This window comes from Peromyscus leucopus, chromosome 2 (genome assembly GCF_004664715.2).
Source record: "Peromyscus leucopus breed LL Stock chromosome 2, UCI_PerLeu_2.1, whole genome shotgun sequence".
Classification (NCBI taxonomy): domain Eukaryota; kingdom Metazoa; phylum Chordata; class Mammalia; order Rodentia; family Cricetidae; genus Peromyscus; species Peromyscus leucopus.
In genome coordinates, this window is record NC_051064.1 from 130,836,266 (window position 1) to 130,969,250 (window position 132,985).

At 52.5% G+C, this 132,985-nt stretch overlaps 3 protein-coding genes and 1 long non-coding RNA gene across 6 annotated transcripts; 3 read left to right on the forward strand and 1 right to left on the reverse strand.

Annotated features, from left to right (window-relative positions):
• Positions 1-18,957: 18,957 nt before the first annotated feature.
• Positions 18,958-70,711, forward strand: Col16a1 (collagen type XVI alpha 1 chain). The gene is given in 73 exon segments (XM_028887633.2): positions 18,958-19,118; positions 20,595-20,701; positions 22,604-22,678; positions 22,761-22,878; positions 23,843-23,966; positions 24,240-24,506; positions 25,084-25,164; positions 25,287-25,412; positions 26,139-26,192; positions 26,468-26,494; positions 26,977-27,012; positions 27,961-27,987; positions 28,707-28,769; positions 28,992-29,033; positions 29,113-29,157; positions 29,240-29,275; positions 29,655-29,717; positions 29,991-30,035; positions 30,112-30,207; positions 30,397-30,435; positions 30,853-30,897; positions 31,055-31,090; positions 31,570-31,680; positions 32,044-32,079; positions 32,317-32,352; positions 32,427-32,537; positions 32,812-32,856; positions 35,541-35,552; positions 35,554-35,577; positions 35,721-35,765; positions 36,042-36,173; positions 36,872-36,907; positions 37,244-37,351; positions 37,631-37,753; positions 37,858-37,911; positions 38,048-38,089; positions 38,637-38,672; positions 38,757-38,810; positions 38,972-39,040; positions 42,439-42,492; positions 42,586-42,612; positions 43,276-43,335; positions 43,532-43,579; positions 43,699-43,752; positions 48,007-48,060; positions 48,226-48,258; positions 50,274-50,390; positions 50,582-50,623; positions 50,714-50,800; positions 51,631-51,675; positions 52,524-52,568; positions 54,289-54,342; positions 54,883-54,936; positions 55,478-55,531; positions 56,930-56,974; positions 57,090-57,143; positions 57,341-57,376; positions 57,639-57,701; positions 59,833-59,904; positions 60,071-60,124; positions 60,724-60,768; positions 60,943-60,987; positions 61,272-61,325; positions 61,693-61,746; positions 64,202-64,252; positions 64,574-64,663; positions 66,047-66,082; positions 67,089-67,133; positions 67,909-68,097; positions 68,445-68,511; positions 69,176-69,352; positions 69,521-69,598; positions 70,315-70,711. Coding segments are annotated over 72 exon segments (4,878 nt in total). The 5' UTR covers positions 18,958-19,118; positions 20,595-20,628; the 3' UTR covers positions 70,518-70,711.
• Positions 70,712-79,889: 9,178 nt separating this feature from the next.
• On the forward strand, positions 79,890-98,635 carry Pef1 (penta-EF-hand domain containing 1). Its single transcript, XM_028887631.2, has 5 exons — positions 79,890-79,987; positions 91,653-91,926; positions 95,623-95,778; positions 96,223-96,366; positions 97,789-98,635. The coding sequence occupies exons 1-5, from the start codon at positions 79,964-79,966 to the stop codon at positions 98,016-98,018; spliced, it is 828 nt and encodes a 275-aa protein (XP_028743464.1). The 5' UTR covers positions 79,890-79,963; the 3' UTR covers positions 98,019-98,635.
• A 2,340-nt stretch (positions 98,636-100,975) lies between these two features.
• Positions 100,976-109,214, reverse strand: Hcrtr1 (hypocretin receptor 1). The gene is made up of 8 exons (XM_028887656.2): positions 109,117-109,214; positions 108,579-108,816; positions 108,223-108,401; positions 106,940-107,183; positions 106,541-106,656; positions 104,745-104,971; positions 103,584-103,705; positions 100,976-101,772 (listed from the first exon to the last, which is right to left on the reverse strand). The coding sequence occupies exons 2-8, from the start codon at positions 108,775-108,777 to the stop codon at positions 101,615-101,617; spliced, it is 1,245 nt and encodes a 414-aa protein (XP_028743489.1). The 5' UTR covers positions 108,778-108,816; positions 109,117-109,214; the 3' UTR covers positions 100,976-101,614.
• Positions 109,215-119,538: 10,324 nt separating this feature from the next.
• LOC119087457 lies at positions 119,539-122,093 on the forward strand. Of its 3 annotated transcripts, XR_005090919.1 has the most exons (4): positions 119,539-119,892; positions 121,330-121,453; positions 121,536-121,729; positions 121,928-122,093. It is a non-coding gene; the product is annotated as an uncharacterized LOC119087457 (long non-coding RNA). The 3 variants fall into 3 exon arrangements; XR_005090918.1 differs by having other exon boundaries at positions 121,330-121,729; XR_005090920.1 differs by lacking the exon at positions 121,330-121,453.
• The last annotated feature ends 10,892 nt before the right edge of the window (positions 122,094-132,985 follow it).

Below are 132,985 nucleotides of genomic sequence, written 5' to 3' on the forward strand. Positions count from 1 at the left end.
GGGGGGGGGTTGGGGTGTGTCAACTTTTCTCCTAGCTGGGGACTTGAGTCTAATTCCCTTAGGGTCCATGCGCAGAGTAGATGATGCTGTGGAATCCATATGAAGACCCTGAAATGAGGGTCTCTCTCTAGAGGGGAGACTGGTGGTGGTGGGGGAAGTATTGAGCTTAGAGGCTCAGAATGCAGTCCAGGAGGAAACAAAATACAAGGAAGGAAAAGAAAGAGGAGGAGGGTGAAGCAAGGGCAGGCTCCCTTCAAGGCTGGGCTGGTCTCCCTCCCTTCCCACCAACACAGGCTCTTATGTAGCCCAGACAGGCTTTGATCTTACTACATAGACCCCTCCTGCTTTGGAACTGATTGCTCATACCCATGTCTGTTCCCTGGTAGCAGAAAATGACCTTGAATGTCTGATCTTCCTGCCTTTGCCTCCGGAGTAGTAAGATTATAGGTATGAGCTACCATGTGGAGCTGGAGATTGAACCCAGGGCTTCCGGCGCGTTATTCCAGTGCGTTAGATAATCGCTCTACCAGCTGAACTACATCTCCAGTCCCTCCACTTTGTTTTTGTCAGGTCTGTGGATCAGATGGTGTGCTGTGCCTCTCAGAGAAACACCATATCACTGGGGGCACTGTCTGGCAAGGCCTGACACCTAGCCCAGGGTGACTCGGTGGGCAGCCTATGTCCAGCTTGGAACACATCAGCCAGGCAGCCACAATGTATAAAATTATGCTGTGATAAACATATCCAGAATTTTGCTACTTAAAATTCCAAAGATGTTATTTTTATTTCAGATAGGTGAATGTGCTTTGCTTCATGGGCTGGTGTGGCTTCCATTATGGCCCTGAATGGAAAGGCCAGACTCTTCTGAATGGATAGGATATTTACATGTATTCACCTGGTCCAGATGACCCCTGTCCTGAGCTGTCCAGTGACTCCTCAATAACTCAGATGATCTACTCTGGGCCTTTGAGTCAAGCTTTGTGCTGGGAGAATGTGACTTGGCCATTCAGTAAACATTGTCTGTGCTGGGCCACACGTGGGGCATTGATAACACAGAGAGGAGGAATATACAGTCTCTAAGAAGAATACCAAGATGAGAAAGCTGGGGAAAGCCATAGGTAGTCTTCCCAGGGGCCTCTGATTGCTCTTTGAATGAATGTAAGTCTTTTGTCACAGCCCAAGAGACCCAGCCCGACTTGGTACCCACCACTGCTCACCAGCATGTCTACTGCTCTTCTCAGACTCAACTGTGGCTACTTTGGCTGCCCCTGGAACTTGTTTCATGGTTTGTCTCTTGCTTGGGCCTTTGAATTTGCTGTATCCTCTGCTCCAAAGACTTCCTGCATCTCCCTTTTCTCTGTTTGTTGTTTTGGACACAGGTCAAACTGTGTAACCCTGGTTGGTCTTGAACTCAATTGTGATCCTCCTGCCTCAGTCTCCCAACTTCTGTAATTACAGATGTGTATCACCATGTTCAGATCACTCTTTGGTTTTTTAAATATTTACAGCAAATGACCGTTTCTGCTGTCCAGGATGCAGGGACAGGGAAACATTTATTTATTGCTGGTGGGAGTGCAAACTGGTACAGCCACTGTGGAAAAGAGTGCATTGGTTCTTTAGGAAACTGGGAATTGATACAGCTCAAGATCCAGCTATAGCACTCTTGGGTATATACCCAAAGGACTCCACATTCTACTACAGAGACATTTGTCCAATCACATTCATTGCTGCTGTGTTCATAACAACCAGAAATTGGAAACAGCCTAGATGTCTATCCACTGATGAATGGTAATGGAAATGTGATATACTCACACAATGGAATATTATTCAATTGTTAAGAAAAATGGAATTATGAAAATTTTAGGCAAATGGATGGAGCTAGCAAATAGCCTGAGTGAGGTGACCCAGACACCCAAAGACAAATATTATATATTTTCTCTTATATGTGGATGCTAGCTTTCAAGCCTTCCATTTGTGGACTATAATCTGAATAACCACAGAGGTGAGCTACCTAGTAAGGGGCTAGAGGAGAGGGTCTCTCAAATAAGTGGAATTAGGATACATTGTCCTGGAGAGACAACGGGAAACTAGAATGGGAGGATTAAATGTGGAAGGGAATGGTTGAGAAGGGTAAATGGTGGAATACGGCGAGGGACAACGATACTAAAGGGCATTTGGAAAGCTGTGTGGAAATCTACTACTGCAGAAGTGTCCTAAAATATATACATATGTGAAATGGACCTAAATGGAGTCACCAAATAGCAGAAGAGACATCTAGACTCCACAACTAGACATCTTATGCCACCAAGTAAAACTTCCAGAGCCAGGAATGGGTTGCATCTTGTTGAGTCACTGGCCAGAGAGGCTCCAGGGAAACTCCAAACATCACAGGCTATTGCCAAGGCTATTACCTGCCACAACCTGGTGGTAAAGTGCTGTTGCTAAAGACAAGACTTACATATGTCATTGAACACAGAGACGTCGAGCGGTGCCTAACGAGAAGCTTCTCCCCTAATGACCAGTGTTCATGACACTGGAAGGAACTCTGCACACTCCCCGAGGAGGACGGTGATCATCAATATCTCCCACCTACTAGTCCTCTAGTCTGTAACAGTGACCTGCCTGTAAAGACACACTGGCGCAATAGTGGTACCAATGTTGCAGGAGTCACCAACCACATTCTGATTGGCTTTAAGGCTCACTCCACGAGATGGGACACATACTTGACACTGCTAAAGTGGCCAAGAACTGAGACTAGATAGGTCATAGACCTAAGGTAAAATCTAATACTATTCTTCTGCTAAAGGAACATAAAAATAAAAAGAATCCTAATGACATTCTGCTTTACCCATACATCAGTGCCCATTCAGCTCTCATCAGAAAAGCTTCTTCTCGAAGTAAATGGAACTCACACAGAGACTCATAACTGGATGATGTGCAGAGAGTGAGAAACTTTGGCGCACTCAGCCCTAGATGGGAGGTCTTCCCTCAAGGCTTTGGAATCTATGTGGAAGAGGTGGAAGAATTACAAGAGCCAGAGGTGATGCATGGCTTCATGGAAACAGTGGCTTCCACTGATGCAGTGGATGAACTCACAGACACCATGGCAGCATGCACAAGACCTACACAAGTTCAAACTGGACAGGGTCCCAGGACTGAGAGGTGCAAGTAGACACAGGGTCCCGCCCCTAACCAAGAAAGTATCTGCAATTGATACCTTCTGGCAAAGGAAAGATCAGTTTTCTCCAGTGGAATTTTACTGGGTATATTAACCACACTTCATGGCAGGCCCATTCCCCAGGGGTAGATGACCAGCACAGAACAAAATCAACGATATTTTTTTGTCTCATTTTGCTCTGTTTGGGCATTTTTTGTCTTATTGGTCTTTCCTTGTTTATTTTTTATTTTCATTTTTGTAGAATTTTTGCGTGTTTCTTGTTTTGTTATTTTTATTTTGATTTTTTTAGACAGGGTTTCTTTGTGTAACAGTCCTGGCTACCCTGGAACTTGCTCTGTAAACCAGGTTGGCCTCAAACTCACAGAGATCCGCCTGTTTCTGCCTCCCAAGTGCTGGGATTAAAGGTGTGCGCCACCACCACCTAGCCTATTCTGTTTATTTTTTAAGAAAGAAAAAGAAGCCAGGCGGTGGTGGCTCACACCTTTAATCCCAGCACTCGGGAGGCAGAGCCAGGCGGATCTCTGTGAGTTTGAGGCCAGCCTGGACTACCAAGTGAGTCCCAGGAAAGTGCAAAAACTACAGAGAAACCCTGTCTCGAAAAACCAAAAAAAAAAAAAAAAAAAAAAAAGAAAGAAAGAAAAAAAAAAAAGAAAAAGAACATAAAGTTGGGTGGGTGGGGAAGTGGGGAGGATCTGAGGGGAACTGGAAGAGGGGAAAATATGATCAAAATATATCATATGGAAAAAATTTAGTAAAGAAGATAAATACATAAGATTTATTTATTTATGTGTATGAATGTTTTTCCTGCGTGTATGTATGTGTACTACATGCCTTCTGGTACCTTGGAGGTCAGAAGAGGGCACTAGATCCCCTGGAACTGGAGTTACAGATGATTGTGAAGCACCATGCAGGTGCTAGGAACCAACCCAGAGTTCTCTGTAAGAATAAACATTCTTAATCACTAAGCCATTTCGCCAGCCTCCTAACATACTCTTGATGACAGCTACAGTGTTTCCCAGAAGTGCATGGTTGTCTCTTGCCCTCTTTGAATCATTAAGAACAATAATAACAATTATATATGTGTTGTGTGTATTATATATATATATATGTATATATATATATATATAAATTTTATTGTGTGTGTGAGCATGCACATATCATTATGTGCATGTGGAGATCATAGAACAACTTGTGGGACTCAGTTCTCTCTTCCCACAATGTGGGTTCCAGCAATGAACCAGGAAGTCAGGCTGGGTAGCAAATGCCCTTACCCACTGAGCCATTTCACTGGTCCTGAATCAACTTTTTAAAAATCACATCATTTAGCCAGGTGGTGGTGGTGCACGCCTTTAATCTTAGCACTCAGGAGGCAGAGGCAGGTGGATCTCAGTGAGTTCGAGGCCAGCCTGGACTACAAAATGAGTTCCAGGACAGCCAGAACTGGTACACAGAGGAAAAAAAAAAGTCACATCATTTTACTCTTTCCTTAGTACTATTTCTTTTGGCGTGAAATTATATCTAGTATGTTCTTCCTGTCTCCCCCACTGGCCTGTGAGCTCCTGAGTAAAGAGCAGGGTCAGAGGAGCACATCATAGGAACTTCAGAGACAATCCTGAATGAAGGAATGAGGAGACATCGGGAAGGAAGTGCCCAGAAAGCAAAACGGAGCTAAGGGTCTGGGTCTTGGTGGCTGGCCTGCTGCAGGCAGGCTGTGTCTGGGTCTACAGCTGGGGTGGGTGGGGTAGGAGGCCAAAGCCTCTGCAGGCCTCAGAAAGGGGGAGCCCCACAGGACACCAGCGTCAGGGCATGCCTATTGCAGAAGGCTCGTTCCTTGAATATTAACTCGCTGCTGAACTGGCAGCCCTGACTGCTTCTAAATTTTTCACTGTCAAGGCCAGTTGGCTGACTGGCGATGGGGGGTTGGGAGGACCAAGCACCTGCATCCAGAAGACCACATACTTTTATGTGTGGGTCACATGCGACTGCTTAGTAGGGGCTTGCTCCCAGGTGGCTGTGTGCTTGGCTATGTGCATCTACATGTCTGAGCACGCATGGCCTTCAGTTGGCCTACAGGGACACAGGTGAACTGAAGTTTTACATGCTATCACCACCAAGCTCACATGAGGGAAGAAGGTAACTCAGGGACCATTGAGTTCCATTGTGCAGACGTGGGAAACTGAGGCCAGAGGGATGCTTAGGTCACACCAATAGTCCAAGGGGAACAGAAAGCCATGTCACTATGCTGGGCACAGAGACATGCTATACCAGAGAAGCCCAGGATACAGCCTGCAGAGGAGACAGACATGGATATGAACAGGAGGGGGTCTGTTCTGCCTTGCAGGGACGGGGAGAATGTTAGAGAAGATGGGGAAGGGAAGACTCGTGCTGAACTTATACTAATTGAAAGCTCAGCAGGCAGAAAGAGGGGAAAGGGCACCAGAGGCGGAGATGCCGCATAAGCAAAGGCATGGAGGCATGAAACAACCTGGCAAGTTTGGAGAATTACAAACAGTGCCATTTGGCTGCAGAGAAGCCTGCATGGAGGGCGGGTTGCAGAGACAGGCTGTGAGGGAGGTGGACTTCGACCCCAGGAGGCTTGGTGGGCCTGGAGAGGGGACTGTGTATTAGCTTCTTTGCAGGGCTATAGGGATATCCTCATACCCCACTGCAGAGCTATAGGGGTACCCTCATGCATCCCACCACAGGGCTATAGGGTATCCTCATGTACCCCACTGCAGAGCTATAGGGGTACCCTCATACCCCACGCAGAGCTATAGGGGTACCCTCATGCATCCCACCGCAGGGCTATAGGGGTATCCTCATGCATCCCACTGCAGGGCTATAGGGATATCCTCATGCATCCCACTGCAGGGCTATAGGAGTATCCTCATACCCCACTGCAGAGCTATAGGAGTATCCTCATACCCCACTGCAGGCTATAGGATATCCTCATGCATCCCACCGCAGGCTATAGGGGTACCCTCATACATCCCACTGCAGGGCTATAGGGGTACCCTCATGCATCCCACCGCAGGGCTATAGGGGTACCCTCATACATCCCACCGCAGGGCTATAGGGGTACCCTCATGCATCCCACAGCAGGACTATAGGGGTACCCTCATGCATCCCACCGCAGGGCTTATAGGGGTACCCTCGTGTACCCCACTAAAACAGACTTGAGTTTTTGACTTTACTGAGAAAAAGTGAATTCAACAACAAACCATTTTGAGCACTTAACTATAAGCCAGACCCCACGCTGGGCCCTGAGGTGACAAATCTGAATAAAACACATGTGTCTCAGCTCTGTGTCCGAGGTACACACAGGCAGGTGTAGCAGGTAGGAATCTTGGCCCAAGAAATACCCTGTGTCCATATTCTCTTAAAACCTTCAATCTGATTCATTCAAAGCCTTTTCCTGGGAGTTTGCAGAAAATTCCATCTCAACCATCCCTGGACTCCTCTCCTTCTTTCTCCACAGGCTCATGCAAGGATCGGATGCTCCTGCCTGCACGGAGGAAGAGCTGCCTCCTGCCCTGGCTCATGTTAGCCCCATGGAGAGGCCTGCTGTGCTGGTCCCTGTGGGGTTCTTGAGAATCACTGACCCAGCTCTTCCCCTGCCACCTAGGGAAAGTGAGGCCAGTATCTCAGTATCTCAATACCCAGACCCCAGTTTCCCCTGGTGCATTACCCCCCCTCCACCTTGTCATCTATCAAGGACATCTATCTCTACTCACAGTACCTCCCCCCTCCCCGTCCCCTGCTGCTCCTGTGCAACCAGTTGCCAATCTCTTCTCTCTTTGTCCTCTCCTGCTCCTCCCTTGAAAACACCTGGCACAGCTGCTTCCAGAAGGTCAGCTTTTTCAAAAGTAGGCGGGAGAGCCATCAGACTTCAAGCAGCCACTGTGTGCTACCCAGCACAGTTCCCCCAGGCTAGGAAAATCAAAGACCTTGCCTACCAGCTTGGAAGTGGGAGGGGGAAGACAGGAAAAGCAAAGCAATTACTATCTCCACAAGCTGTCCTGCAGAATGACGGGCAGCTGGAGTCCTAGGTGGAGACTGCTCTGTGAGTGGTGGAGGTGTGCTGGGGGGCTCAGATGGTAAGGATGAGGCTCACCCCTCAAATGGCAAGGATTAGGCCAACTCAGGGAGTGCTCAGATGGGATGGAAAGGCAGAAGGAGCCACCAGAGGGATGAAGTCCACAGAAGATGGGGTTAATGGGGAAGAGGCCACTAAAGTCCCAAGTGTGGAGTTGATCTGGACTCCCCGAGAAACCATAGGGATATTTTAATCACGAGAGTTACACTGCTAGATTTCCGTTGTAGAAACACTGTGTGTCTATCAGGAATAGCTGGGGCAAGAGTAAGAGAAGAGGCGGCAGCTGGCAGGGGCTTCGGGGACCAGCGGCTGGGATAGACAGAAAGGAGGTTGGAAGTAATCCTGAACAAGGAACAGACAGAGCTTGGAGCTGGAATACACCCATGAGATGGCTCCTGTTTCCAGTGAGGGAAACCCTGTTGATGAGGATATCCCCCTGAAGGGTGGTATGCAGGTCCTCAAGGAAGATCGAGGGAGAGGGAGGAGACTTAGCGCCTCTCCCCCAACCCCCTTCTGTCTTCTGCGATTCCTCAACTTCCCACTAGAGGGTGCGGGAGAACGGGCTCCGCCTCCCATCGTCCGCCCCTCACCCCCGAAGGATGGCCCTCGACTTGGACCTCCCAAAAGCCGGGTCCCACGAGTGTTCAGCTCCCTCAGCTTAGTGGTGAGGCATCGGCCTAAGCGCCATCCTGTGGCACCCCGAGGCTGTCTATACAAGGTTGTTCCTGAGCTCAGGGCGGTCTCAGCCCCTCCAGTCTCTAAGTCTGTCTGGCTCAAGCAGACGCGTCCTATACCTTAGGTGTCCCGTTAATGACCTCGCCCCTGCTGACTTCCTATCCCCACCCCGACGCCTTTCCTCTCTGAACCAATGCCAGGGTGGAGGGGCTGGGGCGGGGGTTGAAGGTGGGGGCTCATTCCTCTCAAATCTGCCCCATGTCCCCGACATCCAAGCCCTCTAAACCTTGGGACTGAGTGGAAAGCGGACCGGGGGTGCGCAGGGCCAAGTTGGAGGCGGGGCCTAGCGTGAGGCCCTGGAGAGGAAGACTCGCCTACCCTAAGGGAAGCCAAAAGCGGTTCTGGGCGTGGTCAGTAAGGGCGTGGCTAAAGTGAGGCTGGGGGCGTGACCAACAGCTGGGTGGGAATCTGGGTTCCTGAACCTGGCAGCTCTCTCTGCTCTCACTCTAGCCGGCGCAGTCACCAGGGTACCTTCAGTCCAATAGACAAGACACCTCAGCGGCTCCTGGCCCCACTAAACAGAGGCCGCACCCCGCCCTTTGGAACTGCCAGGCCTGGCGGGAGGGCAGAAGGGGACTCATCTCTGGGCCTGTGCCGCACCCCCTCCATAGGTGATGACGCTTGCGCCCTCGTGGTTCTATCTTTTCTTGGTGGACAGCTGGAGGGCCTCAAGGCTTGAGCCCCAAAGGAGGAGCTGCTCCGGCGTCTCAAGCTTCCTCCACCCCCTTTCCTGCTATTCTGTGCTCAGACCTGGAGCCAGTTCTAAAAATAGACATAGGCGCTGGAAAGTGCCCACCCAGGAGGGGGTCAGGGAGGTCTGAGTCACCAGTCCGGAGGGCCTTTTCTCGCACCCCCCGCGGGAGCAGAGGCAGTCTTGATGGCCCGGCTTCACTCCGAGTCTCTTGGCTAGACCTCGCTCTTGGCCATGCGGTGCCCTGCTTCCAGGCCCTGTGAGCAGTAGCAGGCACAGCCGGGAAAGATTAGGAGTTCCTTGGCCTGATTTATTTGGTTGTTTTTGTGTGTCTGGCTGCTGAGCCCACCCCTGGCTGGACAATCACGCCGGCACCTGCCCCTACCACCCAAGTTCATTAGACTGTTCTGGGCTTCTGGGTGTGGACCTGGACTAGAAATGGCCCATCTGGGAACCTTAGAGGTTCTAGAACAAACACTCCCATTCTACAGATGAGAAAACCGAGTTACAAATGCAGTGAAGGGGCCACTACCCAGCAGACAGTGTGTGAGAGCCTGATACCGGAACCTTTGTCCTGCCTCTTAGCTGGCCACTCTTAGCTGACCATGTCTTAGGGCCTGTCCAGTGAAGCCGAGGAGGACACCAGAATGATGGCTTGCTCACCTGTAAAGTGAGAACAATGAAACTTACTTAGTACTACGCTGCTGCTGAGAATACTTTTAAAAGGTAGCAGCTGGGGCTGGCAGGAGGGTTCAGCCAGTAAAGTACTTGCTGCACAGTCCTGACGACCTGAGTTCGAACCCCAGTCCCAAGTGGAAGTGAGAGGACTGACTCCACACCGATGTCCTGGGACCTCCGGATGAGTGCGTGGTATGTGCATCGGCTCCTCCATCACACGCGGTAATAAATAAAAACTGTTAAGTAGCAGTGGCGGATTGGGAGCAGCGCTTGGTTCAGTCCCGGCTCAGCCAGCTGGCTTCCATGCTTGACGTCTCTCCTCTGTGTGGTGTAGGGGTTCAGCTCCCTGAAGGAGTTCAGCTAAAGTGGTGCGGGGCCCTTGGATGGATACGGAACAACTGATACACTGAGGCATGTCCTGGGCCTGAGTGCTAGGAGATGGGGTGGCACACTGAGCCTCACACAGGTCTGGCTTCTCAACCCATTTGTCACCCTGAGGAGCAGGCATATTTGGGTCCTCAAGGTTCCAGACTTGGGGGATGGATAGGCTCAGAGTCCTCAAGTTCAGCCTTCCCTTTGGCCAAGGGACACCGAGCACCTAAAACCAAATGTACCCAAGCAGACCCTGGCCTTGAACCCAAATACCCACGTCCACTCCAATCCCTTTCCTCTTTTGCCCCCAAATACTGATGTCAGGCCTTTCCTGAAGGTCAAGGCTGACATATCCCAATGTCAGTTTTTAATTTTTTAGGTGTTACTTCAGCCATTTGACAGAAAAAAAGCCATCATATCTGTCAGAAATACCATTGGCTTCTTCAAGCTACGGAGAGGCAGCTAGGTAAATAATAAAACAGGGCAGAAGCCAGGGCTCAGAGGAAATGTCAGATGAACATAGCTGTGAGGTACAGGACAAGAGTCCTCCGTACATTACCAGACCCCTCAAAGATGACGATGACCACTGTGATAATTAGCATCCTTGAGTCTTGCCTATGGACTTGGCTTCATTTCATATATTGTCTCATTCCATCCTCTCAACAGACCTCCCCATTCAACAGCTATGGAGACTGTGGCTCAGAGAACCCAGTGAATTAGCCCTACGAGAACAAAGCCAGGACATTGCAGAACCGGGGTCGGACTCTCCGATTGTTTCTTTTCTATCTTGATGGAAAAGCTGGATGCATGCCTGCCTCACTGCTGCAGCTTGTCTTGCTAGCCAAGGGCACCTAGCCTAGCCGAGGGCACCACTGGAAGGAGGGAAGGTCCACATCAGTCAGAGCTTTTCTCTACCCAGAAATTCCAGGGTTCTACGAATTTGTGGATCTATGAGTCTAACTGTCTGAGGCTATTGCATGCAAAGAAAGAATGTGGGAGGAGTCTCTGGCTACGCCCATCCTCTCATGCCTCACCAGGCACTGGCTCTGGTCCTCAGAAAGGGGTGGTGGTGGTGGTGCCTCCTTTATACTTTGTATTGAAAAAAAAAAAAAAAACAAAACAAAAAAAAACCCACTTAGGCTCTGCCATTAGCTTTAGGGAAATGGTACACAAACCAGGTCCTTCTAAGCCTGGTGCGCAGAAGGGCACTAGATACTCTAACCAATCAATAGTCGCTGCTTACTGGTTCACAAGCATCTCTCTCAGATCTCCTCTTTATCCTCTCTCCTCTGAGCATCTGCCCAGATGTGCTCATCTGGGAGACAGGTCCCAGTTGCTCCCTCCCACCCCATTCCCAAGTGGGAAGGAGGAGAAAACAACCTAAAGCTCACCCCGAGGGGAGAGCAGAAGGAAAGAGGAAGGCCGCCAAGAGCTTGTGTGTTCTGTGGTGCTGAGGTTGCAGACACTCACTGTGTGTCTGGAATAGCTGCTGTTTATTGGGTTCCAGGAACTGTGCTCAGTACTTTACGGGTACTCCCTTAGCAACCCTCCTTCTGAAGTATGGACAATGCTATTTTTCCAACAAGAAGAGGGAGAGTAGCTTGTCAAAACTCCATACTAAACAGATGGTATGGGTGGGATTCAACCCCATTTAGCCCAGGGACAATTCTTACTTGATTTTTTTATAGGTGAATAAACTTTTTTTTTTTTTTTTAACAGAGTTTCACTGTGTAGCCCAAGTAGCTTTGAACCTGTGATCCACTTCACCTCCTGAGTGTCTGGGGGTCCAGGCCCTTGTCATCAAGCCCAGCCTTACCATCTCCTTTAATTCTTTCGGTGACCGTGAGTGATAGAGGAGGCGATGCTTTGAGAGGAAGAGGTAAGTCATCACCCCAAGACACAGTCAGCAAGGTGTGAAGCCCAGGCCCAAACTCTGATATCATGCCTGCCCAGGCTTCTCAGTGTGGTTCTCTGGGTCAGTGTCATCTGGGAACTTGGTGGACTTTATGGATTTCGAAGCCCGACACTCTGTACCAAGCCCTTCCCAGGTGACAGCGGCTACTTCAAGGGGCTGCCGTAGCCCGACTGACAGAAGCCGTGAGCAGAGCTGAGCTCCCAGGGCTCACATCAGCTCTCATTCTGAGAGGTAAATCTTTGAATGCCCACTGTCCCGGTGGGGCAGCTGTGGGAGTGCCATGCGGTGGGAGTGCCGTACTGCCCAGCACGGTTGGAGGGCTCAGTGATGTAGCGTGTCCCTTTTAACAAAGGAGCGAAAGGAAGGAAGGACTTGCTGGGACTCTTGTCATGTGGGCTCTTTCTTGGATAGCGCTCTGTCCTTTGGACTTGTCCCCAAATGACCAGTTCAAATCCATGTTCCATCTGTGTCCTCTGAGAGACCTTGTGCTGATTATCCTCCTCCTCTCCGCCTGCTTCCTCACCCTTAGAACGGAGCTGGTAATAGTGCCGGGGCCTCCCCTGGTGTTGTGAGACTAAATTGAGTTTTCCGTAGACAGTACCAGCCAGTGCTTGATATGGGTTCAATAAATGTTAGCAGAGGTTATTAAAGGCAAGAGCAGGGTCAAACTCTGGAGTCTTGGGTCTTCTAATGATTCCCATCCCTGGTCAGAGTTTAAAGGAGGTCATGGATTCTGCAGAGCTGTACTGGCCCTGGGAGGCAGGGAGGGTTTCTCGGCTTCCTACTCTTGACTTTGGGACCAGCTGCTTCTCTATTGGGAGGAATGTCCTGAACACTGGAGGCTGTTTAGCAACATCTCTGGCCCGACTCTGGATGCCAGTGGCACTTTTTTCTTCTATTAAGACAGTGTCTTCATACATTGTCCATGTGTGTCTGGAGGGGTGGTGCAAAACTGCCCCTCTGCTGAGACCCATGAGCAGTTAGGCAATGTTCTTTTTTTTTTTTTTTTTTAAGATTTATTTATTTTATGTATATGGTGTTCTATCTGCATGTACACCTGCATGCCAGAAGAGGGCATCAGATCCTACTATAGATGGCTGTGAGCCACCACGTGGTTGCTGGGAATTGAACTCAGGACCTCTGGAAAAGATGCCAGTGCTCTTAACCGCTGAGCCATCTGCCCAGCCCCCAGGTAAGGTTCTTTTAGCTGCTTTCACACCAGGCATGGTGGGTCAAGCTGGGACTGACCGTTTAACCTTCTGTTACAATGGGGACTGAGGACTAGGGCTGCAGAGTAAGGAGAGGTGATGTTTGCACCTGCCTTTTCTCCATGGTTCATTCAAAAGAAGTAGGAAGAGCCCAAAGGGCCAGCAGAGCTAGGACCCAGGAAACCTCAAGGTCTCCCTCTCCCAGCATCCATCTGCACTGGCCATCACCATGTCTACAGCTCAGCCTCCTGGGATCCGAGCTCACCTTTCTAGGACAATCAAGGTAGCCATATTGAGCAAAAGCCTGGTAATATGAGCAACCTGAAGGAAAATGCCCTGACCAGGCCTGGGTGGCAGGTGACCGTTGCCAGGCCTTAGTCTGCTGTGGCTCTGCAGGACAGGTGGGCATTAGCAGAGTGGAGCACTGGCCCTCCCCACAGGACCAGAAAACTGACAGTCAGTGGTAAAAGATGGCTCTCCCTGCCCCAGGGACACGGGCAGCCATGGGGATGTGGTGCTGTTGCTGATTTAGGGCAGGGAGGAGCATGGAGAATGAAAGACAGAAACAGTCAAAGATAGAAAGCCAGACTTAGAAACAGAGCAATGGCTGCACGTGGTGGTGCAGGAGGCGGCAGACAGAGGTGGGAGGGTCATGAGTTCAAGGATAGCCTTGGCTACAGAGTAAGACCTTGGTGAGGGTGAGGGTGGGGGGAACACTACAGGAGGATATATTGGAGCCAGAGAGAGATGCTTAGTGACAGAGACAGGAGGAAGAAAGAGAGAGACCAAGAGGCAGAGAGACACTAGCATGAAAGTCAGCGACAGGGACAGGAGCTGGGGACCAAAACTCAGAGGGACCGTGAGAAAAAGACAGAGAGACCCAGAGACATAAGAGAGAACTGCGGATTTAGACACAGATCTCAAGGCAGAGAGACACGGGAGGGTTTGAAATAGAGGTGACGGTGAGAGAGAGACAAGGACAAGGTCACAGTGACAGAGGAAAGAGATGACAGACACCATGAGACAGGACAGACACCAGAGCCGCGGAAGGATGAAGAAGAGAGTCCTGTCTGATTCAGGAGCTGTGTCTGCATGTGTCTGCATGGGCACCTCCCCCCCCACTGTGTGTGTGTGTGTGTGTGTGTGTGTGTGTGTGTGTGTGTGTGTGTGTGTGTGTGTGTGTGGTGTGCCTCCTGAACGTGCAGCTGCAGTCTATTTGGGTGCAGGGTGGACAGGATACAAGTATAACCCACTCAATCACTAGTGAATATCTGCAAGATGCCAGCTCAGCCATGGTGCCCTAGGAATGGCCGGCAGGATGGGTTAAAAAGCTAACATGCAGACACACACCAAAGCCCTGCAGAGCTCTCCACTTCCATGTGACAAAGACCCACTGGACCTCTTCCACCCTGGGAAGTCAGGAAGGCACTCAGTAGAGACCTGGGTATCAAAGAGCCAGCTTGCAAAGACTAGGGGCAGAGCCCTCTGGGAAGAGAGGAACAGGTAGAAAATCCCTGTGCCAACCTGTGCCAAGCCAATGTGGTGGGTCATGGTTTGGAAAGAACGTGGGAGGAAGCTTGTGGAGTAAGGTGAGGGCCGGCAGCAGAGGTTAGATCGTGAAGGACTTGGTAAGGCTGGAGGGACAAAGCTTGCGGTCTCAATGTTTAAAAACTATTTATTATTATTCCACGCGTAAGACTGTTTCGCCTGCATGTGTGTCTGTGTGCCTGGTTCCCATGGAGGCACGAAAAGGACATTTGATCCCCAGGAACTATAGTTACTGATGGTTGTGAGCCACCATGTGGGTGCCAGGAATTAAACCCAGGTCCTCGGGAAGAGCAGCCAGTGCTCTTAACTGCTGAGCCATCACTCCAGCCCTCAAGACTGGGTTTTTACTCTAGGTAGAATGAGAGCGGAAGGGCAGCTGACAGGCTAGGGGAAGCAGCTTCCTGTCTGCAGGGCTTGGGCCCAGGGTGGGGGTAGTGAGCGGCAGGCGGAGCACTCCAAAGCTTTTGCTGGGGTTCTGGTAAAAGGTGCTTGTGTCTTGGCAAAGGTGGGAACAGAAGACGTGGATGGATGTGGTCTGTACTGTGGGGGTAGAGGGGACAGGCACTGGGGTGGGGGAGGGGAGGCAGGAGCCAAGTGTAGTCTTCAGCCCGAGCATCAGAATGAATTATGGTGGCATTTACTGGGAGGAAGCAGCAGAAGCAGATCTCTGACGAGCAATCCATCAGGTGTGATACGTCTCAGGGTGTGTATGCATCTGTGCTCATCTATGCCAAAACCTGGGTGTGCATGTGTGGATCCCTGAGCAAACCTGAGACATCTGGGTCACTTCTGCTTGGATATGTGGGGGCTCCCAGGTCTGTCCTGGGACCAGGCTCTACGTTGGCCCTGAACCCTCCCCCAGCCCCAAGGGTTGCCCCTGCCATGTGGGGAGTCCCGGTGGCAAGCTGGGGTAACGGAAAGGCTCTGAGCTTTGCCAACATCTGTGCACATTACCCCAGGCCCAGGAGGCTTTGGGAGCCCCACCCGGCAGCGTCAAGCAGGCTCCAGGGCAGCTGGTGGCGATTAGCAGCGTTGATTACCTCGTGGCGATGCCATCTGGGGCGAGGGCACTGAGCCCAGTCCCATGGGATACCCTACTTGCTGATGTGTGGGGCTCTCTGGGGCTGAATGCATATAAACATGTCGGCATAGCTGCATATGCGTCTGAGTGTAAGTGTGGTAGTGTGTGCATTACCTGTGTGTGCCAAGATTCTGCAGGGATCTCGGCTTGCATAGTGGACATATCTGTGTTTTTATGTGTATGTCTGTGTGCACACATGTACACGTCTACGTACATACACGTGCCTGTGTGTGCACACTCAAATCTATACAGTTTTGTTTCTGTTATTTTATTATTTTATTTTTTTTTTAGTACTGGGGAGTGAGTCTAGTCTTGTGTATGAAACTGCTCTACCACTGATCCAACATTCCCATTCCCAGTGTATATTCTGAGAAGATGGACCTGTCTGTGTTTGGATATATCCAGGAATCTAGTTCTGTGGGGAGTCACATCCATCCTACAAAGAGGTGTGCTGTGTGTGTGCTCCCGTCTGCATGAACACGTGGAGTGAGCACACACAGGGGCTGTGTGCACACGCGTCAGTGTGAAGCAGGGTCATGAGGATATCTCTTGACTGTTCCCTAGGTTTGGTTGCTCATATGTACACCCCCCCTAGGGTGCTATCGGATGGTCTCTGGGCATCACTTTCTCAGGCTCCTGCATCTTCAACTCTGAGAGCTCTGGCATGGGGCACGAGGGAGTGAAGAGTGGGTATGGCCAGAACGGTACAGGGTGTGATGGCTTCTGCTTGCTGGCCATGGTCTCCACTCTGCCGCCAGGGTTTGCGTGATGCTAGGCAACTTGTGTTGCTGTTGTACTCCGGGTTTCCCTTCAGCAAGATGAGGTTAGAACACTGCCCGCTCCGTTGCTGAAAAGACTGCCCGGGTTAGCTTAGGTGGAGTTCTTGTGACAGGCCTGACCTGCCTGTGTTCCTTCCTTTTCCTGCCTGCTCCAGAGCTGGGCAGGACTCCATTAGCAATCCACTGTGCTTGCCCACCCCTCCTGACGAGGCTTCTGAAAGCCCCACCTCCTGCACTTCCTGCCTGCTGAGCTCAGCGCTTCCCAGGCCCCACCACTGCCACCGCACATCTGGGCCCAGGCTCAGTGCGGGGACCACAGTGGGGCGCCTCCATGGCGTAGCAGCAGCGTGGTTAGGGATTCCACTGACTCAGCACCTCCAGGGGATGGAAGTGGGGAATCCCAGGGCCGTCATGGCTCTGTCTGGGTTAGATGGGGTCAGGGACTACAGCTATGCCACCTACCCCAGAGGGGAGCCCATCCTCACAGCCTGAGGATCTTTAGCAGCCTCCTTCCTAACCCCAGCATCCACCATACTCCTCTACAACCCATTTTTCCATGGTCCCCCAACTTAGTGCTAAGAAATCTTTTGCTACCTCCATGAAGAGCCTGACCAGCCTCTTCCTCCTCTGAGGAGTCTATTGCTCACCCAACCTCAATTGTTTTTGCTTCTTTAGACTCTGGATAGAAAGCAAACCTCCCCATCACTTAACGCCCACCCCAGCCCCTGCTCACCCTGTCCTCGGCTAAGGATCCCAATAATGAAAACAGCAGCGAGTGTCTCTCCTGTGCCAGGCCGTGGATCACGGCTAAGCGTTCGCACAGATGTTGATGAGTTTCCTTTAACGAAGCTGCGCTGAGATGCTGTCATCTCATCCCCCAGATGTGCACGTGGGATTAGAGATAAAAAGTAGACTTGAACCAGCCCTGCTGCGCCCAGCTATTCAGGAGCCCGAGGCAGGAGGGTTGAAAGATCTGGGCTTGGTTGGGTGTCCCAGCACTCTGAAAGCGGAGGCAATGGGGCTCTCTGTGAGTTCAAGGCCAGCCTGGTCTATAAACGGAGTTTTAGGACAGTGGGGACCTATCTAAAGGAAGGAAGGAAGGAAGGAAGGAAGGAAGAGAAGAAAGAAAGAAAATAAGTTAGTTCTAGGTCTGCTCCTGCTGCAGAGCCGTTCAAGGCCAGCCTGAGCAACTTCGGGAGCCCTTCGAGGCTGTTGGGAAAGGGAGGTTGCAGGGGTGACTCAGTGAGTAACATGCTTGCTCTACAGGCATGAAGACCTGAGTTCGAATCCCCAGCTGGCACAGCAGGGGTCACCTGCAAATCCATCTCTGGGGAGGTGGAGACAGGTGGATCCCTACAGCTCCCTGGCCAAATAATGTAGCTGAATCAGTGAGTTCCAGGTTCCTGTCCCAAGAAATAAGGGAGCACACGCCTGAGAAAGACACCTCTGGCCTCCACACGCATGTGCATAGGCGTGTGCACACCTGGACAAATTTATACAGAACATATACACACCACAAAGGCTGGAGGTGTAGCTCAGTGGTAGAGCATTAGCCTAGGGTAGGCAAACTAGGTTCAATCTCCAGTTTTTTTAAAAAAAAAAAATGGGCCGGGCGGTGGTGGTGCACACCTTTAGTCCCAGCACTCAGGAGGCAGAGCCAGGCGGATCTCTGTGAGTTCGAGGCCAGCCTGGACTACCAAGTGAGCCCCAGGAAAGGCGCAAAGCTACACAGAGAAACCCTGTCTCGAAAAACCAAAAAAAAAAAAAAAAAAAAAAATAAAAAATGGAGACGGCTCAGCCGGTAAAGGTGCCACCAAAACAGTCTTAGTTTGAGCCCCAGAGCCCACACAGTGGAAGCAGAGAACTGACTCTACACGTTATCCTCTGACTTCCACACATGCAGCATGGCATTTACGACTTTGCCTGTGCACATGTTTGGTACATACACACACAAAATAAAAAGTTTTTACAAAGCTGGAGCAGGCAGCAGGGATCTGAGCCTTTCCAATCTCGTGGAGTCCAAGAGGAAAACGATTATACTTCTGTAGAAATGAGGGCAGAGCAGAAGGAGTTAATTTAGCACAGGGGATGTTGCTTCGTCTCTCCTCCCGATGCAGACAGAGGCACTCCAGCCTAGGAATGCTAGGCCCAGGCACTGGAAAAAGCTGACCACTGAGGCTTGGTCAGCAGCCACGTCGCGAGTTCCATGGCTATGGAGGAGGGTCCCTAGCCCTCTCCAGCTTTCTGGGGTCCCAGCCAAGGAAAAGGAAAGGGGGGCACAAAGGAGGTCCCTTAAACCCAAGGCCTGGCCCTGGGAGCGCCTGGCTTGGCCTCCTTCCCGCCAGCCCGCCGCAGGCGCCCCTTCCAGGGCAGCTCTGGGCACGCAGGGTCCCGCCTTGCCCCGCTCGCCCGCGGGCTCACCTGGCTGGGGAAGCGGGACGGGTGCGCCCTGGGCGCAGGGCCAGGCCAGGAGCGCGGTAGTGCAGCCCAGCAGCCAGCGCCTCCGCAGCCGCCGCCGCCGCCGAGCCCTCGCGGCCTCCCTCCTCCTCCAGCTCGGCGGGCCGGCCCAGCTGTGTTCCATTAGCCTCTTGGCAGGGCCCCAGCCCCCCTGGAACCGCCCTCTTCCCCCTCCAGGAGCGGCCGGCAGTCCCGGCAGGCGTGCGCTGCGCGGCACTCAGCCGAAAGAACTCGGGACGCGGAGAAGCTGGGGACAGCGCAGACTGCCAGGGAGAGATCAAGGATCCCCCTGCGGGCCGGTGGACCCCGGGGCCCTGCTTCCCATAGCTGGCGGCCTTGGGGCCGCCAGGATTTCTCAGTGGGGGGTTTCCGGGCCATTGGTAAGTGGGCCAGGACTGGGCTGCTTCACGCTGTAGGCTGAAAGGGCATTTTCTGCCACTGACTCGCTATGTGACCTGGGGCAAGTGGCATCGCTTCTCTGAGGACCTTAGTGCTCTTCTCGGTGGCAGGGTGGTCTGGAAACTCCATGCTGGTCCTGCTGTCTCTGCCTCAATCTGTGTCTGTGTTGAAGGGGGCAGGGTCTCCTTGGAAGCATCCCTCTAGCTATCTCTACAGCCCTCCACTCAGGCTGGGGCCTGGGAATGGAAGCCAGAACACGATGAGCACATCTATGTTCACGCCTCCACATTGCATCCACATGCTGCTCACAGCCGGCTCTCCTTCCATTGGCTGTCAGGAAGGGAAAGCCGGGGTAGGGTGTGCAGAGTGGGAGATGAACACCCTCAGGATGGGAGATGACTAGGGTGGGGGGCACAGTTCCATCCCAGGGAGAAGGGAGGAAGAGTCTAGCCTACATAGACCCTAAACATTGGGGTATGGGGTCCTTTCTGTTGTTATTCTGTATCCAGCAACAAGGTGGGTAAGTTAGGACCTCCTGGGACGAAATCCGCCTTGCCTAAGAAAGTACCGACAGGAAGGGAGGGGGGTGCTCATGAGCTGGCTCTGGACAGGAGTGGGTATGTAAACTCTGAGCTTATTAGTTCTCGTGTCTGTTGGCATGCCTGCGTGCAGCTAGGTTTGACTGTGTAGTCCTGGTACCTATGTGCCTGTCCGCCTATGTGGATTGTATGGACACACATGGCTTTGTGCGCTCATGATCTGCCTGTCCTGGAAGAGGCCGGATGATATATGGCTCTGCTGGCCACTTGCTGAGCCTGCATTGATTTATCTGGGCCCATCCATCAGGGTTTAATAAAACCAAAAGACGAGCATCCATCAGCCTGGGAGGTTGGCAACAAGGTCCTGGGCCCTGGTGACCTGCCCTCCCGCCCCTTGTACCCCCAAGGGGAAGCTTTCTTGGCCCATACACAGCCCTATGATCTCTGCCAAAAGACTCAGTCCAGTCTTTGGCCCCTGACCTTGTAGGCACCTGGCAGGGCTACCTCTGCTCAGCTGAGCACGGCTCTCCAGGTACTGGGCTACTGTATGCCAGCACAGGACACAGCTGTGCAAGCTCTGGGATTCATGCAAGCATTTCAATAAATCTCAAGGACCTCTAGATCCCTTCTCAATCCTGACACAGCCAGAGGGTGCCTGGGCCCTGTTCCTGGGCTTCAGCCAAGCCTTCTGCTCTGGCTGGTGGGTGTCTGGGCCATACAGGTAGCTAAATATTTGTATTATCACCTCTGCCCAGATTCTCACTCCAGGCATGTGTGGGGCCCCTGAGAGGGATGGACACCAAACCCTGGCCACGGCAGTCCCTGGTGTGTGGGTCCCCCAGACTGCTGCCGCTTACCCACACATGCAGTTGTCCCTTGGGCACGTTGAAGCCCACCTTCCCCGTTTCTGGTTGTCAGGTGCCAAGGCTGCAGCTGATCTCTCTGGACCAGCATGTTGGCATCCTGGGCTCCTGGCTTGTGGCTGCTCGGGCTCTGGGCCACCTTCAGCCATGGAACAAACACAGGTGAGCGGACACAGACCTGCATCTGGCTCCCTGCACATAGGTGGCCATGTATATCTCAGTCATGTGGGCATTTATGGGCAAGTGTAGGGGCTGAGCTCAGGTTAGCTTCCGAGGTGTTTGCATACTTGAGCCTGTGTGAATGAGGTGGAGTGTGTGTGTGTGTGTGTGTGTGTGTGTGTGTGTGTGTGTGTGTCTTGTCTCTGAGTATCTCTGGGTTTACGACTTGAGAAGTGCAGTACATTTGTATGTACTCTTGGGTCTCTGCAGGGGAAGAGCAGCCCCTCTCCACAGCACACCCTTGCACTTCTTGCTGGCTAGCCAGATGGGAAGGAGCGGGCATCACACTCTCTCTACGAAAGGCAACTCTTCCAGAAAGCTGCCCAGCCCCTCTGTCCTTCTTATGACAGTGACTCCATCCTCTAGCCATAGGCTCCTTCTTTGCACCAGCCTGGATCTCTGATGACTGCCCACCCCACGGTCCAGGCTCTGGACAGGGAGACGGTACAGTTTGCCAGGGCCCAAAGCCAAGGGAAGTTGACCAGGCGATTTGCCTGGCCTTGCTGGGTGCCCTCTGGGCCCGGTAGTTGCACCACCTAGCCAGGAAGGAGCCCAACTCCTAGGCCCAAGTCCAGGCATCCAGGGTGGGTGGGACTGCCTCTCTCTCTCTCTCTCTCTCTCTCTCTCTCTCTCTCTCTCTCTCTCTCTCTCTGTGTGTGTGTGTGTGTGTATGTACAGGCACATGTGTGTTTTCAGCGTGTGTATCAGAGAGTTTTGCTCTCCTCTCCCTCACCGGGTCCCCTAGAGGGGCTGGGGCAGAGGATTTCAACATCTGTAAGGAATCTGGGCCCATTGCCAAGGGTGAGTCACCCAGCACCGAGGCGATGCTAAAGACAGTGATGGTCTTTCCGGCCAGACTTGGGGGTGGAGATTCCAGTGGGTCACTGTGCCCAGGGACACAGGGCTCTGTCTTTCAACTCGGCTGGACAGGGAGTTGGCTATCTTCTGGGGGGTGACTCGACTTGGCTTCCCAGCTTTGCTGGGAAGGCTCGTTGATCTTAGCCCCTGTCTCTTTGATTTAGGACCTCCATCAACACCAGCCCCAGGGAGAAGGAGGCTGTAGCCACCAGCCTGCCCCTTTGGGGTTTCAGAGACTTGTGTCCTTGTTCGAAGCTCATACCTCTTTCGTTTGCCTTGTCTGGCCTAAGGTCTCGATGGTACCTGGAGCTTGTGGCCCCCTCAGCCTCCTGGTTTCTTTCTGTTGATTCACTAGCTGGGTATGCAGGTGAAAAGTCATTCTGGTAGCCCAGACTTGTGTCTGCATTTTCTACTGTGAATATGGGAAGTAGAACGTCACCAGGCCTAGGACATGTGTGCCAGTGCACGTGACAGCCCTGGGGACATGGGTATGCATAGCTCATGCATGCATAGTCATGTACACACAGTTGCATGTAACACCCAGTGTGCATGGAGATAACATTTCCTCATCCCTGCACTGTTCCTCTGCCCCCATCTAGGCGGAACACATGGAGGAACATGGACATATATCTATGACTCCCCACTGTCTGGGCTCTGAACCACCCAGGGTTCCTTTCACTCCTTATTGGCCTAGCTCCAGCTGGGGTATTGGAAGGCTGTGGTCCTGGGGTTCTGGTCCTGTTCTGCTGTTGACTCGTTCAATGGCTTTGGAATGGGCCTCAGTTTTCCCGGCTATATGCTGGGCTCTTCCTGAGCAGCCAGGGTCAGAAGGCAAGTGTGAGCACAGCCTCAAGGCAGACTAGGTTAAAGGTCCAGAAGGAAGACTATGGACTTGTCCCCTCCTGGGATCCCCAGGAACCCCCCTCCGCCACCCCCCCGACAGCTGCCCTTCTGAGTTCCTAACTCTCCAGGCCAACTCTCTTCCAGGTGAGCGGTGCCCAGCTTCACAGCAAGAAGGACTCAAGCTGGAACACAGTAGTGACCCATCAACCAACGTGACTGGTAAGTGTGGCCTCAGCTGTCCCCTACCCCCTTCCTGGGGCAGCCCCCACTTCTCACTTGCCCTTCCTCTGGTATCCCTAAGGCTTCAACCTAATCCGCCGACTGAACCTCATGAAGACATCTGCCATCAAGAAGATCCGCAACCCCAAGGGGCCACTCATCTTACGGCTGGGGGCTGTCCCGCTGACCCAACCCACACGGTAAAGGACTCTGGTGACCACTGGGAATCCATACCGACCTCAGCCACATCCCTGCATCTCTGGATGTGAGGCCCAAGTCCAGGGCCTCTCTGGAGGCCGTTTTGAGCATTCCCCTGCCCAAAGTCTACCCACTGTCCACTCCTGGGCTTGCAGGGGTGGGTTTTGTGTGTGTGTATGTGGTGCCTGGCAAATCCCAGCCTGGCTCTCACCGGCAATGGCAGGACCAGGTGAACCATGAGAACCCTAGGGTGGTTTCAAGAGCCTGTGTCTATGTGAGTGTAGCCTTGTGTGAGGTCCAACTCCCAGCAGTCCCTGGGCAGTCCGGCTCCTGCTGACTTCCTTCCCTTGCTGTTTATGCAGAACCTCTTGGTCTTTTCCTTAGGATCTCTCCCCAGGTCCATACACCATGCTGGCTTCTTTGGGAGCTCCCTTGCCAAAGTTGGGATGCAGTGCTGAAATAGAAAAAAAAAATTGAATTATGTATTTATTATGTGTATAGTGTTATGCCTGCATGTATGTGCACCCCATGTGTGCAGTGCCTATAGAGGCCAGAAGGGGGCATTAGGTCCCCATAGACCCCAGTTACAGATGGTTGTGAGATACTATATGGATGCTGGGAATCAAACCCTGGTCTTCCAGAAGAGTAGCCAGTGCTCTTAACTGCTGATCCATCTCTCTGGTCCCCTGAGATGGTTTCAAGGATTCTCTGTTAATGTTCCTCTGCCCCATAGGGCCCCATGAGACTCCACAGGGACAAGCTCTTGCATATTTTCACCACTGGCTTTCCTAGCAGCCAGCGAACCCTTAGCACCCCCAAGGCGCTCAGTGAATGTGTCAAGATGAATGTGTACATGGTTTGTAAGTGTGTGCCGTGCTTGTCTCAGGTGGGCTCACACCTGAGTGCCAGTGTGCTCAGTGGCTGGTTGTCCCTGAGCCTCAGAGCGCCCTCTCTTCTCCATTGCAGAAGAGTGTTCCCTCGGGGCCTCCCAGAGGAGTTTGCCCTGGTCCTGACAGTCCTGCTGAAGAAACACACCTTCCGGAACACATGGTACCTGTTCCAAGTGACCGATGCAAATGGGTACCCACAGGTGAGCCCACCCTTTTGCTCCCCCACTCCTTGGGCAACTGGTTGCATTAATCCAGCTCAGCTTCTACCCACACTTGTGGTTTCTGGGGCTTCATCCCAGCGCCCACTCTCGAGACTGCCCCCAGTGCCCATCACATTCTTTCAGGATTTTCCTCTCTCCGACCCCAATTGGCTTTCTCCCCTCCTGTGAAATAAGCTTGAGGCCCTCGACTTTTCCATGCTATGCCTCTAGAACTCTGAATCCCTGTCTTTTTTCTCCCCCAATTTGTCACAGATCTCCTTGGAAGTCAACAGCCAGGAGCGGAGTCTAGAGCTCCGGGCACAGGGCCAAGATGGTGACTTTGTGTCCTGCATCTTCCCAGTGCCCCAGCTCTTCGATTTGCGTTGGCACAAGCTGATGCTGAGCGTGGCAGGTCGTGTGGCCTCTGTGCATGTGGACTGCATCTCAGCCTCCTCCCAGCCCCTGGGGCCCTGGCAACCCATTCGGCCTGGGGGACATGTATTTCTGGGCTTGGATGCTGAGCAGGGCAAGCCTGTTTCGGTGAGTGCCGGGTCCTGGTCTCTGCTCCCACCTCTGGGGGGGCCTTGAGCTCCTGAGAATGTGTGTCTGTGTTCAGAGCTCCCTTTGGGGCCATTGCCTTCCATATGCAGTCTAACCACGTCACCCTGACACTCCAAGCCCTCCACCATCTGGGCTCTAACTGTCTCCCGCATTTTCCTTACATCTCTCTATTGACGACTGGGGTCGATTCCCTCCTAGTCTGACAGATCACCTACGGAATTTGCATATTTGTGCCTTCGCATATACTTTTCCCTTTCCCTGCCATGCTTTGCCTTGCATATTCATGTACAGGATGGGCCCAGTTTGGAGGGAGCCCCCTCTTTCTGCCCCCCTCCATCTTCTTTCTTCCTCCCTATTTCTTCCTCCCTCCCTCCCTCCCTCTCTCCCTCCTCTATCTCTGCTTTTAGCGACAGCTCTATTCTTGATGGCCTCCCTGACCAGCCTAGAAAGACCCTAAAGTCAAATCCTGGGGCGAAGACGTCTTTGAGCTTCTTTGGGGACCAGGGCAGAGCTATTTGATCGTCTGAAATAAGATGAACCCGTGTTTCCCCCGCAGTTTGACCTTCAGCAGGCGCACATCTACTGTGACCCAGAGCTGGTGCTGGAGGAGGGCTGCTGTGAGATCTTACCAGGAGGGGTGAGTAGCTGCCCCCCCAGCACATGCTGTGTTGGAGAGAGAGCAGCCTGCATGGGGATGGCAGAGGTCTGAGGATGCATCTGCCTTTCTCCTGACCCTGGCCTTTCCCCCACATTGAACAGTGTCCCCCAGAGACCTCCAAGGCCCGCCGGGATACCCAGAGTAATGAGCTCATTGAGATCAATCCTCAGACAGAGGGCAAGGTCTACACCCGCTGCTTCTGCTTGGAGGAGCCCCAGAGCAGCAAGGTGGGTGAGCAGCGGAGGTGCAAGGGAGACAGTTCCACTCCCGACCTGGCTGAGGCCTGCCCCCAGACTCAGCAGCCCGTGTGCCTAAGCGGAGGAAGATCTCTGAATGTGGGCTCAACTTATGTCTTACCTTATGGAACTCAGGGAGGCAGAGAGAGAACCCACGGGGGAACCCCATGTCTGCTGCTTGTTGGCATTGCACATTATGCCACTCTAGCTCTGACTCTGGCCAGTCTCCCACTAATGCCATCTAGACCCTCCTGTGGAGAGCAGGATCCAGTTTGCAGTTTCTCCTGGGCAGAGATGTCTGGGCCCAGAGGTCAGGCTGCACTGTTTTCCCGGAGGCTTTCTGCCTCTCCCAGCACCATGGCCAGCTGCCCTGTCCACTCCCAGGTTCTCTGGAGGTGGCAGGGAAGCCCCATCCTTCCCTCAGCCCCACCCTCTGGCTGGGCAGTGTCCCTGCCTACCCAGGCACCATGCCCAGCCTTTGGCTGCAGAAACACAAGATCCCATTGATTCTCTGCCTCTTTTCTACGACATCACATGGGGGGGTGTAGGGGGGAGAGAAGGGGCGCCTGTGGGGGGGCAGCCTCGGGGGTCTGAACAAGCCCTCGATGTCCTGGGAGGTGCCAGATGCCAAACTGAGGGGGTGCCTGGCATCCATGTGCTCTGTCTGGATGCCCCTTTTCCAGCGTGGACCCCAGAATTGTCCCTCTGTCTGTCCAGGTGGATGCACAGCTGATGGGAAGAAGCAGCCAGAAGGCAGAAAGGGGGACAAAGGTAGAGCTGGTGGGTGGAGGGAGAGCCCATGGTGCCCTCTGTCTGCCCTGCATGCCCTCTGTGAAGCCCTCGGAGAAGATGCCACGCTCCCACTCTCTTCCTGCCCAGACAGAGCTTGGCTGTGTGGTGCCAGTTCTGAGAAGGGAAGACAGACTGGGCGGGGACGCGGTACTGGGCGTTCTCTAGAGAGCTGGCTCCTGCCTGCTCTTGTACAGGGGCTTGCAGCAATGCTTGGTCTCGGGTTTCCCCCCACTCCCATGCCTCCCTCTTCCCAGGCCCAGCGGGAGACGGAAGCCGATGAGGTGAGCCTTTTGTCGGGGCTGGGAGGTGTTGGCACTAACTCTTTGGATAAAGGTTTTGAGGCATAGAGCCTAGGTGTGGGGGCGATGAATAACTGTGAAACACCCAGCCTTCCTGAGGACCCAGCACTAGGCCCTGTCCGCTCTGGATTGTAGGGTAGAAGCCCTGAAAGCCTAGGTCTTAGCCGTGAAGCCCTTCTCCAGTGACATGCTGTGTGGCCTTGGGCTTGTTACTATTCCTCTCTGGGCTTTTCGTTTGAGAAGATGGCTGTAGGTCTGTGTTGGTGGGAGATAAGGGGCAAGGCTGGCTTTCTATGCTTTCTGTCTCTATGTCCATCTCAGGTCATGCTAAGGACATGTGAGGGGCTGTTTGGACAGAGAGAGAGAGAGAGAGAGAGAGAGAGAGAGAGAGAGAGAAGCTCATGTTGGATAGGGCTAATCTCAGAGGCTCAGAATTGACCTGCAGGCCTGTTCTTCTCTTTCAGTGCCCGCCCTGTGTCCACGGTGCCCGGGAGAGCAATGTGAGCGGATGGAGGGCTGTGGGCGGTGTGGCCACCGTCTGGGGGTGGTTGTAGCCTAGAGTAGCCTGGAGCTTCCTGGTTGAGGACAAGGGGGCTTTGTTGGCCTTCCCATCCCTCCCTTGCCTGATTCCCAGAGCTACGCTTAGCCCCACCCCTAAATCCACCAAGCCCTGACATCTCAGCGGGGTGTCCTGATCCAGGATGGTGGCCTCCTTGGTGGGTGGGAGGGGACTCGAGACCTTGGCTGCTGATTCCAGCTGTGTGCTTGCCTCCAGATCTCAGATCCACTTTGATTGGAAGGCACCACATGTCACCTTGGAGGCCTAGAGCGGGAAAGGGCGGGGCGGGAAGCGGGGGCGCAGCCCAGGGACACACAGCTCAGAGCCTGAGCATTCTCCTCTCCCAGCCTAGCCCAGCCTTCCCACTGGGAGTCTGGAAGGACAGAACTCAGGGCTCGGGCGGCAGCCATTTGGTCTCTACTGTGCCCCTTCTGCAGGCAGTAAGGGCTACTGTGTTTTGAGCTGATGGGCTATATTGATTCATAAAGGGCAGGAATCCCCTAACTTTGGGGCAACTTAGATGTACGCCCCCCGCCACCCCCACCCCTTCTCCTCTTCTTTCCAGTCTCCCATCAAATCTGGTAAGGCCATGGTTCCCAGATGTGCTGGGGTTACCATGGTAACTGGGTGACCGGGTTAGCCTAACAGCTTGAGGTGGGGCTAGCCAAAGGCAGGCAGGTTGGGGAAAGTAGATTGGACCCCTCTGCTGGCTGTACAGCCTAGGGAAATAGAGTCAGCATGCTGATTGGCCTGGGAGGCAGAATGGGGGCTGGGATTCTTGCGGTTGGGTCTCAGTGCGAGCCTAGCTGACTTGCTGGTCCCCTCTGGGCCCCTGGTTCCCTCTTAATCCCTAAAGTTCAATGTTCTCTTCCCTCTTCTGTTCCCTCAGGTCACACTTGGTCCCTCTGGTCCCAAGGTAAGACCTAGCAGAGAAGAGAATTCTCCTCTCCTCTTTGGTGGCCTTGGTCCTTCCCATGTCATGTGGCTCTGTAGTCATGTGTTTATACCACAACTACCCTGGTGTGTTTAAGTGTGTATTGGAGTGAGTGGGTTGTGTGTGCAGAGTCCAGAACTAACCTTTGCTGAGGCCAAGTACCTTAGTACGTAGTACCAAGCCCTGGGTCCTGGGTGCACAATCCTCATTCCAGGAGGTGAGTGTTCTCCTTTGGCTTGAGGGGAGTCTGGGGGCTCACTATGCCAGGCATAGGTCCTGGGATGCGCCAGGGTGATTGTGTGCAGGTGTCCCTGTGGATTCCGGAACACACAGCTGCACCTATGTGGTCCACAGGCTGAGAGTTGAACCCCCTATGCACCTGGGGGGTCTAATGAGCCTCGGCTTGTGAGTGATGGGGTGAACGTGGCATGTTCGCACACCTGCTGTGTGTTCGCTCGTGTGCGTGCCTGTGGGCGTGGGGCAAGGGATGCTCTGTGTGAGACTGTAGGTTTGCCAAACAGTCCTTTGGTGTATACGGAACCCATATACTGTGGGTAGTGCATGGTATGTGTGTGTGGGGGGCTTGGGACTCTGCGTGCGCGCGCGCATTTGCATAGTAGATGGATGGAGGCAACCAGGGGTGGGGAGTACTTCCTGGAGGCTCCCTTCAGGCACCACCATCACTCCGGTTTCACCCACAGGGAGGGAAAGGTGAGCGAGGCCTGACTGGACCATCAGGCCCCAAGGGAGAGAAGGGAGCACGGGTAAGTGCCCTAACGAAATCCACACCAGGACCCCTCCCCCTGGAAATGAACTTCCCACCATGTCAGTGGAAAGCCTGGCCAAGTGGGCGTCTGGACAGGGTTCTACAGTGGTTATTAGCATGCCGGAGCCTATTTTCTAGGGGCTCCTGGCCCTTTCCTAGCTACAAGTTTTGGTGACTCCCCTGGAAGGCCTTAGCCTTGACCCCTGCTCCTTACTCACAGGGCAACGACTGTGTCCGAGTCTCCCCAGATGCCCCACTTCAGGTAAGACTGGGAGGTGAGGCCTGCTTCAGGGCTGAGGCAGGGCTGTTCTGGCCACTTCACCCCTTTTCTTCCTTGACAGTGTGCCGAAGGCCCGAAAGGAGAAAAGGGAGAATCGGGAGACTTGGTAAGCCCGGGACCTACCACAGGGCAGAGACGTGGTCCTGGCCCAGCCTCACCCATCCGTCTGTGCTCCTTCCTCATCCTAGGGACCCTCAGGACTCCCAGGCTCAGCAGGCCAGAAGGTAATAGGCTTATGTTTGGAGGGGTGGGTGCCTGGATGGGCCACGGGCCTATGTTCGTGAGGAGGGAAATGTCTAAGGTCTTCCTAGAGAATTGTGACAGTTGGCAGAGTTGACTGACCCCCCCCCCCCACGTCCCTTCTAGTCCTCTGCCTCAGCCAAACACCCACCACATCTAGAGGGCCACGCCACGTGCTTGTGGAATGAGTGGTCTGGCTGGTTTGGAAGTCCTTTCTGTTGTCTGCCCTTCTGTGGAAGGCATTTCCTTTTCCGAAGAGGCCGAGTTGGGGAGGGGGGCTCTGGGAGGCACTTGGCCCTTCACTGATTGGAACTGCCTCGCTTCTGCTCCTCAGTTCTTGCCTCTTGTGTCTTCCCTCCCCAGGGCCAGAAAGGCGAGAAGGGTGACGGAGGCCTCAAGGGACTGCCAGGAAAGCCAGGCCGAGATGTATGTTGCTGGGGGACCCCCTCGCTAGGCCTCAAAGTGCTAGATCTAACCCAGAGGTTCAGCCCCTCCTCCTGGCCAAGGAGGTGAGGTGCTGTGTCCCAGGAGGCCTCTTGACTCTAGGTCTGGTGATATTTGATGGCCATAGGGCAACCGGTTGGGGTCTGGCATGGGAGAAGGACAGTAAGGGTGAAGGAGGTGTGTATTTACTTTCCTGTCTCAGTGGGGCGGAGGCCAGGCCCCTGGCTGTCCCTACCTCGGCCCTCTTCCCCACAGGGTCGGCCAGGAGAGATCTGTGTCATCGGGCCCAAAGGGCAGAAAGTGAGTTGCAGGCCTGGGTGTGGGAGGGGCGGGGAGGGCTAAGGTGGTAACTCTCTCATGACTACTTGTGTGCTAGGGTGACCCTGGCTTTGTTGGGCCTGAGGGACTGGCAGGAGAACCTGGGCCCCCCGGCCTCCCCGGGCTGCCTGGGATAGGACTGCCTGGGACTCCTGTAAGTATCCCTGTACCTCTTCTGCTGTTCTCTCCTGAGGACTTTGTCCCCCGCCACCTTCTCCCCCGGGGTGGGGCTCAGTTAGGGATAAGACCCCGTCCCAGGGGTGCAGGTTGGAGGAAGGCTTAAGACAAAACCCCTCCTCATGCTGTGGAGAAGAGACTTGTACCACTCTGTTTCTGTCATCAGGGAGATCCGGGTGGCCCACCAGGCCCTAAGGGAGACAAGGTAAGCGCAGAGGCCGTGTGGACACAGGCCGGGGAGGGAAGTGTGGTCGTGCAGTGCGCATGTCCCAGGAGGCGGCCAGGCTTTGGCCTGAAGAGGCTCAGTTCAGTCGGCTTGCTAAAGAGGGTGTCTCTATTCCGATACTAGCTGGGGTGGGATCCTTGGCTTTGGTGAGCAGCAAGCCCTGGAAATGTCTGTCACCTCCTCCTTGTTGTAGGGAAGGGCACTCAGAGCCCTAGTCATCTTGTCCTTTTCCAGAGCTAGACACCCAGGAGGACAGGCAATAGGAAGAGAGAGTTTAGTCAGCCAGTGAACCAAATGGAGAGATGGGAGGTTCGGCCGAGAGGGCCGGATGAAGGGACAAAGGGATAGAGGTCACATCAGTGGGAACTTCCCCTTTAACCTTTCTTCTGGTCACAGGGCAGCTCTGGGACACCAGGAAAGGAAGGCCCTGGAGGGAAGCCTGTGAGTGACCACAAGCAGGGGAGGGGGCCCTTGCCCACCATGCCTGGGTCTGCTCTTCCAGGGCCTCCAGGGGAGGGGCTTGGGTCCTCAGCTCTTTCCTGGCATGGTGATCCCTCTGCCCTGGCATTAATGCCCCTGCTTCTCCCCCTACAAACAGGGGAAGCCAGGAGTGCCAGGGTCTAAGGGAGAGAAGGTGAGCTCCAGGCCTGGCTGCCCTGGGTTGGGGTGGGAACAGGATCCGCTCTGAGCAGCAGGGGCACTCTGCCCACGTGCAGGGCCTGCCTCGGGTGACCCTCTCTTTATTACTGTGGAAGCTATATGATTAGATCAGGAGCCTGCCTGGCGGCGGGGGGGGGGGGCGGTCAGCCAGACACAGACCCTGTCTCTGGCACCCACATGGTTTATGAACGTGGGGGGCGGGGTGGTCTCTAAGCTTCTCTCTCAGCCCATTTCATATCTGTCAGTGGGACACATGTGTCTCCCCCGGTTGGCTCTGAGGACGTAGTTGAAGGAAGTCTGGGACTCCTTTCCTGAATGAATGAGTCGCTTGGGCATGAAGGCCCTCGGTGTTCTTGCCCACTTTGATGATGGGGATGCCCAGAGCGGGTGTGACGGACCTTCGTCTTCCCCAAGGTCTCAGCCTCACCCTATCCTCCTGTGGTTGTTCGCTAGGGTGACCCCTGTGAAGTGTGTCCAACGCTGCCTGAAGGGTTCCAGAATTTTGTGGGACTCCCTGGAAAACCAGGTCCTAAAGGGGAGCCAGGCGATCCTGCTCCAGCTGGGGTGAGTATCCAAGGGACCACTGAGGGACACACACAGAACAGACCCTGAGGGACTGGGGTGGATCTCAAAGCCACAGAGAGATTACAGCAGAGTGCAGCCCAGAGGGGGTTGAACCATAGAGCCCAGGGCTGGCTAGAGTGTCATCCCAGGTTTCCATGGCAACCTTCCAGCACTCCCCCCAACCCCAAGAGACTCTAGGATATCTTTTGGGCAAGACAGGGTGGAGCCATCTCTTACTTTGAATGGAGCCTGGCTCTGGGCTTGGGTGTTGGCTGGAGACGATGGAAGAAAGTGGTCATGGCCAGGGTTAAGGTCCTGGCCCGGCCTCCTCATCTCACGCTTCCATATACCCCTCTCTTCCAGGAGGGCCTAGGAGTTGTTGGACTGAAAGGTGACCGGGTATGTAAGAAACCTTCAGGGGACATTTAGCCTAAGTTTATTTCCCTTGTTTGTTGTGTAAGTTGATGGACGCTGCCTCGGAGGTGCTGGCTTTGAACCCCACAGGATGGGGGGGGGGGCAGTTCAAAGGGCATCTATGTGGTGTGTCACACTGCTGTCCTTAAATATGGCTAGAGCGTTTGGGGTGTCCCCACATGCCTGGCCTCGGCCCACAAACCCTTTTTGTGTTTCCTGCAGGGAGATCCAGGCATCCAAGGCATGAAAGGGGAGAAGGTAGGAAGCTGCTGTGCCCTGCTCTTTGCCTGCTGCCCACTTGGGAGGTTTTGATTCTTCTCTTCCTTCCCTAGGGGGAACCCTGTTCATCCTGCAGCACAGGGGTCGGGGCCCAGCATCTCGGGCCCTCTACAGAGGTCAATGAAGACCTAGGCTCCCCTGGCCATGGTTTACCTGGCCTTCCGGTGAGTGACCTGTCCTTGGCATACTAGTGGCTGCCCTGACTCTTCAGGATCGCACACTTTGGGGGCAGGGACCAGGAGGTAGCCATGAAGCAGCCTGCATCCTGCATCCAGCACTTTCCCTTGTCTGCGCTAGGCTGCTGCTTGTACAGTAGTAACTGTCTAGCAATTCCTCTCATCCCTTTCTCTTGCTCGTTGGACACAGACACTGGGAACTTGGAGGGGTGTCAGGCAAAGGCGCTGTAATTCCATATTGTTTTATTTGTTTTGTTTTAAGGGGAAATCTGGAGTTCCTGGGCCAAAAGGGCTGAAAGGAGAGAAGGTGAGCCCTGGGCCGGGCATCAGAGATAGGCAAGGCCAGGGAGACAGCCCCAAGAGGCAAGTGAGGCAGAGATCAAGCTGTAACTTCACAGCAGACTGCATTCATCGGGATTTTTGTTTTGTTTTGGTTTTGGTTTTTGAGACAGGATTTCTGTATGTAGCCCTGGCTGTCCTGGATCTTGCTCTGTAGACCAGGCTGGCCTCAAACTCACAGAGATTCACTTGCCTCTGCCTCCCAAGTGCTGGGTTTAAAGGTGTGCGCCGCCACTACTCACCCCCATCAGGGTTTTTTTTTTTTTTTTTTTTTTCTGAGCAGAGTCAAGTAACTTATTTCCAAGAACTTCATATTCTTCAAGAGAATTCCTCAGTGTTGTATTTTTAATTTAACAATAATCTAAAACTATTAAGCACATCCAAGACTACCTTATAGCAAAATAATATTTAACTCTTCTTTTCTACTCATTACGTGCCAGGCACGGTTCCAAGCCGTGTGCATGTTATATTCTTGTTTTATTTCCCCCAGATCTGATGGAGTACATTTGTTCTCCACTATTCCCATTTTATGGATAAGGAAAATGAGACATAAAAAGGCCAAGGGAATCTCCCAGTGCCCCGTGGATGTTTGGATACAGAATTGTGATTTGAGCCCAGCAAGTCTGGCTCCACAGTCTATAATCGCCACCACTCAGCTGGGTCTCTAGATTTCAATGCCCATGTGTTAACATTTGTGTGTATGATTGTGTGAGAGATAAATGGCAGCATTGAACTTCTAATAGAGGGTTGCTCAAATGAGGGGTTCTGTGGGTGTGGACGTACTCAAGCAGGGCACACATTAGGATGATGTGTGTTCAGACCACCTCTAACAGGCAAATCACACTTGGCATTTCTCAAATGGAGTGTTAGTGCCCCTTCCCAACACCTTCCATTAGTGTGTGTGTGTGTGTGTGTGTATGTGTGTGTGTGTGTGTGTGGTGTCACTGAGAATGAACCAGAGTCTAGCACATGCTTTGCAAGTACTCTACCACTGAGCTACATCCCCTGCCCCATAGAGGCCTGAAGAACCCTTATTTTACCCTTTATTTTGAAATAGGGTCTCACTAATTGCCCAGGCTGGCTTTGAACTCACAATGTACCACAGACAGACCTTGACCTTGTGCTTCTCCTTCCTACCCCTCCTTAGCACTGGATTAGAGGCCAACAAGTGTGACCAGCCTTTCCCATCACAGCAAATAGCATATACCGAAATCCCCAAAGCCCGAAGCTGGCGTCACCCTTGACTCCTCCTTCCCCCACACAGTCCCCCTTCCATCCATCCCAGATGCAAGTCCTGATGGTTCAGCCCGCTGCTCCCTCAGCTCTCTCTCCCTGCTTCTCTCCCTCTGTTCCACTGGGTCTCCATGGTCTCGCTCCTGATGGTGGCGACACCTCTTCTGGTCCTCGTGTGTCCCTTGTGGCCCTTCAGCAGCTCATTCATCACTGAGCAGTTAAGGCGCCTTTGTAGAAAGATTCCAATGACAGAACTTCCTGCTTACAGGCCTTTGGGGACTTGACCTGGTGCCACAGTCCTGCTGGAGCCCATGCTGGATGATCTTCCTTCTAGCTTCTCCTCCTCCTCTCTCTGCCTTCCTTTGCTTCAGTCATCTGATCCTCCTTCCATTCTGGAATGTGTGGAGACTGTTCCCACCTCCAGACTTCATCGAGGTGATTCCCGTAGGAACACAGAGGCTCCCACTGGCGGGCCTCAATCCCATCTTTCTGATAACTGTAGTGCGCTTCTCTGACCACCCTGTATAAATGGGATTGCCTCTTGGTCTGGGTCATTACCTTGTTCCCTGCATGGCACTCCTTATCACTTACAAGGTTACTATTTTAAATGCTTGCCACACAAGCTTGAGGACCTGAATTCGAATTCCCAGCATCCCACGTAACAAGCCAGAAGCCCTGTAACCCCAGCACTGTGGGTGAGAAAACAGGTGGAACCTTGGGGCTCTCTGACCAGTCAGCCAAGCTGAATTGATGAGCTCTGGGGTCGGGGAGAGAGACCCAGCCCCAAAAAATTACGTGGAGAATGTTTGAGGAAGATGCCTGATGTCAACTTCTGGCCTACCCATATGTGTACATACATACACTACACACACACACACACACACACACACACACACACACACACACACACACACACACACAAAATAAGTTGGGGGAAAAGATGAGACTATAGATCAACTGGTAGACTGTTTTCCTAGCATGCACAAAGCCCTGAGTTTGGTCCCCAACACCATATAAACTGGGCAAGGTGATGTGCACCCGAGGCAGGAGGATCAGAAGTTCAAGGTGATCCTTGACTACATAGCATAGGGTTACTTTTTTAAAAAAGCTTTTCAGTGTGCAAGGTCCACGGGGCATTTTTGTCTGTGCTGTTCACATATGCAGTACCTAGCCCGGTCCTCAGGGCCAAAAGGCGCTCGATGAACAGCTGTTGAAAAAATGACTTCATGATCTCTGCTGGAGGAGTAGCCAGGGCTGGGCTTAGCTTCAAGACTGTGGCTGGTCAGGGATTCCCTGAGGAGTTTGGGGGAATCCTAGCCGCACTTTCCCTTGCCAGTAGACATCCCAAGAGCCTGCTCCTGCACCTGGCACCTCTACCCTGTTTCCCCTTTAACTATATACTTTCTGCTTGGCCCTCAGGGTAATTTTGGTGTACACAGGGCCGGCTGGAGTTCCAGTAAGTATTTTTCAGACAGCAGTGGCTTAGGGAAGGGCAAGGTGGGAGGCAGTGCCCTCCACAGGAGAACTGACAGTCTGGGGCCAGGCCTCTGCCTAGCCTTGGCTGCTGCTGGGCACCCTCTCACATGGTTTCTCACACAGGGGCCACCAGGACCAGTGGGACCAGCAGGCACCAAAGGGGCAAAGGTGAGTCTGGGGCTCCTGGCATGCCACCAGGACATGCCCCTGAAGAAGATGCCCTTGTTCTACTCCAGATCCTGGGCTCCCTGCAGGCTGTGGGGTGAATTCTGGCTCTTAGCAACATAGTCTTGCCTCCATCTCCGCTTCTTCCCGTGCTCCCAGTCTCTCTGAAAACATCCCCCACTCACCAGAGGTGCTGTGTTGGAGCTGGCTACATTACACAGCCCGGATCCCAAGCCCCAGGACCCAGGACACCCTTAACCCAGTACCTCTGCTCTGCAGGGGGAGCCCTGTGAGCCTTGTGCAGCCATGTCCAAGCTTCCCGATGGGGACAACCATGTGGCTCACGTGCCTGGCCCAGCTGGAGAGAAAGGAGAGCCTGGTCCCCCAGGTTTTGGACTGCCTGGAAAGCAGGTGAGTTCTGGGATCTCTGGAGATGGATGTGGGCAGGATGCAAGAGAGAGCATGGTTCCCCAGCAGCTCTTGACTTTGGGGGCAGAAGGACAAAGTGGGGTGGGATCAGCATCTCTGTGTCCAGTGCAAGCTGCTTGCATCCCTCACACAGGCCTCTGTACTTCACCCTGGGACACAGAGTGGCAGAGCAAGGTCGAGGTACAATCTCAGTGGAGCTAGGTCCCAATCCTGGCCCCGATTTTTGTAAGCTCTTTGACTGAGCAAATCACTTTTGTTATCTGTCCCTCGGGGTCCTGCCCTTAGAGTTGTGGAGAAGCTTGAGTTATGACGAGCGTGAAGCACTGTAGAGCACACAAGTGACGTTGGAGAGACGGCAGTCCCTGCTGTGGGCTAAGGTCTCGGCTTTAATGGTGACGGCAAACACTGGCCACAGCAGAATAATCTCACAAGAACCCTTTGGTGCAGAAGCCTACACTACGTTATCATCCCCATTTGACAGATGAGGAAGTTGAGGTCAGATGAGGAGCTAGATGAGGTACCTTGCCTAGGTCATACAGGCAGAAATGTCTCCAATGTTAGAATGAGAACAGAGGTCATCGCCTCTCACTTTCTGCCACATCCCCTGGGTCTCACACAGTGCTGGGGACCCAGGGGCGTCAACTCTGAGTGAATGGGTGCTGGGACCATTTTCTCCTCAGGGCAGAGCTGGAGAGCCTGGACTCAAGGGCCAGAAGGTGAGAGGATGTGGGTGGGCATGGAGGTGGTGGGTACCTGGTTATCTTGGAGGCTCTGTCCCCTTTTCTTCCTTTTTTAATTGAAAATACATTTTTAAATGGAATGTGTTCTGATTGCGGTTTTTCCCCCAACTCCTCCCCACCCATCCAATTCCATCCCACCCCCCTCTCAGAAGCAGATCTGACCCCCTTTTCTTGATTGCTGGTACTAGTCTCCACTCTCTTCTTAGCCCCAGCCCCCAGCCCAGGGAAGGGACTGTGATTGCCCACAGGTCTTAAAGGGCAACCTGCTCCCAGCTGGGCAACAGCGTCCTCCTTAAACCCTACTCCTTTCAGGGTGATGCTGGGAATCCGGGAGACCCTGGAACTCCGGGCACCACTGGGCAGCCTGGAATGTCTGGAGAGCCTGGAGTTCGGGGTCCTGCTGGGCCAAAAGGAGAAAAGGTAAGTCAGCCAGGCTTGGAGGAGTCTGTTGCATGGGCAAATAGAAATCAAGGGGCCAGTTAATGAGGGGTGGGGACTGCAGGAAGCCTCAAGGAAGCCTGGCAGCACCAGATGCCTCCGACTTGGACTATCAGGGATCTGTTTTGTTTCCTCGACTGAGGAGAGGCAGAAGAGGGGTGGGGCTCTCAGAGGATGTAGGAGGCCCCTTCGCCATGCCCCCTGGCCTGGCTACCAGTCCTGGCTCACAGGCTCCCTTTGTCTGTACCTGTCTCCGACCAGGGTGATGGCTGCACTGCCTGCTCCAGCCTGCAGGGGGCGTCGACCGATGTGTCGGGACTGCCTGGGAAGCCAGGCCCCAAGGGAGAGCCAGGTCCTGAAGGTGTGGGTCGGCCCGGGAAACCCGTAAGTGCCAGTGGCTCACCCTCCCGTCTTTCTCTGCCTGTGTGATGCCTTCTCAATCCTCCCCACACACCAAGGCTATCCATGAGTTCCCTTGTGCCTTTTAGGGCAAGCCTGGTCTACCGGGAGTTCAGGGGCCCCCAGGACTGAAGGGCACACAGGTATGTGCGGGAATGGTAGCCCTGGGAGGAAGGAGGATGGGAACGTGGGACTGAAGGCTTGGAACGGGGACTGAGTCATGGAGCGGTGGAGGGTGGGCGTAGAGGAGGCTTCAAAGAGTCGTTTTTCCCTCTTCAGGGAGAGTCTGGACCTCCAGGCACCGGTGCTGAGGGACCCCAGGTGAGTATGTCACCTCACCTTTGCCTTCTTGCTCTCTTCCAGCACTTCCACAGCTTTGCCTGTCACTAGATGCTGAGGGCACAGTTTTGTGCCTAGGGGTCACAAGTAGCGTTGGCCTGATGTTGCTCTGTACAGGATTTGTCTTTTTTTTTTCTTTCTTTTTTTTTTTTTTTTTTTTTTTTTTTTTTTTTTTTTTTTTTTTTTTTTTTTTTTTTTTTTTTTTTTTTTTTTTTTTTTTTTTTTTTTTTTTTTTTTTGAGACAGGGTCTCTCTACATAGCCCTGGCTGTCCTAGAACTCACCATATAGACCAGGCTAGCCTTGAACTTACAGAGATCTGCTTGCCTCTGCCTCTGCCTCTGCCTCCTGAGTGCTGGGATTAAAGGCCTGTGCCACTCACTGTGCCCTGCCAGAATTTGGCCTTGACCCCCACAACTCTAACCCTTGAGCTGAGGCTTGCAGACACCCTCCCAGATCTGCCAGTGACACAGGTCCTAGAGGCAGGTGGCTTTGGCCGCTGTGCCACAGACTGCCCATTCTGACTTGCAGGGTGAGCCGGGAGCCCAGGGATTGCCTGGCACTCAGGTAGGTCTCCTTACGGCCTGGAGGCGACTGACAGGGAGGGCCCATCTTATGGTAAGAGAGAACCAACTGTGCTTCCGTCTGCAGGGACTTCCGGGACCTCGGGGACCACCTGGCTCGGCTGGAGAGAAAGGTGCCCAGGTGAGGCCCTTCCTCTGTGGTTGTTGGGGCTGCAGACATGGGGACCCGTGACTCGGTAATGCCGTCAGAGGGTTGCCTGAGATCCGATCACGTACATCTCACCACCGGATCGTGCCGGCTTCAAATCATGCCACGGCAACCTATTTGCCCTTTCCTCACAGGGACCTCCAGGGCCCAAAGGAGCCACAGGACCCGTGGGACCTCCTGGTGCCAGCGTCTCCGGGCCTCCGGTAAGAGCCTTTCCTGCACATGACTAGAGCTGTTGTTGGGCCCTTGACACTGCTCCTGTGGGGAGGGCCCCGAGTTGACCCTGCCTGTCTCAGCAGCCTGGGGTGGGAGGAGACAAGCATCCTGGGTCATCCTCAGGGAAGGAAGACACACGGGAACTACCTTTAAATAATATGTCACCGCCATGTTTCTCTCTCTTTTTTGGTGCGCGTGTATGTATGTGTGTGCACGTGCGCCACATGAGTACCCGTGCCTTTGGGTTCTGGGAACTGAGCTCTGGTCCTCTGGAAGAGCAAGCAGCATGTACTCTTAACTGCTGAGTCTTCTCTCCAGTTGGACTCTGATCTTTTCTTTTATTAAGATTTATTTCTTTTTATTTTATGCGCATTGATGTTTTGCCTGCATGTATGTCTGTGTGAAGGTGCCAGATCCCCTGGAACTGGAGCTACAGACAGCTGTGAGATGCCATGTAGGTGGTAGGAATTGAACCCAGGTCCTCTGGAAGAGCTGTCAGTGTTCTTAACTGCTGAACCATCTCTCCAGCCCCCTCTGTTCCTTTTAGAAATATGTTTTCAAGGACTAGGGAGTTGTTTCCGTGGGTAAAGTGCTTGCTGCACATGTGTGAGTGCCTGAGTTTGATCCTCTGATCCCCCACATCCATGTAGAAAATCAGAGGTGGCCAGGTATGGGGGTGCACGCCTTTAATCCCAACATTCAGAAGGCAGAGGCAGCTGGAGCTCTTCAAGTTCAAGACTAGCTTGGTCTACAGAGCAAATTACTGGACAGCCAAGGCTACACTGAGAAACCCTGTCTCAAAAAAGTACCACCACCACCACCAATAACAACACCACAGGACAGTCAGATGTGATTGCATGTACTGGTAACCCAATAGTGTGACCCTAGGGCTCACTGGCCAGTCAGTTTAGACTAACCTCAAAGTCCCAGGTACCCACGAGAGCCCATGTCTTAAACAATCAAACAAATACAAACCAAGGCGGATGGCTCCTGAGAAGTGACAGCCGAAGTTGACTTCTGACCACTCCACATGCAAGCATACATACCTATGTACCCACACACATACCTGCAGAGACACACACACACACACACACACACACACACACACACACACACACCAAGTATTTCCCTTTCAAATTTCTAAACCTTTTTATTTATATGAATGTTTTGCCTGCATGCGGATGCCTGGTACCTGCGGAGGTCAGAAGAGGGCACCAGATCCTTTGGGTCTGTAGTTGCAGATGGTTGTGAGCCACCATGTAGGTGCTGGGACTCTAACCTGGGTCCTTTGCAAGAGCAATAAGTGCTTTTAACTGCTGAGCCATCTTTCTAGCCCGATATTTTGCTTTTTCAAGTCAGCTTGTAGTAACTATCCATGTTTATGGAGCGCATCCACACAGGGTATTCTGAACAAATTGGTGATTAGCATGTCATCTTCTGATCATTTCTTTGTGTCCAGAACCCTCAGCCACTTTGCTGTTTGTAAACTAAGGTCACCTTCCTGTTCTGTAGAGGACTGGAAATTGTTTATCCAAACTAATAGAGATTTGGTCGCCGTTATCCAGCCGCCTCAGTTTCTCCCTCCCCTCAGCTGCTAGGAATCACCCGCTCACTCCCCTCTGATTGGAGATGTATGTTTTTTAGCTTCTGAAGAGAGAGAACACAGTCATCCTCATTTTTAGATTAGTGGCCTGCTGAGTCAGAAATGTGCTTCCTCAAGACAGCCCTTTAGAGGCGGGTGTGGTGGGACACGCCTTCAATCCCAGCACTCCGAGGCAGAGGCAGGAGGATCTCTGTGAGTTCAAGGCCAGCCAGATCTACAGAGCGAGTTCTAGGACAGCCAGGGCTATAGAAGGACCCTGTCTTGAAACACCAAACAAACAAACAGATAAAAAGGACAGCCCTGTAGAGGAACTGCTGTTATTACTATTGGTGTTTTTAGAGACAAGGTCTAACACTCTAAGCCAGACTTAGCTGGAACTCAACCGTGTAGCCCAGACGTGTACTGAAATCTTGGCACTGCTCCTCTCTCAGTTTCCTCAGTGCTGGGATTGCAAGTACGAGCCACCAAATGGGCTAGGAGCTGCTGTCACTTTCCACTTCCGTACACAGGGAGAGCAAAGACCAGAGAGTAGGGGGTGGAGCCGGGAGCTTGAGGCTCCCCCCTTATCCCAACCTGGAGCCCGTAGGGAGCATCCACTGAGTGTCTCTGGGGATGAAAAGGTTCTATTCTGTGCTGCCCAAGACAATGACTCCCACACTTAAAAGACCTGTCTATTGAGCAAATTGCATAGATTAAGTAATAATAAGTGCATTTTCTCGTTTTAGTCATCAAAGACCTGTCTAATAGTCAGCTTCCACTCCGCATGAACCCACTAGAATTTTACAAGATGATAATTTTAGCTTGAGTCAAAGAAATGCCACCTTTCAGCCAGCCTATACCATGCTGGGCTGTGGGCAAATGTATAATTTTTCTTGCGCTTTTGGTAATGTTGAAAATAGCCTAGTGAGCCTTATCCATTCCCTATCCTTTGTCGATCCCTAGAGAAATCATTGTTTGAGTTGGTAGAGCATTGATAGATTCTTTCCGGTGGTGTGCCAAAGCCTAGAGGGACAGCGATTTGCCCAGAGCCCATATGGCTTTGCCCAGCAGACCTAGACAGTCAGAATCCCTGCCCGTCTCAAGGCTGAGGAAAGGTGGAATTGGAGATTTGTCCCAGGATAGCTTTGAACCCTGGATGCAAAGGTGGAGCAGCCCCCAGGAAGGCAGTCATGGGGATGTCTGCTCTGCTTTGGCACATCTGTGTACTTGCTCACGCCGTGCTCCTTGTCAGAAGCAGACAGACCCCTCCTGTCCCAATCCCACGGGTGGGGGAAGCTTCCCGGTCTCCCCCACAACACCCACTAGCTCTGTGTGTGTGTGTATGTGGTGTGTGTGTGTGTGTGTGTGACTTTAGGTAAGTGATAGTGTCTCGGAGTTGATCCACAAGGTCTGAAATGCCATTCTCCCAGCTCAGTCCACAGAGTGACTGAAATAGCAAAAGTGTGTGCAGAGGAAAAAAGACGGAAGGGACCTTTGGGCGCACCGATCCTCAGGACAGGCTTGGTCCTGGGACTCTGTGATTTCTTCAACCTCAGTGTCCTCGTTAGCAAAGCAGAACACTCTCTGCAGGAGGCGGGAGTGGGGGCCCCATTCACTGTTCTCTGATGGGTGCCCAGTGCAGTGCCCGTGCTGGGAGCCACGCCCTCTCTCCTCCGCCTGCCTTCCCCTTCTCTCCTGGCCACAATCTGCCCTCTGGAATGTGGGCTCTGGGGAGCCTGGGGCTGCCTCTGTGCTGTTCCTCTCCACCACCACCCCCATTGACTCTGGGCCCTTTCCCTTTAGGGCCAAGATGGGCAGAAAGGACAGACTGGACCTCCAGGAGCCAAAGGGACACCAGTGAGTATGCTGGCCCAGGCAGCAGGATTCCGTGGCTTGGACCTGCCTCCCACTCACACCTACTCACACTTCCCGGTGTTTTTTCCTCTGCAGGGTGAAAAGGGATCTCGAGGAGAGAAGGTGAGTCTCAAGGGCCTGGGGCCACCACTCTTTGGGAATGGGCTCCTAGAGTCCCGTAGCCTCATAATAGCTGCTCAGGCTGGAGGATGGGTGGGGTCGCCTTGCTGTTCACAAGCTTCCCGGTTCCAAGAACTATGGGCACCACACTCACTTCGTGTAGGGGATGATGGCTCAGGATCCAGCCACGATCTCAGGAGTCCAGAGAACTCCAGGGTCTCCACTTTAGTGGACAGCTGCACTTTCACAGGGAAGCCGGGTCAGAAGATGAGTCAAGAAGAAAGGAGGCATGAGGGACCGGGATAGAAGGGCACAGAACCAGGCAGAGCCTTGGGGAGTAGGGCCGCTCAGGATGAAGCCATGACTGCTACAGTGAGATTATGTGGGTGCATGGTGAGGGGGGCTGACGAGGACCCTGAGAAGAATTGGATTGGGTTATTCTCCTGGTTCTCAGTTGACGGTGACTTTAGCTAAATGACCACCACACACTGCATACAACCCATCCCCTGGTAGATGAGGAGTCTGAGGCCCGTGGGTTGCCTGAAGACATGACGCAGGAGGCTGAGCCGAACCTTTCCATCCCCAGAGCCCATGCCACCTCCCAGATGAGGTTTCCAGAGGACCCTCCGTCTTTGCCACTTCAAACCAAGGCTCTTGTCTTTCCAGGGTGAACCAGGAGAGTGCTCCTGTGCTTCTCGGGGAGAGCCCGTCTTCTCTGGCATGCCGGTGAGTGGGGCTGAGCTGCTTTTCCACCTTCCCCACCGGGGGAGAGGTCTGGATCCTGGCCTCACCTGGTGCCAGGGGGCAAGAGCCCTTGCCAGGCTTTGTGTCCCAGCCAGCCCCCTTCCCGTGCAGCTCTGTGCTTGGTGTCGACGTTGCCTATAACCTCTCCCCTTCTTTTGCGGCCCCCACTCCCACCCAGGGTGCTCCGGGACTGTGGATGGGCAGCTCCTCGCAGCCGGGCCCGCAGGTGTGTGTGGCTTGTCTCCTTTGTCTTGCCTCCTGTCGCGACTTTCCCGCCTGACACCACTGCCGTCCACGTGGCAGGGAGCTCTCTTCCTCCTCTGATTTTTGTCTTCTCTCCCACAGGGTCCCCCAGGTGTCCCTGGACCACCAGGTCCTCCCGGAATGCCTGGACTGCAGGTAAAAGGTTGAGAAGAGAGTCTGGCATTTGGGGGGGGGGGCGGGGCCCAAGCCGTCGGGGGACCTCCTCCATGCGGGACCTGAGTGCACTGTTTCCCTACTCACACATCTGTCATGATTTCTCTTCACTATTGCTTCCCAGCATGGCATGGAGGGCTCACGGGTCCCGGGCCAGGCTTGTGGACTCCTAGCCTTATTTTGAGGAATGTCCTGTTGTGTTTTAGCCCAAGCGCCCCACTATTAGGACTGAAGCCCAGGCCTAGCAGGAGCCCAGGCTCCGAGGCAGAGCTTTATACTGGTACAGAGCGTGCTGTTGGGGCAGCAGGTCAGCATTTGTTGGTGTGACGCATGTTTCTGCCTGTGTGATCTTTTCCAGGCACTGTTTTAGATGCAGTGGACCAAACGTTAGAATCCCTGCAAGAGAGACAGGCAATAAGCAAGAAATATAAACTCTAACATATTAGAGAGTGGTCTGTGCTGAGGAGGGATATAAAGCTGGATGTGGGGATGGATAGCAGGAGAAGAACAGGGAAGACATTTGTGAAAAATACTCAAGAAAAAGGTGCATTTGAAGCTGGGAAGAGGGCCTAGTTGGCAAAGTGCTTGCTGTACAAGCCTAAGGACCTGAAGTCAGATCCCAGATGCATGTAAAGAGCCAGCCATGGCGACCTATGCCCGTAACTCCAGTTCTGGGGAGGCAGAGACAGGAGGCTCCTTGGTCAGCCAGTCTAATGAGTGAGCTCCAGTTTCAGCAAGAGACCCTGTCTCAAAAGTTAAGGTGAAGGGATAGTGAGACTGTTCTACCAATAAAGGTGCTCACATGCAGGCCTGCTGGCCCGACCTCCATCCTCAGATCCCACAAGGTAGAAGGAGAGAATTAAATCCTTAGCTGTCCTCTGAACTCCCTATCCTTGCTGTGGCAATTGTGTGCCTGTGTGTGTGTGCACCTGCACTCTCACACACATACACACACACACACACACACACACACACACACACACACATGCACGCACGCGCGCGCATTGACTCACACACATATACACATGTGCACATACACACACATAAATTAAGTTAAATATAAGATGGAGAGGGGCTGGAGAGATGGTTCAGTGGTTAGGAGCACTGGCTGCTCTTCCAGAGGACCTGGGTTCAATTCCCAGCATCCTCATGACAGCTCATAGCTGTCTGTAACTCCAGTTCCAGGGGATCTGGCACCTTCATACAGACATACATGCAGGCAAAATAACAATGCGCATAAAATGAATAAATAAATCTTAAAAAAAAAAATAAGACGGAGAACACCTGAGGAAAACATCCAGTGTTAACATCTGACCTCAGCATGCACATGGACACACAGGCACATGATTCTACACACACATGCCAACATACACATGAACATGTACACACATACAAATAAAATAAAATGTGACATTTAAATAAAAATGTAAAGGAAATACAAGTGAATCTGTTGGGGAGGGAACACTCCTATGGAGGAGCATCCCTGAGGAGGACCCCTGGGGAGGAGCATCCCTGGGAAGAGCACCCCTGGGGAGGAGCACCCCTGAGGAGCAGCATCCTTGGGGAGGGGCACCCCTGGGGAGATACATTCCTAGCAGAGAAGGCAGCAGGTACAAAGGCCTAGAGGTGAGAATGTCCATGATGTCCTTGGCAATGGCACAGAGGCCAGAGATAGTAAGGAGAGAATATTAGGAGGAGCCGAGATCCATGCCACACTCTAATTCCCACAGCCAGGGCAGCCTCACTTTGAAACTCATCCCCGCCATGCGCTCCGTGATACTGGGCAAGTTATTTAATCTCGCAGTATCTCCATGCCTTTGTGTATTATATGTAGATAATTATAGCACCTGCCTCAGTGGGCTTCTTGTGGGTATTAAATAAGCTTGTGTGTGCAACATGTGTGAAATCTTTCCTGGCACACAGCGATGCCCTGGGGGCCTTAGCTATTGCCACAGTGCTTACTTACTATTATTTTACAACCGTTCTCTCATTCATTTGAGCCTTATGTCAACCCCAACCCCAGAAGGAAGATGGTGTACCCCAAAGTCACACCATCTTAAGCCCTGAGAGGTAAGATATCTTGTCCGAGGTCACCCAGCCAGCCAGGTATTAAAGAGCCAACTCAGAGCTTTCCCAAGTGGAGTCCTTTTTCCTCCTGCTTCCCTCTGCTTTTCAGGACAATTCCCAGGGGTCCGCTCACCAGGAACCAGAGTCCTCACCACACATTTGGCAGTCTCTGCCTTTGAGGAAAGTGTCCGAGCTTCCTGCGCTGTGCCAGCACTCAGTGATCTGTCAGCAGGGGGCATGTAGTTTGCTTGCCGAGGCTGAGTCATTCCAAAGTGACCCATTAACCAGGGAGAGCTAGCGTAGTGTGAGCTGTGCCAAGCCACACTAGGGGAACACGGGCAGGAAAAAGTGCTGAGTGTAATCCCAGGACCCGGAGTCATATCTGATTGCCAGTACCCATGACCAACCTGAGATTGCCACACACAGGCACCTGCCCTGCGCCAGGCTTCTCTTGGCAGAGATGAGCTTAGAGGTGGATGACGTTTATTCGCCCAAGGCTGCATCATCCCAATGCCTGCAGGTGTCATTTTATCCTGATTCGTTTTCCAGATGAGGAGCCCAAGGCACAGAGGCCAAGAAATGGGCTCAAGGTTTTTATAACTGGAAGGTAGCGGTCAAGCTCAGGCTGCACCTCCCACTTCTAGAGGAGAACATGGATATGTAATTCTATCAGGGTAAGAAAGAATGGCGCTCTCAGACTTGAAGTAACACAGCGGCACTGGAGAGTGGACCAGTGAGTGAATTATAGGAACAGGGCTGAGGGCGTGGCTCAGTTGGTAGGCTGCTTGCCTAGCACGCAAGAAGCCCTGTGGATCCCCCAACACCCCATAAATTGGGTGAGGTGGCACATGCTTGTAATCCCAGCCCTGAGGTGGTAGAGGCAGTGGGACCAGAGTTCAAGACCTACATTGTGAGTCTGAGACCAGCCTGGGCTGCATGAGACCATTGTAAACAAAAACATTCAAGGCATTACCCACGTGTCAGGCACTGTTCTGGGCCCTGTGGTCACACTGGGGGGTGACGCAGGAGTGGAAGAGCCTGCTCCATATAGGAAGGAACTACTCAGGGGCAGCTGGCCTGTTCCAGTGCTTCGAGTTGGGTCATGAAGGGAGGCCAGATCTCAGAGCAGGCCCAGGAAATCCTGTACCGGGAGGAGCAGGCTGTGCAGGGATGCATTCATCCGACACATATTTAATGTGCACCTCCTCTTTGTGGGGTGTTGGAGATGCAAAATGGAACATCCTCCCTTCCTCAGCAGGGTATTTAATATGCAAATGTGCATTGTGAATATGCAAGAAAGCCAGAGGCTGGGAGGCGCTTTTAACAGGAGTATCCTGCGACATCCCACATCCGGGCTCTGTGCTGTGTGCCTCACAGCATCACCTCCTCGAAGCCACACATGATGGCTGTTTTACAGAGAAGGAAACTGAGGCACAGAGTTGGGCTTCCACTCTTCCAGAAGTTGCTCGTGCACTTAGATGGTCTGATTACACTATGGGAACATTTTCAAGGGCCGAGGTACCATCAGTGCATTAAGGAGGGTGGGGGCCAGTGGTCCTCACTCTGAGTCTCATTTCCGTCTTGTTCAACCTGTGACCTTTGGCAAATGAGCTTCTCTGAGTTCCTTTGTTTTAAGACGACAATAAAATGCTTGTTGCCTCCAGGAAACTATGATGATGATTGGTGAGAAAATATGGGAAAATGACTTAGGATAGACCACAGCAGTTACCCTATAGAAGACCTATAGAAGGCATGTGGTTCATGCTGTCAATACCAGTATTTCGGAGGCAGAGGCAGGCGGATCTCTGTGAGTTTGAGGCCAGCCTGGGCTACAAAGGGAGTTCCAGGACAGCCAGGGCTACTCAGAGAAACCCTGTCAATAAAAAAACCAAAATACATAAATAGGAAAGAAAGAAAAATCAGACCTTCCGTCCAACTTCTGACCTGTGGTACAAGGAAATCTTCCCAGTAGAACTGCTTTTGAGGACCACCCCTTTGTGCCTCCTTGGCTCCCCCACCCCCCCAACTGTGTGCTGTGTGAGACTTTGAGAGCTCTCACCCATGCAGGCGGCGGCGAGGTGGGGGGTGACAGGTGGCAGGGCTGTGAGCAGGGGGCAAGGAGAGCGCTAGACCAGGAGAGGGGTCTGATCTGCTTCTTTTCTGCTTCAGGGAGTGCCAGGACACAACGGTTTGCCAGGACAGCCTGGGCTCACTGCCGAGCTGGTGGGTATCAGCCAGGACACACTGGCCATCGTCCTTCCTGTCCTTCTCAAGACTGAGCTGGCCACACAACCCCGTTAGCGCTGGTGGGGGTCCTCCTTCGCTCCCGATCTTGAGGCTGAATGCTCATCAGGCTGTATAAACCTCCCCTGCGTTTGTCTCTTACAGGGATCCTTACCCATCGAGCAGCACCTCCTCAAGGTAAGAGGGCACAGAGAGGTGCTGGCAGGTGTCGCCAAAGGGGATTCTCACAGCGGGTGCTCAGTTGCCTGCCACCTAACAGATAGCAGCAGATTGAGCCTGCTGGTTCCCTGCTCATGGGGGAAGGGCGTTCTAAGCATCTGCCTCAGAGGGTCTGGCTGGGCTCTAGCTTGTAACAACCCCTAGGCAACATTTGCTGAATGAGTGCTTAAAGGAATCCTGGGAAGGTCCCCACCTGGTGCGCGCCTGGTGACAGAATCCAGCCTCAAGTCAGCTTGCATCAGCTGGCAAAGAAACACTATAGATTCTCTGGATCATGGCAAGACAGGGCCCCAAAGCTTCCAAAGCGGAGTGCAGGGGTGGCAGCGCAGTGGTAAGGGGCTGGGGTGGGTCAGGTCAGTTTGAAAAGACGTCAGCAGGAGGAGGGACTTGAAAAGCAATTGTGAAGGAGAGTCAGCCTGCAGGTCTACCAAAGGGCTGCGGCCTGGTCCGGCTGACCAAGTTCTTGGGGACCTCTGGAAACCAAGGTTTCTATACCCCCGCCCCCCCAACCCCCATCGCCTTGCTCCTGAAGTGACAATCCAGCTGGGTCATTCCTGCAGGCTGATTTCAACACCCTGAACCTCTCTCCAGGAGCTAGCGCATCCTCAGAGTGCCTTCCCCGGTCCCTCCTCCTCTAGCTCCTCTCTCTTGAGCACTAGCTAGTCAGTGCCATGGATATTGCGCCACCCCAGTGAGCTTTGGTCAGAGCACAGTCTGAGAGCTGCCTGCCCTGCCCCTCTTTGAGCCACAGATGTTTCCAGAAGCAGCTGGTGGAGGCAGCTGAGTTAACCTGGCAGATGAGTCGGATCACAGTGAGGTTTGGGCAAGGAGACCCCCAGCTCTCCTAGTCTTGGTGGAGCCCGGGTCCCCTCAGTCTGCCCTCCAGACAGTGACGATGTGACTGTAACCCCGGATGGGACACACTTCCAACATTTCACAAGTTGGCTTTGTAATCCTGTGTCCCACAAAAGGTTCCACCCAGGAACTGAATCAGCCTGTCATAGGGGTCAAATGGCAGCCCGGAGAGCCTGCTGGGCGTCCCGGCAGTCACCATGTCCACAGCTCAGAGGAAGTGCTGACTCCACACAGACGGGCAGGGACCAATCCAGGCTTACCTGGACAAATCCCACCACCTCTTTTGAATACCAGCTTTCTCCACAATACTCATAACATAATCGACCTCGTTGTACCCTGGGGATTAAATGTGCTTTGTACCAAGGCCCATTACAACCTATGGCCTCATGGGTGCTGAGAAATGATGGCCATTATCCTTGGGTGTTGCCGTGAATGGTGAAGGTGAGCGTGGGGCTCCTGTCTGGGGTCCCAGCTACCATGCCTGGTAACTTGGGAGACTCCCTGGAATGAGAGGCTAGTTTCACTAGCTTTGATGGAGAGGACCGACAGCTTCCATCGGTCCCTCAGACAGTCTGTGACCAAGAAGGGCAAAGCCTGAGTCACAGGAAACCTTTCCTGTAAGGACAGTTCAGACCCAGGGACCTGTGGAGCCTGTGATCCTCAGTGAGCTTGAGGCCCGCCCCGGGGAGTGTCCACAGAGGGCCCGCTCCTCTGGCTTGCCCCTGGCACCCCCAGGCAGAGGTGCTGGCACTGGGGTCCAGTCATTTCATCCTGGATCCTTGGGGGTTGTCCTCACTGCGGGGGCAGGTTGCAGGAACAGCCTGGACAGATGGTCCCTCTGCGGGTCCCTCCGCCTCCTCCCACACGCCTGTCTGGAAAGCGCTCTGGCTTGGCCTTACCTGAGCCTCTTCCTGGAGGAAACTCAGAGCCAATTGCTGGGATCGGGTCCCCTGAGGACAGAGCAGAGCTGCGTGGGGGTGTGGCTGGGGAGGGAGAGTGTGAGAGTGGAGCACTACTGGGCAGGTGCCCAGCCCTGGGTTCTGAGAGGGCATCCCCCACAGGCTCTTCCTGCCCTTCTGTGACCCAGGTCCCCCTGTCCTTCCCATTGCCCCCATCAGAGCATCTGTGGAAACTGTGCCCAGGGCCAGACAGCCCATCCAGCCTTCCTCCTGGAGAAGGGAGAAAAGGGAGACCAGGGCATCCCCGGGGTGCCAGGCTTTGACAACTGTGCCAGGGTAGGAACTGGGCAGAGGCGGGCTGGCAGGGAGGCTTCCCTGGTGAAGGAGGGCTCCCTGGTGCTGGTCCTGACATCTCCAGCTGGTGGAGACCGGGCTGGGGGTAGCTGGCAATCCTGGCGTGGTATCATGTGCATACCAGAGGCCTCCCGACCAGCCTTACCCAACAGAGCCCCTCTTGTCCACCGCAGTGCTTCACAGGAAGGGAGCGCCCACGAGCGGAGGAGGCCAGGGTGAGCAAGGCCTTCCCTGCATCCGTCCCTCTTGCCCTCTCCTCCTCCCACCCGCGTACTCACTCCTGATGTCGCTATCCCCCACCCCAGGGAGACAACAGTGAGGGAGAACCTGGTTGTCCTGGGAACCCCGGCCTGCCTGGTCCTCCAGGGCTGCCAGGCCAAAGAGGAGAAGAGGTAAGACCAAGGACCAGGCCCTCAGCCAGGTAGGCCTCAAAGATCCGTGTGTGTGTGTGTGTGTGTGTGTGTGTGTGTGTGTGTGTGTCTGTGTCTGTGTGTCTGTCTGTCTGTCTGTCTGTCTGTCCACATCTGCCAGAGCACTCCCTGCTCCTCTGGGTTTCCCATGGCCTGGAGGCCCTCACCACTCGACCTCCTCAGCTTCCTGGCACCCAAGCACACTGGTTCCTCCTCTCCTGGCATCTCAGCAATCAGGTCACATATTTCCTTCTCAGTGAGGCCTTCCTGAATCACCCTTTCCAAAATGGAAGCTTCCCCACAACCCCTTCCCAAGCTCTCACTAATCCTCCCCCCCCACCCCCCCAAGCTCCCCCACACCATCCCCAAGCTCCCCCGACCCATTCTTCCCAAGCTCTTTTGCCTTCATTATGCTCACACCACCCAACCTTCTGTGTGTCTGCTTCCTTCTAGAACGTTCCACAGGTGTAGACTGAGCACCAACCATGTGCCAGCTGTGTTCTATTTGTTACTGTTCACCTCGCCTCTAGGACATAAGTGCCACGAAGCAGAGATTTTAATGTTTTGTTTATGGCTATGTTCCCAGCCCCTGGGCCTGTGCCCGGCACATAATAGCTGCTCAATAAATGTTTGTTGGATGACTGAATGAACTGAATGAAAGGCCATTTTAACATCAGCTAAATGGTTCTGCCTTGACATCAACCGTCTTCTCCCATCTGCAGCCTCAGGGAGCTGGATGGAGGCAGGTACTCTAACACAGGTTACTGTGGGGCCTCGAACTCTCCATCTTGTTCCTTTGGTTTCTTCTGCAGGGTCCACCGGGCATGCGCGGCTCTCCAGGTCCTCCAGGCCCTATTGTAAGTACCTCTGATGTTCTGGTCTGTTTGAACAGCTCTCAGGAAGTCCTAACCCACACACCGTCCTGCTGCCTTGTCCCTAAGAAGCCAGGCAGGGCACCCACTACACTTACCCTCCTGTCATGAGAGCATCTTTTGGGGTAGTGGTCCCCCGCCTGGAATGCCCCGCTCTGCCCCACTGCCTGTGGACCCACTTAGGGAAGGCCTTCGGGCACACATCTGGGCCCGCCTCTTCCTTGCTCTGTTTAATACCGCACTAGGGACCCAGGTAGCCCCACAGCCAGCAAGGTGTATGGTTGCCCAGGCAGATCTCTCTACTTACCTTAAGGGCCTGGGATGATGTTCTCCATCGTTCTGTGGGGCCATCTCTAGGGAAGTCTACGAAGCCCGGGCGGGGGTGGGGGGGTGGGGTCTCCACCCAGAACCCTCAGGGATGTTGGTGAAGCAAGAAGGATGTGACTAGACAAACAGGAAGTGCTGGCAGTGCGTTCTTTGGAGAAAAAAAAAATAATGGCTGGTGGAAGCCTTGAACTACTCACCTAAGGGATGCTGGTGGTCAGGTGGTGGGGGAGGAGGGCAGGATCAAAAGGAACAGGCTTTTTACTCCACTGAAAGCAGACTTGGGGAGCCCTGGGAAGGGTTTTCAGGCTGGGGAGGCTGCTGTTATTTGCCGGTGGAGGATCCCTTCTAGGGGAGCAGTGGCCATCTTCTGATAAGATTCCTTTCCAGTGACCTTGAAAAACTCCCAGGACCATCCCCCCCCAAAGCTCCCAACTTCAGACTGTGCCTCCAGGCCACCCCAGGGTGACTGTTCTTGTGAGATGTGACGTACCTGTTTCTCCCACCAGGGCCCCCCAGGTTTTCCTGGTACTGTTGGCTCCCCCGGATTGCCTGTAAGAACCTAGCACCACTCTGCCTCCCCCCTCCTGCCAGCCAGGTCTCTGTGGCTTCGTTTGTCCCTCCTCTGTGGTGCCCTGTCCTCCCTGCCCCGCGTTCTGGTGTTCTGTTCGTCGTCCCCTGCAGGCATGGTAGCTAACGACACAGGTTCCCTTAAGTCCCAGTGGCTTGGAGACCATCCCAGGCTCTCTCTCTCTGACTTCTTTCCATGCTCCCTCATCCTCTCCTCCAGCGTTCTCTCTCCCACCTTCTCACTCTCACCTCCCTGTTTCCCTCTCCCTCCAAGCCCATACGTCACTCCCCTTCTGCCCCCCAGGTCTCTTTCACCTTCTTCCTGGAAGCTGGGGCCTCTGTGCAGGAGCCCCTGGATCTCTCCCGGCTCACTCTGGCCTCCCGCTTCCCACCACTGCCGTGTGGACTGGAGATTTGCTGAAAGTAGTTCTTGGGGCCCTGCCAGGCGCCTGGCTCTGTGCCCGGCAGAGATGCCAAAGCTTTAGGGCTTCACACTGCAGGCTGGCACAGGTTGGCTGCCCTGCTGCCTGGTAGGACTGTCCAGAGGCATCCTGGGGATTTACAGGCAGCCCTGCATGCACCCTTCCCCGCAGCTAGAGGAAACCCACGGCCTCCTCTTCTTCCCTCTTCCTTGGCTCCCGGCCCAGGCTGCTCCAAGGCTGGGCATGCATTCCCAGCCAGTTGGGATTCTGGTGTGAGGGCCCTGCCCCTCTGTGCCCAGGGCCTTGGGCTCTCCCTTCTGCCAGGTGTCGTTAATTGCTCTGCCTTGTCATCGTCGTCGGTTGTCACGGGTGTGTTTAAATAGCACCCCCCCCCCCATCCTCAGTGTTGGTCTCTCCTGGGTCATGGAAGCTAAACCTCTTGTCTGTTGGATCCGTGTTCCCGGGGCTGTCTCCTGCCCTCCCAGGCCTGGTGGTGGAGGCTCATGGACCAGGCAGGGCCTCTCCTTGTCGTATTTCCATCTGTCTCCATGTCTTCATCCCTGGCCGGGCCATGTCTGTTTCTGCTTGCTTGGGTGAAGGGGCCATCTGTCTGTCTAGCCATCTGTCTTGTGTCATGGAAAGGTCTGGGTGCCATTTCTAGAGGGCATGAGGGGGAAGGGGGCAGAAAAGATGTCTGTGATGGTGAGTTGGAGCTGTGGAGACGAGGGTGCGGAATGAGGGGCTTGGACTGTGTAAGGGACGTCCCTCTCCATGTTGCGGAGTGACGTGGGATTGCTCTGGAGAGAGCCCTCTTGTCCCTTGCATCCCTGAAGATGGTGATTTGGGGCTCGGGTGGGAACTGGGGCAGGTAAGTACTGTGAGAACATGGTTTGTGGGAGCCCCTGCCCTGACCGCCTCCCCCAAGAAGGAGGACACCTCTCCTAAAGGTGCATCCCAGACAGCCTCTGCAGTAGGCTACGACAGTGGCAGCCACCTGGAAGGTGACTGTCAGTCACTCACCTGGAGGGGTGTGTCGCTGCTGCTGCTGCTGCTGCTGCTGCTGCCTGTCTGGAGGCTGCCTCTTGAAAGGCACCCATACATTTGGATTTACACATCCACTCACTCTTCCAGAACACACTCACGACAGTCACTTTGCCAGGGACACTGGGTTGCCACTTGTGACCTTTGTCCAGAGTGCAAAGAGGCAGGCATGGAGCAGGGAAGAGTCGGGGCTAGGTAGGATTACCCTCCTCTGCGGTTTCTCATGATTTCTCTCTCTAAGGGCCTTCAAGGAGAGCGAGGGCTCACGGGCCTGACAGGAGACAAGGGAGAGCCAGTAAGAAAGGGCCCCAGGAGCCCCCTGGAGCCAGCTAAGGGGTGGCCCCTGGGTGGGAGACAGGGGGATGCTTTCGTTTGAACTCCTCAGCCACTCTGCCCTGATCCAGAAGGGCTGGGGGCTTTAAAAGAAAGGACTTCACATCCCTCGGAGCTGGGTGTCCATGGGGCACGTACAGCTCCGGCTCCTATCTGCCATTTCGGGGGGTGGGGGTGGGTCTCTCCTTCCCTCATCCTCTAGCACTGTGCATCCTCCTGCATGCCTGGCTCTCTCCTCTTCATGCTGGGCCTCCTTTCCCACTCTGCTCCCAGGGTTCTGGTGAGCCTGGGGCTTGTCACCTAGCCAAGAGAACCTGGGCTTGGGAAATGGCCCAGAATAGTAACTGTACCTGGAGGTGGTGGTGGGGGGGGTTGATTGGGGGGGGATGGGCACCTGCTGGATAGCAGAGCCAGGTGTTCAGGCTGGGGTCACTCTCGCCCAGGCAAGGGGTAACAGAAATGTTGAGGGCCAGTCCATCCTCATGCCTGCCTTTCTTTGCAGGGTCCTCCAGGACAACCTGGCTACCCGGGTGCCATGGGACCCCCAGGACTGCCTGTGAGTAAGAGGACTGTGTCTCTGGGGGTACTGGAGGTACAGTCTGGTGGCGAGAACAGGGCCAGGCAGGGTGTCCCCCAACCACGTCCCCCCTTTCCCAACGTTCAGTCTCTGCCATGCCATCCATGTAGACCTCCCCCCCCCCGCCCCGACCTCCACCAACACACACACACACACACACACACACACACACACACACACACACACTCCACTTTGGCCCCCACCATTGCAACAGAGGGGAGGGAGGGGCCTCTCTCAGAACCCTCCTGGGTCCCAGACTCAGCAAGAACTGAGATTTGCTGCCCAAAGGGTTTTGAGGAGTGAGGGAGACCTCTGAGACTTGCCACTCCTCACAAAGGGCACCCTCAGGCCTTTGCAGTGTGGGCCACCGAGGCGGGTGGGTGGCCGCACGGGCTATCATCTCCCCCTCTAGTCCCCTCCTCGGGTGCCCTCAGCCTCCAGGTGCCCTTCTGGGCACCAGCGGCAGCCCCGCCTCTTGCATTAGCCCCGCCAGAGAGCTGATTCTGCTGTCGTTTGTCAGGGCATCAAGGGAGAGCGAGGGTACACCGGCCCTGCAGGAGAGAAGGGCGAGTCGGTAAGTGGCGGGCCGGCGTGGGTACGGATGTGAGGGTCGGGGAAAGCGGCCTTCGCCCCCCAGCCACCTTCACCAACAGGGCGGGAGACTTTCCCGTGGGGAGGAGCCTGTGACCCCTGCTGCCCCTGCCCCAGCCACTCCAGCTGCGGCTCTGCACCAGCTGGTGGCTGCGGAGGCGGAGGCTGTGAGGAGATCCCAGCAGGCTTCTTGCAGGGAAGGCAACCGAGGAGGGACGGGCCCAGTCAGCTGGCAGAATCCCCCAGTCCTGCCAGATCAGGGCCAGGAGCCTTTTTTTTTCTATTGAGGCCACCTTCATGGGGGTCCTACACTGAAGGAAGGACTGCTAACACATGAGGTCACAGGCTCCCGGGTGACATGACTCACCCAGTGCCCTGCAGCCCGCTAGGGAGTTGGTGGAGGAGCCTGGGCTGGAGCCCAAGTCCATCTGGTGAGGCACCTCAAGCCTCGTCCCTGGGACCCGCCATGCTAGAGCTGGAGCCTTACCTCTCCCCCTCACAAATGTCAGCGAGGCCTCATGGGACTCTGCCGACACTGTCACACTTTTTAATCTGCGACGAGATTGTCTCCTAGGCAGGCTGCGTGCTGCGAGTCCTTGTAAGGGTTCAGCACTGAGCAAAGCGGGCCCCGTGTGCCTTGCCCTGCAGCGGGAAACTGCTAGAACATGAATAAATAGAAACAGATATGAGGAGAGCGGAGACCCCTGAGCGGGCAGGGTGGGGGTGGGAGAGGGGCGGGAGTGGTATGAGGACCCTGTGTAGAAGGGAGAGGGGGGTCTCAGGACGACTCTTAGAGCTGAGTTCTGAACGGGGGTGGAAGGAACTCTGTGGGTCACGGGCGGGTCCTGGCACGAACAACGTGGAGCTACGCATCGGTTCCCGCAGGGCTCGGGAAACACTGAAGGGATGAGCAGTGGTCAGCATTCCAGAAAGAGGGAACAGCGATGCACAGGCCTGGGGGGGGGGTGACCCCACAGAGCGTGCTCAGGGAAGAGCTGTCTGGACTGAGGAAGACACAGCCGAGGGAAGAGGAGAGAGAAGAGAAGCGGGGAAGGATGGTTGCTGACAGGTTACGGGATGCCCGTAAATCCAGCAGGAGAGGAAAGCACACGCCTCATTTATTAGACAGAGGGGCGCCATGGCGGGCTTTTGAGCCAGAGTCGGAGCTGTGCCTAAGAAAGAGGGATCAGCTGCTTTTTGTTGGCCGGGCCGGACTGGGCCAGGAGGTAGCAGGATTAATTAGCAGCCTGGTTCCAGAAAACTGAGAGGCCCAGGCGGAGAGTCTTAGCAGCTCAGAACACACCCACCGCGGACCCTGCCCATCCCCAGGCCCCATTCCTCCTGTTTCTGAGTGACTGATTCTGTTCCTTTGAGTCCTCAGGGCCCACCCGGATCTGAAGGCCTTCCAGGTCCCCAAGGCCCAGCGGTGAGTGAGCGAGCAGGCCATGGAGATGGGGAGGGGGAGGCAGCCTCCTGGCCCCTCCCTGTGCCCTGAGGACTGGAAGATTGGGTTTCAGTTACGTTCTTCTCTATGGTGACAGGGTCCCCGAGGAGAGCGAGGCCCCCAAGGGAACTCTGGTGAGAAGGGTGACCAGGTGAGTGTCGTCTGGGGCCAGGGCCGAAGGGGGGTGGTCCCTGGGTCTAGTTTTTCTACCCATCCCCCCCACCTTCCACCTACTGGCCCCTCTCTGGAATATGAGGACAGAGCCTGGAGACTTGAGGCGGCCCCTCTTGTCCTTCTCTCCACCCGAGTGGCCAGGCAGAGGGGTGACCTCCTCACTTCTTCCCCTAGGGATTTCAAGGCCAGCCAGGCTTTCCAGGCCCACCGGTGAGTAAAGACACAAAAGTTTCCTGTAATGTGGTCCCATTGGGAAGAGCAGGCCTGGCTAGTCCCCCTGGATGAAAATGAACCCGGGGAGGGAAGTCAAGAGATGAGAGGGCCCGCGTAGATGGCCACCGCAGATTCTGGGAGCCAGGCCTGAAGAGCGGGCCGTGTGGGTGGCCACAGAGGGCCAGACAGAGAGATGAAACGCACAGAGGAGGGAGATGAAGACCTATTTTTATTTCTGCCTGCTTCTTTGTGGCTACAGGGTCCCCCAGGATTCCCAGGCAAAGCGGGAGCCCCTGGCCCACCTGGCCCCCAAGCAGAGAAGGTGAGTCGAAACTCACATCTGCCAGAAGCCCAGATCTGAGCCAGGAAGCTCTCATGACCCTGTCAGGCCTTCAGAACATTCACAGACAACTCAGTTGCTCTAAGGCTGGGCTCAGCGACCAATGGCTAGTGGGTGGCCCCACACCCTCCTCTCGCCCTCCCCGCACCCTCCTCTCGCCCTCCCCATACCCTCCCCGCCCCCCCCCCCCTCCCCCCCCCACCCCCCCCCCCCCACACCCTCCTCTCGCCCCTCCCCACACCCTCCGGCAGCCTCTGAGTGTCCTGGACTCCCATTTGCCAGGAGGGTGGTAAAAGCAGTGTAGAGCAGAGGCACAGGGCCGGTAGAGGTGGATAACTAGGCTGTGACAGGCCAGCTCTGTCCAGGTCATTTCTCAAGAGAAAGCAGAGAGGTCAAGGAGCCAAGGGAAAGGAAGGGATCCCCTGAATGAAGGCATACCTGGAGGAGGAGTGCGCCTCTCTCCTTTGGCTGTCTCCAAGGGCCCAGAGGACACAGGGGTCACCTGCGACTTTGTGATAAGATAGGGTCAGCAGCCTTGGAGCGCCACACTGGTTGACTCCGAGACTGCCTTGATAGCCTGGACACACAGCCCTGCTGTGGTTTGGAGAGGACATCCCTGGCTCTGCAGAGGCTGGGGTTCCCTTGTGTACTGGGTGGGAGCTGTCAGAGAGGCGGTCCACAGGGAGCTGTGATGTTCTGTAGTCTCTGGGAGCCTCTTTCATCTGAAGCCACACATTAGCCTCTCACTGTGAGAAAAACAAGTAAGGAAAAACCAGTTGGGGGACCCCGAAAAGCAGGGAACCATCAGAGCTGAGATGAGCACCCACTGTGAGAGAGGACACGTCCACTGTCCCAAGCCAGTACCCATCAGACATAGGCTCTGTGATGGCTGACAGCTCCCACTTATCGCTTCCCTGTGGAGTCCTCCTCAGGCTGATCATTGCAGAGAACCCCAAACTGCAGGCTGGAGATGCTCCATCACAACGCTCACTGGGGCTGACATTGGCTAGAACTGTGCTGACCCCTCCTGGTAGATTGTGGTATTGCAACACCCTCTGGCTCTCCCCGCCTGTAGCTACCTCTTCTCTTTCTGCAGCTGGGGGGAGGGAGGGCTCATCACCACCACCACCCCCAAGACACTGATCCAGGGCATTGCCTCTCCCCTGCCCAGGGGAAGTAGCAACCTTTTATTAAGCTTCTTACCTCCCAATCCACAGTCTGTTCTCACCACTGCCCTGCTTAGGGCCTTCAGTGGCTGCCCAGGGACCATGGCTGTGTTTGCAGGCCATTTTACAGTCCCTGAGCCTTTTATTAGACAGAAGTTCGTGTAAAATCTCATATAATACAGACACAAGGGAAGACGCTCTGTTTAAGGCCTGGAAGAAGGTTCTGGAGTCCTATCCTCTGGGCCAGACACCTACTTCATGCTCCCAGCTTCTAGGGGACTCTGAGATGTGATTTAAAAAGCACTGGTCTGCTTGACAAAGAGCAGCATGTTGTTCGGGGACCCTCCCAGTCAGGTGGCCACCTCCCCAGCCTGCCTCTCCCAATCCATCTACCATCAAGGGTCCTGACACCCAGGTCAGGCAGTCATGTGACCACGTCCAAATCTTTGTGTCCTAGGTTCCCTCTAGCTCCTCCTGCCTCATCCCAGGCATTCTTCAGAGGTCACCGTCTGGTGACACTTCTGTGACTTTTCCCCTGAGCCCTGGCCTCCATGAGCCTCTCCCCCATCCTCACAAAGCATTGACCCCAGCAGGCCTGTAGCACACGAGGGATCATGATCCCCTGGGGTACAGGAGTCTCTCCACCCTTTCCACCTTGAGCTTCAAAGCACACATGCAGGGCATGTCATTAGAGTGATATAAATTAAACACGTCCACCCCCCCACTTCCTGGCTCCTGAGAAGAAGCCAGTGTGAGAGAGTTCTATCTTTCTCCAAAGAGCAGTGAGGAAAAAGGGGGGCTTCAGTGGATGAGGACACGTGCTCTCAGGAAGGCAGCAAGTGGAATACGTCAGGACAAGACAAACCCAGGGCTGGAAGCCAAATGCCTTGACTCCCAAGGGTCCCTAGTCCCCTGAGCCCTGATCTCATTGGGCGTTCTGGTTTCAGGGCAGTGAAGGAATTCGAGGTCCATCAGGCTTACCTGGTTCCCCTGGGCCACCAGGCCCTCCCGGGATTCAGGTGAGTGTGTGCCCTCAGGGCCCAGCAGGTACGAGGGATGGGGTACCTGTGTGAGGTGTGCATGTATGGGTAAGGGCGTGAGCTGGGTAAGAGGTGGAGAGAGCCGTGTGGGGCTGGGCCAGACTTCCAGAGATAGCATTCAGAAATGCCTTTCTCCTGTCTGCAGGGCCCCGCTGGGCTGGACGGACTGGACGGGAAGGACGGCAAGCCTGGCCTGAGGGTAAGATGGGCCGTGTTTGTGTTTGTGGGAGGGGGGTGGAGGGCAGGAACCCTCTCCTCCTGATGAAGTGAGCCGAAGAGTCATCCTTTCATCCCATCCCGGGCTGCTCCTCCTCCCGGCTGGCATCAGGCTCCCCGGGTCTCTCACTCCTTCTAATAGACTTAGCCAAGTTAGGCGAATTGGTCTTGGCAAAGACAGGATAGTGACAGAGATGCCATTTATATCCCAAACTTGGGCAACTAGAGAAAGTAGGCTAGGTTCTGGGAAGAATCAGGTTGTAGCCATGACAGGCCTGACCAGGCCCTGGCTCCTCGGTTGAGGTTTTTTTCTGGGAAATCTGAGAGACGTGGGAACATCGTGGTATACGGAGAACATCGAGGTTAAGTCCCATACCTAACCAAAAGAAAGAAAATGAAGGCCCACAGAGGGGCTGGGACCCATTCACAGTCCCCAGCCGGTCAGAGGCTGAGCCAGGCCGAGTTCCCTCTGCCCCACATGATGTCCACGCCTGGGATGGGAGACAGAGAAGCAGATGCAGTGGGGAAGGAGTTGGGTCGAGGCTGGACCAGACGTTCTCAACGTTCCTTCTCTTTCCCTAGGGGGACCCAGGCCCCATTGGCCCTCCTGGACTCATGGGACCCCCGGTAAGTTGAGCTGCAGGAAGGAGCTGGGAGCTCTGAGCCTCCTCTCAGCTGCCCCCCACCTCCAGGGCCTCACTCTGTGACAGCAACAGACGCCATTGCTTTGGCCTGAGCAGGAAGGTGTGGGGAGCACCTCAGATGGAGGTGAGAGGAACATCTCCCTGCGTTTCCTTCCAGGGTTTCAAGGGGAAAACAGGGCATCCTGGCCTCCCTGGGCCCAAGGTAAGGGGGACTTCTGGACAGCAGCCTTCCCTATTCTCTGCGGACATAGCAGCCCAACCTGGGTTGAGGGTGCCACCCGGCCCCTGGATGAGACGGCACTCCAGCACCCTAGCTTCCTGAGGCCACTAGGGCCTGCCGAACTGGGTCAGGACTCTGCCACCCACCAGCCAAAGGGTGCCAGGGCCCCTCTGGTCAAAGCCATGACAAGGTGGCAGAGTCCCCTTGATCCAGGCTCAACATGGGGGTGGAGACACTAAGCTCCACTCTCCCCTCTCTCTTTTTAGGGTGACTGTGGAAAACCAGGTCCCCCTGGTAGCAGCGGCCGGCCAGGTGCGGAGGTAAGGACAGGGGGTTCTGGGCGTACCGCTGTCCCACGTGGTAGCCGCTTTCTTCCTCTTGGTGGCAAAGTGGCTGCCTTCTCTCCTCAGCCTTCTGATGTGAAATTTTACCCCACACGGCACATCGTGATCCTTCTCCATCTTGAGAGTTATAACTGGTCCCCTCCCTAGAAAGACAACTGGACAACTGCCCAAAAGGCAGAAGCCCTGGAAGGCTACGGTCTAAAGTTCAGAGCTCTGTCCAGCCCTCTGGCCATTGCTCCATGCCACTGCCCACAGCTCTGCTCAGCCCTCTCCTACCAAGCAGCCATACATAAGCGGGTCGGGCGGTTTCTGTGTCACCTTTCTCTTTCTCTGACTCCTGCAGGGTGAGCCTGGTGCCATGGGACCCCAGGGACGACCAGGACCCCCAGGTCATCTTGTGAGTTAATCTGGTTTTGTCTCTGCTTCTAGGAATAGAATGCCACTGGGGGATGGGTAAGCTGGTAGTGCCCCAAGAGCCGTCCTAACCATGCAGAGATATGAGGGACTTTAGACTCATCTGATTCAGTGGTTTTTTGCTTTTCACCACTTTTGGGGTCCTCTGTGCATATTCACATTTGCTTATCAGACACAAGTCATTCAGTTAGTCAATAATAATTATTGACCATCTGCTCTAAATCAGAGCCACAGCACAGAGCCAGATAGACAGGGCTCTTATTCCACAGGACTGCCCCACAGTCACAGGAGACAGGTGAATGAAAGGTTCAGGTGATGAGGTGATGTCACAGGGAAGAACTGGGAGGGAGGTAGCTTTAGGACAGCAGTTCTCAACCTGTGAGTGGAGATATCAGATATCCGGTGTGTCAGACTCATTACTATTCATAACAGTAGCAAAATTACAGCTATAAAGCCGCAGTAAAAATAAGTGTATGTTTGGGGTCACCCCAACATGAGGAACTGTATTAAAGGGTCACAGCATTAGGGAGGTTGAGAACACTGCCTTAGGGGAACCCATGCTGAAGAAGTGACTGAGCTGAGGCCTGAATGAAGGAGTCAGATATTGAGTAGTCAGATAAGGAGTAGATATTGAGTAGCCTTGGAGAAGGGACACATTGAATACACAGGGAACCAAAAGCAGCCAGGAGCTTGATGTGTCTGAGGGACCTCAAGACCATCACACTGGGTATGGGGGTAGCTTGAGGACTGCATGTGGCCCCCTAAAAGCTGAGCTTCGAAAAAGATACCTCAGGATTGGGTTCGGGAGCCTGTAGCAGGCATCCTCAGGGAAGGGCTGGTAAGTGACAGGTGGGTGGATGGGTGACGGGAAGGGAGAGGGAACAGAGAGCTTAGGAGATCTGACTTCGAGGTGGAGGGCTTGTTCCCTTGGCCTGACACAAGGGAGGACTGAGTGGTAGAAAGAGAGGAACCAGGAAGTTCAGCTGGGCAACTGGGTAGGCAGGTGGTGTTTTTTGCTTAAATTAGGGTGAATTGGAGAGCGCGTTTATTAAGCAATATTGCATTTCCCATCCACTTTTCTCATCGGTGACACAAATGACTGCCAATTGGTGCCTTTGATCAGTGTGATGGCATCATGCCTATTGATAGGCTCCAGAGAAAGCGAATCCAGTGGTGGGCTAGTATAGCATGGCTGTATAATTTTCAGGAGGCATTTGGGAACATTAAAAATAGTTCATGACAAAAAAAAAAAAGGAACTCTCAGGTCCCATTTTTATATATCTCAAGGAATTCAGAGGCTCTATTCTGGAGACTTCAGGTCTCCTCCAGCCCCCTACACATTAATTATCAAGAGTCATACACTAAATGATGACCCTGGTAGAGATTCCTGGGGTGGGGGCCTATGGATGAGGACCTGCTGGGCTCCTCCTGACATTGCTATGTGCCGGTCCCAGTCATGAGCATTCCCACCCTAGGAGTAGTATAGGTGCCATGGCACCAGAATGTTCTGGAAGGGGGGGAGGAGGAATGTGCTCTGGGAAGGAGCTGAGTGCTCTTGGGCTCAGAGAAGGAATCGCTCTGATGAGGGAGGTGACCTCTGGACTGTGGACATTTCAGATACAGCCCCAGCAGTGTCAGGAGGGGACATCCCTGGGGGTTAGAGTGTCACTGCTCCCCAGAATGTGGGGTTACAGAGCCTTCCCATGTGGATATTGGTTTTGTGTGTGTGTGTGTGTGTGTGTGTGTGTGTGTGTGTGTGTGTGTGTGTGTGTTTGAGACAGGGTTTCTCTGTGTAGTTTTGGTGCCTGGATCTCGCTCTGTAGACCAGGCTGGCCTTGAACTCGCAGAGATCCTCCTGGCTCTGCCTCCTGAGTGCTGGGATTAAAGGCGTGTGCCACCACCGCCTGGCATGGGTCAGCCTTTTTGTTCTGCCCCCAAAGATCTCCCCCTTCTAGGATATGGCGAAGGGCTTTGGAGATAGCTGGAGTTCCTTCTGTGGCCCTGGGGGGTGGAGGACATGATCTCTGCTCCATATGGCCCCTGCCCTTTACCTCTGCTGTATAGACCCTGGCTGCTGACTTTTCCTCCTCCACAGAACATTCAGATGCTGGGCTACCTTTAGGAAGCACAGGGGCGCGGGAGGTACCCAGGCTGGTAGTTCATTCTCTGCTGCCTTTGGCCTCTGCACCTCACAAGCCTAGGTGCACCAGGCAGTGGGCACTGGGCACAAGGGTCCTGCATATTCAGCCCCTCCCACCTCTGCTCTGGAACCAGAGCTCCTGGTGGAAGTTCAAGTGTAAGATCAGAGAGGAAGGATGGATTCCAGGAAGAGAACAAAGCTAATACAGTATCGGGAATGTTCCTGCTGCTGCCCACACCCCCTCCAGCCTGGGCGCTTTGGTAAAGCCCTTACCCTGTCTTCACTTCCCTCTCCTTAGGGGCCACAGGGACCTCCAGGCCAGCCAGGTCCACCTGGGATCTCCACTATGGTGAGTGACTTTCTTCTATTTCTGTCCTCAAGGACTATTGCCTTTTCTGCTGTGGGCTCCTTCCAGACAAAGGCAAAGGGGTAGAGAACGTTTTTTGTCCCCTCCTTCTCAGCGTCAGCCTCTCACTTGTCCTAAAGATGTCCCTTCTGGGATGAGGCAAAGGGTGGCTCAAGGCCATCCAAGGGCCACACCATCGGTTCAGGCATGCCATCTGCCCCTGTGGGGCCTGGCCCCTGGAACATGGGGGTGGGGAGGGGTCTGCCTCTGGCTTTGTAGACTCTGCTTCTCCTTTTTCTCCACTGACCTTCGTCCTATTTTTAGGGCCTGAAAGGAGACCGGGGAGCCCCTGGAGAAAGGGGCTTGGCGGGCCTCCCAGGCCAGCCTGGCACACCCGGACACCCTGGCCCTCCGGTAAGACCTCACATCTTGTAGCCCAGCTCAGGGGAGAGGATTTGGCTTTGCACAGCACACCTAGGCTCTCTAGGGACGGAGAGGGTATCAGCATGCAGCATGGGACCTGTGTCTATTGTATTCAGAAAGACAAGCCCTGGCAGCCAGCACCCAGCCAGCTGCACACAAGGGCACTGCCTCTGAGGATACATCATCCACCTGATGCCGATCCCTTGACGAGGTGCCAGAAAGAGAAGGCTTGGTCCGTGTGTTGGCCCTGCCCCTGCCCCTGCCTCTCTCCCTGCCCCTGTGGCGCTCGTCAGTAACCACAAAAAGTCTTTGAAAATGTCAGGAACCAGAAATACTGTGCTATTACTGTAACTTTCTGAGCTCCTCAGAAGCCAGACTTGATCTCAGCCCATTTAGCATTCAGAGTGATGCTATATTGGTCACTGACTGTGCCGGAGTGAGCCTTCACTTAGGGTGCTGGGTGTTTTGTCTTAATATGCTCTGCAACACTATTTGGAGGTCCAGTTGTCCCCGAGCCTTCAGGAAAGGGAAGGAGGGTTCAGTGTGGCTGAGTAGATTGCTCTGGGTCCCACAGCTAATAAATGGAAGAGCTGAGACTTGATCTCCAGCCTGCACCTCTGACCCGACCTGCGAAGCTTCCCCTCTCTGGAGGTCTAGACGGGCAAACCACATGAGTGGAGCTGATTGCTAGCCTCAGGGGGGTAAAGTTTCTGGGAAGCCAAGGAAGGGGACTCAGGTCTCTATGACGGGGCCTTTCCCACCGAGCAGACTTTCCTCCAGGACACGGTAGCGAACTAGGGCTGGCCGTCAGGCCCTGTCGAGAGGGATGACCCCAGTCATGGACGCATGGTCACTGGACCTATTTCCCAGAGGGCCAGGGGTTGGCACTTCTGCTCACTGTGGACTCTGCCTACTGTCCCTGGGCATATCTTCCCTCCCAGCTCCCTCCCTCCCTGCAGACTCAGGAGCTGCCAGGGCTTTGGATGCATCTACCCCTTGTCCTACAATCACAGATGTCTCTTCTCCAGCAGCCCACCAGGAAGGCGTAGGCAGCTCAGGGCTCAGGGCTTTTGCTGTGGTGTCATGGGGAAGGAAGGAGGTCAGCTTGTCCTGGCCAGTCTCACTGAGGCCGGAGGCTCAGAGTTCATGTGGCCCTTCAGCAAGCATTTCGTGCACACTCAGAGCCGGGGAATGCATACAGTTCTCAAGCAAAAAGACATCTCTGCTCTAGCTCAGGCAGGCTAGAGGGGGAGGGAGGAGGAGAGGGAGCCGCAGGATCAGGACTCATTGGTGGGATAGAGGAGACAAGATGTGAGGCCCATGAGGCAGGGTCAGATAACAGCTCATATGTTTCCAATGCTCTCTGCTCCCCAGGGTGAACCTGGTTCAGACGGTGCAGCTGGCAAAGAGGTACGGTTGTGCTCTTCTCCCTTCCCTTAGGGACATTTCTTCTTGGTCCTCATCTTGTTCTATCCCTCATTCACTCAGTAAGCACATGGGCACAGACTGTCTCCTACAGCAACTATACCCATAGTTTCCACATCCAGAAAATCAATCTCGGGTTGATTGAAAATATTCAGGGGGAAATTGCATGCATACTGAACATATACAGACTCTTTTTATTTTTTATTCATTCATTTATTTATTGATACTATGTACCCAGGCAGGCCTGGAACTTTATGGCCCAAAACTGGCCTCCAATTTATGATCCCCCTGCTTCAGCCTCCCTAGTGCATAGGTGTGCAACAACACTCCTACCTCCTTTTTCCCCCTCATCATGATTCCCTGATCAAACAGTAGACAACTCTGCAGCGTTTACACTGTGGTCACTATTGTTAAGTAATTCAGAGGTGATGTAGAGCACGCAGGTTATAAAGAACACACATAGGTTAGAGCCGACTGCCACACCATTTTACAAATGGGACTTGAGACAGACTTGGGGATCCATGGGATCCTGGAGCCAGCCCCCTGCAGATACCCACCGCCAATTACATGCAAGAAGCTGGTAACTCTTGTCGCTCAAGTGGAATTAGAGGACCCTGTTTCTGATCAGAAAGAGATAGTAAGATAACAAACTGCAAACAAAGGTTCCCTGGGCCCCAGCTCTGCCATCCCTCCGCTGTTTCAGACTGGCCTTCCCTCTCTGACTTCTTGTCACATCCGTTCATCTGTGAGGAGGGACCAGGCCAATGCTATCAAACAAGGCCATGCCCCAGGGGACATCATCTTTCCTCCGGGTTGTCAGCCCCTCTGGTTGGCAGGGAAGCTGTCATCCCTTCCCTCACACAGCCCAGCTGGACACAACCAGAGTCCTAGGGAGGAGGAAGGTGGTCTTCCCACTGCCCCCTCCCCACCCCACCTCAGGGAGCCTCAGTGATGCTGCCCAGACTTGACCCTGACTTCCGCTTTCTTACAGGGACCTCCTGGAAAGCAGGGCCTCTATGGACCTCCGGGCCCCAAGGTGAGCAGCCACTGGCTGGGTTTAAAAAATGGTACTCAGGAGCTGCCACAGAGGAGGCCAGGGTGGCCAATAGGCAGGAAAGGGAGATGTGATCTCATCGGGGACTGTCCCATCTATGGCTTGAGAATAGAAATCTCTTTAATCCCCTAATTATCGCCCACCCTGGCTCACTCCAAGGCCTCTGGGTTGGTCAGGGGTAAACAGGAGGCCCTGAACAGGCCCTCCCCGGGCCGGTCTCACTGACACTAGAATATGGTAAGTTTTGAAGAAGACTGGATACAGTGCTGTGGGACTCCAGGAAGGACTCCTAACTCTAATCGAAAGGGAGGGAGGAAGGCTGCATGAAGGACAGGAACATTTCAGCAGAGGAGAGGAGAGAGGTAATCCTTAGGGCACTGAGGCTGGGGAGGAGGCATTCCAGACAGGAGACACAGGCAACACGGTGGAACCAGAGAGTGACAGGCGGCTGGGGCTGGCAAGGAGACAAGGCTGGGAAAGGTGTGAGGAGGACGTTATGGTCTTGCCTGGGCAAGGAAGGGGATCTCCCTACAGAGGGTATGTGGGAGCCACGAGCATTTCCCAGCAAAGAGTCATGCAAGCATTGCCTCCCAGGAGCACTGCCCTGGAAGGTGTTGAGGCAGTGAGACCTCTATCATCATGGCCGCAGCCCAGCTGGAGATGCTGGGCACCTGGGAAAGGGGCAGGTTGCTGACACATTGTGACACAGACTTGGAAACAGTTGGTGATGCCGTACTGTGACTTGCTGTCTTTGCAGGGTGACCCAGGACCTGCAGGACAGAAGGGACAAGCAGGGGAGAAGGGAAGATCTGGCATGCCAGGGGGCCCTGGCAAGAGCGGTTCCATGGGACCTGTCGGGCCGCCAGGTCCTGCAGGAGAAAGGGGGCACCCTGGGTCCCCAGGGCCTGCAGGCAACCCTGGATTGCCTGGTTTGCCGGGCTCTATGGTAAGGGGAGGCCAGCAACCATGGGCACTATCCCATGGCGCAGGCCCATGGTCACTTTAGACACTGCTGCTGACATTCTGTGGGAAAGAGCTTGGCTACAGGGTAGCTCGCAGTTCTTCACGGGGAAGCGGGGAGCTACAGGTGTCCCTCCCACCCCAAACTGCATTTTAGTATGAAATGTGTTGTACTATTTCATTGGGGGGGAGCTCTTTGGATAAGCCTCTGTGGGAAGCTCCCAGGACCTTTGCCCTCCGCTCTATCCTTTATTTCTGGAAATCAAGTCTGTTCACTGGGAAAGTGCCAAGCTTGGACTCAGAGCTGAGGCCAGGTTTCTTCCCTTTCCTCAGGGAGACATGGTGAATTATGATGACATCAAGAGGTTCATCAGACAAGAGATCATTAAAATGTTTGATGGTAATTGGCAGCCGGCTGGGTGGTGGTGGGTAATGGTTGCCCTTCCCAGCCATTTCTTCAGCCGGCCCTTTTGCTTAAAGCTTCAGCGTCCTCCCCTTCCCGCCCCCACACATTTGCAGACAGCAGGTGACAGGCATATGTTCCCCTATCCATCAGACCTTCCTTGTCACCTGCTCTGTTCAGAGATAAATCGGTTCTCTTCTGCCCTCCTGATCCCCCACGGGAGCAAAGGAGGTTAAGAAAGCCGATTTCAAATGAGTCGGTGTGGAGGGAGCTCTGAGGAGAAGGGTGAGCAGACTGAAGGGGCTGCTGGGGTTGGTTTGAGGCCCCTTTTCCTGCCCGTGTGCTGTGGACTTGGGGGAACGTGGATGCTGGGCATCCTGCTTAGGAAAGAGACCTGTCTGGACCACATTCTGAAGCTGTTGCTGAACCAGGGATGGTGGTTAGAGGTCCAAATCAGGTCCGTGCTTCTGAAAGATCTGCATGGGAAGGGCACGTAGGGCCACAGTACAAGACCTCCCTCAGGAGAACAGCCCATCTCCCCGTCCTGATACTCCTCCCTCCGTCTTTGGAGGCTGTCCCATGCTGGTGGCATGTCTGCGGTACCAGTAGCCACTCTGAGTGCCTGGTCACCCAGCAACGTGGCTTTTGTCTTTGCTTGCAGAGAGGATGGCTTACTACACCTCCAGGATGCAGTTCCCCATGGAGGTGGCGGCAGCCCCAGGCCGGCCAGGGCCCCCTGGGAAAGATGGCGCACCAGGCCGGCCAGGTGCTCCAGGATCACCTGGGCTCCCCGGTCAGATAGGCCGAGAAGGACGCCAGGGTTTGCCAGGAATGAGAGGTAGCTCTGCCTTCCAGGTCTCTGGGGTGTCGGGCACTGCAGCTCTGTGTGGGCTGTTGTGAAAATGGCGTGTGTGTGTGTGTGTGTGTGTGTGTGTGTGTGTGTGTGTGTGTGTGTGTGTGTGTTTCTGCTTAGGAATAGGACTTAACTCCATTTCTTTTGTCTCAGGGTTACCTGGGACCAAAGGTGAAAAGGGAGACATTGGTGTTGGCATCGCAGGAGAAAATGGTCTTCCCGGCCCCCCAGGTAGGAGAACCCAGTCTTTGAGACCATGAATCCAGAACAGCAGAGTGCCCCCCCCTACACAACTTCTTTACAACATGATCATTAGAACATCAAATAATGCCAGGCTAGTTATCACTTACAGAAATGCTCCCAGCTCAAGATACTGTGCTAGGAACTGAAGGGGAGGGTGGAGGGAGAAGCCGAGTGTCTGCCTGTCCTAAGCGAGGCCTGCATGATACGGAGTGTGTGTTGGGGGACTGCATACAGTAGGGACCAGAAATCCCAGTCTAAGACCTGTTTGGCATTTTACTGGCCCTGTGGTGTTGATGAGGTCACTTAAGCACTTGGAGTCATTCTCCAAGATGAATGGTTAGAAAGTTTTAAGAGTGGTTAAACCCTGATGACCGAGTTCTGAGGCCCAGCGTCACCACTTACTCCATGGATATTACCCATGAATGACTTTTCTGAGGCTGTACCATATCCCCAGGAAACTATTTTGTGGGTGCAATGATGTACATATTAAAAGCTCATGACCCCTGTCCTGGTATACAGACACTCCCAATAAAACTAGCCAGAGGTGTGGCCATCCTTGTGAAATCAATGTGAGGAGCAGGCAGGTCTCACAAAAGTGTGCTTCGACCTGGCAAATCTGAAATGAAGGTGTGTCGCTTGTCACAGCTCTTGTCTCTTGTCATCCGGGTCTCCTGACTTCCCTTCTGTGGCTCTTCCCTCTGTAGGTCCCCAAGGACCTCCAGGTTATGGCAAGATAGGCGCAACAGGCCCCATGGGTCAACAAGGCATTCCGGGCATCCCTGGTCCCCCAGGCCCTATGGGGCAGCCGGGGAAGGCTGGCCACTGCAACCCCTCAGACTGCTTTGGGGCCATGCCAATGGAGCAACAGTACCCACCCATGAAAAACATGAAGGGGCCTTTTGGCTGAAACGGCCACCTGCGTGGAGATGAAGGACTCCATTGGGAATAAATGGACAAAGCTTACAGGGCTCTGACTGGTTGTGAATGTTCGTGCTGTTCTTCTGTTTGTTGTTGTTGCTGTTAATATTTTTTTTTTTAACAATAAAGAAACAAAACTATTTGTGACCCCGCTTCCACGGGGTCCCCCTGGTGCTGCAGCCACACCTTCTCTGTCATTTGGTCCCGGGGTTATGAAAGGATGCGTCTCTCACGGTCTGTGGCCAGCCTGTAGGTTTGTGTTGTGCTATGCATGGGCTGTCCACTTGCCCTGCTCCCTCTCCAGGCACTGCCGGGGCACACTTCCCTCGTAGGAAAGAGGTACTGCTCAGTCTCTCAAGTGAACCACCAGCGGGTTTGGAGATCCCCCGAGACCCGCTCAGAAAGGCCTGCTCCCTATTTTCTTTCTGAGTGAACCTGGTATTTGGCACCCATTCTCCTTGGTGTGACCTAAAGCTGAGCCAGCTTGTACCTGAGGAGATGTCCCCCAGTGCTGAGGGGTGCTTATCCACCTGGACACCCCTCCATGCATGCAGACACTTCTCAATGCTCCAGTAATTTCATGACTGGAAAACCTGCACACACAGGAGGAAAGATAGCCTCCGCCCCTGCCCAGGCAGCCAGGGGGTGCTTCTCTGGGAAATGAGACGGAACTTCCCGCCTGTGCCCACATTGGCTCCGTCACCAGCTTCCCAGCTCCAGGCACTTTTTAGACTGCAAAGAGTGCCTTTTGTTATTTAAATGTGCGTGATGGACGTCTCAGGCTGGCCCTTCAGAAATAGCTGGGGTTAGATCATTGAGAAAGGGTCCCAGGAAAGCCATGATTAGATCTAAGCTTGTGGTCCACCAAGTCCACCAGGGGTTTTCTTTCTGCTGTGCCCTCCATATGTAAAAAGGGCAGGAAGAAAAGAAGACAATGAACTGAGTATTATAGGAGCGCTCTGTCTCGCGCGTCTTTCTTCTTCGCTCCTCAGATCGCTGGTCCTGATGGGCCGGCTGCCCTGGGAAGAAGCAACAGGGGCACATCCAGGGGGACTTCCAAAGAGAGCCTCTTTTACTGGCCCTGGCTTTCTGGAGGGTTTATTCAAGTTGGATAAACTTCAAAGGGATCACAGAGCAGGCTCAGAAATGTACTCAGAGTCTAGATGTTTATCCAAACTGCCAGAAGCCTTCAAGCTGGCTGTCACATCTCTCCAGAGCTGGCATTTCAGCACAGTTTTGAACATTCCCTTCTCTGGGTGGGCACCAGCCTATGGGTGGCTCTTCAGAACCTTCGCCCTATTTTTTTTTTCTCTCGCTGAGACAGAGGTATGCCCATGGCCAGACAAAGCTAACAGGCAGGCTCCTGAGCCCGCCAAGTGCCTCCCATGCTGCTCTTAGATACAGAAGGAGAATCGGTTCTCTCTTCATCTCTCACCAGCAGTTCCCAGTTAACTCTGGTTCTAACAGAAAACATTAAAAAGCAAATGCATCATCATTGCATTGAAGTAGCAGCCAGGTTTTGGACAGTGGATGAGGACAGATGTTAAAGTGCTCCCATCGGAAGGCCAGCTTCCACTCTCAGCCCAGCCTGCGAAGCAGACTGGTGATGGCCCTGTGACCAGGAGCCTGTTGGCGCAAGTAGAAAGAAAGAGAAGCAAGGACCAGCTGTTGAGTCGCTCTGAGGGCAGGGGGGTAACTGGTATGGGAGACATCAAACGCGTACCCTTTGAGGGTCACCGGGGAATCGATCCTTAGAAACGGTGCTTCCTTCGTTTTTTTTCTTCCTGAGTCAAATCCATGCCGCTCTTGGGGGATTCTATGACAGGCTAGGTTTAAGCTTCCCTGATTTGAGTGCTTGTCTCCCTGGAGTTTGAAATTGCTGTATTTTCTTGGACCATGAAGAACCAGATGGGAAGCTGAATTTTATAGTCTCTTCTTCTGTGGTCAGCAGAAAAAAATCTGTGCATCTTGCTCATCAGCTCAGGAGCCTGGGAAGCTGCTGGGAAAATGAGGAGGGGTACTCTCCACTCTCCTCGGGCAGTGTCTCCATTTCTCCACTCTGCTCCTCCGTCTCCACTTCTCAGTCTGTTCCAGACTTTCAAGGCAACACAGAGATCATTCAGATTGACAGAGTCTAACTTGAAGAGTCTGTTTCCTCTTCCTAGTTTGTGCCAGGAGCTGTACTAGGCTCTGGGGATCCTGAAACAAACTAGACAGATACGGACTCAGCCCCTACAACGACAGTGGAGACCGCAGTTCATTAAGCCATTATAACGAAGTGGGTGGTGGGACAGGACCAGGTGGCTGGGGAGGGCCATCACTGCGGGACCGAACTGTCTAGACAGAAGTTGATCCAGGCACAGGGAACAGCATGTGCCAGGGTCCAGAGATGATTGAGCACAGCAGGCTGGGGGGGGGGCACCGGCAGTGGGGGCTGCGGTGCCGAGCCTGAGCACCGGGCACACAGTGGGTAGCCGCTGGTGAGTTTTAAACAAAGGTCTGCATGATGGGGAGTTTGCCGACTGTAGTGTGGAGAATGGACTGGAGAGCCCTTAATTTGAGAAGCCCAAGGCTATTGCATATTTATTGTGCAAAGAAAAAAATAATCCTGTGTTGGAAGCCTTGGGAGCTGAAATCTTCCCTTTTGTCATAATATTTCCCTTCCACCACACTTCAACACAATCCACTCACATTCCCGCTCCACATGAGGTCTGTTAACCCCTTACAAGAACAGCTCTTTTTTTCCTTCTGTACTGTTCCCATGGTGCCATAATGTGAGGGGCCAGAAGCCAGACACCTATGTGTGTTCTCATTTTACAATGGGTTCTATGGCAAGCTGGAAGACCTCCCTCCAGTCCGCAAAATCCAAAAGGAATGCAAAGTTCAAACCTGGATCTAGTTGGAATCAAAGAGAATTCCATAATGAGGTGGGCGTTGGTGTTCTTTCCCAGAATGCCACACGGGAGCTTGGCACCCGGCCAGGTGGCATTGGGGAAGAAATGTCTTTCTCTGGGGGAGGAAGGATTTTCCAGTGTGAGGCCTTCCATTATCAAGCTCTGCCTCACCTCTAATGGTCAAGCACGCGCCTTCCATGACCTCTGGAAAACCCGCTTCCCCAAGAAAGGCAGCAAGCCAAGCTTTCTCTCCCCTTCGCCAGAGCTGAAAGAGGAACAGGAACACCCCGCCCACCACTGTCTGCTTCAGGTGGTTAAGGTTTGGAAAGGAGCTGCTTGTTTTTCAGTCTCTTTCATCTGCCTCTCCAAAATAAACACACCTGGGCCACCGTTGGCTTTGGTGGTGTCTGGCTGCTTGAGAGAATCCTTGGATGCTCCTTCTGACCCCCAAATAATGCAGACCTCCAGCTGTGAGGCCTCCTCAGCCTTTTACTGGAATAAAAGAATGAAAAGAATTTTCATGAGGTGGGCGAGATGGCTCAGTGGTTGCTGGCAAGACTGGTGATGGTGATGATTCCAACCCTGGGACCCACATGGCAGAAGGAGAATTGACTCCCTCAGTTGTCCTAAGACCTCCACACACTTGATTCGGCATGCAGGCACATGCACACAGACAGACAGACAGACAGACAGACACACACACACACACACACACACACACACACACACACACACACACCAATAATAAAAGGATTGCCATAGGTGGTGAATCCTCAGCACCTAAGGAACTCAGACTAGAGTGTTTATGGAATCAGTGAAGGTGGGTGTCACAGTATTCTTCTGGGTAAATATTCTTGACCTTCAGCCCCATACCTCAGAACTGCTTCCTTTTTGAGATTTCACAGTTCAGTTCCACCAACAGTCTTTGGAAGACACTGTCGGACGAGAGGCTGCGTCTGCTAAAAGCATCCTCTTCACTGGGGCCTGCTGGGTGACTAAAAGCAGGATAAAAGCTTGACATCTCCACTTTTCTTTCTTTCTTTTTACATGTCTCCTTTGCTGCTTCACACTTTGGGTCCGGGGCCCGGATGGCTCAGTAAGGAAACGCACCTGCTGCCAAGCTTGATGACCTGAGTTTGACCTTCCCAGCCCCACGTGGTGGAAGGAAAAAACTGATTCCAAAAAGGGTGTCCTCTGACCTCCACATACGCATGACAGCATTTGTGTGAGTGAGCTCATGCACACTACACAAATAAATAAAATGTAATAAAACCATTGAGTCAGATTCCTGCTCATCTCTGCACGTAGGCATGGTAATCATTTAAGGAATGTTCGGCAGAACTGGTAATCTTCCCCATTCAAGATCCAAGACAGCAAGAGAAGAGTGACTGAGGGATCTTCAAGATCTGCAGAGATGCCGCAATCATTGCCGGTGAAGGCAAGGAGTTAGGGGATTGGGAGAGGAGCCACGCACTCCAGGAGGCAGCTTAAACCCATCAAATGAGGACATTTCGGTCAGCAATCTTCTGCTTGTAATGCTTCAAAATGAACCAGAAGAGTTCCTTGGAACTTTAAACTAAAGGGTAAACCAAGGACAGCAACTCTTCCAATCAGCCCGAACTAACAGAAGCTAGGAGGTAAAGTCACAGCCACAGATGCGGGAGCTGTCTAACCCATCAAAGCCCCATCCTGGGCTTCAGGCAGCACGGACTGTGAACAAGGGCTTTAACCGATTGCAGTTAAAGTAACTGCAACAGAAAGTGGCTGTTTCTCCCTCGGTTGGCCAGAAGAGTCAGAACACATGGTCTGCATCTACAGCTCACCTCATTCTGGGGCACTCACCTTTAGACAAGGACTTGAAGTGACCAGTTCTCTCCATAGCGTGTCTGTTTTGCCCTGCCCCACCCCAAGCTCATTTTTTATTTTACTCCTCTGGGTGTTTTGCCTGCACGCCTGTGCACCACATGGATGCAGTGCTTGCGGAGGCCAGAAGAGGGCACTGGATCCAGTCAAACTGGAGTCATGGACAGTGGTGAGCTACTGTGGATGTTGGGAACTGAGCCCAGCTCCTCTGGAAGAGCAGCAAGTGCTCTTCACTGCTGAGCCACCTCATGCCCTCCCCTTCATGCAAAGTGCACTGCCCTTCCCTTGAGCTCTGGTTTCCTTAGAAGCTCCCTAACCTGGTCTCTGAGTCTTTGTCTGGAAATGTGCTCTTGGGAAAATGTCCCTAACTTGAAGATATCTCATCCAAGGACTGGGGTGGCTTTCCAGTTCTCCAATAGACTGCCAACTGCCTGCTTTTGGGTTTTTGTTTTTAGACAGAGTCTCATTATGCATTCCAGGATGGCCTCAAACTTGGGATCTTCCTGGAGCAGAATGTTGCACACCTTTAGCACTTGGAAAGTGGAGGCAGGAAAATCAGGAATTCAAGGTCAGTCTTGATGACATAGAAAGCTCTAAGCCAGCGTGGGATACATGAACCCCTAAATAGGGGGAAAAACCCAAATCACCCTTTTACCTCATTTTCCCAAGTGCTGGAGATGAGGCTATTTATTTATTGTTTGTTTTTGAGACAGGGTTTCTTTGTGTAGCATTGGCTATCCTGGAAGTAGCTCTGTAGACCAGACTGACCTCCAACTCAGAGTTCCACATGCCTCTGCCTCCCAAATGCTGAGATTAAAGGTGTGCACCACCATCACCTGGCTGCATCAGGCCCTTACAATGTCCTGTTCCAGACCACAAGGAGCAGCACCAAGAAATCCCTAATCATTTACCTAAAGCTGGAAGGGGCCAACTACTGATCTGACTCCACCTTGTCCTCCTGACTTGTCCCGAGTCATGCTTTCTCGCAGTTACCCTGGATTCCAGGAATTACAGGTCCAGTTGATAAACATTGTGTGGCCTGAGCAGCAGCAACTTTGATAACTACCCCACAGGTTCTGAACCCACCCTGAGGTAATGATTACCCAACCACAGCTGGAGCAAGCCCGCTTGGCCATGCATCCCTTGGCCCCAGCTTTGGTCTGTTCCTTACATAAGCTCAGAGCGCTTGTTAGCACCTCCAAGACAGGTCCGAGGATGCTGGTTGCTGTTCCTGGCCACGATGGCTGGGTGGAATCAACTTCTTTCCTGGGTTTACCACTTTTTTCTGTTTTGTCTTTTGAAGTGAGTGGCCAGGCATGGTTTATTGAGTCCACCACACCCAAGTCAGATTCCTGGACTAGAACTCAACATGACATATTAACAACAGCACTGAGTTGTTAAAATATTCTGAATTTGGCCTGGAAACCTGGCTTCTCCATTAATGTTTTTAGATTTATTTATGTGTATGGCTGTTTTGCTTATATGCAAATGCACCACATGTGTGCACGGTGCCTTGGAGGTCAGAAGACGTCAACTGATTCCCCAGGAACTGAAGGTATGGATGGTCGAGAGCCATCATGGGGCTGCTGGCAACAAAATCAGGGTCTTCTGCAAGAGCAAGTGCTGTTAACTATTGAACCATCTCTCCAAGATATTCCCTGCCCCTTTTTTGAGATAATATCTTGCTATGTAGCCAGGTTCGCCTCGAACTAGTGATCCTCCAACCTCAGCCTCCCATATACTGAGAGTACAGGCATGCAAGACCATGTCCCAGCTCACCATTTATCTTTTTTATATTAGGGAAGTCATTTAACTTCTCTAGTCCTCCATTACAAATAGGTAATGACATTTATCTCAAAAGACTGTTCTGGTAGTTGAACAATATTGCAGGACTTAGCACAATGTCTCATAGTTAGTAAGCATTCAATGCATGTTGATGATAATAACAACCATTAATACCTACTGGACGCATGCCGAGATCTGTTCTATATGGTGAGTGCAAACAGAAGGGCTAGTGAGATGGCTCAGCAGTTAAGAGAGTCTGCTGCTTTTCCAGAGAACCCAAGTTCAGTTCCCAGTACCCAGATCGGTGCTCACAACTGCCAGGACTGGCACCCTCTTCTGGCCCCCACAGGCACCTGCAGTCACATGCACATACCCACACACAGATACACACAAATACATATAACTATAAATAAATCTTTACAAGAGGACAGGATAGTCCTGCAATATACATGTAAATCCTAAAAGGGGACAAGTTAATATAGCATGTCTTAGGACAAACTTAGATTCCATGGTATGTCTGATGACTGGGATGTGCTTGGGAGACAAGGTATCTCAGATGTGGTATCCAGGATGCCAGCTACCCACAATGTCGTATTTCAACTGGATGAGAATGACAACAAAGAAAACCATGAAAAGTTAAGGAGAGAGGACTCTAAGAACAGAGGGGCAAATCCAAAGATCTGGAGATGGGATGAGCTCTGTTTGTTCTGGGGTGGTGACCAGGCCAGCATGGCTGGAGTGAACTGAGGAGGGCAGCAATGGCATCAGTGAGGCTGGTGTCACAGGCTGGATCTAGGTCCTGTACGACCACCAAGTCATAAGAGTGAGTTTAGATTTTATTATAAGAGTGATGGGAAACCCTCAGAGGAGTTTAGAGAATGGCAATATTGAATTCACTTTTTCTGTTTTGTTCTTCGAGACAGGGTTTCCCAGTGTAGCCCTGGCTGTCCTGGAACTCCCTCTAGATTATGCTGGCCTTGAACTCAAGAGTTTCTCAGCCTCTGCCTCCTGAGTGCTAGGACTAAAGGTGTGCATCACCACCACCCAGCCTAATTCACATCTTAAGGTGCCTCCTCCGGCTTCTCAGTGGAGAAGGGAGTGTTGGAGACAAATAAAAAGACATTGTGGGTAGGCCAGACTACAGAGAGGTCTTGGATCAGTGATAGTTGGAACATAGAAAAAACAGATGTGAAATTAAAGCAGATGCTTAGATTGATATAAGTTAATTAGCAACAAAAAAAATGAGATTGGTAACTGGATGTGGGAAGTGTGTGGAAAAGACACGTTCGAACCTAGGTTTTTGGCCTGAGCAACTGTGCAAATTTTCTGAGATAGAATGGATGAGTTTTGTGGAAATGATCCAAGGATTCTTATACAGAGCTAGACTGACACAGTGACCATACTAGGTGCAAAGGGAGACTGGGGTGTGTGGCTGAGGACTTGGGGGCCATGAGGGAGGTTAAGTGGGGGATGGGACTGGCAAACTAGATGTGAAAGGGCCACTGGTCCTTATTGAATGAGTGCTGTGGCCCTAAGCCTGAGCATGAGCAGCCATGACAAATTCACTTTCAAGTTAACATTGTTTTAACTGACATTTGAGAAAATTGAGACTGAGAAATAAGATGACTTGTTCAAGATCATACAGCTAGAAACTGATTTTTTAAAGAAAACAAGATCTGCTCAACTAAAGTGTGTTGAAGGAGGAAACAGAGCATAGAGAGGTGGACACAGCCTGGGTATAGGTCAGATTAAGAGCCTCAGAATGAATGGATTTGTCTTCCTTTGCAGGTACGGATGAGGAATGTGAATTGCAGGTGTCAGTACCATGATCAGCACTGGGGGCTTGGAAAATGCCTGGCTAGATGGTAAGATAGCCTAGCTGGCATAACAGCTCATAACTCTTTTTCATTTGTGTTTTTAAAAGTATAGTGTTGGCACTGTAGATCCTGGAGCTACAATTACAAGCAAACCAGACACTATTCTTTTCCACTTGAGAGTTTTTGTTGATTTTTGAGACAGGGCCTCATTTACTATGTAGCCTTGGCTGGCCTAAACTCTCTATGTAGGCACACTTGCTTCTGCCTGCCGAGTGCTGAGACTAAAGGCATGTGCCTCCATGCCCGGCCACATGGGGATTTAATCAAATAAACAAGTGTAGAACCCAAACCCCAAGAGACAAGTACATGGTGGTCACTTGGTAGCTGAGATTTGATCTACGAAGGGGACAAGACCTCCTTGCTGAAACCTAGCTATCCATTGACAGTAATCCTAGGCAATATTTTGTTGTGAATTTAGGCATGTATGTCACTGCCTTTCTGGACCTGTTTCCCCATTTATGAAGAAAGACGTTCCAAATCATCCTAATTTTTCTTCTACTCTGGCAGCTTGACCTTTCTCCACGGTCCAAAGACCTGTTTAGCATTCAAGTACTAAATAGTACCTGCATTCCAGGAGGGGGTTAGTCCCCAGTAGCCATGGCAACCGCTTGGCCGTAAAAATAAAGTGATCACAGAAAGTGACGTAACTAACACGCGTCCGATTTGCCAAGTTATAATATGGCCACCGCAGAAACAACCGATCCAGTCTCCCCACTAGAAAACCTAATCTAACCAGCCCCGAAGGCTGCTCCAGGTCACAAAGACACAAACACAAACTCGCCCCTACCGCCACCAACACTTCCGGACACCCCGACCAGACCCTCCGCTGTCTGCTAGGTACCCGCCCACTGCCACAAGTGTCACTTCCGTTTGTGGGTTGTAAGATTGACAGTCTGTCCGCTGTAAGATTGACCGTCTGTCCGTCCAATCAGAAGTGAACCCGCCTCCCAGACTGAACGAGGAGAGGCTTAGACCAGGAAGCCCCGCCTTCCACAATCGATGACGTCATAATCGCCATGGCCAGCTATCCGTACGGGCAGGTGAGTTGTAGCGGCCCCTGCATCAATGTCTGGGCTCTGTCTAGAGGCCTAGGCCCGTTCTTCATCCTCGGCTCTTTCTCTCCACTTTATCTGCGCCCTTTTCACGCAGAGGTTCACCTTAGCAAGGTCTTGCGTGAGCGAGAAACAAAGAGGGCCGGTCTGTCGCGCTCATCTTACGTCACCGAGGACCCCTCGAGAGGTTGTGTCGCGTCCCTTCTGACGTCGCGCACACCAGGCTTTGGGGGCTTTGGGCTGGATAGATCCGGGCTGGGCCAGACCAGAGCACATACCTCTGGTCTCCGGTGGGGCGGGGTCCTCTCTGCTGACAAGGCGTTTAGAGCTGTGGCTCCCTCGGTATCATTCAGGGCGTGGGATAAAAACAGGTTTCCCGACTCACCCAGCACGTACTGAGACAGAATAATCAGGACAATCAGTGGTAGGAGGTGCCAGAAGTGAGATGCTTACACCATTCACTGTAGTTCAGCGTCATTTCACACGTAGGAAAAGTGAAACCCAAAGTAGACACGGAGTTTATCTGGTCACCAGGTAGTTAGGCCTCAGGACCCAGGTCAGAACCTGGATTGTCTGCAAATGTGTCTTCCCCACTTGCTAGCCTGCCTCCAACCAGCCAGGAACATAGCAGTGTGATTTTTTTGTGGCCGGAATTCTTTGTTAGGTGACAGAATGGTGAGGTGGTTAAATGCAGTGTTGAGGCAAAAGTAGAGTCATGTCTTGGCCACATCAGTTTCTGAGTCGTTTTTCTGAGCCAGTTTCCTCTTATAAAATAGGTCTAGTAGTAGAGTCCACCCCTTATTATTAGTTATTAGGAAGAACAATGTGATTCTTGTAGCACATGTGCTGTACAGTAAAGAAAGTGTAATGTTACTTTGTAGGATTTTTCAAAGCAGCCCCCTCACTTTACATTGTACAAAATAACTCCCATAAGGGTCCTGAGTTGCCCTGATCTCAGAGTAATTTGAGAGATTAATCTCATGTAAGAAAAGTGGAAAACAAAATCAAAGGGATATTAGCAAGCCTTGATTGGCTATAGTCACAGGCTAAAAGATACGTAGCCCTGTACAATTAATAACAGCATTTGTTACATTTATGTGAGAGAGAGGAAGAGACTAGACACACACATGCACAGGAATGGCTTTTTCTCCTATCTGTGGGTCTTGGGGATCAAATCCCTTGGACCCAACAGCAAACACCTTAGCCAGAGTCATCTTGAGGCCCCTACACAGCAGTTGGGCCTCCATTATGCTCATATGAGGACCCTGTGGGCATGCCGCAGGGCTGACTGTTTTGATTTATGGCTGAGGAACAAACCCAGAGAGGCCTAAAGGTCACAGGTAGCAAGTGAGGGTGAGGCCAGGATTAGAGCTTTGAACTCCGTTTATTGCATTCTTAGCAGAAGTGAGTAGAGGCCGGTGTGTGCTGGGATGAGAAGTATAACATCAGTGTTCCCCAGACTCCATCCCGCTTGCTGGGTTTTGTGAGATGTTAATGGGTGCTGTCAGTAGAGGAGGATTCTGTGGTTAAGCAAGTTTGGGAAATACTGTGTTAAATACAGTTTGGTAATGCTCACTAAATCTGCCAGAAAGTCATAAAATAAGTCGTATTTCTTAAAATTACTTAACCGTGAGACACCCCCTCCCCATTTGTTTTGTCTTATGTCTGGTCATTTTTTTGTGACATGCTGGCATTCCAGAGGGGCTCAGTTTGGGAGAGCATTGCCGTACATGGTGCTTTTTTTTTTTTTTTAGTGGCTGGTTTGTATAAAAAACTACCTGAGAGCTTTGAGAGCTCGCCTAGAGAACAGACTTGGGTCCCACCTAAGACTTGCTCCTAGCTCAGAATGACACAGATTGCACTCCAAAATCACGAGGAGTGAGAATCTGGAAGCCAAAGGTTGCATTGAGTAGCTGCCTCAGTTGCTCTCCACTGTATTTTTTGAGACAGTCTCTCATTGACCCGGGAATTCACTGAGCTGGACTTTCTGGCCAGTGAGCTCCGGGGATCCTCATTGTCTCTGCCTCCCCAGGCAGGCTTTGATGCCGGGGAACCATTTAAGTAGGTCTTCATGCTTGCATGGTAAACAGGATACTGATGGAGCCATCCTCCAGGCCCCAGGAATCTACATCTTAATAAGCTCTGGGGTTGATTTGTATACACTCCAGAAGCAATGACAGACAGAACTGAGCCAGAATCCCAACACTGCCCACTTAAGGCTTCTTTGCTCTTGGATAGACCATTTTAGGCTCTGGGCCTTAATTTCCTCCTCCATAGAAAGGGAGAAATGCACCGGCGGATGGGATGCAGCGAGGATGGGATGCACAAAGCACGTGGGGACCTGTGCATATCACTGGTGCATTGGACATGGCACGTGTGGTGGCGGCACTGGCTGCCACTGCCGTGATGGTTGCTTTGCCCTGCTGCCTGGGCTTATGCTCAGGGCAGAATACTGTAAAGGAACACTGGGGGAATGTCTGGAATGGAAGAAGAAACGGTGCTTTTATCCCCACCTCACGCTTGTCCGCCTCCTCATCCCAGGTGTTCTAAGAAAGGGAAGCTGGTTGTTTGAAGTCAGGCAAAGGCTTCCTCCCTTCCACCCACTGCAGAGTTCTGGAGGATTACAGCCCCTGGTGGGAGTCACGGTTCCTGTAATTTTCCACCATCTCTGGCCCAGGGTAGGCAAGCCGTGCCTGGGTTTGGGAGTAGTAAAAGTCAAGCGCCCTTTGGTTCCATGGGGGAACCTGCTTGATGTTGGTGCTTAAGAGCTTGGTCTCCGAGCCCAGAGAAATTGGTTTTCACATCCCTGCTCTGTTACTTGCTTACAGAAATTTGTTGTAAAGACCCGAAGCTCAGTTTCCCCTTCTTTAGAATGGGGTCATAGCAGTACTTACTGCAAAGATGAATGAGATAATTAATGTCAAGTGTGGTATGTATGTAGTAAATACTCCAAGTGGGAGAGGAATGCAGATATGTAGATTGTGGTAAGTGGGAGTGGATAGAAGGTATTAGGGTCGTGCAGAGGGGCCGGCCACTGGGGTGTGGCAGGAAGAATCACCAGGAGGTGTCAACTGGGGGAAGAAGAAAATTATATTCCAGCTAAGGAAATAACTTCATGAAGACCAGGAAGCAAGTAAGAGAGTATTCCATGGTTCGTTTTTCTTAGTGCCTGGTTTGTATCAGAATTATCTGAGAGCTCATTTAAAGATCAAGAAAGTCCAATATTTGGGGGCTCTTTTAAGATTAGCCTGGTTTTAATGATGAGGGGCCAGGAGGCAAGAAAACAAGACCAGAATGTAAGCAGGGCCAGATCCCAGAGGGTCTTGTCCATCATTTTGAGGGGTCCGATTTCCTCCTAAGAGTACAGAGGGAGAGGAGGTGGTGAGGGGTCTGTGTCCTGCAGAACTCTAACTCTGGGCCCTGAGAGAAGACATTGAAGCTGGAGAGGCGGAGGCAAGGTGGCTAGTTTCAAAGCTGTTAAATACTCCCGCCTAAAGAGGACAATGGCCCGGCAAAGGCTGGGGTGACAGGCTGTTGGGAGAAGGATTTGAGGGAACCTGTGTTTAATTGAAGGAAGGAAAGGAAGTCCCCGGGAGGGCACTAAGGCTTTGATCTGGATGACTGGGTGGCAGGAGGCACTAGGAGGCGGGAATAAAGAGCTGCATGAGATGGGAGGGAAGGTCAGGAGGCTGCTGGGTGTGATTGTGGTCTGCAGCGCAGGGGAGCCGAAGCTGGAAAGAAGGATTTTGGAGTGTCAGCACAGAGGTGGTAATTAAAGTCTTGGGACAGTTCTTGGCTCATTGTTCGATGTTTGCATGTTTCTGTCCTTTAAATATTTTAGAAGGCTCTGCGGGTGATTGTCCAGACCGTTCCTTCTGCCTTCTGTGGCTGTTTAACCCCTCACTTAGGCCCTGCCTCTTCATCAGGCACTTGAAAGGTAGCTCTACGCAGCTTGCCTTGGCAGTGCGGGCTCCTCCCTCCTCCTCACGAGTCACTGTGGACCCTCTTTGATACCTCCGAGCTTCCCTTGGGCTCAGAGGTAGAAGAATGAGCTCTTGGAGCTAAGAGAGAATGCAGGGATTTCTGAATTGGGAGGGGAGTACAAATAGGGACTATGAAGTGGAACTGAACAAATGGCGTCTGGATGCTACAGTGAAAAAAGGAGGTATTTTCTGAGACTCTGCTCTGGATGCCGAAAGACGAGCTCCAACCTTTCCCTCTACCTGTGTCCACCGTGAAAAGCCATCATACTCGACAGGTGCCTAGCACAGCTCCTGGCCCAGACTCTGCTAGGCACTCATATGTGCAGGTACTATTTTGAATCAGTTTCCCATTTTAGCTGCACAATCTAAAGTATATTAAACTCTGGGCATCTTCATTTTCTCATCTCTAAATGGGGGTGAGCATTTAGCTCTCGGGATCAAGGAACCCATGAGAGCTGAGTGAACCCTAAAGCATCTCACAGAGCCTCATTTGTTATGTCCCCGAACCCTGAAAAATACCAGATATATCGGCTAAGACCTAGAGGTGGTTTTTCTGTGATACTTTAGAAACCATGGTTAGTGAACTCCTGTCTTTTGCCCTCTGCCCCAGTCTTGAGTCTGAAATGCTGTTAGAAAATGTCTGCAAAGGTTTGGCAGTAGAACACGGAGTCAAAGATCTGGCTCTCATTTCTAGTTCAGACCTTAACTTGAGACTCAGTGGCCCTGGGACCGGCCCAGTGCCTTCCACAAGCTTCCTCCCCGGCCTGTTCTGCCTCAGTTGATGGCTGAGCCTTCTCCATCACGTGCAAGCTTGACCCCTGAGTCATTCTGAACACTTCGCTTTCTCACTCCTCCTCCATCTCTTGCCTAACCCAATTAGTGGCCAGGCCATGTCTAGTCTCTCTGAAATAGCTTCAGAATCCACCCCATTCTTCCTTCCCATCCCTATGCCTGCTGTCTGGTTCATGCCCTGCCTGCCCAGCACCTGGACTGCTCCCCACCCCCCAGCTCATCTCCAAACCCACACTGGCTAATTCTCCAGAACAAGGCTCAGAGCACATTCTTCCTCCATTGGAAACCCTTCTGTGGTACTCTGTTTTCTCCAGCATAAAGCCCTAACTCTGCAAAGCGGTGCATATTTATGGAGGCTTACAGGTACCTGGCTCTGTGCTGGGACTGGGGATGATGGTCGTAGTGGTGATGATAAAGAAAGAAGCTCTACGTCTGTCCCTAGAGAACTTATTGTTGGGTGAGGGAATCACTGACAGGCACGGATAACTCACCCACCAACTGAAAAACAGTAAGAGAGGAGCTTGGTTGAGGGAGGTGTGAAAACCCTTCCTCTCTGGGTTCACAGCATGGTCTCGCCATTCCCTGACACACGATGCTCACTCAGAAGTCTGTCTTGTGTCTACAGTGTCCCTCTCTGACTTCTTTTGGTGGGGAAATACCTCTGCATCTTTCAAAGACCAGTGCGGCATTACTAGCTTTAGTCAAAGCAACTTTTTGGGGAGAGGAATAAATACATTAAAAAAAAAAAATACATGTTTTGTTTGGTCTGTGTTTGCCAAACCCATGTAGGGATGGGAAATGGAACACTCTGAGCCTCCAGAGCCCCTGACTAATCGTGAACAGAGGTGGACAAGACAGGAGTGTAACTCTGAAGTCTTGGTCTTCAGGAGACCTGGCTTCTGGACCTGACTCTGAACTCCAGTTTCCTCCTCTGTAGAGGGGCACGTCATTAACAGTTACTGTATATCAAGTTCTTGTTCCGTTGGGCTTTAGTGTGATAAGCCTAATTTCATTCATTCAGCAGGCAGGGTGAGGCAGGCGCTGTTACCTCAGGATCCCGAGGCTGAGTGAGGGTGAGTCATTAATTCAGTTATGTGGTGATACATTTTGAAAATACCTCTTTCATTCGAAGAGACTGAGCTTTTCCCAGACCTAGCAGTGAAGTTAATATGCCTTGAGATCAGTGAAGACTACTCGATCTGCTGTCCTCCTGTGTACTCAGTCTGTGCAAGCTTAACCTGCCTCGAAGAGAGCGATGCAGCCAACCTTACTTGCCTTGGATTCTCCACATAGTCAGCTTTTACAACCCGTGCTAAATGCAGAGCTGTTTTACTCTTAAGTTATCTACTTTCCCATGCCCTGACTCAGAATGTGTGTGTGTGTGTGTGTGTGTGTGCGCGCGCCATTTACTGAAATCAGCCAACACCTGGGTGAGGTTTTGAGCGCTGTTCTGGTTCAGTGAAACAACTTCTGCTAAAGATCTCTGTCGGAAATCGTCCCTTAAGAGCCATGTGGTGGCGCATGACTTTAATCCCAAGTAGTTGGGAGGCAGAGGCAGGTGAATCCCTGAGTTTGGGGCCAGCCTGGTCTACAGAATGAGTTCCAGATAGCTAGGGCTACACAGAGAAACTGTGTCTTGAACCCCTCCCCACCCACAAAAAAGAAAGCAAGTGTCCTTCATGCCTGTCCTGCGCCATTTTTCCATGCTGTTTGAATACAGAGCAAAGACCTTTGTTAGAGTCCAACAGCACACAGGGAGAAGCAGAGAAATCACATTTGGGCTGGCTCCTGTCAAATACTCCAATAGGAGTTGCTTCGTTTTCATTCCTTATTGTGTGTTTTGTTACTGTTGTTGTTGTTGTGTTGTGTTTGTTTGTTTTGAGACAAGGTTTTTCTATATAACCCTGGCTGTCCTGGAACACTCTGTAGACCAGGCTGGCCTTGAATTTATAGAGATCCCATCTGCCTCTGGCTCCTGGTTGCTGGGATTAAAGGTGCGTGCGTGTGTGTGTGTGTGTGTGTGTGTGTGTGTGTGTGTGTGTGTGTGCGCGCGCCACACACTGTGCTCCTTCTGTTATTGATAAATTCTGTTGAGAAATGATTGATTGATCTGAACTCACGTGAGCATCTGAAGAGTCCTTAGGAAAGAGGGATTTTTAATTTAGGACATCTTGGTCACCAGAAAGGACACAGAGCAACAAGAATCTCCCCCCAAAGCTCCTTCCTTGTCCCCCTGCAGGGTGGAGAGGTTCCGAGGAAAAGGGAAATGAGGACGTCTCAGATTGGTTCTTGGTAAGCAGCTCCCAGGGGCAGGGGACACATACACACTCGGACTTACACTTTTCTTCTTTTCTCTCTATCAGGCTCATTTGCCTCAACTTCTCAGTGTGTCACAAGCAGCAAGCAGGCTTTCCCAAAAGCTTGTTGCCTCTACAGTCTCACCTTGGCTCTCGATGCTGCTCTTACAATGGGGAATTCCCTGTCTCCTGAAGCACACTCATGCAGAGCAATTGAAAGCTTTACTTAAAGGGATTGGAGCTAAAGCGTCATTAAGACAAATATATTGTCTCTGGTATCCTAACCGTAGGACCCTTGATTCAGGAGTCTTGGGAAAGAACTGCTGACCAGCTGCATTGCTCTATACAGCCTGTTCAACTAAAACATTTAGTCCTTTAACCAGGTTAGTTCAGCCTACAGCCTTTCCAAAAGGATGCACCTCCTCTGCCTAATTCTCTGCCACCTGGTAATAAAATAAAGTATCCACACCCGATCTGGGCAGTGCCGCTGCACGCCTTTAATCCCAGCACTCAGAAGGCATAGGCAGGAGGATCTCTGAGTTCAAGGCCAGCCTGGTCTACAGAGTGAGATCCAGGACAGCCCCAGGGTTACACAGGGAAAACTTATCTCAATAAACAAATTAATTAATTAATTAATTAAATTTTCCACCTCCATAAAGTGGCCTTAAAGAAGCTTCTCAGGCAGGAGAATCAGTGGCTGCATTAGAGAAGTAGAACCAGACCCTGCCTGAGAAGGGCTCCATTTGCCATCTACAAAGATCTCACAAAGTGTGTCACAGAGAATGAGGTTCAAACCATTTTACTGGAGGAATAATAATGTTATTGCAAATACATATGAAATGATACCTTTTGAATGACAAGCCCTTATAAAAACAATTCTCACCACTACTTAATATAGTCTGTGGCCCCCAGAATGGATGGACAAATGCCTGTCCATGCTGATCACGACCAAAGGTAGCAGCCCCTCATAAACGTTACTTAAGGTCAATTAATCAGACAAGGAAACTCTGAAGCCGGGGCTCAGCAGCTTGCCAGCCTCAGCTACTACAAGGGCTGGGACCAAAGTTGCTGATCCTAATACTTCCTCAGGGTCCCTTTCCACCATCAGACAAAAGTCTGCAGAGCCCCTTGTGGACTTTGTTGATTGTCTGCGCAGCAAGCTGTGGAAAGACAGACAGATAATAAAGGAGCTGCTGCCACCTTTCATTAGCTCAGAAAAAAGCAAATTCTGATTGCAGAAACACCCTTTCATAGCATGCTGATCAGTAACAGCCCACCAGAGCATCGGCACAGAGGAACTGAGGACTCCGATTCCAGCAGCAGCTTTGTGGCCCTCTGTGTTTCCAGTGTGGGAAAAGAGGCCATTTCCAAACAGTGTAAACAGAACTTACTAACAGACTTCAGTATGGTAAACCTCGTTTCTAGAATACACCCTGGAGGTAAAGATAGTTTCACTGGGCAGTCAGTGTCCTTCTAGAGTTGATAGTGAAGGCAGTCCAGCTGGGGGACACAAGAATGAGTGCCGAGGGTGGATGGATGAGACCAGCAACCCCTGTGGGTCCCTGTCTGTGGTCCCAGGCCCTGGCCCTTGCTGCCTCTGCAGGAACACAGCCTGGAACCACAGATTCCACACCTTGTGCCTCTGCTGCATGCCACCCAGCTCCACCCCAAACCCAAGACATTAAGAGGTCTGATTACTAAAGGTAATTCTTTACTAGATTTATCTGTAATTAAGGATATAAAATTGGATGTGTTAGGAGAGGTGAAGAGGCTCCCCACAGATGTGTGGGAACCCCTTCCAGCGAACGTTTTGACTTGATTTTAGGTAAATCAGACTGGAGTATCAAAGTTTTGTTTGCAAGCTCTAACTCAATTGACAAGGTTGATTATTAATCCTAATCCAACCCCAGAGAGCCTGATAATGGGCCAGGCAAGAACTTGATTCCACAGAGCACACTGGACTCAGTTGGTGTTTCTGTCAACCCGATTCCCATGAAGGGCATTGGAGACACAGCAGCTGGTGTTCCCATTATAGTGAAATAATCATGGCCTTCTAATGGACCCACTGAGTCCCAGTTTTAGACATTCGGGAGTGACTAAAGTAATCCCCTCCTTTGTAAGAACAGAAACCTTCTGTGCAGTTTTCCAAACTCAAACTGACCTTTGCACCTCTTTGTTTTACCCTTATCTTTCTTCCCTGGCGTAGAGACCCCCTGTCTCAGTGGGGTTGTGACAACTCCTGAATATCCTTTCCCTCAGGGCCATGAGAACACCTACCCAAACATTCTTGGATCAAAGGCCCCTGATTGGGGAGGTCAGTGGCCAATTAATGGAGGGAAACTGTTAGCTAATCTAAGAACAACGTTAGCCAGACCATATAGAAGTCATTGTTCAGTGCTGTTATCTATCTATCGTCTATATTCCCAAAAATCCAAATCCCCAAAATGACAAGATCTCCATGCCATTAATGCTCATCCACCTGGAGTTCCCTCTCCTACCATGGGCCCTCAGAACTGCTATGTTATAGTTATTGATGTAAAATATTGCTTTTTTTACTATCCCATTACACCCTGATGATCAAGAATGGCCTTCTCAGTGCTTCCTGTCAATAAGCAGGCGCCTGTATCTCACTTTCAAGGGAAAGTACTTCTCTGGCTGCCAGTGGTGGGTATATAGTACCTACTGCTAAAAGGGCAGTACACTCTATTGAACAAAAACGTCCTGATACGTATTTCACTATAGGGATGATATTCTATTAGCTTCTTCTGCTAGCGTGTATGTCTGTTTTAAAGTCTGTAGATTTACAGACTTTTTCATTTATAGCTTGTCCCAGCAGAGTTCTGCTAGGTGTTCCATGTATCTGTCTTGTATATTGTCCATCCTTCTTCCACTAAGCCTCATTGATTACAGTGGTCTGTTCCTGGAAAAATAATGTTCAGTCCTTTTCATTAGCTCTTGGGCAATATCAGTTTGCTTTGCCCTTCCTTGGGAATTCCCAAAGTGGCTTTCCCATCTTAAGGTCTTGAACTCATCTCCCTTGTTAATTCCTTTTGCATTACAATTCCAGCAAGTGGCTTGGGCCCTTGAGTGAGGACAGTTTAGATTTACCCCTCTCTGTTTGGCTCGAACACTCTTCTTGCGCTTGAATCAGCCATTTACTCCCTTTTCAGCCATTGTACAGTGGTTCTTTCTTCCAATATATCTACAGCTTTTTTTTTTTTTTTAAATTCCAAACCAACAGTGACTCTTACTCACCGGGACTGAACCAGAGCTGTCCAACTTACTGGACAAGACCCTGATTTTTTGTTTTTTTTTGTTTTTGTTTTGTTTTGTTTTGTTTGTTTTTTTCAAACAAGGTTCTTCTGTGTAACAGCCCTGGCTGTCCTGGGACTCACTCTATGGACCAGGCTGCCCTCAAACTCGAGATCTGCCTGCCTCTGCCTCCCAAGTGCTGGGATTAAAGGTGTGTGTCACCATTGCCCAGCGACCCTGATTTGTTTGTTTTGTTTTGTTTTGTTTTGTTTTTTGAGACAGGGTTTCTCTGTGTAGTTTTGGTGCCTGTCCTGGATCTCGCTCTGTAGATCAGGCTGGCCTCGAACTCACAGAGATCCGCCTGGCTCTGCCTCCCAAGTGCTGGGATTAAAGGCGTGTGCCACCATCGCCTGGTCCTATACGTTTTTATCCTTCTAGATCTCAAAATAATTTCAACTTCCTTTGGCAAACCTCAGAAGAATGGCAAATAGCTTTTTGCTTAATTTTGGGGATGGAACTTACATTCCCTCCTTTACTCTGTAGGGTCCCATTACAGGGCTTTCTCCAGCAAGTATACATCCTATCTCTAACGAACTAACTGTTCTTTGTTAGGGCCAGGCAGAGGGAGAGGAATGGAGGATTCATGTTTGGGCTGGCTCTTGATCAAACTACTCCAGAAGGAAGTTACTTCATTTTCCTTCCATAGTGCATTATTGACGTGAGTTGGTGGGTGACAACCTGAACTGGGGTGTTTGGGTTTTGTCCCTACTGCCCTGGGGATAGACTCCCCACCTGCCTCAGAGTCATGAAGAGTGGGGAATATTTGTGCATCATCAGTTAGTGTAGGTATGGAAGAGCTACCGTGGAGGGTCCATGCTGCGGCCACACCGTGGTGGCTGATGTGGGACAGGGCTTTATGGCAAAGACTGTACTCGTGCTGTGAATTCCGCAGGTGGAGGTGGAGGTCCCAAAGGGGGAGCATTCCACCGGGCTCATTTGCCTGTTATATAATACAAGTATTCACTGAGTATCCATTGTCCACTGGAAGCTAGGGATAAAGCTGCTAGCCAGACATGACCCCAGGCCTTGTAGGGTCCTTGATGTGCAGGAGAGAGGAGTCTGGAGGACAAGATTCCAGCCTGGACTTGTGTGCCCTTGGTGTGCCCTTGGGTAACTGGTAGCTTCCCTGGAAGCCTCAAGGCCACCTGAGCAGAGCTGGAAGTCCACCCTCCCCTGTGGTATCCGTCATAAGAGGGACAGGGCAGATGCTCTGGAGCTGTCCAGTGCTGTGCTTCCCTCCTCACCCTGCTGTGCCTCTTCTTCCCGCAGAGTTGCCCAGAAGCTGCAGGACAGGCACCTGGAGCACCCCCGGGTGGCTACTACCCCGGACCTCCCCATGGTGGGGGCCAGTATGGCAGTGGACTCCCCCCTGGTGGTGGTTATGGAGGTCCTGCCCCTGGAGGGCCCTATGGATACCCCAGTGCTGGGGGACTCCCCTCTGGAGCTCCAACTGGACCATATGGTGGTGTACCTCCAGGGGGCCCCTACGGTCAGCCACCTCCAAGTTCCTATGGTGCCCAGCATCCTGGACCTTATGGACAGGGTAAGTAGAACCTTCAGCTCTGGAACCCAGTCTAGAACCTCGGACCTGGTCTAAGCTATCCGTGTCCCATCTTCCTCCTTCCTGAGGATGTGCACGTACCCCGGTCTCTGGCACTGTAACCCCTCACTTCCTGCTTTGCCTTCCTGCTTTGACTGGCAGAATGGACCAACTTTCTCCGAGTCCTCCTGGCTTACAACACGCATGTATTTCTACTGCTTGCTCTCACTCTCACTCACTCGTGTGTCAGCAGCTGCAGTTTGGCAGCTGAGTTTCTGCTCCATGTGTCTTCATTCTGGGACCGGTGCTGAAGGAGCACCCCCTTTGGGGGCATTGTTGTCCTTAGGGTGGGGAGAAAGTAAGAAGCTAGCCAGGCTGGGCGGTAGCTCTTCAGGTCCTCTCTGAAGTACTGATGTCTCCTCTCCTCATGTTATTTTGGCTGAAGCACATCCTGTTGTGGAGCCTGACCCCAGCAGGAGATGGTGCTCCTCTCACAGGCAGTGGGAGAGGGTGAACCATGCTTGTATTGGAAAGGGAGATCAGCCGATAATTGGAGACAGCAGTGTAGTAGTCCACAGGAGAAGAAACTCCATTCCTGTCGGAGAGTGACTGACCACATCCGTGGAAAGAAAAGATGTCGTCTCTAGTGAAAGCTTTTGAGATCAGACACTCACTGACCTGCCCAGACTGCTTCTTTCTGCCTCAGTGTCCACCTCTGTAAGATAGGGACAGTGTCACTACCTCACAGTGTCGCTGACTCATCCGGATTAAATGTGACGCTGCACCTTCATGCTGGGCACAGCCTCTGGGCTTAGTGGACAGCACTGTGAGAGACTTGTTAGAGGGCAGAAGAATGTTGGTGTTTAATGTGATGGTAGCTGTGGCAAACGAGGATGGAGAGAAGGGGAAGAAGGAACAGGCTGGAGAGGAGGCGTTGGACCAGACAGGGAGGCCAGAGACTGCAGAGCCGGGGCTGAGGAAAGTGGTGCCAGCCCCTGCGTTTCCGGGCTCCCTTCAGTCAGCTCCTTCACAGAGTGGCTGTTCTCGGAGGCCGAGCACCAGCTAGGCAGCCAGGGACTGCTTTGGCCCAGGAGAAGGGCCTCCAGGGAATGCTATGCTTAGGAAGCAAGCAGCATCTGAATGGATGTACCCAGGCAGGTGGCCCTGGGGGAGATGCCCAAACCTCTGGGGTTCTGAGCACAGCCAGCCATTGGTATTTATCCTCTCAGAACCCAGGCATCTGGCTGTTAGCTTCCGGCTCAGCTCTGCAGTGGATTTCCATGTCCTCTAAGACCTTGTGTCTGAGCTCATAGAAAGTCTGCAGGGGAAGAAGCCCCTGACTCTGAGCCCTGTTCCCCAGGGCAGAGGAGGGAAGGAGGGACGTGCCTCCCTCTGTGGCTTCCTGCATTTGGCTGCATTGTGGCTTCCTGCATTTGGCTGCATTGTGGCTTCCTGCATTTGGCTGCATTGTGGCTTCCTGCATTTGGCTGCATTGTGGCTTCCTGCATTTGGCTGCACTGCTTCCTCGCAGGGTAGCTGGCAACCCCGGGAGCGGTACTGCATACATCCTGATCTATGCAGCAGTAGCCTTAGTCCTGGGAAGTCCCACCTCCAAGTTCAAGTCCTCCTCCTGTAGGTGACAGACCTGGCCATTGGAGGTTCTCCTCTGTTTGCAGAAAGATCCCAAAGGGCCTCTGGCCTTGCATTTGCTGTCAGCCCTTGCCTTCCATCCAGCAGATTGCTCGGCGTGCTGGGAATGCATCCTGAGCCTCTGATGCATTCTCCTCCCCCACAGCTCCTCATTCCTTCAAAAACAGCTGAAATACCCCTTCTCTGAACATGTCTCCCACCACCCCCATCCCAGCCTTTGCTGGGGACTTTATTTTGCTATTGTCTCACGTGATCGTTCCAACCACTCTTGGAAGTGGTCCATTTATAAATATGGAAGTTGGAATTCAAAAAAGTGACTTATTTCACCTGAAGTTGCACAACTGGTAAAAACCAGTCAGGACTGGCATCCAGATCTACCTTGAATTTAAAGCTGAATTCTTCTGTGTGGAGCACACAGGCACACTTGTCACAGAAACTTCCTCCCTCCCCCGCGACCCTGCTTGTTCTAGTCTGGTTTCTGGTGTGAAGAACACCATGATCCAAAGCATCTTGGAGGAAGAAAGGGTTTGTGTGGCTTGCAGGTTATGGTCCATCGTCGAGGGGAACCGAGGCAGGAAGCGGAAAGCAGAACCAAGGCCAAGCACTTGCTCTCTGATCTCTCGCTCACTCCCCGGTTCGTGCTCAGCTAGTTTTTCTCTTCGGCACAGGCCCACCTGCGTAGGGATGATGGTACTGCCCACAGTGGGCTTCTCTGTCAACCACCAATAAGACCGTCCCACAAACCAGTCTTAACGGAAATCCCCTGCCCCCAAACCAGGGCCATAAAATGGGCCCAAGACTTCAAGAAACCCGCAGCCCTTGGAGTTCTAGAGAGTTGGCCCAGGAGCCCTAGGTCTCAGAAGCAGGAGTCTGACTTCCATCCCTCCCTGCAGTTTCAAAAAACAGCTTATCTCGACAAAACAGTTTCTGTCCCTACACTCCACTGCAGACGCTGACTCTCAGATCCCGAATGGAGGGCGTTTTTCTGGACCCTCAGAGGCCAACCTGCAGGGTTTGGAGGTACTGCCTCTCAGGCAATGAAAGTCTGCAGTGTGCTGTTGCTGTTTTGAGGTCCCGTGGGGTGTCTTCATCTCCCCCCTGACCTGTGTCTTAGAGCTCTGATCTGAGCAGGTCCTCAGCTGAGTTTGTGCCAAGTCGACAGTAAATACCAACCAGCCCATTGTTTGAAGGTGGGCAAGCCGCCTGGCAAGGCTCCTCCACTGGACCTCAGCCAGGCAAGCCTTCTCCTAGGCCTCACCTCTGGGTCTGCCCTCCATGCTGCCCGGGTCTCTTTCTGGTCCTCCGTGTGTGCAGAAGCCCCCTTTGTGCCCAGTTAACCCTGTTCACTAGGACGGATGACTCTGCTTCTCCGCCTTGTCGGTCCGTCCCTCGGGCCATTTACAGAGCGTTCTCGCTGTCCTGGAGGCGTGGAAAGGTAAAATCACGGAGAAGTGATAGGCACACTGCACACAGTTTTGCAGGACTCTGCTGTAGGAATAACTGCCAGCCCTCGGGAGGTGATGTGCAAGCCTCCCTCAGAGAAGGAGTGGGCCTGGTGGAGGCTTGGTGGGTGGGTGGGTGTTCTAGTTGGCTTTCTGTTGCTGTGGTGAAACCCTGACCAAGGGGAGGTTAGGGCAGGAAAGGGTTTATTTCACCTTATAGGTTGTAGTCCATCATTGAGAAGTCAGGACAGGAACTCAGAAGCGGAAACCATGGAGAAACACTATTTGCTGGCTCCCTTACAGGCTTACACTTTCTTAGTTTTCATAAACAACCAGGGACCCCCTGCTCAGGGAGTGGTGCCACCCACAGATGGGAGCCTCCTACATCCGTTAACAGTCAAGACAATCCCCCACAGGCCAGTGCGATCTGGGCAATCCCATCCTTCAATTGAACTCCTTTCTCAGATGACTCCAGGCTGTGTCAAGGTGGCAGTTAAAGACAAGTAGGACAGAAAAGAAAGCCTCTGGCCAGGGAGGTGCCCAGAATGGCTCCCTGGTATTTCTTTGACCTGGGTTTGACTGCCGTGGTTCACACCCCTTCCTCCAGGTGGTGTCCCCCCCAATGTGGATCCCGAGGCCTACTCCTGGTTCCAGTCAGTGGATGCCGATCACAGTGGCTATATCTCCCTCAAGGAGCTGAAGCAGGCCCTAGTCAACTCCAACTGGTCCTCGTTCAATGATGAGACATGCCTCATGATGATAAGTGAGTTCCACCCTTCAAAGAGTATGCGGACTTGAGCTGGGTCCAATCGACCTGACAGGTGACGGAAGCGGGCGGGCAAGTAGTCAGTCTGAGGAGAACTCTAGCCAGGGAGGAAGCAGGCTGCAAGATGCAGTCTCCTTTACCATGGATCGTTGTCAAGTTCTAGGTTGCTAGGTTTCAGGCTGGTCCAGTTTCCCATTCTGCAGCCAGACACTCCCTCCCCTATTAGGAAACTGCAGGAAAGGGGTCAGCATGCACCCAAGTCTTGGAGCTAAGCCACCAGCCCTGCAGAATCTGGATGGGCCAGGGGAAGAGCTAGTACTGCCGTTTTGTGCCATGTCTCAGGCACAGGCATTGTTTCAGCCTGGGAGAAGGGCTGCCTCAGTGGTGCCCTTGGCCCCCAGTCTTGAAGCCTTCCTCCGCCCTTTCCCTCCTCCCACTCAGACATGTTTGACAAGACCAAGTCTGGCCGCATTGATGTCGTGGGCTTCTCCGCCCTGTGGAAATTCCTCCAGCAGTGGAAGAGCCTCTTCCAGCAGTATGACCGGGACCGCTCTGGATCCATCAGCTCCGCAGAGCTGCAGCAAGGTAAGGGCCATGGTGGCCACAGTGGGCGAGGCACACCTAGACTCCTCTTCATGCCTTACGACACATCCTGAGTGCCTGCCTCTGCCCTCATTCCACCTGGTCTGCACCCCGGCTGGGGCTCAGGCAACACTGGGTCTGGAACCCGTGCTGGGCTCCCTGGTAACAGGACTGAGTGGAACAGCCCTCTGCATCAGAGAGCTGGGAACTTGGAGAGCAGGGTGGTTCTTTCTTACTGTCCCTGCATGCGGTGTGGAAAGAGCCCTGCTTCAGGGCTTGGAGAGGTTCGGCTGCCACTTGGCCAGAGGTGGGTCCTCAGAGTTGTGACTGGGTACGAGGACCTGCGGCCTAGCTCCACATCTGGTTCTAACCTGACTCCGTAGGTCAAGCCTACAGCCTGGGCTCAGGCCAGTAGGTTACTAGGACAGATGGCTGGCGTGGCTCTGAGAACCCAGTGAGAAGTTTCATCACCTCAGAGGGGAAAAGGCAGCCCAGAGAGTCCGGGTCCTTTGTCCAGGCCGTGCATCTCATTCAGATGAAGGCCTGTGGGTGGGGGTAAGCATGCCACGCCTGCCCCTGCTAGAAGGGAAGGTGATCGGGACTGAACACTGCCTGGGCAGCTTCCTTCACTGATGTTGGTGAGGTCGATAGCAGCAACAAGACTCGCACTTAGTGAGTGTTTGCCATGCCCTAGGCACTGGGCTAGGCATTGCAGTAGTTTCCTGAAATCCATCTTCCCAGGGGCTGGATCCTGCTGGCCATCCCACACAGACGGGTAGAGATCCCCGCTGGTCTCCCTTTCATGAGTGACAAAACCCAAGGCTCGCTCACAGAGCAGAGTTCAGATTCTCCTGGGCAGGCAAGAATACAGGAAAGGCAGGGTCTGTCAGTGGGAGGTCGGAAATGGCATGCGGGCTGTGGCCTCATATGGGATATGACTTTATTTAAGCAGGATACTGTGGGGGGACACTGTGCTGAGGGCCTCCACGACGGCCTTTAATCCTCGTTAGAAACACAGGTTAAGTATCACCCTGCCTGAGTGCAGTGAGGGGCTGGAGAGGCTCAGCAAGGGCACCAAGAACTGCCTGCCTCCAGGACAGTTGTGACCTTTGTGCTGTGCGTGACATCTGTCTCTCCAGCGTGGTTAGTGGCTCACACTTCCTTCTGTAGCTCAGATGCACGAGATGGCCACAGGGAGACCGCTGGCCTCTCCGGGATCTCATGAACCTTGACAGTGAAGAGATGGGGGTGAGGTGTCCACAGAGACCTCCTGTGCTCCTGACATCTGGCTGGAGCCGCAGGACTTCTCCGTCCTCCTCATGCTTCTGAGCTGATGCCCCCAGTCCCATGCTCTGTCTGCACTCCAGTGCTGCTCAGTAGTGATGTGCTCACGCAGGCCTCTGCTCCTGTGCCCCCCCTCTCCAGCTCTGTCCCAGATGGGCTACAACCTGAGCCCTCAGTTCACCCAGCTCCTGGTCTCCCGCTACTGCCCGCGCTCCGCCACTCCGGCCATGCAGCTCGACTGCTTCATCAAGGTGTGCACCCAGCTGCAGGTGCTGACCGAGGCCTTCCGGGAGAAGGACACCGCTGTGCAGGGCCACGTTCGGCTCAGCTTTGAGGACTTCGTCACCATGACAGCTTCTCGGATGCTATGACCCGGCCTGCCCAGCGGGAGTGGATGCGGGCCTCTCTTCTTTTCCTCCTCTCCTAGCAAAGCCTGGCCTAGGGAAGGACTGAGGTTGAGTACCCTGGCTGTGGAGTAGCAGCCCTGGAGTGGGGGTGCTAGTGGTGGCGGTGGAGTCAGTGTCTGGTCAGCTGTCCCCAGCCTCTGGCAGTCTGTCCTCTGCCCCCTGATGCCAGTGCTAAGTGTTCCTCGGCTGGTTCTCCTGTCATCCCTCACCGAGGCCCCCAGGCCAGATGAGCCCAGTTTCTGCAACGTGAAACAGACTGAGCATGAGGGAGACTTGCCTGGACCAGTGCCTGGGGTCCTCAGCTCCTACAACCCCTGTGTGTTAGCATTAGCTTACCTGAGGCTTGGCCTGCTCAAGAAGACTGCTTGGACAGTCTGCCATTTCGGCCATATCTGATGAGGTTCCTGCCTCTCAGACTTGGACCCCTCACTGGCCTGCCATGTTCCGCTCAGCTTCAGTCCCCAGGGGACAGTTGTCACATCTTTCTGCCAATGTTTTTAATTTGCTTTTTTTTTTTTTCCCATTTGGGGCCAAAAGTCCAGGAAACTGTAAATTCAATAAAGTCCCATGTTTCCCACCATGACTGCGCTCTCTCTCTCTCTCTCTCTCTCTCTCTCTCTCTCTCTCTCTCTCTCTCTCTCTCTTTTCTCGCTCTCTCGCTCTCTCGCTCTCGCTCTCGTGTGTGTGTGTGTGTGTGTGTGTGTGTGTGTGTGTGTGTGTGTGTGTTCATCTGTCCATTCACTCACTTGAGTGTGGAAGCAGCTACTGCTTACCAAGCCAGGCAGAAGCGACTGGCCTAGAGGCCTTGGTAGACCTGCTGATCATCTGGTTTGCCAGGGGACCTTGGGGCCTGGCCAGGTTCCTCTTTGTCTGGGATCTGCCCAAAGGCTGACTGTTTCTTAAAGTTTTAGGGTTGCCATTCTGGGCTGGAAGCTGCCACCCCAGACTTCTCACAACGTGCTCTTTTTATTATCTTAGGCCTGAGTTTTATCTCTCAGACAAACTCCATTTATGAAGTCATAACTCCCCCCCACACACACACACTTTTATTAAGCACAGACACCAGTACCTGCCGGTTGCATTTCTAGATCAGCGTGATACCCAGTCTGCACTGTGCCTGTAATGAGCTGACAGAATTTCAATCAAAAGCTGAAGACACCAGACATTCTGGTTTGCTAGGGGGCCTTATCACAGATAATGGTGTGATTATCCTCTGGCTTTGGAAGATGGAGATAAGAGCTCTGAGACTCAGAGGCCTTCAGCAGGGCTGTCCTCCCTGCAGGGTGGGGGTGGAGGGTGGCTGTGCCATTTTCCAGGTCACAGAGGCCAGCGGGCCTGTCACGCTCAGCCAATTCAGCTCCTGTGGGCTGCCGTGGCTCTACAGGCCTAGAATCAAGAGTCCAGATCCTAAAGGCTAGCACCATCCACCTCTGGAGTCCTTAGGGGACCCCAAGACTCCAGCCTCTATTTGCCAACCTATAGTAACTAAAAAGGGGAACGGAGACTTTCCAGGTTGCTTGTTTTATCTTTCGACTGGTAGCAGTGTCTTCCTGTTCTAACCTGCCCCTTTGGAAACACCATCCACTGGCCCTAGTTTTCTCTCTTGGGCCCACAGAGCACAGCCCCCTCCTTCCTGCATGCCATTCTTCTGGAGACAGTTGAGCCTACCACTGCATCTCCCCCAGCCCACCCCCAGCCCAACTTCCCTCATAGACCAGGTAGCCCTGGGCTGTCAGATGTCCCTCACTGAGCATTACTCCCCTTGGCATCTTGGCAACTTCCTCAGAGTGCGCTTGAGTGCATCAGAGCTTCCCAGGCAGAAGTCTGAGACCCCCACCCCACCCCCATGCTGGCTGGTTTCCGCCAGCAGAGTAAGGTAGCGGTGTGCCCCTACAGGAAGCTGCTGTCGTCTCTGCTCCTGCTGAGCCATGTGTCCATTGGAAGGCATCTTTGTTTTTTTATGTGGTGCTGGGGATGGAACCCAGGGCCTCACAATGTTAGACAAGTACCCTACCACCCAGCCACACGTCTAGCCCCCAAACGCATCTTTACAATGGCACCAACCACAATCTACCTTATACTGGGGGGGTGGGGGGAGGGGCTGAGAGCTTAAGACCCAGAGGATCCAGCCCTCATGCCTCATCCCAAGCACACTGCACCTCCAGACCTACCTCCACCCTTGATTTGGATTTCGGGGCAACGGGGGCACAGAGTGCTTAGGACTGCCCACTCTGCTGGCCAGCTGTGGCCGCTGCACTGATGAGTCTGTAGAGCAGATGAGCTCCCCCTGGACAAAACGGCATGCCTACCAAGGAGCCATGATGTCTAGGCTCTCCCTGGCCGGGCCCCACTTCCTGACCAGAGAAGTCAAGGAAGCCTGTGGATCTGGAAACATCTGCTGGTGTGCTCACCCTCAGTGGCCTCAGCCAGATGTCCCCTGCCCCTTGTAGTAGAGTGGAACTCCAGCATGTGCTTTCCTTCTGCTCCGGCGACAGGTGTGGGCGCCTTTTCAGCAGCCCTGTAATCAGCTCGGCTGCAGCCGGAGCATGGCTAGCCAAATCAGTGGCTTTCTCTTTGTATTCTGTGTGTTCATAGAAAACCAGCGAAGCCCCGATTTCCAAGAAGGTTAGGAACAGTAAATCTCTCAACCCCACTGGCTGCCCACCTGCCTCTTTCCAGGCCAGAGGTCCTCGGGCCGGCAGGGAGCAGAAAGTGTGTCAGAGATCCGCATCCTGGGCACCAGAGGCTGGGCACTGCCTAGGCCGTGTGGCCAGCAGTCAGTTCATCTGGGGCGGGGGCGGGGTTGCGCAGATAAGAGCATTCCAGAGCCTTCTCCTCTTGCCATCCCCCAGCCGCCCCACCTCCCTCTACTAACCTGAGCAGCACAAATTTTGTGTAATGACAAGGAAAGGGAACATTCTGTGCCAGGCTTTTAATTACAGTTGCTTCGGGCTGCTGGCCTCCATGCTGAACGGCCACATGGAGAGTGTTTAAGTACTCCGCAATGCCAACGAGATCGCGAGCCTGTGGTGCGTGCAGTCCACACCTGGAGGGGGGCGGCGTGCTTCAGAGTCCACTGAGAAGGCCTGGACCCAAATTAGTTCACGGGGACATCAGAGCAGCTGGCCGTGTGCAGCCAGGGCTTCGGGTGGCCTCCAGGCCAGGCGACTATGCCTATGGGGACCTTTGGAGCAGAGTCCAGCCAGGGAAGGCCTGTAATTGAGCGGGAGACAGGTCTTTGGGAGGAAAGCCAAGCTCTGAAAGGGTGGGGTGGCGCTGCAGGGTACAGCCACAGCAGGCGGGGACGACAGAAACAGTGTCACCAGCACGAGATGGTTTACAACGTTCTCTGCTTTCTTAGGGTGCTTAAGCTTCCTATCAACCCTTCTAGGGGACACAGCCTCAGAGGGGGAATGACGCTGGCTGGGTCACCCAGGCGGCAAGCCAGGACTGGAGTCACAGCCCCCCACTGAACAGCAGCAGTCTTCACGAGTGCCGGGGCGGATCCCAAGCGAGCGAAGGATCAGGCTGTGCCTCCCAGAGCCTGGGCCAGGCCCCACTTAGGACAGCACTGTGGTGACGCTGGTCAGCACGACGTGCTCAGAGACTCTGGAGACAGAACACCGGCTCTGCAAGGACTTGTGTCTGGCAGAGGAGCGGGGACCCAGACCAGGCAGGCAGCAGGAGAAGGCGGCCTTAAACTGCTCCCGAAATTTGCCTTGGTTGGGAGATAAAAGACACAGCCCTGAGGGGACCAATGCAGCAGGAAGGGGTTTGAGCTCCAGGGACACCCCGCACAGCTCCTGTCAAAGCTGTGTGGTGGGGCAGAGAGGGAGGGGCAGGGCTGGCATGGAGAGCCCAAGGCCACCTCAGCCCTGCCAGCCAGAGAGGATGAGAAGGCCCCAGCGGGTTCCTGGAGCAAAATGCAATTGTCTTGATTCCTTGACTGCACTCTGGCTGGGAGCCTGGCTTCAAGACGTGGTGTCTGGCTCAGGGGCCTCAGGTCACCTCTGTTCTCTGTGCGTGTGTGAGGAGGGAGCACAGGGCTCACACTGTGGCCAGCCTCCCCCAGCTCTGTCCAAAGGTATTGAACCGAGCAGCATCCTGTTCGGGTGGTAGTCAGTCACACTGCCCCAGGGCTGTGCCAGTACCTCAGACTTCATCCCCCAGAGCCTGCCCACACCCTGCAAGGCGGTGTCCACATCACAGAGAAGAGGTGCAGAAGTGGATATATGGTTTGCCCAAGGCCAGCCAGCTGGAAAATGAACCCAGGGATCTAACCCCAAGCCCATCTCTTAAAGGGAGGGCAGAGTGGAGAAGAGCACTGTGTTCCGCTCACGTGTATACACGGACTGTGCAGTACTGTGTTCTCACGTGTATACACAGACTGTGCAGTACTGTGTTCCGCTCACGTGTATACACAACTGCACAGCACTGTGTTCTCCTCACATGTATACACAACTGCACAGCACTGTGTTCTCCTCACGTGTATACACAACTGCACAGCACTGTGTTCCGCTCACGTGTATACACCTGCACAGCACTGTGTTCCGCTCACGTGTATACACCTGCACAGCACTGTGTTCCGCTCACATGTATACACCTGCACAGCACTGTGTTCCGCTCACGTGTATACCCGGGGGGGGGGGGGGCAGGGGATTGGGGGAGGCGAGGGCCGAGGTTTTCTCGAAACCAAACCCTCCCAGTCATGTCGCCAGGCTGTCGTTCTCTAGTGTCCAGCTCATGGCAGGGCACACAGTAGACACTTGGCAAACACAGGCCCCGCATCAGGGTGGCTGCCTGCTCTTTCCTCTACAGGGTCCACTCTCCTGTCCTGTCCTCTGAGCTGGGAAGCAGCCAGGCAGCCTTGGTTGAGTAACTCTTGAGTCACAGTGAGGGTTACACTAGGGACCTCTGACCCCTTCTCAAACATCTTAACTACTTTTGAAAGGAGACTGGGAGTAGAGGACGTGGGTGGGAGTAGAGGACAGCATGGTGGGGATCAGGTCGGGGGCCTAGACTCCTGGAAGACAGGGTGGAGATTTGCTTTGAGGCCCATGGATCCAGGGGTAGTCAAGTCTCTGGCCACTCTAGCCTGTGTCTGGCTGTCTCTCTGCTGCTGACTGTCCCTCGTCCCTCAGCTAGATCACACAATCTCCCTCGGGCAGGGCCTCCAGGGTCCTCTTCTCAGGCCTGGCTCCCTCTAGAAACACAGATTGCTGTCTGCACCAGCCAGAGAGGAACTAGTAGGAAGTCTTGCTGTGCATGCTCCCTGGATGGAGGATGGAGGTCCAGGCCCTGTCCTTCATCTTAGGCACTGATCTGCAGGTTGGTCAGACTCCATTCTGGGTACTATTTACTGGCCATAGCTCAGATCAGGACTCCTGGTAAGGACAAGGTATTCCAGTCTCCCCTATGAGTGGAGGGTTTCCAGAGAGAGCCAGAGAGCAGGTACATCCTCTCTTACTAGCCTGAGATGGACCCAGGGACCATGGCCACCCTGAGTCACTGCATGCACGGTCCACTTACCACTGAGGAAGTTGTAGATGATGGGGTTGGCGGCACTGTTGGCGTAGACCAGCCAGTGAGAGAAGGTAAAGCAGGCGTAGATGGCTTCCCGGTCACTGGCTTGGCGGAACATCCCGAACACTCTAGCGCCAATGGGGAGGATGGTGAGGAGCAGGACAGATGGGCGGGGAAGGGTGCCCACAGAACTCTAGCTAGGAAGTGTAGGGGTCCTCACTGCTCACTACTGTCCATTTGGGTCACTTGGTTTGAGGTCTTGACTGCGATTTGGGGTACCTAAGCATGGATTTTACCAGAATGGGCCTTGGGTCAGGGACCAATAGGATCTGCTCAGTCTCCAGCTTCCTGATCACTTGGAGTCACCCCATCTACCTTCTCAGCCATCCCAACAGAAACAAGACATCATCATGGACAGCATCCATTTTTTTTTTTTTTCAGCTAAAACAGGCTTAGAGAGAAGTACATGCCCATGCCCAAGACCACACACATGATCAGGACATGACCAAACCCAGACTGGCTGCTGTGCACTGCTCCATGGCCTTCCACTGATGACCCATGACCCCTCATCTGCTTAAACTTCTGTCCTCCCATCCCATGATGCTTGCTCCTTCACGTCTGCTAAGTCTCTTCTCGGGGGTCCCAGCCTCAGAGTGTTTTGAGAGAAGGTCTCACTGTGTAACCTAGGCTGGCTTTGAACTCGTGATCCTCTTGCCTTGGCCTGCTGAGTGCTGAGATTACAGAGCACATCTCCCAGCTTCCTTCGCAGAGAAGCCTTAAATAACAATAGTGTATCTGAGACCCCACCCCCTGCCGCCTCCCTCCATCACTCTGTGTCCTCTTCCGGTATTTCGTTTTTCTTCAAAGCCCCCACTTCCTGCCTGAGGCACTCTGATTTTTCCTCCTCTCTCACTGGAGTGCAGCCTCTATGAAGACAGGGATTTTGTCTGTCATTTGTAGCCGGTCACCACAGAACTTGAGAGCCAAGTGCATGGGGGAGCGGGGTTTCCCTAATTGCCCTTGGAGGCAGGCCTGATATCCCCATCTAGAGGAGCCGGGAACAGCAGAGTAACCCCTGCCCCGGGGTGGAGAGGGGTGGAGTGAACGGTACTCCTCCTCAGACCCCAAAGCCCCTCCCCTGCCCACATGCTCCCCTTGTGCCCTCACCTCTTAAGGACATTGAGGACACTGATGGGCAGATAACAGAGCGCAAAAACCAGCAGAACCACCATTAGCATCTTGGCCGTCTTCCTCCGAGCTCGAATCTGCTTCACCTCGGCCAGGAAGGCTCGGGCGCGGGGCTGGGGCTCTGCACACAGGCCCTGGTGCTGAGCCTCCAGTTGCTCTGAGGGCCGCTTCCAGTTCCGCACCAGGGCTGATGTGGTACCAGGGATCTGTCTCACACAGACAGACACACAGACAGACAGACAGACACAGACACAGACAGACAGACAGACACAGACATACACACAGACACATAGACAGACACACACAGACACACAGACAGACACAGACAGACACACACACAGACAGACACAGACACACAGACACACACACAGAGACACACACCACACAGGACAGCAAGGGATGTTACTCCTTGAGAGATAGTCATTCCCTTTGGCTGGGGACACTCTGGGCCTGGTGGGCAAGGTAGGGACATACAAGGAAACTGCCCCACTGTGGGGTCTGGACATCTTCCTAACTGCTCTCCCATCCTCCGTAGATCTGCAGCTCCATCTTTGGGGATGGGTGCAGCTGAGTCCTGAAGAGATGTCTATGTCACACTGTAGGAGGCCTGGGAGCCAGGGCATAGCTCTCCACCTAGGTGGATGCCCGGAAGCCTTAGTAGTTCTGGACCCCTGGAGCAAGCACATCCTGAAAGCCCCTCCCACCACTGAACATCGCAATCACCCCACAACCAAGAGGCAGGGAGCCAGAATGCAAGAAACTATAGAGTTTAGAGCTCACACATTCATGAGCTGTGTGACCTCTCCAAACCTTTGTAACATAGACCAGTCAGGAAAGGCTCTAACAATGTTCCTGCAAGGCAGGTCCTGGGTTTAACTCAACCCATTGCCCTGCATGGTCTAGGTGTGGGTTAGTGTTGTGTAGAATGTACGTGACATCCCAGAAGGTTGGTGTCATCAAGACCAGTCAGCCTTGTGGCCCACGTCCTGTCACTGCCTAGATACTGACCCAGGACCTACTGCCACTAGTGCCGATGGCTCTTAGCACCCATCTTCCCATGAACACCACCCCAGGAAACCCACTGTGGGTCGATGGAATGAGGGGAAAGTCACGCCTGAACCAGCCGGCCTCGCTGGCCTTGGCTGCCAGTCACCCCTCACACTCTGAAGTTGGCAAGAGCGCCTCTTCCTTAGCTAGCTGTCAGACACTGGATGTGAAGCCCAGCTGGGCAAGCGATTCGGAGCGGCAATGGTTAACGTTCTGCTGCTAAGCTGAGCACTGAAGCCTCAGATTTGGGTTCCGACTCCCGCTTTCTACTCACTAGCTGAGTGCTTTGGGGGGACATGGCCTGCTTCTCTGGGTGTTTTCTCACATATTTGGGGGGGGTATTGTAGTTAAAGCTGACTCTATAATAATGGCTGCTCAGGAGGCTGAGACAGGAGAATTGCAAGTTCAGCCTAGTCAGGTCAACTTAGCAAGACCCTGTCTCAACATTTAAAAAAGGAAGGAGGGCACAGGGGTCGGGGAGAAAAGGTCTGGAGATGGTCTTCAGTGGTAGAACACTTGTCTAGCATAGGCGAGGTCCTGGATCCCCACTACCAAAAGTTAACTAATTAAATGAGGCTGCAAGTCACTTTGGGGCCTTTGGCTCCCCACGTCCCTGGACCTGGCCTCTGTAGTCACAGTGTGGATAACATGTTCTAATGTCAGGGTCCATCTTAGAACAACAGCTGTGCCCTTTGTAGCCCGGACAGCGACCCCAGAGTTAGCCTCACCTGGCGGCCCCAGAGCTTACGGAAGATCTGGAAGTAAGCCATGGCCATGAGGCCCAGCGGGGCCAGGTAGGTAACAATGAAGAAGCAGCTGTGGTAGATCTTGGGGTAGAGCTCGTCTGTAGGGGTCATGAGATGCAAGGGTCAGGTTTATCCTGGGAGCCGCAGTCTGCCTCAGCAATGCCACCCTGTCCCAACAAGGACCATAGCAAGACCTGGGGACAACTGAGTCTCACATAGGCACCATGGCAGGGAGAGAGCCTAGAATTGCCCAGTCTAGTAGTATCATCCCGGAGGGACCCCTAGCAGATGCCCACACCAGAAGAGATACCTATCCTGGGGATACCCACCCTGAGAGTGCCCTGTCGTAGGGGTACGCTCCCCCGAGGTGCCCGCCATTACCTGCCCAGTGTTCGTCACAGACAGAGAAGAGCCGGGTGCGATTGGCTAGCTCGGGCAGCACACTGCTGCACTCCATGACAGCAGCCTGGGGCACCATGACAGCCAGCGACACAGCCCAGATGCCCAGAATGGAGCCACGGGCCCGGCGAGCTGTGCTCTTGAACAACAGCGGGTGGCAGATGGCGTACCAGCGGTCCAGGGCGATGAAGCTGAGGGTCAGCACGGCCACGGACACAGACACGGCCTGCCCCATGGGGACGCAGTGTCAGAGGTGTGTGTGTGGGGGGGGAGCCCTTCACAGCCCACAGCTACCAGTGCAGCAAATTCTGACTCCAACAAGTTCGGACTGTGTGAATCGGGGCAAGTCACTCACCCTCTCTGAGCCTTATCTGCAGAATGGGAATATAGCATCTATCTGGCGGAATTCTGCTAAGAATAAATGAAATCACGTGTGGAGAATGTCCAGTCGGGGACCTGACACACAATACACTACCCTACTGTGAACAATGGCACTCTGTGTGGCGGGCAGTTCTCTCCCTGTCCTTACAACCCCATGAGGTGGGTCCAGTGTTACAGAAGAGGAAATGAGACACGTGATGCCCTCACACTTAAGCTCAGCAGACTGGGTCGGTTGAACAGAAAGCCTCAAAACAGTGAGAAATCCAGGCAGCATCTCCGTCACCCTGGAGGTGGTCCCTTCCCTAGGCAGCTGGGAAAGCCCTTGTTCTGAGAGACAAGGTGAGGTGGCAGGTAGCATAGGCAGGCATTGCCCCCAGGGTGTCCCAGTTTCCCGGGGTGCAGGAAGAGGACTGGGGGGCTACTGAGAGGCCACAGTGGCTTCTGGCCAGGCCTCGCTCCAGTCTGCTGATCCCAGCGGCATCCTGCTGTCCAGTATTGGGGAAAGAGACTAGAGAGGAGAGGAGAGACTGTTCCCTTTGGCTCTCTCAGTTGGTCCCCACTGGGTTCAAGGACCAGCCCCTGTGAGCATTTGGGACTGTCACCGTGGGCTGGGCTCCTATGTCCTCTCTATATGTGCCCATGTACTTGGAGGTAACTGTGTGTGCACACATGGCCAAGTCTGCACCTGTCACCGGGAGGGGTTCCCATGTGAGTCTTTGAGGCTGTGTCTGTGTTCCTGAGTGTCCAGTCTGGTGGTCTGGGTGACCCTGCAAGAGTCCTAAGCCACTGTGACTTACCTGAAAGGTGATACTTAGGGTCACTGATACCCATCAAGGTGTTAGTCGGGTGTGTTAGAGGCCCCGGAGGGGTGTGGGAGAGCTAACCTGTAGGTAGGGGATGACCTTGCACAAGGCATGGCCGAAGAGCCACGATTCAGTGATGTCCACTAACAGGCTGGCAGGCAGGCAGATGGCAGTCACCAGCACATCTGCCAGGGACAGGTTGACAATGAAGTAATTGGTGACTGTCCTCATGTGGTGGTTCCTCCACACAGCCAGGCAGACTGTAGAGAGCAGCAGCGGAGCCAGGTTAAGTCAGCAGCAGCCATGCCCATTCATTCAGGCTCTGCTGGGATACTGAGGCCCCATCCCCCACCTCACCAACAGGAAGGGCGATGAAGGCAAGGCCCCCCCCCTCCCGCACGCGGTCTCCCTCTAATCCTCAGAAGACAGACACCTACCCAGCGTGTTGCCCACCAAGGCTATGAGGAACACGGCCACGTAGGCCACGATGAGAACCCACTCGTACTGCTTCGGGTAGAGATAATCGCGCCACAGGTAGCGGAGGAACTCATCTTCATAGTCTGGAGGAAGGGGAAAGGGTTCCCCGCTGCCCGTGGGGATGCGGGGCTGGGCCCCGGGAGTGGCCGAGGGTTCCATGAGCTCGGGAGCCGCTTCAGCTGAGGAGCATCCTGGGCTCTGTGGAGGAAGAGGAACTCCTACAAGCCCTCAGCCCACTCCCTTCAGGGGGCCCTGATCTCACACCCAATTCTTTGGGGTCCCAGGCCAAACTTCCTGAAGGAGAGAAGACTAGGAGGGGAGGAAAAAGGGAAAACGGGAAAAAAAAAAGAAGGAAGGAAGGGAAGGCATGGACATTAGGAACTTTGCCTACCTTTCCTCTCTATTCTTAGTCGTGAGTTGGGAATGGTGGAGAAAGGCATCTTATCTCCCCCATTCAGCCTCAGTTTCCCCATCCAACGGAGTAATAAAGATACCTACCTCTCAGGGCCACGATGAGGAGTATTGAGCTCAAAAGCTTAGGGACTACCTCACCCAGAATCCGGCCTCCCGGTCAGTGTCCGGTATCATTATTAGTGAGCCCCGCTGCACGGATGAAGACACGGGAAGCTGAAAGGTTGGGACCCTTGCTCAAGGTCACAAAGCCAATCCAGGTCTGCCTGTGTCCTCCAGCCATCACAGATTTAGGAAAGGAATCCATTCCCAATTGCAATTATTCTCTCTTGCATCAGTTCTCAAGCCTTAATTAGGGTTTGGGGAAAGGGTTCAGGGAGATCCTGAAGATCCAGGTTCCGCCCACCAGACCTGCCAGAGCTTCCTCAGTGCGCACACGCGCGCGCGTACACACACACACACACACACACACACACACACACACACACACACACACACACACACACACACACACACACCACACACACCCGAGAAGAAGAGTGTGGGAAGGGACTGACCACCTCCCTGAGAGATAGGAAATAGTCCCCCGCCCAGAAACGGAATTCTCAAGGCCCCCTTGCTAAGTCTCCCGGAGTCACCGGGGCCGCGATGCTCCCCGACGGCCGGCAGGGGTCGCTGAGCCGGCGCGCAGGCCGCTCTCCATTCATAAATCCGGCCTCGCTCAGGCCGTTCTCTCCTCCCTCCCTCAGACCCCTCCTTCCCCTAGCTGGGTAGGGACGACCCTAGACTGGTGTAGGAGGGTGGACGGTCCCCGGAGAGCCCCTGGAAGGGGCAGAGACGCTGGCCTACTGATTTCCCAGATAGTCCTCCCTGCTCCTTAGGGGGTCTGGGAGGATTCCCAGAAGGGCCAGCCAGAGCGCTAAAGGGTTACAAGGGAGACGCCCGGAGGTGAGAGGAGCAGGTGGTGACGCAGCCTTCCAGCACTCAGGTCACCCCCAGAGACTCCAGGCTCCCCCGCCCCGTCACCTGCCACTGCCCCTCTGGAACCCCCATGCCAGTCCTGATGGCCCCCCATATCCCGCACCTGTTGGCTCCCGGCCCGGAGCATCATCGGTTGCTGGTACCTGGACCTTGCTCGCGGGACCTTGCCTTGGTGCTGGGGAAGGCCAGGGCTGGGGACGCGGCGGGGCAGCCCCTTCCCGAGGCTGAGCTGTCCGCTTGCTCAGTGGCTGCGTGGCCCCGGCTCCGCGCGCCGGTGGTAGCTCGGGAGGGCTCGGGAGGGCTGCGCGCCGTGGGGAGGGGAGCGGGGCGGGAGGCTGGGCAGGGAGGGGAGGGAGCCCCGGCCCGTCTGCGCTCCTGGTCGCCAAACTCGAGCCCCGCTTTGTACGTCAAGCTTCCATCCACCTCCATTCACGCGTCCACTGGCTCATTCATTCCGTGCGCACCGTTTCGACACTCCCTCCACCCTGCATTCAGCACGCACCTAGGGTGTGTGTGTGGCGGCGTCGGGGGACACAGTGCAGGGGTGGACCCCACCTCTGCGCGCTGCCTCACCTGGCCGGTGAGGATGGTAGCACAAGTGGTTGTCACAGAGGTGAAAGGATGCCGGTGCCGCCTCCAGGCAAGCTCAGGAGGCGCTGGAGCAGCTAGTGCCCAGAGACGTCAGAAAGCCCGGATCTCTCCTGGGTCTCTCTGCCCCAAATCCTTGTTCGCACCTACTTCCCCTTGGGGAAGCTGGAGGTATTCATTAATTCAATAAATATTTATCAAGCTCTATGACAAGCAACGAACCTATAATAACGGCCGCCATTTCCACAGGCTGCGCGATCTCATTTAATCCCCACGTCAGCCTGGTGAGGTAGTTGTTATTGTCCCCATTTTACAGAAAAGACCTTGGATGTACACGGTTCAGGGCTTTGCCCAAGGTCAGAGACAGAGCTGGCTTTCAAACTTGTGTTCCACTCAGATCTACCAGCGCTCCCAACCTCTAAGGCTCCCAGCCACACAGAGGATCTAGCCATCCGGAGTAAGGCATTTCCCATGGTGCCTGCAGAGCTGGGAGAGGTCCCAAGGGGCTGAGATCACAACAGTACAGAAGAGCTCACCCGGGGGCTTCCAAGAGCAGAAATCCCTGCTCAGAAACTTGAAGAATGATGAAGTGCCTAAAGGCTAAGGTAGAGTATGGGAGGAGAGCTCTTTAAGGTAGACAACAGCAAGTGCAAATGATTGCAGGTTAGGTCTCCTGGGATCCCAGGCAGGTGGAGGGGGACCTTCTGGGCTTTCAGATAGTCACCTTGCCCACCGCCTGCCCCAGGACAGGACCTTCCAAGTAAGGAAGTCTCCTTTCTCTCACATCACTGCCTCCCGGGAGTGTAACCACATCTCCCCTTTGCAGCCAGAACTCTCTTCCAAGGCTCAAGAGATGCAGACAGGAAGTCTGGGAGCAGAGGGCCGGGGAAGCACCCTTATGGGCCTGGTGACCTCCACTCCTGAAGAATGGAAGTGTCTGGACCTGAGGCAGAACTTTGTCCTTGGGTAGCTCTGGCATTTGTATGCGAGATGGTGGATCATAGAACTCTAGGATTCTGTTTTGTGTTGTTGTTGTTGTTGTTGTTTTTCCAACACGGTTTTTCTCTGTGTAGCCCTGGCTGTCCTGGAACTCACTCTGTAGACCAGGCTGGCCTTGAACTCATAGAGATCCACCTGTCCCTGCTTCCCAAGTGCTGGGATTAAAGGCGTGCACCACCATCACCTGGCTGTGCCACCATCAGCAGCTGATCTCTGGGATTCTAAAACTGTCCTGTTTGCTGCTGGAGGCAGTGGCTGAATGAAAGACTCCCAAGAAGAGGGATGGTGCATGCGTGTGTGTGTGTGTGTGTGTGTGTGTGTTAGAGCTAATGTACTCACAGAAGGGTTATTAGAATGTGTTTAGAGAATTCAGTTTGTTGTCCTGTGTATTTGTGTCTCTCTGTACATGAGAGTATGCTCTTGGGTTGTGACTGGGGTTCACCCTGGCTAAGATATGTCTGTATGGGTCTTGATTTGTCCCTGTGTTTTGGTGTCTAGGGACGGGTGTGTGTGTGTGTGTGTGTGTGTGTGTGTGTGTGTGTGTGTGTGTCTGTTATCTGTCTCTGTGGGGTCTCAACGTGCATCTGTGGGTTAGACCAGCAGTGGCCTCTCAGCTTGTTTCCCTGTGAGTTTGGGAATGTGAGAGCGGGCCTTTGTGTCTATAGCCTTGCGAGTGTGTGTGAATGTGGAACTCGGCAGTCTGCTCCCATGGTGATGACTCACCCTTCCACATTCTGCCCACCCCACCCCCAATCTGGAGCTGCAACCATTTGCCACATAGGGGTCCCAGAGGAGGCTGCAGCATGTGGGGGGATGGGAGGCTGATCATGCAAGGACACTCAACTCACAGCTGCTTCGGGCAAGGTGCAGCCAGGGATGCGGAAGGTACAGATCCCTGCGTGGGCGGTGGGCCGCTCAGGCTCTGCGCTGACTCTGTAGCTCAGAGCTGTGGATTCCAAGGCCCCTAGACACCATGGTTTTCAGAGAGCAAAGAGCCTCCATTCTCCCAAGTCAGTGAACATTGGGAGTGCATTTGTCCTTGTGTGTGGAGGAAACCTGACTGCTGTTCCCTTAAACCCACGGAGAACATCCAGGATTGTCGTACCAGTCCCAGCCCCCTGACCAGGAATCTCCAGTTGCCCACTTCTCCCCCTTTATTCCTTTGTACCCCAGAGATGGCTGCTTCCCATGACAAGAGTCAGGAGGGACTCCTCAAGGTGGCAGATCTCTGTTCTTCACTATAGGACCCTGATCAGCAGGAGACTGTGGGCCCCAAACTGTCTGGTCCTGAGTTGGGTACCCCAATTCAGCTACAAGTGGCTTATCATTGAACCTAGTCTCTCTCCTAAGCAGGAGAGAGAGAAACCTTGAATACCTGCTTAAAAGACATCTGAGCCAGGCATGGAAGATCCCCTCCCCCTCCCTGCGAGAGCTGCAGTTGCTGAGTTCTTGGACATGATGGCATTGGCCTCAGGGAGCTCCTGGCAAAATGCCAGTGCCCAAGAGAGAGCAAGGACTTCAGGCCTTCTCTGGACTGGGCCATCAGCCCTGGTGCCTCCTCTGCTCAGGGAAGGCCAGCCTGAAACCTTGGCTTGGCTTGAGCTGTCTGTCAAACCGTGTCCACATGACCTTTTTCCAGGAACCAGCCGGCCCCAACCTTGTTGATCTAATCCTGAGCCTCCAAGCCTCAAGTCCCTGTCACATCCATCTTCAAGTGTCAGCCCAGGCACTGTCGTCCTCAGGTGGTGGCTCACCCTCCCTCCCTCCTCCCCAATTCCGATGTGACTTACAGTAACCTCTGTCTGGCTAGGACTAGAGCAAGGGAACAGTAATTGGCTTTGCAATTTGTGGATGCTGAGGGCCTGGCTGTGGGTGGGCGACTGTGGCCAGGGGACAGAAATGCTGTTTAGAAGGCCCTAAATCAAGAAGTGAAGGGTAGATTTGAGTGCAGGACTCTATTGTACTTCAGGAAGGGAGCTTCAAAGACTGGGACTAGGGAATTCACTGAGGTAGCTGTGAGGCTTTGGGTCTCTGGGTTCAATGGCAATGATTTCTGGGAAGAGCTAGCCAAGTACTCAGTGCTCTGGGGTGAAACCCAGATATCTCCCGTCTTCAGCATCTCCGTAGGATGCCCTCATCCCTTGGAGGAAGAGCTCCCTATTTCAGGCCTGGAGGCTTAGAAGGACCAGCATGCACTGAGAAAGGAGGGGCCCTGGGTCTGGGATCAGGGCCCTCTGAGACTTAGAAAGCATCTTCCACACAGGTGTGGGGCAGGAGAAGGGTCTTGCTCACCCAGCTGCTCACTCAGCAAACCCTGAGGGAACCCTGCAGCTCAGGCTGGGGAGCCCCTTACATAGAGAGGGTTGGGTGGAGTCATATTGTGTGGGGACAAACTCCGTGCAATGGGTTTAGGACCCACAGTGTGAGTTCAAGCAGAAAACTAGAAAGGCCTGGTTTAGCTACGAGCTCAGTACTTCCTGATATATGCTCCTCAGGAGTCACTTACACGTCCCTGGACCTCTGTAATAGGCTAGCTAATAGCTCAAAGGGGCCCTGGTCTGGCACAGAACTCAGTGGTTGAGCAGCTGTGAGCATGCGCAAGGCCTCGGGTTCTGCCCCTAACCCTGAACGAAAGGGGGGCTGAGGGCTAAGGTGGTGAAGCCTGAGAGATGGAGTCTGAGGATGCGGTTCATGGTGGAATACTTGCTTGCCATGCGCAAGGCCCTGGGGTTCTACACCCAGCGCTTCAAAAACAAAAAAAACAAAACCCACATCACAACCACGCCTGGAACCAGACAATGAGTCCCACAGCCAAGAAGAGTGCGCAGACATGACTCCATCATAAGGCTCTTGGGGTGGGGAGATAATGCTAATTACCCAAGTGGCTTCTAAGACGGAATCAGGAGCCTCAGGCAGAGGCCGTGGGAAGGAGGCCCAGGCTCAGGGATACCAGTGTGGGAAGTGGCCGCAGTGGCTACACACCGAGGACAGCCTCCAGCCTGTGAACGTGGAGAAATGAGGGAGTTGGTCCCCAGAGCCTGAGGAAGCAGAAGCACTGCGGCCCGCCGATCTCTTGGTCTTCCTCCTCAAGAACTCACTTGGCTGTGGGCCCTCAGCACTGAAGAGCAGCTTACATTGCTTTAAGCCAATACATTTATGATCATCTGCTGTAGCACACTTATCACACACACACACACACACACACACACACACACACACACACACACACACATCACACACACACACACACACACACACACACACACACACACACACACTCATGCTGCTGGTTAAGATCAAACAACAGAAGCTCTTTCCATAGGGAGGCTTGTGGGAGGACTTCCTGAGATCAGGCGGTATGTAGAGCGGCAGGGCTGTGCATCGATTGACACCCTTGGGTGCATGATCTTTCAGCGTTAGTTCCACATTTTAAATTCCCAGCGGACATGGGGGAAGAATTAGCACTGCCAGACATGCTTATGCCTAACCTGTGGTTTGGTCTGCTTGTATGTAGAGCACGTTAGGGCTTGGGGCTGTGAGAACTCTAAATTATGAAATAACTAATTGTAATGTCTCCGTTAGGGTTACTATTGCTGTGATGAAACCCTATCACCAAACATGGCTTTATCTGGCTTACAGCTCCTGAGTCAGTCCACGGAGGGAAGCCAAGGCAGGGACTCAAACTGAGCAGGAACCTGGAGGCAGGAGCTGATGCGAAGTCACAGAGGAGGAGGAGGAGGAGGAGAAGGAGGAGGAGGAGGAGGAGGAGAAGGAGGAGGAGGAGGAGGAGGAGAGGAGGAGGAGGAGAAGGAGGAGGAGGAAGAGGAGTGCTGTGTGCGGGCTTATTCAGCCTGCTTCCTTATGGAACCCAGGACCACCAGTCCACGGGTGTCTCCACCCACAGTGAGCTGGGCCCTCCCCACTGATCACCAATTAAGAAAATCGGGCTGGAGAGATGGCTCAGAGGTTAAGAACACCTACTGCTCTTCCAGAAGTCCTGAGTTCAATTCCCAGCAGCCACATGGTGGCTCACAACCATCTGTAGTGAGATCTGGTGCCCTCTTCTGGCCTGCAGACAGAACATTGTATGCATAATAAATAAATAAATAAATCTTAAAAAAAAAATAAAAGAAAGAAAATGCTCTGCAGACCTGTTTATGTCCTCATATTCTGGAGGCGTTTTCTCAGTGGAGATTCAGATGACCACAGTGTGTGTCAAGTGGACACAGAACCAGCCAGCACAATCAGTGAACAACAGTCACTGTTACAGTGTATAGAAAAACAGGAGGGACAAAAACAAGAAACGTCCTGTTTTTCTGGGGTGGTCTGGGGGGGGGGGCGGTCAGAACAGGTAAGGAGTAGGCAGTGGGGTGAGGGGGTGGGAATGATTGTCTAACCATGACCCGAGTTACCAGATATTCGAGAAAAATCTTAAACAGGATAGAAAGAAAATCTAAAGACCAAAATATTCCAGAAGCAACTTGGGCTGGGTCTTGGGGGCTGAATGGGAGTTTTCAGGTGGTTTTTGAGTGAGATGCTGGGTTGGTTTGAATGAGAATGGCCCCCATAGTCTCATATATTTGGACGTTTGGTCCACAGGTAACAGTACTGTTTGGGAAAGGCTAAGAGGCGTGGCCTCGTTGGAGGAGATGAGTCACTGGGGGTGGCGGGGTGGGGATGGGCCTTGAGGTTTCAAACATCATGCCGTTCGTTCATTCCCAGTATCTGCCTCGTGGGTGTTGTCTCAAGATGTGAGCTCTCGGCTACAGCGCCACGCCTGCCTGCCTGCTACCAGGCTTCCTGTCATGAGGATCAAGGACTCACCCTCTAAAGCTGAGGCCCCCAATAAACTTTTCCTTCCCTAAGTTGGCTATGGTGTTTTGTCATGGCAATAGAGAGGGAACTGAGACAGAAGGGGTGAGCAGGGGAGAGACAGGAAGAGGGGGAGGTGGTCCAGACCCTGGGGACAGCGTGAACAGAGGCGGGGACAGGGCTGGTTCAAGGGCTATCCAACTCGCATTTACTTTGGCCCCAGGGTGTTCCTTAGTCCCAGTACCCAAGAGGCAGGGGCAGGTAGATCTCTGTGAGTTCAAGACCAGTCTGTTGTCCATGGAGAGTTCCAGTGCAGCCAGAGCTACATAGAGAAACTCGAGGGCCTGGGGGTAGGGATTGGTAAAGGCCTGGCCTCCAGCATGGGCTGAAGAGTTTGGACTCTGTCCATCCTAGAGGCAGTACAATCCCTGCATGGCTTCAACGGGGTATGATGCAGACAGATCGCCAGTCTTGCCCTGCAACTTCAGGACATTTGAAGTGAATAACCAGTACATTCTTCTCCATTAAAGTAAACCATTCAGAAGAAAATAGAGCAAAATCATTTTTAATTGTGTAGAGTGGCTACGGATCCTTGAATACAGCTACCATAACAGATGGCGTTGGTATAGAAAGATGACAGTGTCTCTCTCTGTAGGCCATCCAGCGTTGGTAAGGCAGCTCTGCCGTTACCAGGACACCAGCACTCAGCTGGGCGAGAGGGGAGTCCAGGTTGTGTGCAGAGAGACTGGAGCCACGCTGGATTGAAATCACAGATCAGCTACTTACCTGCGGTGTGACCCTGGGACACTACTTAACTTCCCTGTGCTTGGGATTCATCATCTTTAAACGGGAACAACACTGTATCAGGTTGTGGTGGGAAGAACAACGTCTCCCCCCTCCCACAGTTGTCTCCATCCTGGTTGCTAGAATCTGTAGCAAAAGGAATTTGCAGGAACGATTAATATTTTTTAGAGGACTGCAGATGTAGCTCATCTGGTAGAGTCTTTGCTCAGTGTACACAAAGCCCTGGGTTTGATCCCCAGGATGGCGTAAGTTGGGCAGAGTGACACACACCTGTTAGGCCAGCATTTGGGAGGTAGAGACAGGAGGATCAGAAGTTCAAAGTCGTCTTCAGCTACACAACAAGGTCAAAGGCAACCTAGACCACACAAGATTCAGTTTCAAAAATGTGTTTTTTTTTTTATTCGAGACAAGATTTCCATTCATAGACCAGGCTGGCCTGGAATTCAGAGATATGCCTGCCTCCACCTGTCAAATGTTGCAATTAAAGGTCTGACTACCATACCCTGCAGGGGGGTGGGGTTATGTTGGATTGCCCTGGTGATTCAAAAGTCCTTACAAGAAGGCTGGAAGTCAGAATGGTCAGGGTATGGTGATGGGAGCACATGGGTATGGAGATCCCAGGGAAGGTATCACGAGCTGGGGAGGCAGGTGATCCCCCAGCTAACACTGTTTTCAGTCATCTGCCCTCCATGCCTGTTTTAAACCACTGCACAGACCAGAGAGATGGCTCAGTAGGTAAAGGCACTTGCCACCAAGCCAGACAGCCTGAGTTTAATTCTCAGGACCCACACCAGTGCCAACATAGGTACACAAATACACAATAAATACATAAATGTACCCATACACCATAAGCTCGCAGTCTGCCATAGGGAAGGAACATACATTAGCAGGTTAGGTGAGTTAAAAATGTGCAAAGCCCTCAGGAAAGTGCCTAGCAGGTAGTCTGTGTGTGTGTTGGGGGGTGCACTCCTATACACACACACACACACACACACACACACACACACACACACACACACCTGCACTGTCTACCGTTACTTATGACAAAACTCAGTCTCAGTCAGAGAAGGTTTATAACATTCATGTTCAAAGTAATAAAAAGAAGTGTCATTTCCACATATATCTGGGTAACCTGAACTTGATTACCTGGATGAATAAAGCTGCAAGGGATGCTGGGAAATGTGCTTTTTCTCCGGAGAGACATTTCAACTGATACCCAACTGCAACATAAGTTTTCTGCAACTCAAGGAAGTCGGAGGTGATTACTGAAGAACCAGCAGTGTCCAGCACTGTGACAATTTTCTCACTGGGAACTTCCTCCCAAGTTCAGTTACATACATGCTTGTCCCACACTTCTTTCTGGTGCACTAATTTTGTTCTATTTTGTTGAGTGCTGGACGTGAAACCTAGGGCCTTTCAGGTGCTAACCAAGTATTCTCCTGTACCAAATTTTTTCTTTGGGGCCATTAACCAGCTCCCAAGTCACGACACAGAGACTTACTATTTGTTTTGAATGTTCAGCCTAGCTCTTTTAACTTAAATTAACCTGTTTCTCTACATTTTGCTTCAGGGCTTTTTACCTTTTCTTTCTGTATGTTCTACTTTTCCTGCTTCTTCCACATCTGGCTGGCAGGTGGCTGCCTGGCCCCAGGTGTATCCCTCTCTTTCTCCCTTGTTCTCTTCTTCTTCCTCTCTTCTCTTTTGAGCCTAGATTTCTCCTCCTACTTCTTCTCTCTGTCCACCAGCCCTGCCTATTCCTCTCCTGCCTAGCTATTGGCCATTCAGCTTTTTATTAGACCAATCAGGTGCCTCAGGCAGGCAAGGTGAAACAGCAACACATCTTTTCACAATTGAACAAATGCAGCACAAACAAATGTAACACATCTTTACAACATTAACAAAGGCAGCGGAAACAAATGTAACACACCTTCACACAGTTAAAGTAATAGTCTGCAGCATAAACAAATGTAACATCATCTTTACATAGTTAAATATTCCAGAACATTCTCCCACGGGAGCACATCCTCAGCCCTCAGCCCATTAGGTTTGTGTAGTGTTTCTGGACTCCCCAGTGTATAAAATGAGCCATCATTCATCACTCTCCCCTCCCTCTCCCTTCAAACCCTTGTGAACTGTGTTTGCATCCTGTTCTGTAGCCATAGTTAAAAATGTCTATCTCTAAATTTCAAATATTGAAAATCAATAAAGCATTAAAAAAATACAGTTGTATAAACATGGTCCTCTCTGTGGAGCCGAGCAGCACATGGGAATTGTAGAGCATGTCCCTTCAAGTAGCACAGTGTAAGTGTGCTACTTGAAGGGACATGCTCAAGGCATTGAGGTCAAGGGTGCTCGCCTACATTCCCTTCAATACTCAAAGTCGTGTGACTGGTTAATTCCTTTTATACTTGCACCATGACTGCCTTACACAGCTCCTTGCTCTCTCAGAGTTCCTAATTGTGTTTCTCTTTGCTTCTTTAGAGAGGAGACATTTGCCTTTGAAATCAAGTCACTCAAACTTTCCCACATCTTAATTACTGCACCTGTTCTGTAAGCCCACTTCTGTCTTGAAGACTTTCTTCTCTGGATCTCCAGACTTCCTGTTCTAATTTTGATGGAAACTCCGAGGACCTCTGGTATTCCACTGATTTCCACTGATCCCAGTGCTTTGGAAACGTGGTAAGTCTCTCATTCTTGGATCACATCTATTTTGCTAGGTGCATCTTCAAATAACATTTTTTTTAAGACATACATGGACGCAGGAGGAGTTCTGAATCTTCATGTGTGAGCAAATTCTTTCGTGAATCCAAGTGGGGGATCCCTAGCAGGCCGGGGCACAGGGCACCAGCTCGCACATAGGCGAGTACCCAGGTTCTCTGTGGGTCAGGGTGAAGAGGGACTCATTGTGGATACCAGCGCTCACACTATGAGAAAACAAACACTCGGGGGCGGGAGGGGTGGGGATGAGGGAGAGAGGGAAGAGAGGGAGAGGAGGGGTTCCTGTTCTGTCTCTGTATGTGTGTCTGTACTCTTGTGTTTGGAGCAGGGGAAGCTGAAGGCTCATGTTGACTTGCTATGTGCTAAACTGACCTTTACAAAACGCTTTCCCGAACTTTTCTCTTTAAACAGTATTTTTTTTTTTTTTTTTTTTTTTTTTTTTTTTTTTTTTGGTTTTTCGAGACAGGGTTTCTCTGTGGAGCTTTGCGCTTTTCCTGGATCTCCCTCCGTAGACCAGGCTGGTCTTGAACTCACAAAGATCTGCCTGCCTCTGCCTCCCAAGTGCTGGGATTAAAGGTGTGTGCCACCACCACCCGGCTTTATACTACATTTATTTGTTTTTTGTTTGTTTGTTTGTTTTGTGTGTGTGTGTGTGTGTGTGTGTGTGTGTGTGTGCGCATGTATATGTGTGTAGGCATGCCCTTGCCACAGGGCACATGTGATCAGAGAACATCTTTTAGGAGTCAGTTCTCTCCTTCCAGTGTGTGGGTCCTGAGGATTGAACTTGGGTCTTCAGGCTTGGCAGCAAGCACCTTTGCTCTCTGAATGATTTCATCAGCCCCCTCCCCAATTTTCTTATTCTCATACCACGTCTCAGCATTGGTCACATCTTCTTACTCCTTTGCTATAACTACATAACTACTCAGGGTATTATTTTTCTCTAAAGTGACTATTCCATAATTTATACATTTGATGTTATACTAAAACCATGTCTATGTAGCTATTCTACTTCTTCCTTCCTTCCTTCCTTCCTTCCTTCCTTCCTTCCTTCCTTCCTTCCTTCCTTCCTTCCTTCCTTTCTTCCTTTCTTCCTTTCTTTCGAGACTGTCTCATCTAGTCTAGGCCAGCTACGTAGCTAAGGATGACTGAACTCCTGATCTTGGCTCCACCTCTCAGTTCTAGGATTGCAAGTGTGTGTTTACCAGAATCCCTGACTATAGCTATGCTCTCTACGTGTGTGGGTGATGCTTGTGTCCATGTGTATACACACATGTGTGGGTGTGTGTAGATGCGGCTGTCTTCTTCAGTTGCTTTCTTAGTATGAGACAGGGAGTTCATCTATCCAGCTAGATTAGCTGACAGGAATCTCCAGCAATACTCTGCTCTCTGTCTTTCCAGCATGGGAATTACAAACACATACTGCTGTGTCTGCTTTTTTACATGGGTGATCAGAAGCCAAACTCAGGTCCTTGTGTGACAAGAATCTACCAACGAAGCCATTGCCCATCTCCCCGGTTTATATGTATGTGTGTTGGTATGTATTTTCTTAAATTATTTATTTATCCGATGTGCACTCATTTGCCTGCATGTATATCTGTGTGTAGGTGTCAAGATCACTGGGAACTGAGAGTTACAAGCAGTTATGAGCAGCCATGTGAGTGATGGGAATGGAACCAGGGTCCACTGGAAGAGACCAGTCAGTGTTCTTAAATGCTGGACCATCTCTCCAGCCCCCAAACTCCTCTTCTTTGAGGCACAGTGTTGTGTACCCTAAGTTGGCCTTCAATTCCCTATGCAGGTGAGAATGACCTTGAACTTCTGATCCTCCTAATTCCACTGGGTCAATATACCTGGTTCACGCCACGCTGAGGATTGAACCCAGTACTTGCCCTGTGCTAGGCATGCACTTTACCAACGTTCAATAATAATCTAGCTCTCTGAATAATAGAGTTCGTTCATCTACCACTAAATGCCATCCTTATGCCGTCCTCTGCAGGGAATGTCTCTGGTCGTTCACTGTGTGGATCACCTTCTGATCAGTTACCTAAGCAGCAGATTCTCTCCTCGCCTGCTGGTGTGAGCGCCACAGAGGATCTTCTTTAAATAGCCCTTCTCCTTGCCCAGATTCTGACACACTGGAAAATAAAGTGAATGAGTAATGACAGAAGACAATATGTCCCTTTTGTTATCACTGTTCTAAAGCGAGAGACCTGGCTGACAGTGAGAGAGAACGTGAGGACACCTCAGTCACAGGCCTGACCTGTTCCCTCCTGCAGTGAGCCATAGGCTCAGCCACATCTCCCACCCACTCTGCCTGTTCCGGTGCAGCTGCCCATGTTAGGGAAGTGACCAACACAACTTTAGGAGCTGAGAAGCCTACTGGGAGAGAGTCCTCCCACGGACCAAGCAAAAGGACATTGAGAACTTGACCCGGTGGCAGATCTTGTCATCAGAAAGGAAAGGTTTTGGAGAATTGCATGTAGCTATGACAACCAAATGCCATGGACTCAGGTACATAGTCAGGGAGCAGAGAGGATCCATATCTTACACAAATTGCCTCAAATGGCAGAAAAAGAGGGGAAAGTGCCTGCTGTGTTTAATGTGGTGAGTGCACCCTTGATACCCCTGCTAGATGATGACAGAGTGCGACAAGAAGGTGGTAGGTCAGTTTTGATGATGAATATAGATGCAAATATCCCAGACTAGTAAAAATGTGTAATGACCAGGGGCTGGAGGGATGACTCAGAGGTAAAGAGCACTGGCAGCTCTTTCAGAGGTCCTGAGTTCAATTCCTAGCAACCACATGTTGGCTCTCAACCATCCGTAATGAGATCTGGTGTCCTCTTCTGCCATGCAGGTGTACATGCAGGCAGAACACTGTATACATAATACATAAATAAATCTTTTTTTTTTTTTGGTTTTTTTTTTTTTTTTTTTTTTTTTTGGTTTTTCAAGACAGGGTTTCTCTGTGTAGCTTTGCACCTTTCCTGGTTCTCGCTCTGTAGTCCAGGCTGGCCTCGAACTCACAGAGATCCGCCTGGCTCTGCCTCCTGAGTGCTGGAATTAAAGGCATGTGCCACCACCGCCCAGCCCATAAATAAATCTTTAAAAAAAAAAAAAAAGTGTAACCAAGTTGGATTTCTTCCAGGGGTTCTAGAATTTTTAACAATTAGGAAATTGTCACTTTAAGCTATGACATAAGCAGAAGCAAACATCCTTCTCTTACATAGAATAATTTGGAGAAAAAACATTTAGGAAGAAAGTTTTGATAAAATTAGGAGTCTGGGTGTACGGCTTAGTTGGTAGAGTGCTTGCCTAGCACAAAGCCCTCAACTGGATCCCCAGTATCACATAAAACCAGGTACAGTGGCACACTCCTGGAATTCCAGCACTGAGGTAGGGGCAGGAGGTTGGAAGTTCAAGGTCATGCTTGTCTACAGAGCAAGTTTAAAGCTAGCCAGGGATACCTGAGGCCCTGTCCCAAATACATTGGTTATTACAATTTATTGATCATATGACCTACTTAGAAAACCTATGGACTTCTGCAACAATTGATAGGAACCCTCATTAAAATAAAGGGAGGGGACTAAAATGTGACTCAACAGTTAAGGGCACTGTCTGCTCCTCCAGAGGACCTTGGTTTGATTCCCAGCACTTACAATGTGGCCCACAGCTGTCTGTGACTCCAGTCCCAGGGGAATCTGATGTCCTCTTCTGGTGAGGCACGCATGTGGTACCTAGACAGAAAAATACCCATATACATAAAATAATAAACATAAAAGTTTTAAAATTCTAAAATAAAAATTACTGGGCATGGTGGCACATGCCTTTAGTCTCAGCATGCAGGAGGCAGAGACAGACGGAGAGTTCAAGGCCAGTCTGGTTTACAGAACAAATTCCAGGCCAGCCTGGATGTTCTCTTCTTCCGAACAGTCTCACTGTGTAGCCCAGGCTGCCTCAGTCAACTCAAAATCTCCCTGTGTCAGCCTCCTACATGCTGGGATTACTGTTCTCCTTTAGACCAGCCTTTAAAGTCCGAACTAGCTTGACTCTCTGAAGTTCAGTAATTCCTTGCTCTCCATCTCTTTCTTCCAGCTACTTCTTCTGACTGTACCTCCTGGAGTCTTCTTGTTCTCTGACATCTTAGGGCCTCAGGTCCCCAGAACGAAGTCTAGTGATTTTTGCAACATTGGTCGCATCCCTAATCATATGCTTTCTTTCAGTTCCCAACAGCCTGAGTTCTGCGCTTGTGATTTGTTACTTTATTAAGACTTTTAAAAGAATAGACTCAACTTTCTGCCATTCTCTACATCATCACTTTCTGGTTTCTCTTTATTATTTCCTTCCTTTTACTCTCTTTGGGTTCTCTGATGGCCTCTTGCCAGTGTCTCGAGCTGGTAGCTTAATTCATTTGTTGCCAATTCTTTGTGTTTTTAATAAACATAGCGAGGGCTATAATTTTTCCTCCAAGTTCCACTTTAGCTTATTGTTATTCTGTTTTAAACATCAGTTTCCATTATAATATCCTCTTTCCCCATGCATTATTTAGAAATGAGTTTGTAAGTTACCAAACATATTGAATTTCTTAGCCAGCATTTTAATGTTGATTTCAAATTTTATTACATTGGGATTAGAAAATGTGACCAAATGATATTGATTCTTTATGTTTATGTTTCTTTATTTTGTTTGCAGTGCTGGGCATTGAACTCAGAGCCCAGAACATGCTAAGTAATGCTAAGCAATCACTCTGCCTCAGAATTACATCCTTGGCCCCATATTAATAATCTGATTTTTTTTTCAACTTCCTTTATTTCTAAGTATCCGGTGTTGTTTGTTTGGTTCGGCTTATTGAGATAATCTCCCAGTTCAAGTTGGCCTTGAACTCACCACCTCCTGCATCAGTCTCCCAAATGCTGGGGTTACAGACATGAGCTTCCAAGCTGGGCTCCAAGGGTACAGTACCTTAAAAAAAAAAAAAAGTTGCACTCACTGAGCGCATGAGTGATGGGTTTCCTGCTGGATGTAAATGTACCTGATAGATCAAGTACCTTCCTGACAGGCCCCAGACTCTCGTGCTCCTCACTGCTACTGAGTAGCAACTTGACCCATTAGCTTTATGAAAACCCAACTGGCGGTTCTGCTTTGGAGGCTCCTGACCTTCTCTCTGCAGTTCTGCGAGATCTGCTTTCTATGTCGCACCAAGCTAGACTTGCTCTGCCAGATCCACACAAACCCATGTTTATTACAGCGTCTTGGCGGCTGTTCCCCCGTTTGTGCCTTTGGCTTAGGCTGCCGGTTACACTATTGCTATCAAAGGCCTGGGAAGAAGCAGGGCTTTAAATGAAATAGAAATGTACTTCTTGGAGCTGGACGGAAGGCTCAGCTGTTAAGAGCATAGCATGAGGACTGGATCCCAGCACCAAGGGTCAAAGTTGAGTGTGTTCCTGCGCACGCCACTGATGGGGTGGAGTCTGAAGGATGGCTAGGGCTTGTTGGCTCCTAGCCAGTCTAGTGAAAATCTATGAACATTCATGGAGAGATCATGCCTTAAAGAAACAAGGTGGACAGTGATAGACGATGATACCTAATGTCTTCTGGCTTCTGTGTGCATGCATACCTACACACACACACACACACACACACACACACACACAGAGAGAGAGAGAGAGAGAGAGAGAGAGAGAGAGAGAGAGAGAGAGAGAGAGAGAGAGACTTTATTTTGTGCTCCATTCATTGGTCCACAGACATAGTCCCCTGCCCTCCAGCTTCCTGTGAGACGTGAGATTTAGTCATGAGGAGCTCAGCAGGAAGTGAGAGGAGGAGAGGAGATTGTGAAATGTTTATTCCCCAGCTCCTTGAAGGCAGGTGAACTCTGCTTAGATTGCCCTTTCAGAATCCTGACGACACCCTGCTCCTTCTGCCCTGCAGCTCTAAGAAGGTGGCTACTGTTAGTCTGAGTCTTGCATTCCTACCGCGACTCCAACACCCTGCTTTTGTTGAGACGTTTTGAAAGTAAATTCTGCCCAATTCTCCCAATTAGACCTCACCATCTGTTTCCTGCTGAAGTCCTGAGTGATATAGACTGGCTGGGTATTTTTAAAAGTCACTAGTTTTGAGTGCCCTTGGGCAAGTACACACTCTGTGTCAGTCTGGACACAGGCTTCGATACTCTCTGCTCCCACCCTGAAGCTCATCCGGGTATCGGCCTGATTCTCAAGGCATCTGAGGCTGAGATCCTTGCCTGGAGAACCCGCCACACCCAGGTCTCCAGAGCTCCATCCAGCAATGAGGAAAAGAACTGCTCAAAGCCCTCAATACTCCTTCCTGCTGGGCAGCGGTGGCACACACCTTTAATCCCAGCACTCGGGAAGTAGAGCCAGGCAGATGTCTGTGAGTTCGAGGACAGCCTGGTCTACAGAGCAAGATCTAGGACAGGCACCAAAACTACACAGAGAAACCCTGTCTCAAATAAATAAATAAATAAATAAATAAATAAATAAATCCTTCCCTGTGTCCATCAAAACCAAGACCCTTCATGGCCAACCAAGACCCTTCATGGCCACTGTTCTGCTGGCCTGGAATGTCTCTTAGTCTCTCCGGACCCTGGTAATTCACCTTTGTCACAAGAGGCTGAAGATGGGCCTCCATCTGCAGCTTTACTGGCTCCAGAGTAAGCCTGGCCCCTCAGGGTGACTTGATCCATCTCGGACTCATTCTCTATGTTGTTGTAATGGTTGACTAGCCCAGGCTAGCCTGAAATTCACTCTATCGTGGAGGATGGCCTTGAACTCCTGACCCTCCGGCTTCTACCCGAGGAGTGCTGGGCCTACAGGAGTGCCCCACCATGCTGGGTTCCACCTTCTTCCTTTGACCCATTTCTCTGATCCTCCACAGAAGCGTTCCTCATTCCCTCATCCTCAGTCAGGGTCACCGTCAGGCAGGGACGACAGAAATGCTGCTCTGGCTTTAGTGACCAGGAATTGGGAGCAGAGAGTGAGCCTCAGGGAGTCCAGTGCAACTGGAATTGCAGCACGGGCCTGCTGAGAAACAGAGAGTGCTTCCTGTGGGCCACGCAGGGGACAAGGACGGGGACACTGAACAGAAGCCCAACAGGACAGTGCCCTGAGGAAGGAGGAGCCCTCGTGATCAAACAGGGATCCACTCCTGGCCAGGCTGGGCCACAACCTGGCCTCTGGAGCCCACACAAGCTGAGACTCATTGTTCACACTGTTCCTTCCTGTTTTTCTCCTGGGTCAGTACCCTGGCCTCTTTGAGTAGCTATGACTCAAGCAGGAAGATGTGTAAAGCGTGGTTAACGGTCGGGCCTCGGTTCTGAGACCCCACACAGGTGACCTCTCCGCTGTGGCAGTGAGGTGTGGTCTCGGCTGCCAGAAGCCACGACTGTGTGATCACTTGCCGAAGGCTGCCCGTATGAATCCGCTCTCTCCTCTCTCCTGTTCCCTACCACAACAGTGCTGTTCTTTGGGCTGGAGAGGTGGCTCCTCAGTTATGAGCACTGGCTGCTCTAACAGAGGACCTGAGTTCAAATCTTGACACCCTCATGGAAGCTCATTACAATCTGTAACTCTAGACCTAGGGGATCTGCTGCCCTCTTCTGGTCTTGGCGGGCACCAGGCACACATGGCGCACAGACGTACTTAGCATGCCAAACATCCCATACACATAAAAATCCCTTAAAAATTAAATTTAAAAAAATAGTTCTGCTGTCTTAAATGGTACTGAGAGCAGAAAGGGTGAAACTGGCTTGAGTCCCAGAAGTCTTCAGGAAGGCACTGGAGGAAGGCAGCTCTTCTGTGATGGAAAAAGTCTGGTACGTGTAGCCGAGAACAGATGACAATTGGTATGTGTGGCGCTTCTCGGAGGAGGGGTCTGTTTCAACTCCCAGCAGCTCTAGGTCAAGGCCACTGCACCTTCCTTCAAGAGCACTTTAGCCAGCTGCAACCCTGACTCCCAGATTTCAGGCTTTGGAATCTGCACAGCTGGAGGCCAAAGCACCTGCTTGGTCCAAACTGAACTGTAGCTGTGTCTGACTGGGGGCAGTGGGTGGTTCAGGCTTTGAAGTCTGACAAATGAGATTCCCCTACTATAGAAATAACAAACTTGGGCTGACTCAGTTTCCCCTGCTGTGTACTCACAGCACAGCAAGCAACACAGGATTTCTCTGTCCCTCCAGTTAGCTCTGTCCCATCATGTGGCTCTCAAATAACCACACAGAGACTTATTATTATTATAAATGCTCGGCCAATAGCTTAGGCTTGTTACTAACTAGTTCTTACAACTTAAACTAACCCATATTTCTTATCTACCCTCTATCACATGGTGGTTCCTTTTTTCAGCTTGGCATATTCATCTCCTGCTTCCTCTGGGTCTGGCTGGCAACTCCACCCTTCTTCTTCCCAGCTTTCCTCTGTCTGGCTCTCCTACCTAACCTCTTTCTGCCTAGCTATTGGCCAGTTGGCTCTTTATTAAATCAATGAGAATAATATATATTCACAGTGTGCAAAAGAATTATTCCACAACAAATTTCTGTAATCTTAAAGGTGGGGAGGTGGGATGAAGAGAGATGGATTTGCTTTAGCAGAGAATCCAAGTTTGATTCTTAACACCCACATGGTGGCTCACAGCCATCTGTAACTCCAATCCCAGGGAATCCCATGCCCTTTTCTGACCTCCACAGGCACCAGGCATGCATATGGTACACATACATCCATACTGGCAAAATATGCACATAAAACAATAAAATAAATAAATCTAAAAACTTTTTTAAAGGTGTGGGGGCTTTTGCCTACCAGCAGGGAAACTGCTCTTCAGCAGAGACACTCAGTGTTCTCTGATTCAAGTTTGACCTGTCACCTAAGAGAAAGTGTCCCCTCACATAGTTGGAGAGCACAGCACCCCACTTTAGATGCTTATCACCAGCCCCAGGTTGTTTTACCTGTACTTCTGGATTTTTTATTTGCTTGGATTTTGTGGTTTTGTTTGTTTGTTTCATTGGTGTTTTTTTAAATGGGGTCTCATGTAACCCAGGCTGGCTTTGAACTCACTACATAGCCAAGAATGACCTTGTGAATTCCTAATCCTTTGTTCTCCATCTCCCAACTGCTAGAATTACAGGTGTGGGCTACCATCCCCAGATTTGTCTGTGCTTTAGTTGGAAATGCCCTAAGGGTTCCCACAACCCCATCCTTGCATTCACTTAATCGGCTCAAGAGGTTCACAAAGCAGAACTGGATGGCATACATTTGTGATATCGGCACCCAGGAGTCTGAAGCAGGAGGCCCCCTGAAGCTTGAGGCCAACCTGGTCTTCACATCAAGAGTGTCACTCGAGGCTGGAATGTAGTTCAGTGTACTTGTGCAGCATGCCAAGCCCCTGAGTAGCATGACAGTGTGTGTGTGTGTGTGTGTGTGTGTGTGTGTGTGTGTGTGTGTGTGTGAGTGCGCGCACCAGAGGTTGGAGTCAGGAATCTTCTTCAATTTCTCTTTGTCTTACTTTTTGTGGCAGGGTCTCTTGTGGAGCCCAGAGATCATGGATGGATTCAGCTAGACTGGCTGGCCAGTGAACTCCAGAGATTTACCTGTCTCTGCTTCTTCAAGTGCTAGTGCTCAGCTCTTTACAGGAGTTGTGTGGATTTGAACTCAGGTTCCCAGGCTTGCACAGCAAGCACTTTACTGACAGCCATCTCCCCAGACTAGGGGACACCTTAATCAATCTGTCACAAATGCTGTCACAGAGGACATGAATGAAGAAATGACTGGGTGAGGCATGTAAGAACCTCAGGAGGGAGCTTTCGGGACCCCTGACCTTCCAGGTTTCTGGAACCTTCACTGCATATCTAATGACAGGGAGACCATGTTCTGAAAGGCATCCAGGCCTGATTGCCTGTGTGTGTGTTCTTGGCCCCTGTGTGGCATGTCTTGCTCCAGAGTTTGAGGCAGGAATGTGACTCTTATGACCTACTTTTGGATACGGGTAGATTAGAGAATGTCTTTACGGCTAGCCCCAAGACCAGAAGGTGGAGAAGAATTCAAGAGTCTCCAGGAAGAAATTGGTTTCTGTGACTAGTCTGTGGGGCAGAGGTCATAAACCAGGACAAAAACAAGATGTGTCATAACATCACATCCCTTCCTTCTGAGTTATGTGACCTTGGCAAGTCACAGCACCATCTCCTGCTTCCACCCCTGCCTCAGTTTCCTCCATGTACAGAAAAGATAGTCTCAAACACAGCACAAGACGGACAGGAAGCACATGACCACAGGAGGCCCCACCCACCCCCTCCCCAGTGGACATACTTGACACCATCCGATACCCACCTCATCTCATGACAGAAGACCACTGTGCAGGAAGCAGGATGCTCCCGCATTGGCTGCTCATCCTCAGCCTGGCTTGGGAGGGGACCGCACTGACTGTTGGTGACGGAGCCACAGTGATTTCACCAGGTGGGTGGAATTCTAAACAACATACCCATCATGGGGCAGGAGAGTTTTCTAGGAGAAGCTGAGAGAGGAATCCATCTTCGGCAGAAGGCAGGCAGTGTGGCCTGTTCCTGGCTCCGTCCCTTCTCAGTTGTGTTCTGCCAGGTCATACCCTCCTGAGCCCCCATGCCATCTCATCAAGTTGCAGTATCACAACAGGTGTCTCTGGCTATTGTGGACACACTCTGTCCTTTGTCCAATATTCCAGGAGAACTGTAGACTCCTCTGTCCTTGGGGATGTCCCCCTCCCACAGTGCTGATTTCCTTAGGGTCTGTGACCTCGTCCCTTGCCCATAGGTGATTGGCCTATAGATAGACACTTGGCTAGAGCTAAGTTAATCTGAAAAAAATGGCTGGGCTAGAGGCTCAGGAGCCATCACTGGCCCCATACTTTCTTCCTGGGAGACTGATCTATAGAGAGAGGAGAAGGGCAATCAGTTGCTGAATGGCTAGCAGATAAAGGTGCTTGCCAATCACCACCAAACCTGATGATCTGAGCTCCAGCCCCAGGAGCCATGCAGGACAAAGGAATCAAGTCTTACAAGTTGTCCTTTGACCTCCATAGGGGCACCCACCCACCCACATACAAAATAGATAAATAAATGTGAGTTAAAAGGCAGAGGGGGAGAGAGAACTTGAGAATCACCTAACAGTATTGGGGCCCCGGTGCAGCCATGCAGCTAGGTTCTTGGAGTTCTTGGCCGGTTGGCTTTGGGTTTCAAGAGCCATGCTTCCTCACCAAGCATGGATGGGACTCAGGGAGCTAACAGGACCGTGCTTAGTCTCAGGCCTGGCCCACTGTAGCTCAGGCCACATGAATTCCTTTCCCTAAATGGACACCAGGCAGGGATAGGGCTTGGCAAGCTATCAGGAGGATCTGGAGCTTCACTTCTCATGAAGTGACAGACCCACTGACTGCTGGGATTAGAGTCAGGTGCCTCGGAACCCTGCGGCGTCCCTCAGGAGACCAGAGGGAAGTCCAGGCGCCATACTGGGAACTGGAGAGGACTGAGCTGAGGGAATAAAGCTCCTGCCCTGTTGTGTTGTGGGAGAAGTGGTCAGCAAGTGCATCCTCTGTGCCAGGGGGTTATGCCAGATGATGGCTGCAGGCCCAGAAGGTGGCTGTCAGGACAGGCATTGCTGAGGAGGGAGGAGAAGGGACATGTAAGCTGGGTTTTCAGGGATGAGCAAGAGTTTTCCAGGCAGGTAAAGAGATTGGGAAAGGATGTTGGACTATCAGTACCGTGTGTGTGTGTGTGTGTGTGTGTGTGTGTGTGTGTGTGTGTGTGATGTATATATGTAGTGTATGTGTGTGGTGTGTGTATGCATGTGTATGTGTGTTTACATGTGTGTGGTATGTGCAGGCCAAAGGCTGACATTAGCCACCTTGCTCTATCACTCCTTCCTAATGCTAGCCAGTTAACCCCCTGGGATCCCTTTGTCTGCCTCCAGCCCTGGAGAGCTGGGATTGCAGGCAGGCTATCACACTTGCCTGGCTTTTGTGTGAATGCTGGGCATCAGAATTCTAGTCTTTATGTTTGCGTGGAAGATGCTTTGGAACTGAGGCGTCGTCCCTCCCTCCCCACCCAGCCCCTCTCTATCCATCTTAACCGCTACCATTAGTCCGGACCAGATGACTGAGGATTGAGGAACCCCCCAGATGGATCTTGTCTCACATATTTACTGAGCTTATAACCGTCATTAACTTTCCACTCTCTGTTTAAATGCAAAAGAAACCTTTAAAATATTTATTTTTGTTGTGTGTGTGTGTGTGTGTGTGTGTGTGTGTGTGTGTGTGTGTTGTGTATGTCTCATGTGTGTGGGTGACCAAGGAAACCGGAAGAGGATGTTGGATCCTCTAGAGCTAGGGTTACAGGTGGTTGTGAGATGCCTGGTGAGGATGCGGGGCACAGGACTTGGGGTCCTGTGCAAGAGCATCAAGCACTTTGCCCTCAAATGCTAAACCATCTATCTAGCCCCCCGAACTGTTTATTTTAAAGATTTAAATGAGTAATAGATGTAAAAATATCCCAAACAGCTTGTTTGCAGACATCTGTGGGCAAAGCACTCAACAAATGTATATATAGCTCATTATGAAAATCTTTTACATGATCACGTCCAATTCCGTCAAGTGATCATGGCTGTTACTGAGCTTCGACGCTCAGTTGGTCAAGTGTCTGCAGAACATACATGCAGCCGGGCTTGAGCCCCAACACCACATTAATTGGGCAGAAGATCAGAAGTTCAGGTCATTCTCAGCTACATAGAGAGTTTGGGGCCAGCCTGGGCTACATGACACCCTGACCAAAAACAAAAGTTCTGAGCACTGAGCTGTATGACCGCTATTATCTCCGCTGAAGATGGACAAACCTGACCTAAATTACACCAAGCCATGTGGATCTCTGTTTAGTCCATATTTGTTTAAAGACTTTAGGCCAGATCAGAGAGAATGGGATTAACCTCAGAACACACAGCAAGGGCAGGGGCACGGAGTGGGAGGGGGTTCTTTACAGGCTCACTTTTAAGAGGCACCCCTCAGCGTGGCAGTACCCATCAGT

Coding starts and splice junctions, on each gene's coding strand:
- Hcrtr1 (XM_028887656.2), bottom strand. CDS start 108,777: ATGGAACCCTCGGCCACTCCCGGGGCCCAGCCCCGCATCCCCACGGGC. Junction 108,402..108,578: donor CTTGGTGGGCAACACGCTGG/GTAGGTGTCTGT, acceptor TGCTCTCTACAG/TCTGCCTGGCTGTGTGGAGG. Junction 104,972..106,540: donor GTAAGCTCTGGGGCCGCCAG/GTGAGGCTAACT, acceptor TGTGTGAGACAG/ATCCCTGGTACCACATCAGC.
- Pef1 (XM_028887631.2), top strand. CDS start 79,964: ATGGCCAGCTATCCGTACGGGCAG. Junction 79,988..91,652: donor CCAGCTATCCGTACGGGCAG/GTGAGTTGTAGC, acceptor TTCTTCCCGCAG/AGTTGCCCAGAAGCTGCAGG. Junction 95,779..96,222: donor GACATGCCTCATGATGATAA/GTGAGTTCCACC, acceptor CCTCCCACTCAG/ACATGTTTGACAAGACCAAG.